Below are 141,680 nucleotides of genomic sequence, written 5' to 3'. Positions count from 1 at the left end.
TTAAATTGAAGAGAAACCTAATGGTAGAAATCTGTCACATTAACTTTGAAAGCTATTTATTATGATTCTTTACAAAAATATACTCTTTATTTGATAAGGTCTTTTAAAGGGTAACTTTTAACTTTTGGGTATTTCCCATGGTTTTTTTTTGTCTCAGCGACTAATGGAATAACAGTTATAGAAATTGGTCCAGTATTAAGCAAGACTGCAGCGATTAAACAGGCTGCACCATCAATGTGCAATCACCAAAAGTGCTTGGTTTTTCCACTGACAGCCTCTTTTTTTAATTTAAAAAATGTGGTCTGTCAATTTTAGGAGAGGATCCCTACAGAGATACATCTTTTTACTACAGAGTAAGACCCTTTCTGTTTAACCAGAAATGAGCCCCAAAATTGCTTTCATCAAAGTCATCAGACTCCGTTTAAAAAACATATATTTTTAAAAACTCTATCATTGTGAAATACACTTAATTAAAGGTCGACAGAAACAAATAAAAGAAAAAAACAACAACTTTATTTTATATCTTCATTGTTAATCAATCACCAGCTGTAGTTTCTTTAAAATAAACCCTTAATTCACCCAGTAAGGTATGAAAATATGCTGGCTTTACACACACTCAAATTATATTTAAATTGAGTCTGTTGTGATTGCGGAAGGTGATTTCGGGGATGTTTCTGGTTTAATAAAAAGGATCTTACTCTCAAAACAAAAGAGTGATCTCTGTATGTTGTTAACAGATACTTAAAATAATAACCTGAGCCTGTCAGTGACAAAAACAAACACAAATTGCCTGCAGGGATTACACTGAAGCTGGGTTCTCGGTGTCACTCAATATGTGACCAGTTTCAAAAATGTGTTGCTATTAGTCACTTGGGCAAAATAAGGTCCAGCTTGAAAAATAGTAAAATTAGCTTGGTCAAGAGTAGTCCTTTAAGGTCCTGGCCTCAGGATGGACTGAGAGGTGAGGACTCATTTTCTGAAAATTTTGGAATGACTATTATTGGTAATTATGAACAATATGTTATTTAAAGATGTGATTTATGTAAGAAATTTTAAGAAAAAATGAAAAATGCCTTTATTAAATTGGCAGGTTCAAAAGGTAGAACAGAATTAAATACTATTACGCCAAAACACTTTAAAGCAGGCCTAGTTTTTAAATCATGATCTACCTTTAGAACCTGCCTATATAATAAATGCATTTTGCTTTTTTCCTAAAAACAAGTGCCTTGATTCCTTCCTGTTTTTTTCTAGATTTGTTCATGCCACTCACCAAAGACCACCTACTTATTTGTGCTATCACTAGCTTCAAGAAGCATCTGTTTTTTGGCTCTTCATCATGTATAATGTTGAAATTACTCATGTCAGATCGCTTTTTTGCAATTCTCTGGGGGTACAAATAGCAAGAATAAAGATGGAATTGTTAATGATCCAACTACTAATCCAACTTCATTTTTGCCCCTACTTGTAAATCCGATTTATTATGTGCTTTTTCTCATGTTCCTTCTCTACCAGCAACAGACTTTCCTCCTTACTCTAGTCTAATATTCTTTATTGTATCGAGTGATAATTCCATGCCTATTAATCTGATTGGTGGTTTCACATATGAAATCAGCTGCGATTAATCACACAGAATTTTGCAGCGTATCAGAGATTTTTTAACAGAATAAACTGTAGATAAAATCCCCATCTCTGATTCGCTGTCTGAGCACTCATGTGATTAATCATGTGATCACATAAATAGCTGCTTTCAAAGGTCACTGCTGCACATTACTGTAAGTAAGAGTATCATGGTTGGTCACGTGTCTTATTCTTGACTTTAAACACAAAACTGCTAACTCAGGAATTCTTTAGGGTAATTCAGTGATAAGTGTCAATAAAAACAGGCCCTGATCTTGTTGTTACATGTAAACTCTGGAGCCACTGGCTGCATGTCTTCATCTCTGTGGTCTGCTGTTACTTTGAACTGGCTGCTGCTGCCTGGCCAAAGTTTATATAACTCCACAGAGGCAGAGGAGAGAAAGGGAAGGCTGCAGTGCGCTGATATGACTGTTGAACAGTGACTCGTGCTGTTATTGTAACCGCCAATGCTCATTTTTATTTTCCCTCCGCTGCCTGACCTTGCTGCTTCCTCCTTCCCTCGCTCCCTGCCACTCCCGTCTCACACACTCTCACTGTGTCCCAGGATTTTTTTCTCCCTGTTCTTCCTGAAGTTTCCTCAACAATCAGATTAGGCTCATTCGAGATGAATTGCGCCTTGCCTGGAAAATGGACAAGATTGGGCGGCAGCAGCAGAGGGAGGTGAAAAAAAGCCGTGGTCAAGTTGGACAGTTTCCAGCAGCCCTTAGTCTATACAGGAAGTCAGGGACACATTCACATCCTGTTAGATCTGATACTGATTTATGAAAATGTTATTAGACCTAAATATCATTGTGTTCGCTGTCTACAATTTTTTTTTTAAAGATTTTGACATAGTAGCCTATTAAAATCTTTGCTTATATACAATAGACTATGTATACTTTATCATTTATAGTATGAATGTATTTCATCTGATTACAACATGTCACCGTCAGCCACACAACATGTATACTCGTACAGAATAAACCTTCAAATCAGCCAAATAAAATCAAGATCTCTCCATTTAAACACTGTCATATTGTTGAGTCAGCATCTAAACCAATCAGCTATTAGATCGGGTGAGAACCAGGCCTTTCTCATTATGCCCTGGCTCTTGCAGTTGACAGAGAGCAACTGCAGCGCCTGGTTTTAAAACTTGCAACCGTTGCAATCTCATGTGGTTATTGCTGCCCCGGTTTGTATGACATCGTAGCAAGCTAGGATTAAACTGACACTGAACCGACGGTCAGCCTTTGGTTGATATTTGGCTGTTGGTGAGCATCCGTCACACAAGTTTTTGTTCCGCAGCATTGGCACTCGTCTGTTTTTTTTTTTTTTTTACTTCCCCCGAATCAGCATGAATCAGCATTGTAGCTAGCCTAATCGATGGATGAATAAAATCACTCTGATTGGCAGTTCAGCTCAGTGCACAAGAAGAGCCATTTGTTTACCACCAGTAAACAAATGGCTAATTTAAGACGGAGTGAGATCTAAATAATCTTGCTACATTAGGTGGGATTATTTTTCTAGCCATTTAACTTTTTGCTAGTGCATGATGCATGGTGCATGATAAATATCATTTGTCCTTTCAGCATTGGATTGTGTTGTGAATGTGCAAACTGACCAACTAAATAACTCTATGGAGACCTAGCGATCTTCCAGTTTTCTTTTCTGACTGGCGAATACTTCCACTACCTGCTGTTATGGAGATTTGATTCCTCTAACACAGGTTCAGAACATACGTGCAGCTGGCAATTGGCTGCAGTCTTTCTGCCATGTTCAATTGCAACTTTTCGGCAAGACACAGGGCGATGCAACAGTCGGTCTTGATCGTCATTATTTCCTAGATGTCAGTTTGGTGTGTCTGCGCCTTGATGAGTAACTTTGGATTTAGACACAAACTATTGATTGCGGAAAAATTCAGAAGAAGGTAAAGGTTAAACTTTTGGAAACACACATATTACATAGTGTTCCGACTCACTGTGTACTTAAAGCTCAAGCCAAACTTCTAGTTTCTGAGAACACAAGAAATAGGTGCAGAATTTGGTCAGCTTTTTGTGTAATTTGTTACAGTTTAACAAAAACAAAAACACCTGCCCTCCTCCTGAAAAACTCCGGTTTGCAACCAATGCCAGAATGTCATGAAAAGCACATGGTTAGGATACAAAGTCACGGGTGGTTTGGTTTTAGCAACAGAAGCAAGTGGTTAGGTTTAGGAAAAAACATCGTGGTTGACTCTACATTCAGACGGGAAGCGAAGACGGAGTTCCTGCATGAAAGTCTGGGGTTTGCTGGACCAATCCGCCAATCTTCGCACCCACCCTATAGGGAGCCTAGCTTTCTTTATATAACATCATTACCAGCAGCGTTTCAATCATATACTGTTTAATGGTGTATCATACAGCCACAACAGATTTCCTTCAGCAGTGTCATCAACTGATGCTGCGCATCCATGTATCATACAGCCTCGCCAGGTGCTGACCAGTTATGTCCGCAGATGGAACGCCATCCAGTAAACTGTACAACACAACTTAAATTCACCTCTCACTCATTCATGCATCTGCTGACACACTGATAACACTGATGCAAACACCACTTGACTTTACTATTTTTTTTAACGTTATGTTAAATAATATATATGTACACCTTTTCTTTTAAAACCATGCATCTGATGTCACATGGCTTATGAGCTGGCTCAGGACAACCCACAGGCCTGCTCATGATTATCCACATGTTAGACTTCGACCTCTCACAATGTTAAGCTGTGTGGAAACATAAATATTACTTAGTATCCAGGCTCAGTGAGGACGTGGAGCTCAAGCTTAACTCCTGGATTCTGATAAAACAAGAACAAGGTGAGGCATTTGATTACATTTTTGAACAGTTTTTTTACAATTTAACAATGGCAAAAAAAAACAAAAAAAAACAACAAATCAAAACACTTAAATTTTACTATATGTCACTTATGCTAAAGAGATGCAAATTAATGTTACAAATTGCCATAACCCTACACCAAGATACATTTGTATGATAATTGCTCAAGAATGAAATGTCTTTCTTTACTTTTTTTAATGAATAAATGAATGCACTTTTCTCTATGAAGTAAAATTTTCATCTGATTGCGGTTAAAATCACATAAAATCAGTTGTGACTTTACTTTTATAGTCACAATATTCGAAATCTGCAATGCAAGGTTAAAGGGGACCTATTCTGCTTATTTTCAGCTTCATGCCTTTATCAGAGGTTTCTACTAGAAGGTGTTTTTTTAAAGTCTCTTTAAAGTTGCTATATGGAAGATTCTGCAGAATTGTAATGTTTTATTTCTTTATTTATTTTGTATGCGAATGGGTCTATAGATTACAGTGCAACATGAAAATAGAGCCCTTCCACAATTTCCATTACCTATAATAACAAAATGTCCGATTTGTATGTGAGGGGAGTGGGCTGGTTTTTCCGTGAAAAAATCCACAGAATGTGACGTCTGGGTACGGACCCAGTGGTGCTATCCAAAACCCATGACCAATTTCTGATATGCATCTGACAGCTTATCATTATTATTATTATTATTATATTATTATAGTAGTAATGTGGCACTTGCTTTATGTTCCAGCAAGAATCTGATCCAAAAATCAGAGAGAATTAAACAGGTTTCAATTTTCTATGACATTAGCATGTAGCTACATGTAGCAGTGTATGTCATGTAAACACTTGCAGCAGCATTCCAGAAGCAAATGAAAATATAAAAAAATCCCTCACAATTTACCATTATCATATAGCCAAAGCAGAAAAAGTTGGATTCAGAACAGTTTGAAGCCTGGGGTTTTTGCCCAGGCTTATTACTACTACATATATTCACCTAATTATTCAAAACTTTTGTAGAGTTTAATATGAACATCCATAATTGTAACATTATATATGACAAAATTTAATGTAAGAAAGAAATTGATCCCCTATAAATACACTGACACTATATTATCAGCAGTACACAAAGTATAGTGTGTCCATATTTTAAATATATGGAATCTTATTAGCGCAATGACCTTCCCTTAACCTGTGAACAAGTAATGCATGACTTCCGAAACATTACTGATAGTCCACAGGTAACGTCAGACCACATGGCGATTGGCATGGATAAAGTAGAGAAAAGACCTGCAAGATGTGAGCCATTACTGAAGTTTACTGGGTATTAATTCTTCTCATTTTTGTCTGTTGTTTCTCCCAGAAATTGGCCGGCATGATCCCTGTATTCCTGACAGGTCTTTGCTTCCTGTTGCTCGGGCCCACTTGTTGTAGCAGCAGCAGGATCCTGGTAGTGCCCGTTGATGGCAGCCACTGGATCAACATGGAGGTGATCCTTCGAGAACTGCACTCCAGAGGCCATAACATCACTGTGCTGCGCTCTGCCAAGAGCTGGTACATCCCAAGTAACTCCTCAATCTATACTTCTATTAATGTGCCCATGCTGGAGGATGAGTCGGACTTGGACTACTACAATAAAATGCTAGTTGATGTTATGGAATGCCGCAGGTTGCCGACTTTTGTACGCACATTCTGTCAGCAGCACTTGATCACATCTATGTTGGCAACGGGCCATGAGATCCTTGCCAGAGCAATTGCCACAATGCTAGATGACCCTGAGTTTATGAAGAGGCTGCAAGATGCCAAATTTGACTTAATATTAACTGATCCTGCTCTGACTATTGGGGTTCTTCTGGGTAACTACCTCAAGCTGCCGATGGTTTTTAATGTGCGCTGGATCAATAATGGGGAGGGCCATTTCACCATAGCACCATCTCCTGTCTCCTACGTCCCTGTATCAGGAAGTGAGCTTCATGATCAGATGGATTTTCTGGAAAGAACCAAGAACATGTTGCATTATCTCTATAGTTTAGTTGAACAACACTATTATATTAACCCTGCCTACTCAGATCTTTTTCAACGGCATTTCCCTCCTGGAACTGACTTGCTATCTTTGCAGCGTGCGGCTGATATCTGGCTGGTGAGGACGGATTTTGTCTTTGAGTTCCCTCGGCCCACCATGCCCAATGTGGTCTACATTGGGGGGTTCCAGTGCAAAAAGTCTGGTCCCCTCCCTGATGAGCTGGAGGCCTTCATGCAGAGTTCTGGGGAGCATGGGGTGGTGGTCATGTCTCTGGGGACGATTGTGTCAGCCCTTCCTCGTGAAACCACAGAGGCCATCGCTGCTGCTCTTGCTCAGCTACCTCAGAAGGTTGTATGGAAGTTTGTGGGTGAAACGCCTACGTCTCTGGGGAACAACACCATGCTGATGAAGTGGCTTCCTCAGAAAGACATCCTGGGACACCCCAAGACTCGTGCCTTTGTAGCCCATGGAGGCACCAACGGTATGTATGAGGCCATTTGCCACGGAGTGCCTGTTGTGGGACTGCCGCTCCTCTTTGACCAGTTCGACAATCTACTCCGGCTGAAGCAACGCGGGGCAGCGCGAATGGTAGAAGCCAAATCACTCACCAAAGAAGACTTCCTGGAGGCTCTGAAGGACGTCCTGGAGACTCCTTCATACCGTGACAACATACAGCATCTCTCACAGCTACACCATGACCAGCCAATGTCTCCTATGGACACTGCTATCTTTTGGATTGAGTATGTCATCAGGAACAAAGGAGCACCCCATCTACAATCAGCAAGTTTTAGTCTGCCTTGGTACTCCTACTTCTGCCTAGATGTGTGTGTATTTATTATGGCCCTTGTTGGGGCCTTTGTTGGGGTTTCAGTCTTCATATGCAAGATTCTCTGCTGCCGAAGGTCCCGGAGAAAGACAAAAGCAGAGTAACGTGTTCTGACTTATCTTATGCCTAATGACTGTTTACTTAAGGGTATTAATACTCAAGCATCCACAAATAAGTGGATTTTATTAGCACCTGACTCTTATTTGCAATTGTAAACACCCCTGCCTCATAATCATTTTAAATAAACAAAGGTCTTCAAAAGGTTCAAAGGTCATCACTGTGCAAATTGTTGCAAAATATTTCTGATGCACACGGTGTTTACAAAAGTGCTTTTGCCAATCACAGAGAAGTGATGGTGTGTTTCACCTTCGAGTAGATTTGTCAGCTGGTGTGCCTTCAAAGCATCAGATTAATCTAATATCAGCATATAACTCATTATGAAATATATTTCATAATTCAGAAAATTCCAGACCAAGCATTTTGTCTTATTACTCCCAAGTTTCCCTGAGTAATAGGAACTAGTGATGATCACCTTGACCCACCTGCAGGTCCCTGGGTGGTTCAGGAAAGCTTGAAAAAATAGAAATACTAGAAATACTAGAAAAAATCATGGGTGGGAGGGTCAAAAAGTGACAAAGCAGCGTTCTGAATAAGTTATTGATAATTTCCAGATATATTGTGTGCAATGGTCCACCTTCCACCTCCTTTCATCATATCATTCAAAGTGGTTTATCAAAGATCTCACATTTCTGATCAACATGAACAGAGAGAGAAACGGCTAGAGCCTCCATCGAACTGCCTGATCACTGTGAGTTTATTATTGGTTTCACCCACTTCCTGTATGACACACATTCTTTGCATGAAGAGGAACCTACAGAGAGTTCACATGGACTGAGGCAAAAACACTGTAACATCACATTACCCTTTTACTAAACATATTTTGATACGTATTCTTTTCTGCAAAATGCTGACAAATGGATATATGTTATGCAAACACTGCATGCCTTGCATACAGGAAGTGGTAACATACCAAGATAAAATCAGCATAGTGATTACATAATAATGACCTTGAAAGAAATCATCCTTCTATAAATGTAAAAGGCGTTTACATGGAAAATGATTGCAAACATACCCACAGTCTTATCATGAGACTGCTTCAGTGCAAACCACAAACAAATGTGAGATTGTAGTGTACACAATTGTTTTTGTAGCTGCTAAATTTGAAAAAAAGAACTTTCGACCAGGTCAAGCAGAGGGCTCAAGCACCAAGGCGAAAAAATACTTTTGACAATAGACTGTAAAATTTCTCTTAGGAAAATACATGGTGGTGATTCAGAGGAAAGATAAGAGCAATAGCTGATAAGGTGATATGGAAATGGGCTGCATAATAACATGTAGAGTACACCCAGGGTACATACTGTGGTTCATACCTTACTTTACACAGCTATCCACAGTAGGCCCCAGATGTGGTATTATGGTGATAATGCTCCACTTGTTGCAGCAGTAGAGGTGGGCACTTCAGTATTCACTTCATAACTTCATGCTTCTTTTACAGACAGCTTTCAGGTGGCCTAAACAAGCAGATAAAAGAGGATAGAACATCATGTTCATGTATCTCCTGTCACCAGCTTTGACCTGTAATAGTGTTCCCAGTTTGAATTCTAATTACCATGGGTCAATGGTCACAAAGCTATTACATGGCAATGGGTTCATTCAAACCCAGTTACTTGAAAGCATTAGCTGTACATTTCTGCAAACAACTGATATGTGACATTTTTACATTTCTTGGATGGGATGGTGGAAGGAAACCAAGGTGAGACAGCTACCAAGATGCAGACCACTACAGACTGCTGTTTGAGATCAACAAACAACAAAACTTGGTGTTTTTTAGCAACAGCTGGACATATCCAACAAGCCAAAACATGATGTTTTCCCAACCTTACCTAGGTGGTTTTTGAGCCCAAACATAACCACATGTTAACCACAGCATTGTAAAAAATGTAAGACATATAAGGTTTCAATGTATTTACTACATAATAATGTGCAAATGTAACTGTCTCAATTCAAGTTCCAAGTACCAAATCTTAAATTTAGAGTTTACAAAAAGGGATGGCATTTCAACAATGGAGTAGTCAAACATTAAGATTTGTATTCATTTGTTAGAACAAGCGCAACTGAACTTAAAAAATATGGAGTGCTGACATTGCACTACTAACCAGGACCACAGCAGAATATTTTTTGTATGTTTCTGTTCTGTCTTGTTGTATTAAACTCTTCTTATATGGGAAAATAATTCTTAGAACTTTCTCTATCCAAACTGGCTTTGGCAGGAAGGTAGGAAGTGGCAGGAAGTGTTTTCTAGTCAAACAGCTCAAGTCAAAGCAAAGTCATTTCAGTCAAAGTTGAGTTGCAAGTCTTTTTTTTATTGTGTCAAGTTTGAGTTTAAGGTCATAAAATTCGTGACTCAAGTCTGAGTTGAATCCAAGTCTAATGATTGAGCCCACACCTTTGGGGCATCATGACCTTGATACTAAAGCTCTGGTGAGTGTAAGGTGGTAGTAATGTCCCAGGGGATTGGTCAGTTTATTAGTTACAATCTTGGATTGTTTAATAAATCAAAGATTGGTGACATTTTAAAGGAAACAAAGTGAGTGATAAGACTCTCCTCCCTTTGAAACCATGTGGTAAAAATACTGCCTAACACCCATTGTCTCAACATACCCATTCTTCCCTAAAACAATTTCAATTGTGTGAGATTTTTTTTGCTTGAGCAAAGTTCACTCAGGGTAAATTACACACATTCAAAGTCCAGACACTGGATTTATCTTATAAATCATGTTCAGAAATACTGAGTGAGACAGCATTTTACTTAAACTCTACATTCACGTTCTATTACTGTAACAAAAGTGTTTTTTTTCTTTGCAAGGCTGTTTCAATCAACTGTCTTGCAAGTATGATACAAACGCACTCAATATTCTTGTTTTTGTCATCTTCAAGGACATGACACTGACTTTTATTCTTTGGAGACTAATTCTATTGTAACATTAACCCTAACTCTAAATTAACCAAACATGATTTTAATGAAAAATCATCTAAATGTATATTTTCCACCCAAGCCTATTGTGCCATGCCTTAGATAACAATTATTTATAGAGCTGTGTTTTTGACTTAATCTAACCTAACAAAAGCCTATCAAAATTTTATGGATTGCTTTTTTGAGTCCCCTAAACATACAAACATGGAACAGGATACACAAGATAAATATAAAATTGAATTCTCTTCAGTCAAGGAAAACAATCTATAGCTGCTAAATTAAATTTCTGCATACTTACAGTAAAAACAATACTCAAATGTGTTGAAAAGTGTGTTTAAAGACAGCATAGTAGAGGGGTTAATGTGTTTAATGGCACATAGCCAGTAACCGACAATTTAAAGGGCATTAGTGGACACCCTACATCAGTTCCTTCCCTCACAGCTCCTGTCCACCTCAATCATCCTGTCTGCTACTGGAGTAAGAGAGCCGGAGACAGAGAGAAAGAGAGAGTGTATGTTTTTGTTCTTGGGCAGAAAGGCGTTCTCCTGCCTCAGGATGTTGCCTTTAAAGCTGAAGAAGTGGATTTCCTGTGAAGGAAACGATCACAGAATAGTCCAGGCATGGTCGAGACACGGTGTTCCCAGCATTTTTTGAGCACAGGTCACCCAGCTGCAGAGCAGGCAGCACGCTTTTTTGTGGAACAAAGTCGGTCACATAGGCTTGGGAGGTGAGTGAAAAGTCTTGGTTTGAGTTCTGTAGCTTAACTGTTTATGCACATGCTGACTGTTGATATCTGTTCTGCAGGGTGGTTTCCCCTGATGGATCCTGGATGCTCTGAAGAATGCTTGACGGACAGCATGTTATCTGAGTATGAACTTTACCACAGTAGAATGCATTTGTGAATATTTTGCAATGGACACATAACAAGAGGATGCATCAGACATCAGTGCATGAACGGGATTTTCTCCACCGACTCATCACCCTGCAAGTATCAGTCCATGTCTGAGTAAGGCCACTTCTAGTTTCCTATGTCAGGTGCTTGACCACCAGAGACATGTCCAATGACAGCTGCAACCTCCCGTTGGACACGGACACGTTTGGTCTGACCTGTATCTATGGCGTGATCTTTTCTCTGGGTCTCCCCAGTAACCTGTTGTCCCTCTGGGGACTATACCACATGGGACGCTCTGGCGGAGGAGGCTGCCAGCTGGTCTACATCCTCAACCTGCTGCTGTCAGACCTCCTCCAGCTACTCACCCTGCCATTGTGGATCCTGTATCTCCAAGGTGGGCACCGCTGGCCCTATGGGCCACTAGCCTGCGAGCTGGTGGGCTACGTGTTTTACGTAAACGTCTACGCCAGTGTCATGTTCCTGTGCCTGATAGCGCTGGACCGCTGCCTGGCCATTGTGTACCCGTTGAGCAGTCGCAGGGTGCGAACTGTCAGGGTGGCAGCGGTGTCTGGTGTGGTGGTTTGGACCCTCACCTTCCTGTTCTGCCTGAGCGGGCTGCTGCCGTCAGTGTTTGACGCTGACAGACTGCTGTGTTTGGAGCAGTACCCCGTCAGCCCCAGATACGCCCACTTTAAGATCACCACCGTGGCCCTGGGCTTCCTGCTGCCATGTGCCATACTCGGGTGAGTTAACCCCAAGGTTTCCAGCAAGGTTACTCCTGCATGTCATGTTAATGTCATTTCTCCAGATCTGATCCTGTTTTAAACAGACCAGGTAAATTGGTGACTGAATTGCATGGATGTGGGCATGAATGGTTGTCTGTCTATATGTGTCAGCCCTGCGATGGTCTTGCAACCTGTGCAGGGTGTACCCCACCTCTCGCCCAATGACACCTGGGATAAGCTCCAAATCGCTTCACCCTCCAAATCGACAAGTCTGCCCTATCAGCCACCCATCATCTGCGCAACCTTGGTATCATATTTGACAGTCACCTCACCTTTGAACAACACGTCGCCCAGTTCACTAGAGCCGCCTTCTTTCTACTAAAAAACATAGCCCACATTCATCAATTACTCCCCTTCTCTGCTGCTGAAACCTTTATCCACACCTTTATCACATCCAGACTGCAACTGCAATAGCATCCTTTACAGTACATCCTCTTAAGTCCGCAATAAACTTCAATATATCCAAAACTCTGCCGCACACCTCCTCACCCACACCTGCTTCCATAACCCTATCACCCCTGTCCCCGAAATCTCCCGCTGGCTCCCCATCTACTACTGCACCAACAGATCCAAATTTAAATCCTTCCTAAAAACTCACTTTTTTAACAATGTGGTGGAAATTTATAGTTAGATCATTATTAATTGCATGTTTTCACATACACCACATGCTACTCCATATTTTATTTGTTATAACAGGTTGTGCTATCCTGGCTTAGTCCTGGAGCATGGACATCTTTATTGTTGAGTTTTGTTTATTGAACAAACATGTTTTCATGGAACCTCAATCAGATGGTTGTAGGGAATAGGAATGTCTGTTTTGATTGGTGTTAGAAAGAGGACCCGCCCCAATGAAAAGGTTATATTAATATCTGTGAAATGTGGCATGCTTCAGTTGCTCTTTATATTTCTTATGATTACTCCTCAGAAAAGTTTCATATTATTATTATTAAAATGATTATTATTAAAACTGAAAACACATATTTAATATACAAAACCTCAATGAAATCTTTATTATATTGAGGTACCGAGCTACGTTTCCTAGTTAGTGACTGATACAGTTGAACAAAAGAGCTGCTGTAATGTCCTTAGGAGACATTTTACCATTGTATATTCTGATGGCTCCCAGGGGAGAAAAGTAGACTGAACTACACTAAATCCAAGAATACTTAAGAGGTGTCTAGGATGTAGTGGCATCTAGTGGTGAGGTTGCAGAGCTGAAACCTGCCCAATGCGTCAAGTGTGTAGGAGGTTTACGGAAAAATGTGAGCTTGAGCTTGTGTTTGGTTTGTCCATTCTGGGTTACTGTAGAACATGGTGGACACTGTTAAAAAGGCAAAGGTAAATGGCTCATTCTAAGGCAACAAAAACACAATTCTTAGTTTCAGGTGATTGTACTCGATTGTACTCGAACGAAAAAACGAATACCATATTACAGTTCTTAACTATTTCATAACTTAGGTAGACCCAGATTAAAAACACAAGTACACTGAACTAGACTAAAGTATATTAACATTAAGTCTAGTTTTACCCAAGTGTAAATACATTGTTAGGTATATTAAAAATAACACACACTTAGTAGAATGCCATTAAGTATAATAATTATACTTAGATGAAATCTAGTTCACTGTACTTTTTCTTACCTGGACCAAAGTACATTGTAAGTACTTCAAAAAAAGAACGATTTTAGTACATTGCTAATAAGTATTATAAAGATTAATACACTTATGAGCAATGTACAAAAACGGTGCTATTTGACAACTATCAATGTATCGGTAATGCTATATTTATAGCGCTATTAGAGATATACCAAGCTACTTTTCAGTGAACACAGGCATCATTAAGACACACTTAAATATACTTACGAACATCTTCCAATAATGCTGTGCTATTTCAAGTATACTTTAATTCAACTTTATTTCTAGTGAGTCATTTTATTTTATTTTATTATTTTATTTATTTATTTATTGACTATATTTATTTATTATTATATAAATGAAAAATCATTACAAATTCTAATTACTCAAACCGTATTTAAAATATTTTAATCTAATTTTGAATGTATTTCATTTTCATTGATTTAATTTATTTTTTTTTTAATTTTATATTTTTTTTTATTTATTTTTTTTTTTAACACACATTAATTAACATTCCTTTACATGTGCCAGTGTTAGCCTTCAGGCTAATTTCCAACTGTGGTCATTTGGCAAGATGTTTTAAAACTTAAAACTTCACAAAACAGCAGGACACATTAAAGACAGCAACAGCTACAACAAACAGGAACTCCCAAATCAGAATAGAAGCCATACGAGGCAACTAGAAACCACAAAACAACAGTGCAAATCAATAGCACAGCAACAATATATAGCATTTTAGCACAAAATAGCCATGCACTTAGCATGAAGTGACAGCATATCACTTTTTAGCACGAATAGTCATGTACGCAGCATGAAGCAACACCACAAAACTGAGCATATATACAGACATGCAGAGCTGCTATAGCAACAAGAAACAGCAAGAGCCAAAGGAAGGGATAAAATACAAGAATCATAAATTAGACCTCAATAAAATGTTAAAACATGCAGCTACGGGTTAACTGTATGTTCATATGCACTAAAACACAAGCAGGCCATGCAACACAAAGTTAGGCAGGTTGTCAATACAAAAGATATTTTATAAATTCCCATGCAACGCTGCTCGCCTGGCAAAACACAGAGCTGCAATATATTTATTGCAAACTGGTTTGAAATATACTCAAGCAGAAAAAAAATACATTTTTAAAAGCGTTAACAATATGATATGTACTTCAATTCAAGTGCATCCTAAAGATGTTTCAACATAAAAAGCACACGTAAGTATACTTAATTGTACTCAAGTATGTCTAGTTCTCATCTGCATCTCTGCTTCCTCCCTTAGATACACCTCAGCCCACATTGGGGTAACACTCCGCCGCTCCCCTTCCCTCTCTGACCACGAGAGGCACAAAATCGTGGGCATCCTAGTTGTGATCACTGTCAACTTCATTGTCGTGTTTGGACCCTATCACCTCGTGGGTGGATACAGATTTGTGTCCTTGCTGCTGACTGATGAGCCGTGTGAATTTGAGCATTCCATTTTCCTCATCTATCGCCTGTGCTATGGTCTAACCAGCCTCAACACACTGCTGGACCCACTTTTCTACATCTTTCTGTGCCCTGACGCTCGGCTGGAGCTGCAAAGATCCCTGCCCTGTTTGGGAAGGGGGCAGAACACCTGCAAAAAGATGACTCTCAATACCAGAGCTCGACCGGACAACCAGAGGGAGAGTGAAACTGGACACAATAATCTCCTGGCAGTATAACTTTGGCCACAGAGTTGGTGTTTGATCAGAGCAATTGTGCCACCTAGTGGAAATGCAGAATGTTTCAACTCTTAATGAAAACAACCCAAAATCCCAAAAAGTTAGCACGCCGTGTGAAACATAAATAAAAGCAGATTGCAATGATTCCAAAATCAATTTTGACCTTAATTTAATTGAATACAATTCAAATGCAAAATTTCTGATGTTCCAAGTGAAACTGGAATAGAATGGTGTTTAGTTAGTGCCCATGGTATCATGGGTAACTTGCACATCTGTGAGAGCACCATGAATGCTGAAAGGTACATACAGGTTTTAGAGCAACATATGGTGCCATCCAGATGACATTTTTTTAAAGGAAGGTACTAAACTGGCCTGCCTACAGTCCTTTTTGTGTGGCACATTATGGAGGGCAGAATACAACAATGGGGACCCCAAACTGTTGAGCCACTAAAGTTGAATATAAGGTAAAAATGAGAAAAATTTTTCCTTTAACACCTTCATCATAGTGTTCTTGGTTCCCAAACACTTTGAGTGTTCTTAAAAGAGGAAATTTTGAAAATCAGTGGTAAACATGCCCCTGTGCCAACTTTTTTGGAACATGTTAAAAGCATCAAATTCAGAATAATATATTTTTACAAAAAACAATGAAGTCTGTAATTTTGAATTTCAAATATCTTGCCTTTGTACTGTATTAAACTGAATATATGTCGAAAAGCATTTTCAAATCATTGCATTCTCTTTTTATTCATGTTTTACATGGCATCGCAACTTTTTTGGAATGGTGATTGTACATTTATTTGCCTACTTTAGTTCAGTTTGATCATCATCTAATTACTGTTTCAGGGCAGGACAGAAAAAGAAACATTTGTGTGCAGCACACTGACCTCAGAGTGCAAAGACTTCAACTGTTTTTTATATAAAGTCAACACTATATAATGGAGTAGAAATATGAAAAAACATTGTGAACATATTACAGTCAAACTTTCTTTTACCATTATAATTTCTATGATGATTAAAAATCTTCGTTTAATCACCTGTTTGCTTTCAGTCATTTCATGAATAGAATTGGTGTGATTCGCTATGGAAACACAAGCATGACTGTGGTCATAACAGCTAGGCAAGTGTCAAAATGCAGCAATACCAGAGCAGCGATCTTTCTGTTTGATAATGCTTCTAAACTTCACAGCATTAAAACATGGACATTACACAAATTGAGTACATTGGATCAGATATTTATTGCAACATTTAATCTCTTCTCTATTATATAAACAACAGCATGCTGTATGTTCAAATTGCTTGTGTCAGCATTTGCAGCAACTGATAAAATCGAGTGAGAGACACCTCGTGTATCTGTGACTCTTGGCACAAGCTCTTTCTACCACAAAAAATGAAGAAAAAGGAAATGTATGGGTCATTAAACAGAATACACATATCAATCAAGCACACTTTATAAAATGAGAATAATGCAGAATGCTGTTTGTTCCAGCAGTTGTCATTAATATGGGGTTACACACTGAAAAGTAATGCTTATTTGGTCCTGGAGTGCTCTTAGGAATATGAGAGTTTATACTACAGTCAGATAATGAAACAGATTAAAGAATGCTTAAGACATTTTGAGTACCATGTCTTTAAAAATAAAAGACATTATTCAAATAAAACAGCTGGAGGCGTGGCCAAAAAAAAAAAAAAAAATAGAAAAAAGTGGAAAATATTGAGACTTTGATATATTATAATTTACATTTGCCCACCACTCATAACATCAGTACAACAACAGTCCAGTGGATTCTACTGTGCTGCCTTTAGCAATGTAATACTTCCTCCCCATGTTTCAAATTATAAACCCACCAAGAATGGAGAGGATTATTCCCATTGAATTATGGCTGATATCCCAAACACTCTGAAACTCACACCAGAACATTTCAAAGTGAAAAATAGCACGACAGGTATGATGGAACGTTTTTGTACATGGAGTGAACTGTTCCTTTAAATATAAAAATGATCTAAGAACAAAGAATGTGATTTATTTCTTTAGTCTTTCAAAAAATTCATTATAATCATTTGTTTCAGTTATTCAGTTAATTTTTCACAAACCTTTTCTGTTTATCTCCAGCCCATTGGAATGAACAAATGCCACTATAATCAGTCAAACCGAAATCTGCCTCTGTCTGACCGTGGCCTTTTCACCACTATTCAACAGAACTGCCCAGCGGATAGAAGTGCTGAAAAGTTTCACAGCTATTACAAAAGATTTAATTCGAAACATCTATGCAGGAAGTGCTGAGTTCCGCTGTTAACCACACAATATTGACTATAAAAAAAACAAAAAAAATGAAAAAAAAAAACAGAAGGTGAACTAAAACTGTATTTCTTACCAGACTGTTGTTGCACTGAGCAATGCTTTGGAATAAAATGTATCTTTAATTTACAAAGATGACAGATAAATGGGCCTGCACTTGTATGGCGCTGTTTTAGTCTTCTGAAACAGAAGGTGCTTTTACACTACATGTCTTATTCCTCCATTCTACACACATTCACACACATTCACACACATGCACACACATTCACACACTGGTGGCCAAGGCTACCGAAAAAGGTGCCAGCTGCTACTCAGTGAACACTGACATGCACTCACACACCGATGGATCAGCCTTCCAGAGAAATTTGGGGTTCAGTATCTCGCCCAAGGATAATTCAACAATGCAAACTCAGGGAGTTGTGGATCGCAGCTTTGATTTTATGATTAGTGGATGACCCGCAGTACGTCATGGGCCACAGCAGCCAGATAAACGTGGATTAAGTTTTGTATTTGCATTTAGAGCTCGGTGCTTCAACAGCAAATTAAGGCTAGAGCAGATCAAAAAACAAATTGGCATCTCTCTAAAATACATATATATATAGAGCTGATAACAAAAAAAGGCCTGTCTCATATATAGACCCGTTTCAAAAAAGTAAATAAAAGACTTTTGAGAAATTTATGGTACGCTGACATTTATATCTTAGCAGGGTAATCAAGATTTTCATCATGATCTTGCACCTCTGCTTTTGTATAAACTGTGATAGAAGTCTTCTGCTTTAAGAGAGTTTCGGTCGTGTTGCTGAGAGAGGTGCGAGCGGTGCTGCGGCGCCGGGATAGCTCAGCCAGATCCTCAGCCAGAACACTTTCCATCACCGCACCCAGAGAGTGTCTGATCTTCTTGCACAGGTCAGGACAGCTGAAAACATACAAAATGGGGTTGAGGACACTGTTTAGGAAGCCGATGGTTGCTGCAGTTGGGAGGGCGCTGCTTGCAAAACTCTGTGCAGGGTGTCCGTTGGGGACCATCACCTCCATGACTATGAAGAGGTGGTACGGAGCCCAGCAGAGAACAAAGGTCACCACCACGGCCACTACGAGCCGAACGAAACGGAAAGGGCGCCTGCAGCCTCTGCGCGCCAGGCTGGTATTCACGGCAGCATAGCTGACAATGATGATAATTAGAGGGATCAGAAAGGCGAAGAAGAGCCTCATGAACGCCAAGGCCTCCTTGCGCTGCTTACACAAAGATCCAAGGTCGAAGGGTTTAGCAGGGAGGAGTCGGGCATAATTGTAGTAACACAGGATCTTGCCGTTTGGTTGGGTAAAGGTGTCACGGAATACGTAGAAGGGGATAGTAAAGAGCACAGCCAAGGCCCAAATCAGCCCACATATCCTTCCTACAAGTCGGATGTTCCTGTAGTTTTGCGCCCAGACAGGTCTCAGCACCACCAAGCAGCGGTCCATAGAAATGGCCGCCAACAGGAAGGCACTGACGAACATGTTGAGGAAGAAGATAGAGGAATGGATGCGGCAGAAGGTCGGACCCAAGGTCCACGTGTTGCCGCGGGCCATGTAGAGGGTGAAGAAAGGCAGGGAAGCAGTCGCCAGCAGGTCAGAGGCGGCGAGGTTCAGGATCCAGATGCTGATGACAGAGCGTCGAACGTGGAAGCCCACTACTCCGAGTATGAGGAGGTTTTCGATGATGCCGATGGAGGAGAAAATGCCATGGAGGGAAATGGTGAACACGTTCAAGGAAGTCATCTTGCCTGTTTGGTTTGTGGAGGAATAAAAGCTCAAATTTGGTTTTTGGGCCACAGGACAGTACACCATCTTGAAGGGAAGATGTCTTGGTATCGTCCCTCAACTTAGCCTTTTGCTGAGATCTACAACAGAGATAGCAATTTGTAAAAACAAAAACAAAACAAAACAGAACACAACACAACAAAACAAAAAGGCAATTTAGAAAGGTCAGAATATTTTCTTAAATGCTTGAGCCTTGGCACCATGTACTGTGTACATAATGGTTAAGAGCTCAAGCATTTTGTGTACATAATAACAGGGGTCAGGAAGGAACAATTAGCCTGTATTCTCCATATTGCCATGAAGACAGTCCTATAACAATTAATTAAGAGTTTAAATTAAGTTGAAGATGTTCCTGGTTTGACAAAAAATGTGTTCTAAAGTCACAATTTGTGGCTACTGTAATTGTGCACAAGCTGTTTTTTTATTTGTTATTTCACTACACTGCAGTAGTGAGAGGAACATGAAGTGTTGCTTAAAAAAACAAAAAAAAACTTCAGCATGCAACTTACGTATCCTTTTAGTCTTTTGGCCAACCTTTACAATTGATACTTTAGGACTTTTTATACACTGTAAATAATGGTGAATAAACCATTTATTAATTTTTAATTAAATTGATAGATCAGTAGTAAGCAATTACTTAGAAAAAGTTTTGCATTGTTGCAACCTAAACTCCAGAAAAATGTTGGCATTGGCATGGGCATTGTTTGTTTCTGCAAACTAAGGATTTGTCACATTTGTACAGTATTATACAGCGGATACTTTGAAACTTTATGTTTTGACAATGCCGTAGTTAACATGGTTAGGGCACAAAAAGAGATATGTTATGTTTTGAATAAGATCATGTGTTGGTATAAAAGACAAATTTATTGTCTTCCTGGAAATCTTATATCAAATCTTATTAGTGGGTTATAATGTGGCTATAGGACATAGGACATAAAAATCTATTGATGTCAAGTTTTTCCATTGGTGTTAAAAGTGTTGCTTTCCCAGAATACCTGAAATATGTATATGTAAAGCCTACAAACAGTATAACATAAGGTCAATCAGTTCATTGCCTTGCTAATTGTACATTATTACTTAAAATTAGTGTTGACCAGTCTACCTACATTCAAGAAAAACAAACATCAAGGCACAATGTTCAGTGCAAAAACTATAAATAAAACATACAGGACACAGGTAAACCAGTAGTTTGTAGTAACTGCTTTGACACCAGCATCTTTCCTATGTAGTCATCCCACAGTATTATCATGAGATGAAACAAGTGCCACAAGTCCCACCGTGATTTTAACTCTACTGACCTTACCTGAGTTGAAGATCAACACTCTTATTGTACTTCTACAGCTGAAAGAGGAATGTATCATTATGTTTGCACACTTTTTGGTGCCGCTGTGTTTCTTCACCGTCTTATCTTTAACTTCTCTCACATCCTCTCTCTAACTCTGTTCAGTGCCGCTTGTTTGCCTGTCAGCTTGTCTGATAAGTTCAGGTAGCACGACAAGTTGAATATCTGCACTTGTATATAAGATTAACATTTTGTAGTAAACTCAAAGGCTTTTATCAGTTCTTGGAAAATTATGTACTCAGCACAATGCATGTGGCTTATCCTGTCATACACAGATGTAAATGCTTTAATTGGGAACCCCAGACAGTTGCACTAACGTAAATGCTAGGAGAAAGACCTAGTTACACCCATTGCCCAGCCAATTTTACTATGCTGCTGATGCAAACTCTGACAAAGCATAGACACAAACCTTGCAAATGTAGTTTTGCACATGTGCATGCCTTTTGTTAAACAAATAATAGCATCACATTTCGAATGCACCGTCTTTTGATTTTAAAAGCTTAACATGCACACTTTTTCTCTGCAATAAATCACCTACCTGGTCCTCTGTCTTTGGCAGGTCTGATAAGATTTCTGTTATGTTACTGAAAGACGCGATACCTAACACTGGCCTCTTGGGTGTAGAAGTTCTAGGTAATAGGAAGTCACAAACCTCAAAAGGAACATAAACTAAAAGGAACTAAGTGTGAAGCCAAGCTAATTTCACTGGGCCTCTAAGAGTCACCTCTTTGATGTCTGTTTCTGAAAAGAACTCTTGAATAAGGAAAAGAAAGTATTTGCATTTGCATTTTTGCAATGCATTTTATCGTGCTTTATGTGGTATGATTTGAGTAGATCACCTCAAAGTGAAAAAAAAATTCATTAAACTTCCTGTTAGTCTAATCTGATGATCTAAAAATCTAAAATACGTTTTAATGTTCAATTATAGCTTTTGTTTTTTCAAAACTTGTATTTTTCATAAAATATCATAAAAAAGCTGACCTTTTACCAAACTGCTACCAAAATCACTCCAATGACACAATGTATGAACATCAGATGGATACCAACACGAACAGAATACGCTGCTCTAGATATGCTAAACTAACAGAAAAGCAACACAGATATGATCATACAGCATATGTTAAAGATCAACAATGTTGTTTTTCAGTCAAGCATACTTATGGGTGTTACCCAAACTTGTCATCTACCAACATCAACTATCAACATTGTAACACTTGATCTCGTTTTTAGGCAGTGAAAAGGTATCTTGGAATATATCGAGAGGAGCCGCTGCTCTATTACGGCCTCAATCAGTTAGTTTGTTTGTGTTATTGTGTGACTTTGGAGTTGAAAGTAGTTAGTTCGTAACTAACAAATTGAGGCAGCGGTTGACCAGCAGCTCCCGAATTCAACAAGCTAGAACTATTGTATTTTTCAATTAAGTCTGGTGGCTTTGGCAAAAGTGTAGATGGGGAACTTAAGCCATTAAGTGGTAAAAATAATAGCGTATTATTATATGTTTTTTTAGGTAGGAATTTTTAGGTGGCTGAAATACTATGGAACAAATTGGCAATGATTAACACTGGAAGATGAGTAACATTGATTAAGGAGACTTGTGTTTTAGTAAACCTTTTACCAGTTTAGGGCAAAAAGGACAGTCTGTATTACAAAGACACAACACAGCCCACATAAATGCAAGTCTGTGCTTGATTTGATTCAGCTCAGGATGTTGCACATGCAATCAAAAAGTAAATTATAGTATTTTCCCTGATCCATCACCAAAACATGATGAATGTCATTCTGCAAAGTGTACTTTATAAAAGGGTACTTTCAAAGCAGTATTTCCTGTACTAAGGAGGTTAATGAGTGACGAGTGCTGACGTGATATCAGGGCCAACACTACTCATTTCTTCAATCAGTATGACATGGCTAAATGACTCTGGGTACCTTCCACCTTGTATTAATGCACATATAGCACCATGTATAACATATATGTTGGGACTTCACTATATTTTTTGATCTCTTGGAAGGATAAGCAGGCTACAGTTAATGGACAGATTCTTATCCTGTCAAAAGTTCGATGTAAGTGAAACAGAAGACTTCAAGACGAGAAGGCAGTCAAAGCAGAAGTTGCCAAACTTAAGAGCATGTGAAGGCGTCACATGATGAAACATGATGTGCCAACACCTCTCTTACATCAGTTACAAACAAATGTGTGACTCCTCAGAGATGTGGTGCTAACATTTAATATTTTCAAACTTTTTGGGGGCATTTTCTTGTTGTTTGGAGCTATCTAAGCTGCTGAGTGTGCAGTATGCAGTAATGCTTAGTCCTGTTCTCTCTCTCTCAAAGCTTTTATCAGATAAGATTTTTGAAAACATGAAGCAGACCTGCTTCTACAAAATGCTCACATGGTATTTAAGGAAACGATAAAGTGATAAGCACTTCCTTTAGTTTTCTGGGTCACTGCTGTGGGTATCCGTGTATGAGACAGAAATGAGAGTGAAATGAAAGAGAGAGCATGTGTGTACAGCCTACTTATACAGAGATAGATAGATAGATAAAAAAATATCAAACTTACAAGTGGAGGCGTAAATGCACTCATTCTAAATGATGCAGGAGATGTGTCCCCTGCCTGCCTATATATATATATATATATATATATATATATATATATATATATATTATATATATATATATATATATATATATATATATATATATATATATATATATATATATATATATATATATATATATATATATATATATATATATATATATATATATATATATATAATATATATATGTATAAATGTATTTATTATAAATTTCTTCAGGTCATTTTCTTGTTTATTGTTGTTGTTTATCTTGTTTTATACTTCACTTTTTTTTCTTATTTTGGGGTACTTTTTTGTAATGTTTTACAATTTTTTGGCCACTTTTTCGTCCATTCATTGCTAAATTTCATGTTGCCTTCTTCCCAAATCAAGCAAATTTGTTCAGGCTTCACAGGGTTAAATTCACTATCAGGCCTCACTTCTGGTCAGTTTGTTGTGTGTAGTTTAACTCTTGGTCGCTAGGTGGTAGCAGTTCATCGAAAGTAGATGACAATAACTGCTGCATCATGATCTGTGTTTTTTCTTTTTACCTTTTTAAAATGATGCACATGTTACTCAATACACTACTGTTTCATGTCCATATGACCACAAGAAGGCAGCTCAGATTGAAAAGATAAGTTATTTAAAGTGATTGCAGCACAGAGACGGTACTTGTGAACATTTTAGAGACACTTGTGAGATCTTGAGTGATATGTTTGAAGGTGTTTTTGTGGTCGACAAACATAAATACCTCCCCTCTACTCTTTTTTCAGAGCTGGAACACCATCAGTACTGTGACAGTAACATATCTTGTCATGATGTAATCAGAAAAATGCTCAGTTTTATGGTTTCCAGCAGAAGAGTTTGGCCAAGCGCACTTTTATTTTGAAATTATGGAATTTATCCATCTATTCTATGTCTCTTAAATGGACGCTTTTCATAAAAGTGTGTTTTCCATCCCTCCTCAGAAAAAAACAAGCTGAAAACTATAATAAAGATGATGTGTTTTCAAGTCCTGCAGCTGACTGACTAATGAGAAACAACAAAAACAAACTTCTCGCCTCAGAGTTCCCGCTCTGGTCAAGCTTGCTCACATCTAGCTCAGTCTCTGTGGTTTTGTCGCCCTGCTCTCCCCCTGCGCCCTCCCCTTCTCACAGGATGTCTGCGTGGTTTTATTTGTGATGCTGTTTGTCCTGGTCGCTTCACAATAACACTTCTGCTTTTCTATTTTCTTGCACTTGATTCAAAGCAAATACATAAAGTTACACCTTAGAGAGTGCTGATAAAAAGGGCACTGGTACAGCTGCAAGAGGGAGGAGGAGGCGCATTGTGTCAGGGTTACTAGAGGTTGGCCTTTACTTTCTCTTGTCTGTAACCACGTCCTTTTATTTATTTTATTTTATTTTATTCAAACTAAAGTTTGCCTTCATGTCTCTGTTTTTTTATTTATATTCAGATGAATACGAAGACAGACAAATAAATGTTGTAAATTCTATACTGCAAATAAGCCACAAAAAAGGTATTTGTTTTTTGTGTTTAACAGTACATAAGTATAGAGGAGGTATAAATGCCCCTAAGTTACTTATGCCAAATGATCAAAAGGGGGAAAAAAAATCAATGAATAACAGTATCACTTTGCAACATACAGTATCTGCTGGTGAAGGTGGCAGTCTTGTATGACAAGCAAATTCACATGTAACACATCACATTACATCTCATGTAATGAATAAATCTAACTTTTAGTGGTTTCAATTGAGATGGAACAACTCAAAGTAACCATAATAAGATGGCAAACTATTAAAAAATAAATAAATAAATAACTTAATGGGTAAAAAATGATCCAAAAACCGTCTTTTGTCTATCAGTTTTTGGACTACCATCTGTAGTCTTGGCACTGTGTTCATCAGCGAGTAACCATCACTGACACAACATGCAAGAGCACTGATGGCCATGATGGAGTGGAGTGTGTGTGGGGAGCATTAGAGGAAGAGAAAATGAAAAAGAAAAAGCCTTTCAGGGTGCAGTGCAAGGAAAAAAAGATGATGAAATTTACAAAATTTGCACATGGCCTATTAATTTAGTGTCTTTTTTTTATAATGAATATAGAATAATATAGTTTTGCCTTTTTAAATTAAATAATCAAATTATTTGCACTAAGTGTGTGGGTAGTAAACGGGAAGGAGCTCGCATACGGTGCTAAATGTGCTAGATTTGGCACTGATATAATGACAATCCATTTAGACATTTTTTTTTTATTCCCCAATGTTCTAAATTGGCTCATTAAACTCACATGTCAGCGGCATAGTTTTTTTCAGTAAATTTGGTTCCCTATCCATAAAAAGAAGCTACTTTTGTTAGTTAAAGATATCAGGTATACAAACTGCTGGATATAACATGTGCGAAATGTTTTGAGTAAAGAGAAGAAAAATTTAAAGTGACTGGATCGAATAATAAAAGAGCACCTTTAAACTACTAAAACCAGTAAGCCAAACTTCAGCAGATGACCTGAGCAAAAAGGATCCTCCCCCCCAAACTTTTCGGCACGTAACACAAACGTTGAGTGATTAATGACATTGAAATGACATTGAAGACATGACAGAGTTTGAAAATTAGCCATATGCTGAAAACCACAAACAACTTTTCTCAATAAGAAATTTCCACCTTGTTGGCCTCTACTCCGATACATGTTTTCTTTTAGTAAAGGCTGAAGCTCTTCTTCCTTTTTTTATTGTTTGCCACATAGTCTGACTCATATTCTCTAGAAACAAGAACGGGAGGGTATGTTTTCCATTTCAGCCTTGACTGGTCTGAGAAACAGTGAACATTGAGCCGTCCCACTGTCGCGTTGCACGACTCAGGAAGTACAGCTGCAAGTGAGAGCAGTGTTGGTCAGTAGTGCCTCATCTCTACTGAGTCAACAACTGTAGCACTTTCACCGCAGCTTCGTTAAAGCATCTACATGCAAACCACAAACATCAAAAGAGTTTGAGTCACACACAATCGCCTACTTCTGCCTGCTAAAGTCTACTGCATGAGTTGACAGAGCTGTGAAAACTGTAAGGGAGTAGCTGGGGGAATTAAACTAAAATTTGCTTTAAATGTGGAAACATCTGCAAATAGCGCAGGCACATAAACATAAGCTCAATTATGTACAAATTATGAGCAGTGAAATCTATTAACCACACTCATGTACCATGCATCCTTTTTTACAAAACAAACCTAAAAAAAAAAACAGCTTTTTTTTAGGTCTAATATGACACAGTTCATAGAACTGGTACAAAAGGATATGTGTTGGCCTGATAAAAGATAAAAATATATATTTCTTCCAATCTTAGTGATCCACACTTCTTGTGTTACAGCCTATTAGTAAAACCAGCTATCTCAGATTGCAATGTGAGTAGCAAAATAGGTTAAGTTTGCAATGTTAGCTCTTTACTAGCCACATCTTTAGAAACTCATGATGTTTTTAGAACAATACATTTTTATAATTATTACACCAGAACTGTGGTGGACTGTGAGTTTTCACAGTCTGGCTATTTGTCAACACCATACTTGGACCCATAAAAGAGGGATAGGTAATGCTAGCTTGCCCCAATTCTTCTCTTTAGCAGGTGTTGAATTATTGGGAATAAAAGTGTAATAGGAACCCGGCCCGCACTAAGTGCACTTCAATTGAGGCCATTTTGACATAGTGGCCAAACCATGTAACTACAACCAGTCAACATTAGTCATGTGGTGCTACATAATGGTTCAGAAAGAGACTTTTGTGTTTGCTCTACAATATAAAATATTGTCAGAAAAAAAAGACGTACATTTTGAAGGTATCATGCGTCTGTTGTTGTGGAGGCGATGTTGAAGTCACGCGACTGTGGTGTATTTAGTTTCAAGTCTAACATTAGCTTTTTTACTTCTGGTAATTGCATTTGCGCTTCAAAGATCACAAAAGTGGCGTTACCTGTGAAGATGATCTTGCTGAACAGTATGCGTTAAGTATCATGAACGTTTGTTTGCCACAGACATTATTTTCTGCAAATTCAAATTCAAATTCCTAAGTCCCACAGGCTTTTTGATTATGGAACCAGGTTGACGCCAACTTCTGTTTCTACTTGTGAAAAAAACAAAATTCCTGATCCGATTAACCCAAAAATACATTTCCCCATAGAATTACATTGTGAAAGACACATTTATGGCCCCATTTAAGTTAATAAAAGCTAAACAGGAAGTTGGCACCCCGGCCGGTGGAAGTTAACCTCTCAGGCAGCAGACACTTGAGTCCGTTTCTTCTGTTGGCCCAATGATGCTGAGGATCCACATAATTTTATACCTGAGAAGTCAAATTTTTGAGCTTTGTGCGCAACTGAGCAACTCTCATAGGAACGAACAGGGCATTGCCTCCAACGCTGTATCTAATTGTCTTTATACATTAATGATGGGAACCAGTACTAATGTTAAAAAGGTAGCCTACTTAGCTAGTTAGCAAGTTTCCACTCTTCCACTACAAAGGTATGCAAAATCCACAAGCCACACAATCAAGCTTATTATGTTATATTTCGTTATACAAGCGCTTCACCAAGGGGTGTCTTACTGGAGTCGCTATCAGTTTTTCTGTTCATGTGTCGATTGTTTCACTTGGCATGGAGGCGCACCATCATGTACAACGCAACATCTCATGAATTAGTTAAGAAAATATTAAAAACAGTAGTGGGCGGTACGTTGGATTAGATGTGACATGCAATTAGAAATACCAAAAGCAGAACAAAAGTAATGGCTCTGTGCATACAACAAATTCCACATTTGACCTGGGCAACATCACTGGCACCAACCCGTAACCACAGCCATTAACTCTAAGTTTTCAACAGTATCTTTAAACTACAGTAGAAGTTACAGTAAATGGGTTAAATCACTTGACCTGATTTCTGTTGTTTTTTGACTACAACCCTCCCACACACTCTTTCAACCCACTTAACCACACACATCCCCAAAAACACACTTTCTAACAAAAAAATCCTGTAACTAATCATCTGGGCGCATCTAAATCTAACAAATAGAATGAGAGAAGAATATATTATGTTTTCCAAACTACCTCTGAGCACTGCAACAAAAATGGACTTGAGTGAATTTCCTTTTCATTGTATACTTACATATTGTCACACCTACTGTACTGTCTGCAATTGTACAACACCAATGAAGCAACCAATAAGACTACCAACCCTGATTTACACTTCTGGTCACCTGATCAGACTCATCTCTTGCAGAATAACAAATCGCAGGTCTGAGTCTAAACCAAACCAATAAGCTTAGCCAATCACAAACACCCATTGTCTCCTATAAGAGATGGGTGAGTCCGTCAACTCACAGGACACAGACTGCACAGCTACAGGGATGATGCCCCTTTGCATTTTTCTGGTGCTTCTCATTCAAATCTGTGAGTATATTTCACTCTTTTTCACCATTTCTGTGGTCATTTATATCATTCTTAGCGAGAGAAATGAGGCTTTAAAAGTAATATTAAAATACTTTTATGCATTGCTATGCAGGTCCAGTACCAGCTGTTGGCAAGACCTCAGGCATAACTCAGGACAGCGGGGTCATAGAGGCAAAAGTTGGGGAGACTGTGACTTTGAAATGCTCTTGTCAGGGTGATTCTGTAACTTTCCTCTCTTGGTACCAGCAGAGCTTAGGAGGCAAACCTCTCATCATATCAACCCGCATGAGGCACAACACAGAGGCGTCCATCTCCCCTGGATATCAAGACAGGTTTAAAGTCTCTGCATCAGGTCAAGACGACATCAATCATCTTATAATCAAAGATCTCCGCCTGTCCGATTCAGCAACGTACTACTGTGGGATTTTAGATTTCAACGCTATTGAATTCGGACAAGGAGCTTTCCTTCACGTCAGAGCATCGCCGTCCAACATCCAAGCTGTCGTCCATCAGCCAGCGTTGGAGCCACTGGGGTTGGGAGAATCTGTGAATTTGAGCTGCACAGTGTACGCTGAACCATGTGCAGGGGAGCAGAGCCTTTACTGGTTTAGACATGGTGCAGCTCAGCCTGCAGTCATGTATGCCAGTGGCGGACAATGTGAAAATATCACCAATGAAGGGTATCTTGTGAAAAAATGTACTTTAAATCTTGCTTTAAAGTCTGTGAGCTCCCCTGATGCAGGGGTGTACTACTGTGCTCTGGCCTCCTGTGGGGAGACGGTGTTTGGAAGTGGAACAAAGGTGGAGCTTGTAGGTAAGGTGATTGAAGCTTATTTTTCTAATCCTGAGTTACACATTTAAAATAACCATTGAGTTAATCATTTATATTTTATACTCACAAATATGCATTTATAATTGGGATATGTTTTCTCTTGACTGCATGTTAGAAAGTTCCACTAAAGCCCCGCCTCTCCTCGTGTATTGCCTGATTGTGGCATTGGCACTTTCCGTCATCGTGCTCCTTGTCTTAGCTTCCATCGTGCACAAGTTGAAGAAAAAGTTATGCTCTCACTGCAAAGGTAAGACCTTCAGAATACAAGTGTTTAACAATATTTCTGTACTGCCCTGTCTTGATCATTATGCACTTTGATTTCCAGGAACTGTTTCTCATCTGACATGTTCTGCAGCTTCTGAAAACATGGTAGGTGAAGTAACCGATGAAAGCTAACTACATAATATTTAATGGTCCAGTGTGTAGGATTTAGGGGAATATATATTGTAAGATTTTGAAAATAATAAAATAAGTATGTTATCTCTCGTGTATAATCACCTGAAAACATATGAATCATTACCTGAGAATGAGCCATTTTCTGTAGGGAGCAGATCTCCATCCACAGAGATCACCATGTTGCATTGTCATCTTCTGCAGAAGCCCAGAATAGACACAAACACTGGCTCTAGATAGGGCCATTTGCCTTTTACTACATCGGCTATGGTATTTTGCAGCCCCTTTATAATGAGAGCATTGGAAAAACACTACTTTTTTTAAAGTGAAACTGCTTGATTCAGTGTTTTACCTGTGTCTGTTGAGCACACATTAGCAGGCGCTGGGCTAGCTGCCTGTCTGCAATGTGCAGCACTAGGAAAACAGCATTTTTACCTGTTTAAATCACTGGGTTCATTTGTTTTGGGGAGGAAGAGATCTGTGTGGATGATTCTGCTCCTGGTAAAACCTCCTGTACATCTGGATCTGCAGTCCTAAGAGAAAAAATGGTGAACACACGCACTAGCAGGAGCTGAGTTAGTGGCCGATGCCAAACAGCTTAGGAGGAGCACTGGTTGTAATGTGAAACTGCTTACTTATGTGCTTTTACTGGTTTATATAATCAGGTCTGTTTGTTTTGGAGAGGAAGAGACCTCTGAAGGTAATTTGGCTCTCGGTAAAAACCTCCTGAAAGTCTGGATCTGAAGTTATCAGAGCAAAAAAGTGAGCATACATTAGCAGGGCTAACAACACTTCTGTAAAGTGTCAAACAGCAAAGCAGAAACACTGATTTATAATGTTAAACTACTTAATATAGCATTTTTACCCATTTAAATCACTGGGTCGATTTGTTTTGGAGAGGAAGAGACCTCGGTACACCGTTCATCTCCCAGTAAAAACCTCCTGAACAATGAACACGAAATGAATCTAAACCTGGAGAAGTTTCAGCTGGTTGCAATCTGAAATCCTCAAAGTTAGATGCCACAAAATGCCCCAAAATCTTACACACTGTTTCTTTAAACAACAGCCATTTCATTTGACCTTCTAGTTCAATATTTCTCACATAATATGCCATTGCTGTTTTGCCATCACCAGAGCCAAGATGCAGACAGTCTCCATTATGCTGCTCTAAATCTGAACAGAACCAGCGAACAACATCATCAAGAGGACAACGTGGAAAGTGTTTGTGTATACTCAAGAGTAAAGAGCAGGAAAGAGTAAAGCAGGACTTTGCCTTCACATTCAACCACCTCAAAATAAAAAAAGATCTCTTTCCTGTCAGTCACTTGCAAGACAAGAAGACTGCACGTGTAAAAAATGTACAAAGTAAAATAATGATGAAAGAAAATAAAGTATTTTTTCTGCAATGTGTTTCACTTAAATTGTTGTTTTGGGCTTTATACATACAGTATAAAATTGGATATAGACAAAGCAGGCTCATGAAAACCCCCTACGATCTATTAATATCTTCTTTAGACAGAAATGTAAGTACGGGTCGCACATTTCAATCATAGCCGGCTCTCACCATTTACCTTTCACTCATGTGGTGAGGGTGGTGCGAGGTTAAGAATAGCAGTTTCCATTAGTGGAAACACAAGTGCTAGCAGAGCTTGAACACAGGAAGACCAGCCTGCAGCTTCCAGGCCACAGTGTCTTGCACATCAGTAAACCTGGTCTCATAAAACTTTGTGATAATGCATTATGTCGTAGATGCAAACGCAACAACAAACAAAACCAAGGCACTAGAATGATATTGAAATAAAATGGAGATTAACAGAATTTTTACATACCAACAACCCCAACAGTCCACACTGATTTCTTAACTCATGTGGAAACTGCTCTGAGTGAAGCTTTTAGTTATGCCTACCAAAAATGTTATTGTCATCTGTAACAGTTAAAGTTTCACAATTTCAGTTCCCTAAAACTCATTTATCCAAATACACCCAGAGGATTATTCTCTTTTACGAAATCCATCATAATGACATGTCCACAACTTGTGCTCAGATGAAAGGGGAGTTTTATTCTGGTTGATTAAGTGCATCAAGTGACAGTAAATAGATCATGCTGAAACAATAAATAACGCAAAACAGCCGCAAATATTATCACAATATTTCAAGATTTTTAACAAAACATTCTCTATCACTGTCAACATTTTGAACACTGTGCGTAATGATAAATGCATTATCAGAAAAGCATTATCAGAGGTGAACCGTGAAGAGGAGTGCTTCAGGAAAAGCTCTCTACAGTGAACCTTGACCCATCTTTCACATAACCACCAGTTATTTTCAGACAGTCCTTGAAAATACGACCACTTAAGGTGTTTTTACAAGCAGAAATTATGACCCCTGTTTACATTTTGTTGTTAGGTAGCAGCATTTATTGGCCATAGTAATTATTACGCAAGCAAGGAGGAAGTCAGGTGATGTAGTATAAAGAGAAAAAAATTTTTTGGATGGAAGCCCATTCTCATTACCAGGTCGTCAAATACTGACGCAAACCCCTCGGTGTGTACTGTTGACGCCAAACGTACCCCTCAGCGTCTTTATGAACCGCATTGGGCTTTCAGCTAAGTCCAATGTAAACCCATCCGTAGCAAACTTGACGCTGAGAGCAACATAGTATAAAGAGCGAGTTAGTCCAAGTAGGGTGGATGGGTCAAACAAAATTGGACTTTCACACAGGAGACAAATGTTTGCATCCTGTGCAAAACCAAAAGTCAACAATGAGTTCTTTTAAGAATGCATCGTAGTATGAAGGTGTATGTCCTATGACATATGTGACATGTATCACGTAAGATACATCACCTTATGTTACCTGATTAAGAAAGATACTTTTGAATCAAAACAGATTTTTTTTTCTAAATCTGACTCAAGAGCTCACATTACCCACGTTTTTACAACTGCAGCTGTTAATGTTCCGAGACGAGCTACTCTGTCATCCATAAAATTCTCCTGTAGGGGTATTTAAAGGTAGGAACCATGGATGTATAAAGAGAACTGGATACAATGCTAGCGGTGGGGCCCTGTTTATTCCTATGACAGTTGCACGGTGGCGCATGAAGACAAAAAAAGTCCAACTGTCGCATATCAACTTACCCATATAATCGACACTGCTTCCACACCGTTTGGCCCATAGAGCAGTACAACCTTCCACCAACTGACCTCGCTACATCCGGTTTAGCACTCCAGTAACTTGAATAGAAATAAAAAGATTGAACGTTGCGGCTCCTCAAGGCTTCTAGACTTTAAACATGTAATCAGACTGAATGGATCACTTTGATCGTAAAATAAGCCATTTCATGGGGGTTGTGACACTAGAAAAAAAAAAAATAAATAAAACGTATCCACTGAAAAATAGATTTAAGTCAACGGAGAAAAGTTTATTTTTTAGCTACATGCAATCACCTGACAGATGTAAATACACTGTTTGGCCACTATAAAATGGGTTTCAAAGCCTAGCGCACTTCCAGGGGGCCTGGTAGGAACATAATGACCTTAGTGGCTGCATTTACAGTATTTTTCTTAGTTTTTAGTGAGGCACTACAAATCTGCTTGTATTTTCTTCTATATCAAACTTAAAGGAAAACATCTTAGCAAAATATTATAAATGTGGTATTTCCAAAAGATCAGTCGTTCCATATTTCTGTTAAAATGTGTCTATTGTAACATCACAGATTCTAAATGCTGAGTGAAAACACTCTCTGATCAGTTTGCATTGTCGTATATGAATATGATCATGAACCTGGTGTCAGGGGGTTAACACGTGTGTTATACATATCTTTAAAATGCCAGTAACCATGCAGAGGTGTAGATATACCAGACAGCAATGGAAGGTCTAAAGAACGGTGACTGTGGTCTGAGTCTTGTCCCTCCTCTTCAAAACACATTCCAGCCACAACTATTTCATACACTTTTTTAGAGACATTTCAGGGTCGAATGTTGTAAATTTAACATTACTGAAGGTTATAAGGCCCCTTATAATAATAAACAATTACATTTTGCACCCAAGTCCCCTGAATAAGTCCTGATGAAATGCCAGTTCTTGAAAAAAATCAGTTTTGATTGCCATGAAAAAAAAAAGTCTCAACCATGTGATCCTTCAGAGGCATCTCTGATTGGCCAATCACACACATTCTTGTCTCTGATATATAGAGAGCGTATAGAGCTTCTCTCAATTGGCCACGGCAATTCAGCAAAATGACACCTCCGATGTTTGCCCTCTATGTGACATGTCTGCTCTTGGGGACAGTGGGTAAGTTGAATCTTTTGTTAATGCATTTTGTCACTTTTATTCCTCAAGATTATGCTTTAGATATTTTTTTGGTATTGGTATTGGTTTTTTTTGGTACTTCTGGTATTAAAATATGTTCCCTTTTTGCTATAAACCTAATTTTGCATTTGCATCGTCTCTATTTTCTCCTCAGCTGACACGACGGCTCTTAAATCATCATCATCTTTACATTTCGTATCAGCTAACGTAGGTGATAATGTGACTTTGGAATGTTTCTATGAAGAAAGTGCAGAGGTAATGTTTTACTGGTATAAACAAACTGTGGGACAGAAACCAGAGCTGGTGTCTAAATTCTATAAGCACAACAAAGATGCCAACTTGAATGGGGAATTTAAGAACAATCCACGCTTTAAAGTGGAAACTACCCCAGGTACAAATCACTTGAAGATCTTAAAAGTGCAAATTTCAGACTCAGGTACTTACTACTGCATCAGTGCCTATTCATTTGTGTATACATTTACTAAGGGCTTTATTGTCCACGTAAAGGGTTCAGGTCTGAACGTCCTGGATTCAGTCCATCAATCAACAACTGAAAACCATTGAGCCAGGAGGCTCTGTGACTCTGAACTGTACAGTACAAACTGGGAGCTGTGATGGAGAACGCAGTGTTTACTGGTTCAAAAACTCTAAAGAGTCTCATCCAGGACTCATTTACAGCCATGGAGGCAGGAAAGATCAGTGTGAGAGAAACACCAGCACACAAACACACACCTGTGTCTACAACCTGCCGATAAAGAGCCTGAAACTCTCTCATGCTGGGACCTACTACTGTGCTGTTGCCTCATGTGGACACATACTGTTTGGAGACGGGACCAAGCTGGACATTAAGGGTAAGTTGCACTCTAGCATGAGTATGTCATTTCTCTAGTGTTGGATACATTTTAATCAAATTTGATGGGAATAAAAAACTAAAAATCATCAGTTTATCTGCAGATAATGAAGACTCTCTTCTTTTGGTGAATTTCTTGGGCGGAGCTTTGGCATTCAGTACCATCCTAGCGGTTTTCCTGGCTCATATAGTATGTAGGATGTACAAGAAAAACAGCTGCCAATGCAAAGGTAAGCTTAAGTGTTATTATTGAGGGTTGATAGTGTGTGTTCAATGTTTGTGATATTGAAAAGCAAGATAAAGTTTTTTTTTAAAAAATGTATTGCTCTTCTCACCATAAATGTAGTGAATTGTGATAAAGTATTTGTTGTTTTTTTTTTTCAGAACCAGACTCTCAAGCAAGAACCTCAGCTGCCTCTGCACCCAATACAGAAGTGAGTATATTCAAAGTGTTGCACTTCTATAATTGCAACATATTTAATAGCAAGAAAACAGAGCACGAGCACAAAAGAGCAACGATTAAAGGAATACTTAACCTAGAAAAATAACATCTGTTTATCAGTTACACAATCCATATTACCTTGAGTTTTTGAAGAACACTTTGTTTTTCTTGCATGCCTTCACAATAAATAAGCAAACCACAAAACTTTTACAAGCATAATAATAGGCAAAAAACGCAAATAATATTCTAATGCCAAGGTAGCTGTTATTGATGATTTGTGCATAACATTCACACATTTTGATATATTTTGGAATTCAACCTAAATCCAGCAGTAACATTGCGGCAGTGCAGACTGGCAGGGTACACAGAATCACGAGTTGCTACTATTAACCAACAGAGATCTGCTAGTGGCCTGGTAATGGAGCAGTGTCCTTTTGTATTTAATGATTTGTTAATTGATTGATAGCATGAAACCTGAAATGCAAATGAATCACAAGCATTCATGCCTTTTTATTGGCGACTATCAGTGACATATCAGGGTCTTAAAGGGTCTATTTAATAAGAGATTTCAGCCACTATCCCTTGCAGCTCAAGGGCAGAGGCACTTGAAAATAGAGTGGTAGGAAAATAAGAAACAGGATTGGGCCCAAGTCTCATTTATCCAGTCGTATGCTCAGCACTTCCCCAATAAACATACTCTTGGTAAATTTGTACTATTTAAACACGTGCAAGTAGTCTAGGCAACTGCATGTGTTGAATTCTGCTCATGCATTTTATTAAGCTGACTTCAAATGACATATTACATAAGGGTGGCCAGCGGTCAATGTACAAGACTAAAGTTGTTGCTGTTGCTGTTGCTGTGGATTGAATTATTTGGGGATTGGGGTTTCGGGGGGGGGGGGGGGGGGGGATTTTGACCACCGCTTGCAATGCAAAAACTACAATATAGGACAATAGGACGCCCCTCTTATAGAGTCTCAACAAAAAACCTTGAAAGTTAGCGTTGTAGGGTTTTGTATCCTGATTTACATTAAACTGTACAGATGTGGCCAGCACTTATTTTAATATCTATATCAGTCATGAGACAATTAACTCTTTCATATTTTATGTCCAGGATTGCCAGGATGACGACAGCCTCCATTATGCTGCTCTACAGAAGAACATCACCAATAGAGGGACAAAACCGAGAGACAACACCAGGAGTGAATGTGTCTACTCTAGTGTGAGACAGTAGATCTGGAGATTTGTACTTTGTATCTGTATTACTTAAAGTGACAGTTTAACCAGATTTTGTTTCCATATACTGAATGTAAAGTATGACCTTGCAAAGCGCCCATTAAACATGCTCCTTCACATACTGTTAAGCCAAGTCTCTTTAATGTGAGGTGCCATATTTCCACTCTCATGTCTTCAACAATGCACAAACCACACATACAACTGATGTAGTGGTGACTGTGGGCTTAAGTACTTGAGAGCGTGAGAGTTTGCACGCCTGGAATGTGAATATAAAAACAAAGTTATATTTGCTACTAAATGCATTAACACCACTGTGAAGTTTCCCCGTTCACACAGTGGTTACCCAGTGAGACAAAAGCACATAACTGTCTCAGAGCCACAATCAAAACAGCATTGCAAACAAACAAGACCCACCAATATGTGATGTATGAAATACGCACAATGCATGCGGCACAAAATGATCTAAAAGCGCCCACACTAAGTGTATAGACTGTGTGTTATTCATCACAGGTTGTTTACTTCAAGTGCAATAACTGCACATCATGAAGCCAGAAATGTAAAGGTCTTATTTTAGCTTCGGTGTTGGTCGGAGATCATAGATAAACTCTCGATATACTTTGATCACGTACTTCTCTAAAACCCTCCGAGCCCGTTGTCTTTGTGGTTTTAAACAGGAAGTCTGTACAGTGTTTTCATGCACAGCAGCCACACAGTTTAACTCAAATGCCCCGACTATTTTAAGAAGGTCAGAGGATGATTTTAGCCATTAGATGAATGTATAATTTGTTGACATTTACAGAAGCTCTATAGGAAATTTCGTGTTTTGATCAATTAAAGTCAACGTGGTGTTTTTGATGGATGGACAGTTGTGCTAACACTTAGGGATTCCTTTTACTGTTGTTTACAGTGGTCATGATATGTGTGCTTGTGAAGAAGATAATAAGGCATTAAGAATCCCTATTTAACAAGAAATTATTACCAGCAAAATTATCCACGTCGCCATAATAACCACAACAACAACAATAAATAGCTGACATAATATGGACATTACAACAGCATACCATCATCTTCTTCCTGTTGGCGCTGGCCATTTTTTTCAGCTAGCTTTGAAAAAAGGTTCCAGCCCCTTATTAATGTTGGTGTGAATCAGTTGTAAAAACAGATTTTGAGTATGTTGTAATCAATTATGGATATTATACATATACAACAGAAGTACTTGTATGTGGAAAATTGAAGCGGTAAAAAATAAGTAGGACCTCCAAGTGTCATCCCCCACATGCCTGGAAATTGATCATTATAGATCAATTATATTATACACTGCAGAGAGACTTGTTACATGGAGGTAAAGTAGAAATCAGATGAGTGGACTGTCTCTCTTAAGACCTTTTTTGAGCTCTTAGGTATTTCTTAAAACATTCAAGGCAGCACTGAACATGTGTTCATTGTTTCCAAATCAGGACTGCAGGCGTTACTTTGCGTGAGCCAATCAAAAAGAGTCTTCTCTCTGAAGAGTGGAGAACGTATTGAGATTCTTTCATTCAACGCAGCATTCTGAACACGATGGCACCTCCAAGGTTTGCTTTGTATCTGATTTATCTGTTCTTGGGAACAATAGGTGAGTTGTCCGTTCTAAATATACTGGTAACGTAATTACAACTAAAACTATGCAAAAATGTATATTTTTTATATGACTACATTTTTTAGGCTGGCATTTTGATACATTTATATTGTTGAATTAAATGTGCTTTTTCCAGATCTCTTTTCAGCTCAGATGACTGATGTGGAATCGTCCATCTATGTGCGTCAATACAGTGGTTTTTATTCAGCTGATGTTGGTGACAGCGTGACTTTGCAATGTTTCTATGAAGGCCTCGCAGTGATGTTTAACTGGTATAAGCAAACTTTGGGGCAGAAACCAAGACTCCTTTCTACTTTCTACAAACATGACGAAAGTGGCACCTTTCACAACGAATTTAAGAATAATACTCGTTACACACTAGACACAGGAAACGGCAAAAACCACTTGACAATCATTGATTTACGCTTTTCAGACTCAGCCACTTACTACTGTACAGGTTACCATTCATATGATTTAGAATTTGTAGAGGGCGTTATTCTCAGTGTTAATGGTTCGGGCTTGAAGGTCCCAGTTTTGGTCCATCAGTCAACATCTGAGCCCATCCAGCCAGGAGGCTCTGTGACTCTGAACTGTACAGTTCAAACTGGGAGCTGTGATGGAGAACACAGTGTTTACTGGTTCAAAAACTCTGAAGAATCTCTTTCCCCCATAACATTTTTTTTCTGTTTCTTGCAATTGTGAAACATTTAGTACCATGTTGCTCATTAGCTCTTCCCCATATTTTTGAAAGGACTCGCACCAATTTGCTCAGGGTTCAACGGTTTAAAGACGTGTGAGAGGCATCTGAATGTAGCACAAGGAAAACAATGTGGCTCCAGGTATAAAAGGGTTAAAGCCAGCTTGGCTAAGGAAAATGTTGGCATTGTACATTTCTGCAAACTACAAACACATTACTGGTACATGTCATTACATTTCTAAAGTGACATCGTAAACGTGGGTGTGGAGGGGAGGGTGGATGGCGTGACACCTGGGTGAGCCATCTGCCAAGTTTTAGACCACTGCAGACCATTCCTAAAGACGAACAAACAAAACTGGCCATGTTTTACCATGATATCACTGAATTTCCTACCGTGAAAGTGGCATGAAAAACATTATCTTTTAATAACCATAACCATGTGTTTTTTTTAGGCTAAACCTACTTAATGATTTTATAATGTGACATATGCATGTTTTGCAGAAATGTACAATAACAGCCTTTTCCTGGCATTGCATTGTTGAAGCAAACTATTTGCTCAGGTAACTTCAGCCAAATGTGAACATAATGTTCTCTGATTTCTCCTCCAAGGTACAAACATGATCAGTGACTCAGAAGTCAGGCAACTGGGATCTCAATCAGTCCAGCCGGGAGACTCTGTGACTCTTACCTGTTACATTCACACCGGCCTCTGTGCAGCAGAACACATCGGTGTCACATGGCTGAAAACCTCTCTTCATTCTGCTCCACAAATGATTTACTCCTCTGGAAACGACGTCTGCAAGAGGACTGGATCTACCTGTGTGTACAACCTTCCCATGAGGAACCTCAGCTGTGATGATGCTGGAACCTACTTCTGTGTTGTGACTTCATGCGGACGAACGATGTTTGGGAACGGGACCAGGATTGATATTCACAGTAAGCAAGAAACTGGCATTATAAACTATAAATACAAATTTACAAGTGTTATTTTTCATTAACAAATTTCATGGAGCTGACGGTGCTTTCAGACCAACAAAAAAAAAGTTATTCGCTTTCCTGTGTTAAGCAGTATTACTGGACAAGAACATCAATATGAAACAATGCTGCAAACCCACAGATAAACTCCAAGGCCAGCTAGATCTGAAATTATTCGCTGGTCTGTTCTTCATCGATCCTTTCTAAATCCAAATGGTGAGGCAGCAGATTGCAACCAACTGAATCACCCTGCCTTCACCCCTTCCTTTCCAAGTGTGCAGAGGCCCTGCAGTGGCCCTCACTAATGTCAAAACACAAACAGCCAGTGTTAGACCCAGTGTTTTGATTGTCCATTCTGGGCTACTGTAAAAACACGGCGGTGCATCATGGGGGGTCCAGTCCCTCTCTACCGAAAGTTCCCCTAATTCTTACACACTGGACCTTTAAGGTTAAAGAAAAATAGGTTAGGGCAGATGTCAGGGTTTCCCCACACATTCATTTGGTGGTGACCCGATTAATACATTTTATTTTTTATATATATATATATATATACTGTATCGCAGAGCATACTATGGGCACAGATGGAGCACAATGCTGCTAGGTACTAAAAGTGACACTAATCCTGCTGGGAATAAAAGTTTGCATTCACACGCAGCAGTTCCTCTAATCCATTGATCTGATCTGATCAACTCTGAATGGATCGATAGATCGATTATCCTTCCTGCAAATCACAAACTGCTGCTGAAGAAAAAAAAAAAAAAGGTCATGGAGAGCTCTGTCTGCGCTGCATTCATGGACCCGCAAAGATATCCGAATTTGGAAAGGGGACACTATGATACAAAAGGAACACAAAAATAAAACATTATCACCAACGTCGGGTCATCAGCTACCGCCAAATATAAAGTCTATTTAAGTGGGAAACACTGATTATACAGTATCTGATATATGATAAAGGTTAGGCAACAGAAACGCAGAGTTAAAGTGAATATATGGTAAACACTAACAGGGTCATGGTTAAGGTTTAGTACTAAGTTCTAAAATACCTGGCTGCTGTATTGGTTGACAACAGATACCCTATGTAAACCAAAACCATTTGCTTGGCCAGATATGATATGTATGCAGAGAAAAATGTTGCATGCGCATGCTTTGGGTAAAATTACTCTTCAAAATTCAAGCACTATGTAATGTATTAAAAGTATTAAAAGTGTCAAAAACTAGAATGTACTCAGCCCGGTCCAAAGTAGAGAATACATAACTCTGTTTATCTGATGGAGGCACTGCACTGCTAGTTATTTGTATTTTAAAAAAAAAAACTCAATTAAGCACTGTTTATTTTTTTCTTTTTACCACAGAAACTGCAGTCACCAAACCCCCTGAACTGAGTCCAACCATTATTGCACTGATGCTTTCAAACATCATTCTTGGCATTGTGACACTCGTTCTCATATGGACAATTTGCAAAATTCAGAGGAAAGACTCCACAGGTACTTAAAACCATATCCATGAGCTGTTTTTCTGAAGCACAATCAGATCCAGATTCTGTTACTTTCTGCTCTATCTGGAACAGATCTATCTTTGTTTTTTCAGAGGCAATCAGTGAATCTTCTGAAGGCAATCAGGTAAGAGTCAACCGTATACGACCTTTTCATAAGATTTGCACCACATTATCTTAGTCGTTTTAATTTCCATTTTTTCAGACTGGTGCAGTTACCTATGAAGCTGTGTGTTTGGCCCCCAGAAGCCTCCCCTCCAAACGAGTAACAGTGAAATACAGTGAAGACTCTGTAGTTTATTCTGACATCAAAGACTGTCAACAGAACCGAGAGTTTCGTCTTTGGAAGGTGAGAAAACCAAGTAACTTAAAGACTGATGGAGTAGGAATGCCTTGCTATTAAATGTATATCTTTAATTTAGTGGCACAAAAACATCAAATATGTCCAAGGAGGTCATTATCTTATCGTTATATAAGGCCCGTCACTGGAAATTCACATACTATCACAACATGAAAATAATACTGTTGTTGTGTGCTGTTACAGATAACTGAATGTACTGCAGTCTGCATTTGTCTAGCATAATTCTGTATGATAATGGTGTTTTCAAATAAAACATGATTCGCCAAAACTTCTGTTTGACCTGTTTTTCTTTGACTCGTCATTTCTCTGTGGTTCCATTAAAGAGTAAACTACTGTGTCAGCCAAAATCACAAGTTAGTTGAGTACAGGTTGACAGTCAATTGTTACTGAGTATTGGTGCCAGCTGTAGTGTGGCACTGGCCAAAAGGAAAATCAGGTCCTTTATATGACCGGTTGACAGGTATATGACATCAGATTTTGTTAGCTTTTGGACGACTGGACATGGAATAAACCTAAGCTCAAATTGGCTAAAAATTTCTAAGAAAAATAGGCGTATGTAGACATTACTAGTGTACAACTAAGAAACTCAACAGGTTTTAAAGGGGCATTCAAACCACAATAGACCCTTTTCTCTCCACACTAAGAGCACGTACGGCAGTTGTTAAACAAGGAAAAGCTTTACCATTGCTAGTGGAGTAGAGCTGTGTACACAGCTTAGCAGTAGCCTATGTTTTTTTTTTCCACCATGTCACGTCAATGTCACGGCCGCACCAGAACACAGATTACCAAATAGGAGAAAGCAACATGTAGACTGGTGAAAATTTTAAGGTGGTTACTTCTTTGTTACATCTCTTACTTATTCTGTTGCTCTAAAAAACGTTGCGGCCAAATTTAGAGTGATGTCTGAGCACAGTTTGGACAGAGATAAATGATACTTTGTGGCGGCCTGTCATTGCATCGCGCTGTAAAGGGACTAAAATTAGCAGGCCCATCAGGGTGTTGGATTTCTTTTACAGCTGATTGAAGCCGATCAAAGCTGGAGCCAATAAATACCCAGACACCTGTAGAGTCAGTTGTCCCAAGAGAGAATACAAATAGTTACCTTTCCCATTAAATCCAAAAGCAGATGTGAACATATGTTAGTGAGGGGATTTTTTTGTCCAGTCGGAAAGGGGCTTTATAGAAAGCTATTTCCTCACATAATTGTCAAAGTGTCTGGTTTTGTTTAATTGGCCAAACTTTTGTGATCTCTACCTCTGAACCTTCTGCCACCACCCTAATATGGGACTATTTCTTTACTGTTTCTATAATCTGAAAAAGCTCAGATGAAAAAAGGCTCACAGCTAGATCATCCGAATAACAAAAGTAATGTTTCAAAGCTTATAGCAACACACATTTCATTCACCTCCGTTGTTTGAAGGTATGGTGGCACCTCAAATCACAGAGATAATCTCACAACCCGAGCAAATAAAACTACGAGCACATGGCATACCCGGGTGGGTGAAAAAAAAATCTGTTTTTCAAAGTAAATGAGTAATCTGGCCTTTTAATATAGTACAGCATAGACAGAAAACCAGGAGCTGATTTTGGTAAATAATTGCTATTTAAGGCAAGTAACACAATGAAGTGAATAGTAGGCTACAAAAGTGACATTGTTCAACACCTCAAATAACTAAAAGACTATTATTTGGCACTCTGGACATGCAAGGTAAAAAAATATCCATTCACGCACACACACACACACACTTTCACTGCACTTTACAAAGGCCATGACACAGAAAAAGCAAAGCTTTTAACACAAAGTTATCAACAGCAATTTACAGTTACAAAGACGTTCAGCTAAAAGCTTTTGTGCCACACTCGTGGTCTTAGTCTTCAAAGTAAAATCTATACGTACCCACAGAAAAAGACGTGGTATACAGTAATATAAAGCACTGATAAGGCATAGATATGCTCAAAAAAATCCCCTCTGATCTATTAATACCTTCCTCTAACCAGAAGTGTGAGCACGGGGGTGCAACTTTAACCTGGCTAGCTCAGTGCTTTTGACTTCTGTTCTGACTGCTGTGGTAAATGAGGTGTGAATTACTGTGAACAGGTTTCTGCGAGTGGAAACTTAAGTCCTAGCTGAACACAGGAAGAATGGCCTGTAGCCTTCAGGCCACAGCGTACAGCGGCTCAGACACAAACCGAGACAAACAAGACTTTGCAAAGGGTAGATGTGTGAAATGGGGGTATGTAGGTAGATAGCATGCTGGGTAGATAAACAACAAAAACAAGACCTCACCAGGAAAGGACTGAATTATATAATAAAACAGTGAGAATAAGATCATCTTATGTTAACTAGAACTCTCCTCAAAGTGACACTTTTGTAAAGTCTTTCCTTACACACAAAATTCACACAAATTTCCTGTAAGTAGCTTTCATGTGGAAACTAAGTAGCATGGTCTCTGTGTGTTTTTTTTTTTTTTTTTTTGAACCACTGAAGAGGCCGAACAACTTGGGATTAACATCATTAACCTTTATTTGCACATCCCAAGCCCCAAGGAAGTGAACCAGACTTTTTATATTGACACAGTGGCCAAACCATGTAGGTACAACCTCTGAGTTCATCAGCTGATACCCCAAAAAGTCTGTCACAGAGCCTGTTTAAACCGCGTATGAACATGGGTTTTGGTGACCCCAAACAAAACTGGACAAGAGACATCTCTGTTCAAGACACCTGTGCCGATCGTGCGTCGACTACTTGTGCCACTTGTGTTTAGATTTTGTGACTGCCTCACACACAGTTATTATGTCCACACTTTTGCTAACTGGTCTGCAGCGTGCTTACTTGTTACGTTAGTGGTTGTTTAAGAACATCTGGAGATATCACAGAATTCAACACGTCTCCATCCAGAGGGCAAAACCACGTATGGTCATCCAACTCTGCTGAATGGATGAGCTACAGAGCGATGGATCAAACAGCAGAGTTTTAGAGGAGCGACATTTGGGTTCCTGAATACGTTATCTTAACCCTTTGAAACCTTATCGAAGTGGCTTTATTTCTTGGAAAAACATGGGAGTGCGATGAGCCACTTGGCAAGAAAATGCTCCAAAAATTAGAAAGAAAATAGCTAAAAAAAAAAAAAAAAATACCTCAAGAAAATCCCCAAAAATATAAAAATAAAGAAATCTTTAGAATTATTATATATTTATTTATAAATATAGTTTTCTTGGTATTTTCCTCTAGATATTCGATAAAATCTAATACTCCATCCCAGCTAATTTTAAGATCAATTGCTTGTTTTTTTGCAATTTGCTGGCCATTTCTTGCCAGGTTGCTTTTGATTTTTTTTCCCACTTTTTTTTTTTTTTTTAAGTCAAATCAGTTTTCTCGGGTTTTAGACATTTAAATGATTGCAAAAGACACTGACTGAAGAAGACGAAAACTGATCCAGTCCAGATATTAAATAGTTAGATTTATTCTCCAACTCCGGATTCTTGTCTACATTTGTGGCAAATTCTTTTAAAATAAACAATGCAAAGTAGTAGTGAGTCTGTTGATGGTGTGGATGAGAACCAGAGCTGCCAGGTTAGAGGGCAACTGATCATGTGACCACTGTTTTCAAAATAGGCCAATCTGATTGGCCATTAGACTCAGCCTTCTCTGTGAAGAGTGGAAATGCAGAGAGATAAAATCCATTCATCACAGCACTTGAAGCACGATGACACCTCCAAATTTTGCTCTGTATTTCACGATTGTGGTGAATTTGGGTAAGTTTTGCTTTATATTGCCTGTTTACTTTATTCTATAACCCTGTTTGCTTCTAACATGTTTTAATGCTTTTTTTCGACTTAAATTTATGTTCATCTCTTCATTTTCTCTTCAGCTCGTGTGACAACGTCCAAACACTCTTTACATTTTCAATCAGTTGACGTTGGAGAGAATGTGACTTTGCCGTGCTCGTGTGACGGTGATGCCGGGTTGATGTTTTTCTGGTATAAGCAAACTTTGGGACAGCAACCAAAGCTGGTGTCTACACTCTACGCATATAATGATGACGGCACCTTTAATGAGGAATTCATGAATGAACGTTTCTCACTGAATAATGAAAAGCAAACAAATCAGCTACAAATATCAGAACTGCAAATATCAGACTCAGCTACTTACTACTGCGTCAAGAGCAATTTAATGGACTTTGAATTTTGTAATAGCATTACTGTCAGTGTAAAGGGTTCTGGTTTGAACGTCCCAGTTTCGGTCCATCAGTCAACATCTGAGCCCATCCAGCCAGGAGGCTCTGTGACTCTGAACTGTACAGTTCAAACTGGGAGCTGTGATGGAAAACACAGTGTTTACTGGTTCAAATACTCTGAGGAGTCTCATCCAGGACTCATTTACAGCCATGGAGGCAGGAATGATCAGTGTGAGAGGAACAGCAACACACAAACACACACCTGTTTCTACAACCTGCCGATGAAGAGCCTGAATCTTTCTCATGCTGAGACCTACTACTGTGCTGTTGCCTCATGTGGACACATACTGTTTGGAGACGGGACCAAGCTGGACATTAAGGGTGAGTAACCATCTCACAAAAGTTGTCTTATTTAATTACAAGTGATGATAAATCCTTAAAGTATACTTATCTTTAAGCATTTCTTCATTTAGCACTTACATATTGGGTACATTATCTAAAGTAAAAGAATTTCGTAGTTTATCCAAAGCTGATATCAGTCTTCAGCATTTTGAATTAGCCTGATCAAGTGGATGTCTTTCTTCTGGCAGCTACATTTAGGAATATCAGCCAAGTCACCAGAGGAAATTATTGGCATAGCACATTTCTACAAACCACAGATACAATGTTTACACGATTATGCGTATCATACAACGTCTCTCTAAATTGACTAAGCATATGAGCTGACTTTGTCATCATGAGGAGAAGATGTAACAGGTGACCTGTTGGATAGTGCGACGAAAAGCCGTTCAAATTTCACCAAGACGTCAGTGCGTTTACTTCCAAGACATTGCTACAGAATCTGGGACACTTTAAACCAAAACATGATTTTTTTTTTCCAAACCAAATCCAAGGGTTTTTTTGTCCCTAAATCTAAAATTAACCAAGGCTTTGTTGAAAGGTAAAGAAACAGAATGTTTCAACTCATCTGGTACATAATAATGTACAAATGTAAAAATCTGTGTGGTTTGGTTTGGAGAAATATACCACTCCAACATTTACTCAGAGGATTGGGTTAAGGAGTGTTGCTAGTGTTGAGTTTTGGCAATTAGCAACAACCCTCTATAGACTCTCTTAAACACAGCTCGGCAAGAAAAACAATCCCATGGAAACAAAAAGATGGGAAATGGTACTAAAAAGATTCAGATTGGAAGATAAACTACTGACCAATATGTCTTTTAACTGGCATATGGATTACTTGCTTTAAAAGGGATCTCTATTGTCAATAGGAGCAAATTACAGGCCATAAAAAAAGGTCTACACACTGTTCAGGTGCCTTTAGGCCAAATGCAAGGCAAATTTTTCACACGGTGAATACAAAGTCAGTGCTAAGAGGCGAGGAGACGAGAATTCGCTGCAGGTGACACAAGTAAAAGTTTAGATTTATAGATTGTTTTCCTCTCAATGTGGAAAAAAAGGATAGTTTTGGATGTCTCGCTTTAAATAATACTGACTGGCCCATTTGTACATTAAAAGGATTATTGGTTGTCGTAGTTTTCATTTTCAGCAGAGAAATCGCGTGATCGCACATCTAAGCAAATGTACTCAAGATACACGACAAAAAAAAACATTGATGTGAGGAAGATCTTGAAGATTGAAACTAAATTGCGGGAGACCCAAAGAGTTTAAATGTTTCTACTTGAGCAAAAAATGTAGTATTTACACTCAATGTCAGTACTTAAAGCTTTAGGTTGTACTTTACCATGAACCAACTTATTGTTAGCTGCCTTCCCCAATTAGTTAGCACAACACACACAGCTGGTATTCCTGGGTTACACACTCCTTTAGACTCAAAATGAGTACGTCTAACTTTCTTTTTCTCTCTGCAAGGCAACATTTCAATCTACAAGATCCTCCTCACACCGTGTTTTGTCGTGCGCCTTGAGGATGTGCGCACACTTGATTTCTTTGCAGATAAAGAAAACTACAACCAACAACCCTTTTACTGTACAAATGAGCCTGTCAGTATTATTTCAAGATATAAGATTATCCTTCAATGAAAGAAAAAAAATCTATAATGTCTCCTGATGTCCCTTTCTCTACAGATGAGGTGGACTATTCAGTCTTGGTGTATTTCTTGAGCGCAGCTTTGGCTTTGACCCTCATCCTGGTTGTTTTACTGGCTCTCTTAGTGTACAAGATGAGCAGAAAAACCTGCAAAATGTACAGGTAATTCTTAGTCTTTGAAGCTGACAGCGAGCACTGAGCGCGTATTGCATTTGACTAACGAAACTTTAATTTTTTTTGTGTGTCACAATCAGAGTGTGTAGTGTAACGTTTTCAGCGACTTCTGCTCCGAATATGTCAGTAAGTATCATTTTTCTTTTGAAAAATGGCCAGTTTTTAATACCACAGCATCTACAATCGTCAAGTTTTTACAGAAAATGGCTTAGACCACGTGATCATTTATACACATGATTAACCTGCCGAGCTCCGTCTATGTCTCTGCTGAGCCGTATTTTTCAAAATGGTGATTAATGCTTTTTATTTTTTCAGCTATGTCAAGATGCAGACAGCCTTCACTACGCTGCTCTGCGAGATCACAAGAGCAACAGACCAAGAGGACAGAGGGACGACACCATGCCTGAATGTGTGTACTCCAGAGTAAAGCAGTAGAGCTGGACCTGCTTCTGTACTTTGTTTCTTTGTACATTTGTTTAAAGGATAATTTCACCAAAGTCAATAAATAAAAATGTTTTTCTTGCAATAAAAAGCTCCTTAACTATAAAAAAAGAAAGGTGTGGCTAGCTGCTGTGACCTTTTCCAGCCCTGCATCACTTACATCATAAGCACACCGCTCACAAACACAAGGCCAAAGTCACCACAGAGCATTCTTTGTAGTTGTTTTTTTTGCACCAGCGGCCATAAACCCGGAGATGTGAGAAGCTCTTTGCAGTTGACGGTAAAGAGAGCAGATCTCAGACCCCGTCACGTCTTTGTCTTTGCGGTTTCAGGCAGGATGTCTCTACATCAGTGCTTCTCTACACACTGAGGTAGTGTGTGTGTCAAACAGTGCTCCTTAACGTCACTATGTTTGCCCTCGCCCTGACATGATACAGCAAGGTGGAAAAAAACAAGTTAATGCAACGAGGCTTAAGCTGCAAGCATGATACGCAGGTTGTGTAGTTCGCTCTGCAGCACTGGTCCAGTCAGAAAATGTTGTGTGTGTTGCTCAAACGCACAGAAACTTAGCTATGTGGACACGGGCTTGTGTGTGCTACTTGCCACAAAGCATATCGACTCATTGTCATAAAAAATGATTTGGTCAAAAAAATATCCATGCTTTTGTATTTCCCCTCCCCAGTGCATCCTGTGTGCACAGAAATGCACACAAAGCTAGCATAGCATCAAATAACACGACCGCAGCTGGAAACACAAACATATGATTGGTCACGCATCAGTGTATAGCTTCATGTCAGCGGCATATTTGGAAAATTATCTATAGCCTGTTGCTGTGTCACTTGTTGTGTGAACACAGCATTGCTTAGAAGCAAAGATGCCACTATGCTGCTGCGTTGAAAATGTCATTTAACTTTTTGTAACCCGAAGCGACATCACTTTTCTTGCGCTGCTTTCGGATGCCTTTAACAAGTGTTTAAACCTTCGAATTCAGTGAAAATTTGTTGCAGGGGAAAAGGAAATGAGCCACTTCATCAAAAATGTTCCACAAGTTAGTGGATTTAGATAATTATTTTTAAAAAGCTAAGGGAAAAAAAGAAAAAATATATATTTATATTGAATTATCTTGATTAAATTTTTAAAATTATGTTAGAGAACTATTATATTTTTAAACTTTTCTTGGGGGGTCATTTCTTTTTTTTCCATGTTGTTTTTTGTTCTTTTTTTATTTTTTATTTTTTTCTAATTTTAAGGTAATTTCTTGTACTTTTTCACACACTTTTTACTACTTTCTCGCTAATTTTTGGGTCATCTCTTCTCTTGCTGTTTGTTGCTTTCTTCTCGTGTTTTGGAAGAAAATCAAGCCAATTTGCTCAGGTTAAAAAGGGTTCAAGGGGAAAAAACACAAATTTACAAGTGAATGTACCAGGACTAATGACAAGAGGACATTGAGGTGCATTGTGGGATGTGTAGGAACTTGACACACACAGTAGTAGTGAATAATGTCCTCACAGGAGGTGCTCCAGCTGTACTGTAGCACGGGTATCCAGAGATACAAAGTAAGCACTAAACACCAAACAAAAGGAAAATCATATTAATAAAACTGTCACTTAAAAATAAGAAGATGAAGGAGAAAAGAGGGGAAGCAATGACTCCTTCCCTACCTCCTAGCCCCTTCTTTTGGTGCCCTTACTCAAACCACACCCATCTTCAAACTCGGCTGTCACTGTGATCTCAGTGACACACCTAAAAAGTTTCAGAAGCCAGGGGCATGAAGTAAGGCGCCTTATGTCTGGCCTACTCATTCAGACCACGCTCTTCTTTGAACTTGACCTTTCTTCTGAGCTCAACTGCACACCTCTTAAGTTTCATGACTACATTCTGCACAGTTGTGACACTATCATGCCGGCAAAATCTGTCCACAGACAAACATAAAAACCTGGCAAAAATACTCAGAATAGCTTCTGTGGTAGCTCCAACTACAATCATAGATGGATTACAGGAGCGGTCCATAAGGCAATGACCCATGGGCCCAAAGTGTCAGGTCTATAACTGCAAAATGTTGCTAAAATTAACATGTACTGACCAGAAAGAGAGTTAAAAAGATCTCAACAGATACAAAGGAGCTGCGAAGTGGCACAAAACAAATGAAAGAGATAGGAAATGACCTCAAAGAGACTTGAAATAACTACAAAATGGAGCAAAGCAAGCATAGAGACATAAGGTGAATACTTTAAACTACCAAGAAAAACAAAAGAAAAGAAAAATCCACAAAATGACCTCAAACAGACACAAAAAGACTACAAAGATGCAACAATAAAAAGTCGCCAAACATTCACAAAGAGGTAAAAAATTACCAAAAAGGCCACAAAAAGACTTCCAGTAGCTGCAAAACGGCCAAAACCACCATATATAGTCACAAAATTATAACAAAGTGGCATGGAAAGATCAAAAACAAGACATAAAATTACCTTTAAAAAAGAAACTCCCACAACATTGCTTCAATGAGACACAAACAACTACAGAGGAACAACTATAAAAACAAAAATCAAAAAGAGACACTGCAAGGAGACATAAAACGACCAAAAAATGACAAAGAAATCACCTCAAATAGACACCAGGTAACAGCAAAAGGGACAAAACCACCATATAAACACATGAAATGACAACAAGGTCCATATGTGTCACAGTCCTAGGACAGGTGGTGGGGCCTTTCACATAGCTGTGCCCAGGGGCCCAAAATGCCATAATGCATATGAGATTAAACCATAATTTTGAGCATGTTTTGACCACACTGTCGCATGAACAGAGACACACACACACACACACACACAGATTTCACAAGGTAAACAGTAACAGTATACCGGTTGCAGGTCAGACACATATCCCACAAACATTAAAATTAGAAAACATTCCCAGTATTTTTTCAATTTTGCATTTTTAAAACAGGTAATTCACAGCACAAATGAACACTTTTGAACACAAATGAAATACTTTTTCAAATCCCAAATCTGCCATTCAGGAAACATAGTATCCATTAAATCAACATAAACCAACTTCAGATTAGGATTCAATGTGAAATTCAAGCGTCCCTTATTTAAAGTAATTAAAAAGGACTACAAATAATCTTTCAAAATTTCAGTTTGGGAAATGGTGTGTGTGTGTGTGTGCGTGTGTGTGTGTGTGTGTGTGTGTGTGTGTTGGGGTGGCTTCATTTTCCAGTGACAAAGCTAAGGTGTTGTGGTAAAACACACGGAATTGGAGTAATAAAGCAAACCGACCTGAAGCAGAGGAAGCCAGGAAAGTTCCAGAAAGGGAGACATGTCTTCACCCAGAGAGGTCCAACAAACAACAACAAAAATAAATAAATAAAACGAAGTCCAGGTCAACATCCCAGCAGTCCTCAGAAGTGACTGTCCAGTTGGCTCTTTGAACAAAAGTAACTCCATTTTCCTTTACAAACATCACTTTTTTAACTTTTTTGTCGTTGTTTAAAACCAAAGGTGTCCAGAAAGTCGATTAAACTTTAGGTAATCTCCCCTGCAGAGACCGTAACTCCTGTCTGTGGTCCTCCATGATTCCTCCGGTACATGTTTACCTCCGAGCTCACAGGTGCGTCTCATCAATCTCCTTCCCCACCCTTTCCTGTCGAGGTTGGAAAGGGCCGTTTCCTACTTTTTCTTTCCGCTTTTTATGCGAAACTCACCCAAACAGGACATGTTACAGGCTATATTTAAATTGTGCTTTACACACACAAGTGCGGCTTACCCAAAGTGTCATTTTAAGCATTTTTATTTTATTTTTTAATAGTTTATTTGGCTCTGAGAACAGCCTGAACACAGATGACCTACAGTCAATAGTGTCCCTGAACACATCTTGTGCGGACACTGAAGGAGGATTGGAGCTGCTGCTGCTGTTGATGTGCTGCTAATGTCAGGAAATCTCAGCCACCGTAACTTTTTTTAAATTAACCTTTAAACTCTGAGCACATTGGCTTGATTTCTCTAAAAATTAAAAAATGAACATCGAAAAAGGTGATAAGCAACTTAAAAAGAAATGGCCCAAAATAGCAAGACATTTGTGAAAAGGTACAAGAAAATAACCTAAAAATATGAAAAAAGGAAGACAAAAAAAGGGAAAATGAATAAAAGAAAATAACCTGAAAAAATGCTTTTAAACAATGTTTTGGTTTTTTTTAGTTTAATTATTTGGGCTTTTTTTGTAACCTACTCTTAAATACATAATTAGAAGAATTGTATCGTTTTCTGGACATTTTTCCACCTAGCTAATTTTTAGACAATTTCCTTTTCCCCTCTTTTTTTTTTTTTTTTTTTTTTTTTTTGCAATTTGCAGAATATTTCTTACCAAGTAATAAAACCAGTTTTCTCCCGTTACAGAGGTTTAAATGCAAGTGACAGGCATCTGAATGCACCACAAGAAAAGGGATGTCGATCCAGCAGTTCAGTTATTTATTTATTTATTTACTTACTTATTCATTTCATTACTTATTTATTTATTGCCTTTAAAGTTGACAGACAGAAAAAAAAGGAGAGAGAGGTGTGACATGAAACAACAAACACATTCCAATGCGACATCTTATCTACAATCTGCGGGGTAACTCCACCACGACATATTTAGCTGCAGCGGTTCACTGATGTTCCACAACACAGTGTGTTTAACAGCACACAGCCTGCGTGCAAAAAAATCAGAGGTTATAAAGCGCTGTGGTTAGAAAAAGCAGAACAAACTTAACGGGTTGATTACAAGGTACAAGGTAGATTTTTTTTGTCATTTTGAAACACAGTTTTTAAAAATGAAATTAAAATAGTCAATAGATTCACTGGTTCTCACTACTGTGATGCTACTTGATTTTTATTTATACTTTTTTGTTCTTTTACAAATATATATTGCACATTTTTAATTATATATTATGTCAATTTTTTTTAAAGGTGTTATACATCAAAACAGCCCAAATTATGTTTAATCAATTGACCACTCAAGTGAACCAAGTTTGTGGTTTGATTAGTCAATAGATTCAATGTATTCTCCATACTGTGATGCTACATGATTTTTTATTGATACTTTTGTTATTGTCCATTAATGCATTGCATGTTTTTTTTTAATTATATACACACCTAAAGAATAGCTTTGTCAAAGGTATTTATTTTGAAAAATGTAAGACACCCAAACAACAAAATTTACATTGAATATATTGACTTATCAACTTGGAAAAAAAAAATACAAAATTCAATTTGATTAGTCAACAGATGTCACTACTTTGATGCTACATGATTTTTATTGATAGTTTGTTAACATTCACAAATAAACTGTTTTTAATCAAATCTCCAACAATAAACAATAGCTTTGTCAAATTTGCTTTAATTTAAAAAATGTAAGAAAGCAAAACAACATTTATGTTGAATCTGTTGATTAAACAACCTGAACAAAATGTACAGGTTTATTAGTCAATAGATTCAACTTGTTCTTATACTTTGCTGATACTTTTTGTTTTTGTATTGTTAAAGTATTGCATATTTCAATTATATCTTTACATACAAACAATATTTCAACTTTTATTAAGACAGTATACGAAGGCCAGACAACACAACTGTGTGATTCTGACATTATTTTTGTATGATAACATATAATAGCTGTGAACATTTTGGGACAGCTACATGCATTAATAAAAACTTCACCTGCGTCTACTGATGTAAATCCAGAGACAAGCGGTCACAAAGAAGAAGAGAAACCCAGTTCTAAAGATGGAAAGCCAGACTAGGACTGTCACCGATGTCATTTGGTCGTCACCTTTGACCAGCAGCTTGCTCCCGTTACCAAACAGCACCTCCCCGCAGGAGGCCACGGCACAGTAGTAGATTCCAGCGTCAGAGGAGCTCAGGTTCATCTTCTGCAAATGGTAGAGACATGAAGGAGAGCCTGCCGTGGAGGCGGGTTTGCAGCGATCCACGTGTGTGTGAAGGATGCCGTGGCGAAATCCATGTCTGAACCAGTACACACTGTGTTCTCCATCGCAGCTCCCGGCATGTACGGTACAGTTCAGAGTCACCGAGTCTCCTGGCTGGATGATCTCAGATGCTGGCCCCTGGACTATTTCCTTGAGTCTGGCTCCTACAGTTTACAGGAAGAAAAGGATTGTCTTGTATTTGGTTTTTTGAAGGACATAAATTATATTTAGTACAAAGGATGATCAGGGTCACAGTGAAAGAAAAAACTTTTTGAGCTCTTAAAAATGAAGTTATAATATTACGTGTGAAGTCATAGTTCTGAGAAAAAAGCTGCATTTTTACCAGAATGAAGTCCTAATTTAATGAGAATAAAGTCATATTATATCAAGAAAAAAATGTTGCAATTTTACAAAAATAATTATATTTTACAAGAAAAAAAATCATAATATTATGTGATTACATTTGTAAATTTACAAGAAAAACTGGTGAGAGATTTTGTCAGTTCACATCACATCACCTGATTTTCTGGCATAAATTTTATACATTTATGAGCATAACCATGCAATGTTACATATTTTTCTCCTAAAATTACATCTTATACTAGTAACTTTAGGACTGTTTTATCTTGAAATAGTATGACTTAAGTATGATTGAATTACAATTTTATTTTGTAATATTACTTTTTTTCCCACAAATACAACATTATTCTCATAATATCCCAACTATTTTTTCTTGAAATAGCATGACTTTATTGTCATTAAATTACAACTTTATTTCTGAAATATTGCAACTTTTTTGTTGAAGTTACGACTTCATTCTCACAATAACTTTTTTCTTGATATCTGAGATCTTTTTTCAGTTTTTTAAAATTATTTTTAAATTTTCATTTAATTATTTATTTCCTTCATTTGAAAGAGAAAATTAAATTGCCTATTTTTTAGTCCAATCACAGAAAAAATTCTATCCATCACATCATCTGTTTTACTTCCGTTTATTTATTTCAAAACTTGTAAATTACTATTTTGTCTTTTTTTCAAGCAGTATATGTCAAATCAACAGGTGTTGCTTTGAAAGTTCATATGCCTAAAATGATCAAGTATTACATAATCTCTGGTGCATATTTACTTGTTTAAACACGAAATCTCCAGGCGACTTCTGCATTTGATCGAAAAGCACAATACCTCTGACATTTAGAAAGACGCCCTCTCCGAATTCCACTATGTTGGAGTGTGAGCTTCCACAGAAGTACGTGGCAGAATCTGAGAAGTGAACGTCAGTGATGCGTAAATGATTCAGTCCTTCCTTCCTTTCCACAGAGAAACGAGGGTTCCTCTCCATCCAGGGGAACACTTTGGATGGTTTATCGTACTTATAGACAGTAGACAGGAGCTCAGGTCCGCCTCCTAACGTTTGTCGGTACCAGGAGAAGTGCATTGCCACTTGGCTGTTGTAGAAGCAGTGTAAAGTTACATTGTCCCCGACACTGGTGGTGATAACCCCGGTGTCCTGCTTGACTGCTGCTGACTGGATCACTACCGCCAGATAAACTAGGCAAAAAAGAGATAAAGTTATAGAAACATGAGATAAACTTTGAATTTTGATCAGAATCACAGACTGGATATATTTTAAATCAATAGACTTACTAACTCCGCAGAGGATCATATACAGCTGCATCGTCTCAGGCGTCTTAAGAGCTGAATGTTTTGAGCGGACGAGCAGATAGCAGCTCAGAAATGGGGTCAGATTTGATTGGTTGTTAATAGGGTCAAACTTTTTCACACATGAAACATCGGTTTCGTCCCTGTGGTAAATGGATTGACATAACAGGAATTCAGAACATGTAGCTGCAGTTTATCCCTTTGAAACATGAGCAAATTAGCTTGATTTTTTACAAAAACATAGGAAGAAGCCAAGGAGCAAAATTACCTTAGTCCCAAATTACAAATGATAAAAATCACACAAAAGACACAAAATTACCTAAAACAGATGCAAAATGACTAAAAAGGACACAAAAATATCCTATAGAGACTCAAAATAACCACAAGGACACAACGGCTGAACACAGCCTGTCCCCAACTAACATGAAAGACCATTCTCAGTTAATGTAACCTGGATGTTTAAGGTTTCCTCATCATTTTTTTATGTTGCATTGATTGACATGATTGGCTTAGACTAGATGTGATGTGATATTACAAAATCCAGCACACATGTAACCTACATGTCTCAAACCAAGATGGAAGGTGAGCACACACATGTGAAAACAACCTCTAATGCTGAACTCTGCACAAACATCACTCTGCACAGTGAAGCTCAAACATCTAACAGAGGTAACAGTGACCCAAAGACATTTTCTTGTGGAGGGGGACTTTAAATGACCACATGGCTACAATTAATAAAAGCAGGTTTTGGTACAGCATGTTAGTAAAAGCAAAGCTCACAACAGCAACACACAAAGTGTATAACAACACATACTCAACCTTAGGTCTGAATAGGTAGGCATAATGCATAATGCAGTGGCATTGTTGGATTTAAGAGGTGGAGTCCAAAATACTTATTACAGCTGAGAGGAAACTGTTCTTAGAACAGGACATTTTGCTAGACAGAGATCTGCAGTGCCTCCCAGAGGAGAAAAGTTGAACATATGTGGTGGGCAGGAGTCAACTGATTGCATAATAGGGGGGAGAATGGCAGTGTGAACATGGCAGGGGCTTCTCTGGTCTGATAAAAGAAGAGCTATCTGTGACACTGTTTGTTCCACACGTGTGGTCCACAGTCGCTTTTGTCACTGCATTTTTTTGATTGTGACAGACACAACACAGAGTTTGTGGCAATACATCTCTAGCTATATCATGCTGGTCACTGGTGCCCCTCAGGGCTACATGCTGGGCCTAGCGCTATTCCAGTATTAAAGGTTGCTACAGGCATGTTATCAAAGGAATACTTCAACTGCAAAATGACCGTTTGTATATCACTTACTCACCCCACGTTACCTTGAATTTGTGGAAAAAGGTGAATATTCTTCACAAATTTAAGTAAATAGTGACCACATTTAACAACAGAAAAACTGTAAAATATCATTTTACAATCTCCATCACAACTCCTACAGTATAATCCATTAATAAACTAAACTAATAATCCTTTTTTCCCCCATCGTCATTTATCCACTATCAACTGATGCTTGTCTATAAGTTAAATACAACTTGTATTGTGTATGTTTGACCCTGCCGTATCAGACTGTGACAGAAAGGATGAGGATGTCTTCCATGATTGCTGTATAAAACTGCAAAAGCAGCAGAACAATTGTTACTTTTGCCATCTTAAATTCTTCAAGGCATGTTTTTTTCTCAAATTGCATTTGACACAGATAATCGATAGTGAAAGATCTGAGCTTCCTCGCATGAATTATCCAATACCCCGCCCCTTTCAAATGAAATCCCCCCTACAGTGACATAAACTGCCCTTGGTGTGACACGCTTAAACGCACAATGGAGAGCTTCACCGTAATACCAGTTTTGCTTCTCTGCAGCCTCAGTGAGTACTGGCATATATTTACTCAGAGCATCAAATACAATTTTAATCTCTCTTATATCAAGAAACCCTATTTTAATTTTCTAACACTATTATTTCATATTGAACTTTTGAAAATAAGAAAAGAAAAGAATTTTTTTGCTGTTGTATATCCAGCTTAAGGTTAAATCTCTTGTCTTTCTTGACTTGTTTTCAGACTGGATCTCTGTCTCAGGTTCTGAGTCTCAGATCATGGAGGTTCAGCCTGGTGAAGAAGTCACACTGACGTGCACCAACATTTCCAGCGGTCCAGCTCAGACAGAGTGGTTCAGACTGATCCACGGAACCAAGCCCAGCTGTATCTCCTCTATGTACAGGGCTGATGACGAAGCTTCATTGTGTGATGGATTCCAAAACCGATTCAAAATGAGCTCGAACATCAATACTGTCTTTCTTAAAATCAAGCAAGTGAATTTATCTGACTGTGGACTGTATTTCTGTGGATTCTACATTAACAAACACACAGTCATAGCCAAGGCAACACAATTAAACATTCAAGGTAAGATTGCGTTTTTTTTTCCTTCATCATAATTACAGTATATCTTAAACATTTTATTGCAATAACAAAGCATATAGGAGTAAGTAACCATCATCCCCATCTTTTCTTTAAAGGCAATGGTGAATCTGATGGTGGAGTAGATTCCAAGTCTGAAAGTATGTTTCTCCTTTTATATCATACAAGTTAACACAGAGCAAATAATTATAATTTTAACCATGTCCCAAGACACCAGAATAAAACATGTGTTTAATTTCATGATTGTTCTTGTAGAGGACTCTGATGAAAAGACAAACCTAATAAATGTGATCCTGGGCAGTCTGACTATTCTCCTCACTATAGTCGTCATATTTCTGGCTGTAAAAAACTGGAAACTTCAGAAAGGTAAATATGTTAGTGAAGAATCTTGGTCATCCAGGTTATGGTAACTCTAGACGTTACATTGTAGACCTGAAGACGTTTCATCTCTTGTCTGAGAGACTTCTTCAGTTCAGAACTGAAGAAGTCTCTCGGATAAGAGGTAAAACACCTTTACAAACCTCAAGTAAGTCCAGTTGTCTACACTAAAGCACTTACGGTTCAGACAGGTGCAGGTGATAAATTGTTTGCTGAACATGATGGAAAAATCCAAAGCAAAGTATGTGATCAGTGATGATGAATAATGAGACTTGTGTCTTTTGTCATTTAGCTGTGAGTGAAGAACAGCAGCCACAAAGAAACACGGTAAATCCACCATTAACTGATATAAACTGTGTTATGGCTGTAAAAATGTATTTAAACACATGATAATTCTGGTAATATGATCTTTGTCTCGAGCTGCCGCAAGTGGCATCAAACAGTAAATTTAGGAAGAAGTTTGGAATTATTCAAAGTCAAATCATTTCCAAAAATTCCCACTTCTTAACTTGTATTTTAGCTGTAATCTTTACGGAATCTTTCTGTAATCTTTATCTATCTTTCTGATTTTATTTTTGATTTTGTGCACGTTATTTCTTCTTATTGCCTTGTGCACACAAGGACTTGATCTTCAAACTGTAAACTGATAGTTGAGGTTCAATGCCTTTAGCATTTAGCTAAACTATGGTTAGCTTAAATTATTCATTTATGGAACCACGTCCACTGATTTTGAATTGTTTTGACACAGTGTGAGTGGTAAGATATGTGACTCTAAATACTCTGATTTACAGGATGTGGGCTCAGACGAACTGAACTACGCAGCTCTAAACTTCCAGGGAAAGCCAAAAAGAAGCAGCAGGCCTCCACCAAAGAGAGAGATGGAGCCACATGTTGTGTATGCTGCCACCAGATAGATTCAGGAAACCAATGGAAGTGCAGCTCAGAGTGAAACTCATGCTTTATCGTATTAATCTGCTGTAGGGGTTCATGTGCAGGCTGTGTGTCAGGAGATTCAGTGGCAAAAAATACATTTGAATTAAAGTGTCTACATTTTATCGCTTGTTTCTTTCTGTCTGAGAGGAAAAACAGCAAATGATATATGTGATAGGGGAGGAGTCCGGCAGGACATCAATGGCAGAAATTGTCTGTGGTTCAACAACTGAGTGACATACACAAACAGGAAGAGACAGCACAGTGTGGTCTGAGAAAAACTGAGGTGAAGATCATACTCCTCATCACTTCCACAAACTCGCTGAACTACTTTACACTATCTCACCAGCAGCTCAAAACCAAACAAAACAGAGAGGCCTGATGCAACTGCTTCATTTTTCATTCGGCACATACTCAGCCACAGTCTCCAGTTACAGTCTCAGCGAGGTTTGTAAAGTCGAGAGGTGTTCATTGAAGTAGTTTCACTCAAAAGCAGGGAAAAACTGTTGACTGGTATTATCATAATCAAGAGCACAAACAGCAGCATAAAAGACCATTGATAAAGGTATACCATGCAGGATTTTCCCAAAAAATGTAAAGACTTAAACAAATATAATCCCATGTTGTGTGAGAAGTGCATTTGCACCTATCTGTATCCACGAGTGTCTTAACAAGAGGTGTGGTCAGCCTCATAGTTGGCACATTGCTATTATGAGGCAGGAAAAAGCAATTGTGCCATCGACAAACACAATCCTGGTCTAAACTTAGAATGGTGCAGTGTTTCCCTGCTGTTTAAAGTGTGGCTCATTTGCATAGTAATATCCTCCTATATAAACGTATTCACAGCACGCGTGCACTCTGCTTGTTACACACACAGTGACACATGGATGGGTTGGGGTTGGGTGAAATAATCACAAATGAGGAAAATAAAAACATTCTCTAAAAAGTGAACATAGCAGAGATCAGAGCAGAGCTGCAGAGCTACTGTCCGACTGCCCATTAAGAGAGATGCTGTGTGCATTTATGCACAAGGAGCAGCATAACTTCAGAGATTATTTCGGAAGCTAAAGCTATTAAGCATGGAAGGGCGGAGAGGTGTGCTCTCTCTACCTTTTGCTGTATGGCATAGAGGTCCCAGGACAGAGCCATACCGCCAAAATGTCATACTGTGAATAGAAATAAAGTTTGATTTGACTAAAGTGGTCCTGACTGAACTGTAAACGGCTACAAAAACAAGTGGGTATACCCCATATACTGTCCCTGCGATACCTTCTTAAACTACTGAAGGTACATCATTATCTTGTAGCTCTATTTCTATTGCACTTAGTTACATTTAGTTATTATCATTAGGTCAACTATTACACCTCAGGCAAGCATAAAAAACCTTTTGCAATATTTCCACTTTTCCACTGCAATGTTTTTGTGGCAACTTTTGTCTCAAAATAAACATAAAGCAATAATATACGAGTATCCTAGATCACAACCTTCCTGAGGTTAAATATATGCAAAGGCATTGCATGACTGGCAGGTTAGTGTGAGTGGCAACATGAAAACAAAGGACACCCCGCCCCTCTAAACTCTTTTATAAGAGCTCAGAGGTACAAGCTATCGTTGCTTTGACACGATTAAACACAATGAGGAGCTTCTCTTTGGTTACAGCTTTTCTTCTCTGCAGTAAGTACTGGCACTTGATTATTCTTATCACCAAATCATGTATGGAACTGAAATAATCATTTTTGTCTTATTACAGTAACTGTTGGATTATATGATCAAGGATAAATGTTTCGTTGTCTTTGCGATTTGTTTTCAGACTGGATCTCTGTCTCAGGTTCTGAGTCTCAGATCATGGAGGTTCAGCCTGGTGAAGAAGTCACACTGACGTGCAACAACATTTCCAGCGGTCCAACTCAGACAGAGTGGTTCAGACTGATCCACGGAACCAAGCCCAGCTGTATCTCCGCTATGTACAGGGCTGATGACGAAGCTTCATTGTGTGATGGATTCCAAAATAGATTCAAAATGAGCTCGAACATCTCTACTGTCTTTCTTAAAATCAAGCGAGTGAATTTATCTGACTCTGGACTGTATTTCTGTGGACTCTTCATCGGCCAACACACAGTCATAGCCAAGGCAATACAGTTAAACATTCAAGGTAAGATTGCGTTTTTTTTTCCTTCATCATAATTACAGTATATCTTAAACATTTTATTGCAATAACAAAGCATGTAGGAGTAAGTAACCATCATCCCCATCTTTTCTTTAAAGGCAATGGTGAATCTGATGGTGGAGTAGATTCCAAGTCTGAAAGTATGTTTCTCCTTTTATATCATACAAGTTAACACAGAGCAAATAATTAAAGGAGGATCAGCTGGTGGATTTTCCCCGGCTCTAGGCCTCCTGCTCGAACTTTAGATTCTCTCTCTTGGCAGTGCTGATCAAATTTAAACAGAGATTCTATTATTGCCTATTTGTCACCTAAAATACCCTCAGAAGAATTTGACTGCACTGCTTGGCTGTAGCATGAGAGTTTATGGACAGAAAGTGGTAGCCATGCATACTCTTTCCTGTATTGTGTAAGCAGCAGTTAAAAAACTGAGATCAAATGGTAAACGCAGCACTGATGAAATATTAACCAAGATTCTGTTTCTGCCTGATTCTTTAAAATCTTTTCAGCCCTGTTTATCAAAAGACCATCTCTCTAGCAATAAAATACTTCTTTGATAAACAGGGAGTCTAACTTAAAAATCCTTCTTGTAGAAGACTCTGACGGAATACAAAACCCTGTGACTGTGATCGCGGGCGCTCTGATGATTTTCTCCATGGTGGCTGTCATTGTTCTGGTGGCTAAAATCAGGCAACTTCAGAAAGGTGCAGCTGACAGAACACTGTTTGCACATATTGTTGTGTTTTGTATAAAGCTATAACAGCCTGATCAACAGCAAAGTATTTTGTCAGTGATACTTAACTAATCAGGCTTATCTTTTATCACATAGCTGCTAATGACGGACTGCATCCTGAGAGAAACAAGGTAAAGTATACCGTATATGACCGTCAATACTAAGCCCATTCTTATTCCCTGAGTGTTAAAAACAGCAGATGGTCAGTGGGCGTTAGCGTCTGGGCGTTAGCGTCTGATTTCAACACATACAGCTCCTCACAAGTATCTGTATGAGACACAACAGGCTTTTGGCTAACTCTAACTTAATCCCATCCACTGCAATGAAAAAGAAATAAAAGTGGTGGATGGGTCGAACAAACAGAGCACAGGACTTTCACAAAGGAGGCCACTGTTTGTGTCCTTTGTGAAACTTTTCTTAAGAATGTTGCTTAGTTGCTATGACATACGGGACTTGTTCATTTACGTAAGTTACATGATAAACATACTTATTTGAACCATGATTTTTGGTGATTATCTTTTTTTTTAACCTTACCTAACAGTGCCTTAAGCAGTTTTGTTGACACACGATATTTGGAACACAGAAGGTAATCTGTGCAAAAACAGCAGAAATTGATACCCAGTTCCTGAGCATCCCAAACTGATACATGAGCGGTACCCAGAACATCATCATTTGAAGCATAGGGCAACTGACTAAGGTACTGTATTTGATGAGCTGGGAGTGAGAACATGTTGATATACTCTAATTTACAGAATCTGGGCTCTGATGACCTGAACCCCGCAGCACTGAGGTTCCTTCCAAACACAACAAGAAATAGGAGGCCTGAATCAGGGAGACAACTGGAGACTCATGTTATTTATGCTGCCAGCAGATAGAGTCCGGAAGCAACTACGACTGTAGCATAACCGATGCTTTACCCTATAAGTCTGCCGCCAGAGTCGATATTTTTAAAATAAAGTTCCTATACTGGTCATTTTGCTTTCCCTCCTTGTGTTTTTCCCTGCGTCTCTGACCAAAATCTCATTCTTTCTTATTCTGTCTGCCTTCGTCCTTTATTTGAGAGGACAAGAAAATATTTAATGTCAATGGTAGGGACACAAAAAGGACGTGTGAGTTACTCATACAGAGAGTCAAATGGTGTTTCAGGGGGAGGGTTGGAGTGAGTGAGATATCCCCTCACAGGAAGAGGCGGTCCAGTGTGGTCTGAGCACAATTAACATGAAAGTCAGGCTGGGCAAGCAAAGTAAGAAAAGAAACAAACTTCTTTCTTACAAAATTATATCAGTCTCAATATTTGGATTAACTACAAAAATAGTTGTATAGTTGTATGAAAAAGTCTCAACCACAGGAAGACTTCAGCAGTGACTTCAAACATCAAATGACTTGCTGATTTCAAAGCCCAAGTAATGCTACTAAGTGATAATCAGTAAGATAGTAATCTTAAAATGAAGAAAAACAAAAAACGTTTGAGGTTTAATGGAGGAGGAGCCAGCAGACACTGTTTACTGGCAATGTCCTGATAAGGACAGTCTGCAGGGAGGGGGGTACAATGTATTTTTCTCTTTCTTGACTGGATATTCTGCCTTTGTTTCTAATTTTCTAATTATCTCTACTGCATACCGACAAAGTAAATGTGGGTTTTAAAAATGCAAAGGGGTGAGTTTCTGCCCTAGCCATGTTTGCACACATATGGAGGCAACAACAAGTGTTGTGCCCCCCTCCCCATCATTTTCCACTGTGGTGAAAACATTTTGAGTTTCAGCTAGAGCGAAAGCCACAGGAAGACTGGCCTTCAGCCTCTGCAATAAAACCACAAGCAAAAATAGCTGTACTACTGTCACACAAGAGCCTTGCTGCTTTATCTTAAAGTGTGAACACATCTTCATAGTATATGTAGAAATATAATTAGTTAGAATCCAGTCAGCAGTTAATAATTGCCTTTAGAATTGTCATCTTCGACACTGACCAGTCTCTTCACATTTATTTTACTCTTTTAGATTTATACGTATGTATCCTGCTTGTAGGAAAAAAACACCTTGTGATGCCTCAATTGCACAGCAAGCTGACAGTGTCGTCCTCATTAAAATAAGATAAAAAAAGTAAAAGGTCTAAAAAGGTAGATACAGCTTTATACATACCAAAAAACTGTAAATACATTGACTAAATCTTAAAAAAAAAAAAAAAAAAAAAAAAAAAAGTCAGGACTGAATTACGCTGAAACTGGCCCCTGATCTCCTGTATGAAAGTCCTGTGCTTGACCCATTCACCCACCACCACCCATGGACTGAGTCACTTTTACCCTAAATCTGACTTTCTGGCAGCTTTAATCTCAAAGGTTATAAGAGATTGGGTAGTGCTTGCCTTAACCATGACCCCTTTGGCGTGATCCTAACCACATTCAGCTTCGACAAGTTAACGTGATATAGCCAATCCCAGCACACAGTTGGATCCATTATAATGACTTTTGGGGCTGAGGGTAAATAGCCGAGTAGCTGCAGTGTGACTATATAGACACTCCATAAAAGACAACAGTTCATTTGGGAGTCATAATGTGGCGAATTAGCAATCAAAACAAAATCAAATAAACAAACGAGTATTATTTAAACTGGGATAAAAATGAAAAAAAATATTAAGGGGGGTATTAGGAATAACCGCCTTCCGCCCGATGACAGCTGGGATTGGCTCCAGCCCCCCCGCGACCCTTACGAGGACAAGCGGTTACAGAAAATGACTGACTATTAGGAATAACAGCATGGTTCTGTGAGCTGTTTTTGATTAAATGCCTGGTTCTTTATACAGATCATGGTATTGCAACAGTTACTGATTTTTCAGTGTCAGAACCAAACTGCTATTGTCTGACCATGATAGAGCCTCTGTGGGTAAGGGCCAGTATTTTGGGCTGATCCAGTGCATATCTGAGCCAAGACTTATCTCCCGTGCGCTAGTTGATGATGTTTCTTGGTCAGTAAATAATGTGTTTTTGTTATTTTAACCAACTTTGACAAAGAATCAACTTTTTTTCCCTTTTTTTTGTCAGTCGGGGCAACTTCAAATGCAGCTCTTCCTATCACCTTGCCCTTGTGACACAGATGACTGATACATAACTCAATAGAAAGAGACAGCAGAGGTCTCTGAGCATGGCTATGGTGAAAATGGCACTTAGTAAAGAAGTAAACTCTGGCCTAGTACGACTTATTAAGGAAAAAAAACTAATAGGATCTGGGGCTAGATGTTTTGGAAAAAACAAAAGCCATTGTCAAAAGCCATCAAGCAACAAATAGCAACGGTAACGTCTCAACCACAGGAAGCCAGGTTTTCAGCCATAACCACACACATCAAAGACCTAGCAGTTTGAAAAAAATAATATCTGCTTAAGGACTTGTGGAGAGGCACAAACTCACACTTGCAGAACCAGATATGAGAGCATTTGTCCATCCTAACAGACTCCTGAAAAATACCTGCACACTCCTTACAATATTTTATTGAGACATTAAGTATGTGTACTGTTACGGGATTACCAAAAAGCATGATTAAGCAGGAATTCAGGGAACCTCAGAAGTCCATAGCACAATAAATTAATATCACAATAAAATGAGGGGGAGGATACAGTCTTACCCGTATACCTTTTTTACAGGGTACTTTTTGTATACCCTGACATCATAGTGGGCCAGTTTTATTTATCCATGGCCAGAAAAACAGGGTACTTTTGATGTCATGGTCACTTTAATAGTGCAAGATTCACCCACAAATGCTTCCAGGCATGAGTGGATCACTGAACGGGCCTACAAAACACAGGCACAGGGTCCAAAGTGTCAGGGGGTCTTCACCCGCAAAATGTGAGTCAAATAAATACGTACTGACCAGGAATAGACTCAAAAAGACCTCAAAGAGATGCAAAGGAACTGCAAAAACATGCAAATTAACTAGACTGCAAGGAGACATAAAACATATTAGACTGCAAGGAGACATAAAACAACCACAAGGAGACAAAACTGAATACGATGAGACAAAAAACTAACTAAAAATACACCAAATTCCCTCAGAGACACCCAAAGGACTACAAAAAGACACAAAACAACCACATTAACACACAAAATGACCTCAAAGAGATGCAAAATAACAGCAAGGAGAGAGAAAATTAATACAATGAGACACTAAACCACTTAAAAACACACAAATGACCTCAAAGAGACACCAATGACTACAAAAAGACACAAAACAACCACGAGACACAAAATGACCAAAAAGATACAAAATTACCTCAAAGAGACCTCAAGAACTACAAAAGGACATAAAACAACCACAGAAAAAAGATCATAAAGAGATAGAAAAAAATCAAAAGAAGACACAACATGAATACAATGAGCCATAAAACCACTTAACACAATATACTACAGCACATATTCCCACCAGCAGGAAAAAGTACTTTCTATTTAAATACTGCCAGGCATTAACATGTTAACTTTGGCTTGAGCACATGAATGATATTCAGTCGTTGAGTGATTAACATGTCTCAGTTATCTGATGAGGTTGCATGAACTCTTCCGCGCTTCCCCATGATACTTTATTTTTGTATATCTTACATTAGGTGACTTGGAGGGGGAACGTTATTATGACCTAACATTTTTGAACAATAACTTTATCTCTGAGATTGAATGTTGCGTTAACACTCATTTCCTGAGAGCACAAATGTGGTCAGGATAAGCAAAAAAAAAAAAAAAAAAAAAAAAAATGCCTCTTGACATTGCAGGCACTCTTGCTGGGGCCCACTTCAGTTAGGGACATTGCAGAGCTTCAACCACACGCACCATGATGAACTTTACCTTTATAACAGCTTTATTTCTCAGCAGCCTTAGTAAGTACTGGCACTAAATTACTCTTGACTTCATGGTTTGTGGTATTGTTATACATTTAAGGTGCAGTTATAACAACTTATTTACTAATCTGCTTTTTGTTTCAGGCTGGATCTCTGTCTCAGTTTCTGAGTCTCGCACTGTGGAGGTCCAGTCTGGTAAAGACGCCATACTGCTGTGCGCCAACATGTCCTCATCTGAATCTTTAACATTCTGGTTCAGACTTGTCCAGAGAACTAAGATCAGCTGTATCTCTGTCATGGTCAGCTCTAACAGCAATGCTGAATTCTGTGAGGGAATCCAAGAAGGAAAATTTGAAATGAGATCCAACATATCCACTGTCTCTCTCAAAATCAAACAAGTGAATCAATCCGACTCTGGATTGTATTTCTGTGGATTTTACACGAATGGACGCCCAACTTTCAATGTGACACATTTGAACATAAAAGGTAAGATAAGTATTAAGTCTTTTCTGTGTTTTACTGCTTGTATTGCAAAAATAGATTTCAATAATTGCCTTTAAACAATTTCTGGCATGCAACAAAGTGGATTTGATCATTCTGATGTAAGTAAAAGAGGCAGGGTGTTAACCAAGACTAATTTTTCTTAATTTTCTAAAAGGACTCGATGAGCCACGTGTTGAAAAGGAAAACAAGTATGAAAGTAAGCCCCTAAAGATTTCTATCTTTGTGCAGATTATCAAATGTTTGGAGGTAAAGCAGTTTAGCTGAATTCAGTTTGGTCCACTGTCATTTAAGCCATCAAGTTTCAAAGGCAAAAATATTTCAACATGCTTTTCTTGGCGGCCACATTTGCCGTTTCTAAGATTTCAGACATTTCTATTGTTTTAGATTGTTTCTAAGATTTTGAACCATTTTAAAAACTTTGGGACTTTTCTTGGATTTTAGGATGTTTCTAAGATTTTAGGACACTAGGGGCTAAGCCCTCTGGTAATTTATGTATACTAATAGCGCAAAAAACAATTCCCAGTGTGAATCACTGGCTAGCTGTCCAACAGGCACCCCAAAAGGGATCAGAATTGGCATGTGGGCTTATCGGACTCTATTTCTATGGATCTAACACAAATGCACAACTATTTTTTCAGTGTAATCTATTTTAAAGTTGAAGGGAGATAATTCTAAAGTTTGCCTATTTCAGTACCAAACATTTGAAGGTAAAACATTTTTCCCGAATTCAATTTGGTTCATTTTAATTTGAGCCATGTCTCAAGTCTCTAACGAGAAAATAAGGGATGAATAAGTTTAACTTTATGATCTTTCTTGTTGAAGAATCTGATGGACTAGCAAAGTTGACGAGTGTGATCCTTGGCACTCTGATTGTTGTCCTTGTTATGGTCATCATTGGTCTGATTGTCAAAATCAGGAAATTTCAGACAGGTACGTTTTCAGAGATTTTGTCTGGATCATTCATTTGTTTGTGTTGCTACTGGCAATTCTGTTCAGAACATTGGAAAAATGTAAAACTTAAGTATGTTAAGTTATGTAAAACCAAAGACAATAATCAATAAACTGACTACAAGTGTTGTTTCTGTCACTTAGCTGATAAAGAGGAGCAGAAAGCAGAGCAGAGTGAGGTAAATCCAATTTTCACTTTTACTTTATATATTGTTTCAAGGGCCTGACCAAAAAACAAGCAGGACTAAATTGTACCGCCTACCATAAGCTTGTCACTGAAATACTGCTTTTTTCAAATATCAAAATTGGTATCATACTCAAAAATACCGAATCTTTGGGGCTATAACGTGGTAATTAAAAACATGTAAAGTCACTATATTAAGCCTGTAAATACTCTTTTCACAGAATGAGAGCGCTGATGAGCTGAACTACGCCGCAGTGACATTTCGACCAGCCAAAGGAAAAAGAAGAGAGCTGGAGCAAAATGTGGTTTATGCTCCCGCCAAATAGACTCAAGAGGCAACTAGAAGTGACGCTGGATTATATCATTATGCTGATTCAAAGCTTTTGCATGGCTTGTTGGAGACAGGAATAACCACACTTGCCAATTTATTAAATCTACCAATAAAGATCTTATGTATTAAAGAAAAATAAGACATATATGTTTGGTGTTTGATAGAGGATGAGCCTGCCCACAGACTCATAGTCAGAGTCAAATTGAGGTCTGCAGCAGTGAAGGAGTATAAAAGATATGCATCACTTGTTTGACAGGAAGACACAGCACAATGCGGTCTTAGCACAACTGAGGTGAGAGTTTGGGGGCCTTAAAGTTTCTAAAATAAAGTAAAACAGTGTGAACACAGAATCATCTCCTCAGTTGTAGAAGGTGTGCAGGGGGGGTTGGTGATACAACCCACTGGACCTGAACTGAGTTATGGTGAGTGCGCAAGAGATTAAAAAGCACTCATACCAAGCACAGGAATCTATTCTTTTAACAGAGCTGACACCAAAATCTGTTGAGAACAACACAGGAGCAGGAGGGTAGCTGATAGTGGAAATGGGCGAATAAAAGACCCACTCATGACTCAATCGTGAGCAGGTCTGGGTCACTGATGAGTGAGGCCTCGGTCGCATCAGCATGTCACCAAGATTGTGGTTCTTTTCGGAAAATGACACTATTTAGACAGCGCTTTGTAGGGTCATGCTCTCCATGTTCCTCCTGGTCGGTCTCGTCAACTAGGTTGCATGAGAGAAATAGGATGCCATGAAAGGTACAAGTTAAGCAAATCAGTTTGCCCCCTTCATCCCCTGGCACTGAAGCTGAGGAATTGCCAATCCGTAGACCTGTTTCCTGGTCCATTCGACGAGCCTTTAGAAGCATGACAGAGGCTGAGTCACGACCCTTAGTCCTTGAAAAGGTCCTTTGGAACCATGTGAGCTGAGATTTTTCGATGTATGTCATGGATGTAAGCAGAAGCAGTGTAGCAGGGTGTTCAAGTCAGTCGGTTTAAAAAAGACTTTGGTGCCAAGCTGTCAGGTGGATATAAAGCATGGACCGTTAAAGGTTGTGCCATTGAGGAAGTCAATCTCTGAATTTCTGATTACTGAACTGACTTTCATGGATGGCTAATGGGGGTTCTGAATCGTCCTCAGTGTTAAGACTGAATACAAGCCCCAACCGAAGTGGTTCTCCTTGTGTTGGTCCAAGTTTTAATATGGGGAAGCGGGAAGACCACCTTGCCTTGCCCCCAAGACTGCAAGGCCTTGCTTAGTCTAAATGGCAAGCCTCAGCTTTAGTGCACTTCTTCCACCAACTTGGTACCAGTTCTGTATGCAGGGGTATGCAGTCCCCTCCAGTGAATACTGCATATAGAAAAATACGTTGAAAACAGAGATCTTTGGTCTGTTTACAGTCACTCAAGCATGCCATACTATACAATGACCAACGAGTGCAAACACACTATAGTTGTGTGTATCTTTTATTCTGGGTAAGGGTTTTGGTGGAGACTTAATTCAGTTGTCATGGATACCAATGGCTTGTTGAGAACAAACAAGCATGACCAGCACGCGTATGATAAACCACTTAAGTCTGTGAATAGATAAAACACAGAAAATAGGAAGTTTCTGACTTGCAGACTGTGAGAATGTTAAGCTTCAGATACAGAAGCACACATCTGTCATTCATCACATTATTTAAAACTCTCACCATGGGCCTGTTATTTTAGAAATAGCACTTAAAACATGTAAACTATAATCTATAGTTCTGTACATTGGTGTTCAAATCACCTCCTATATGTCTTTTAAGGATTACAGTTCTTAACATCTCTTACCTGTCTGCTAAAATCATTTTTATGGCTAATCAAGGTTATGTGAATATTATTTTGCATAGAAGTTGGGGCCATCTTAGAAAAAGTCCTCTGTGTATCTGATGTACATTTTTTTTTTTTTTTTAATTTCGTTGGAACATTACTTTGGTAGCTTCATATGAAATAACTCCAAAAATAACTTTGCCTCATATCTCTTGTGATAATCACTTTGCAGCAACAGTCTGTGTCACTGCCACATGTTTGTGGTAAATTTAAAAACTGGATAAGAGAGAGAGAAAACTTCCACCTCTTAAGTTCAGAGCAGCCGTCCTGAAGCCCAGTCAGACTGCAGAGCTGCTGTCGTTCACACTATGATGAACTGGACCTTAATAACAGCTTCAATCATCTGCAGCTTCAGTAAGTACTGGCACACATCTCTCAACTTAGAATTACAAATTATTTGCTTATTAATACATTTGTCAAAAGGGTTTTTTCTCATCCTTCTCTAAGTCTCTGCTGTGTGTTTCAGGCTGGATTTCTGTCTCAGCTGCTGAGTCTCAGACTGTGGACGTCCTGCTTGGTGAGGACATCAGTCTCACATGCTCTAAGATGTCCGGCTCTGTAAAATTCTGGTTCAAAGTCGTCAACAAAACCAAGGCCATCTGGATCTCCACCAAGATCGATGATACCAGAACGCCATCTTACTGTGATAGCTGTCAAAATGGAAAATTTAATATGAGATCCAACACCTCTGATTCCTCTCTCGAAATAAACAAGTGAAGTTATCCGACTCTGGAATGTATTTCTGTGGCGATTACTCAGGAGGCCGGGCATTGTTCTGCACACAATATTTAAATGTTAAAGGTAAGATTGTTGTGAAATCCATTTCTATCTATATTTGTTTATTTAGAGAAAAATAGTATACAATATGTTTGGTTGCAAATTGAATAATTGCCCTCAAAGTATATAATATATAGATATTTAAACATTTTTTAATCAAGAGTAATGCCATTTTGAGTACAAGTAAGAGTAACTTTATCTTCATTTTGTTCATAGGACATTAACAGTGGCTAAAAGTGAGATTCTCTGTAACATTTCTCAACATTATGTAGATTCACTGCCAGTCTTTTTGAGGTTAAAACAATGTTGAAAACTTGGATAATTAGAATGACTGTCTTTCAACATTTGCTAACTTAGTCAGTGCTTTCAGAGAACATATCTAATATCCTCATTTTGTTAACAGGCAGTTCTGAACTTCATAATAATGCTGAAACAAAGTCTAAAAGTAAGATTTATTTGATTGTGCAGATTCCCGTTTCTTCGTTTTAAGAGAAAAACAGTTAAACTTGAGTAAATGTACTGTTCTCTCAGCTCTCAAGCCAGTAAATAGAAAATAGAGACTGAATCTATTTTATTTGCTTTGAGCAGAGGGTGATGGAGTAATGATGCTGATGAGTGTGATCCTGGGAGCTCTGACTGTTTTTTTCTTGATGGTCATCATCGTTCTGGTTGTTAAAAACAGAAAACTTCAGACAGGTATTTTCTGAAAGCTACAGTTCTATGTTTGTTTGCTTGTGGGGTTTTTTTAGTCCACATTTTTAACGTTTGAGGAATTTGAGCTTTGATCTTCTGCTCAAACCTTCAGAGCCCAGCTTGACCCGCTGTGTTCAGGCTGGCCGGGCTGTAATTTCCAACTTGACTAAAACAGCATAACTGCAGCATTTGAAGATATTTAGTGTCAAATCCTGATTGCACATATTTTCTTTGTCATTCAGCTGCCGGTGCAGAACAGAATCTTCGGCAGCGTGAGGTGACTCAATGTTTAAATTTACTTATCAGTGTATAAGTTTAGATTTCTTTTTTTTTTTTTTTTTTATCTCAATTTCAGTTTGCAAAGACTCTAAAAAAAAAAATAAAAAGAAGAGAAGAGAAGAGAAGTCAAATGTTGTGTATGCTCGTCTATTAAAGAAGTAATTAGAGCACATGAATACAGAAAGCAGATATTTTAAATGTTCCTCCAAAAGATTCCACATTTGTAGATATTTTTTGCAAAATAACATATTATGTTCAACTGACTGTTTGTCCCAGAGGGCAATTTGTGATGCAGCAAGTGTAAAAACATAATTCTAAAAAAAAACACATAGCACAATGTGACACAGACTCTACCTTAACTCCATAGGGCCTATAATAATTCAGTGGGCGTTAAAAATGACATCATAACGTAACCATTTCTGCAATAAAGGACCATCAACAGGTCATCATAGTCACAAAAATGCAACATCAGGACAAGCACCATAAAGGCCAATGCTGTAATACAGCTCACAAGTAGTCAAGCCCATGTGATAATGGGCTATATAAATAAAACATGGTTTGCCTCAGAGGGCTTTACAGTGTACAACATCCCTCTGCCCTTAGACCCTCACATCACCCAAGGAAAAGCTCCCCAAAAAGAACCACTGTAACGGGGAAAAAAAAGGAAGAAACCTCAGGAAGAGGAGTAGAGGATGATGAGGGATCCCTCTTCCAGGACGGACAGACGAGCAATAGATGTCATAAATAGCAAATGAAATACAATCATGGCAAAAAAGGAAAGAGAAAGAGAGAGGGGGAGAGAGGCACAGCAATAATAGAAACAGATGCATGCCATATTACAATAATGGTAGGTGTGAAATTAGTAATTGCTCTCTATGATGATGTTGAGGGAGATGATATAACAGTCTCATGCATATGTTGAAAGGGAGGTGTCCAAAGGCAAGATCAAACAGTACAGTATGTACTGTTACTATCACAATCAAACAGTATCAACAGTGTCAATACTACAATATAATATGTATGCTACTGTCAACCAGTCATCAACAGCAACATCATCAATACTACAAGTACAATGTGTACTGTTACTGTCACGCTGTCATCCTCATCATCAACATCATCATCATCCTACTATAATGCAACATGTACTGTTACTGTCGCCATGTAATCATTATCATCATCATCATCATCGTCATCACACGTAATGGACGACCAAAGTAGTTACGTCCTCCTACTATTGGTGGTTAAAGTATGAATGGAAACAGGAATGAAGGAATTTTTAGATCTATTTTTTTGGCAACAGGTGCACTTAGGCTTATGCCTAATTGTAATAATTCATGTAGTAATAAAGGAACTGGATATTTCAACTGCCATGTCTGTAGTAAAAACGTATATTTAAAAAACTGGCATTTGTTTTTATGAATATAGACTTCTATGACGCCTGCATGTTTACTGTTACGCTCTGCTGACTGACAGCACTGTCTGTGTCAAGGAGATATCTGTATCTTCACACTTCTGACTTACTCAAACCCTGTTTTATCCCCACATGTGTGTGAGCATCTATCAGACTTGTGAAAAGATGCCCGACACAGCGTGACACTTTCACATCCTCATATGAAACCATCCACTCTGCAGGTTGCACATGTGGAGGACATGACAGATTACATAAAAGCTGCAGCAGGTGCATCTGCCAGCATCTTACTTAGAAAATGTCAAATACTTGTTACTTACACCTGCTGGGATGGAGATAACAGATTCTGATTTGTTTTCTCAGAGTCCTGCCCTCCATTTTTTTTATTTTACTTTATTTTATTTTCAATCCACAATGGCCCTTTTACGCCATCATACACGACAGACTCCATGAGTTGGGATATAATTTCATATCTGGAGCCAAAACAGCAACACGAGGCTCAGGGAGCCACTGCTGTGAGAATTTATGGATATGTAGAGTCATAGAAACATAGATTTATGACACGCAGAAAAAGGCAAGGAGCAATTTGGTACAAAATAAACAAATGACAGAAGAAAGAAAGAAATGAGTAGAATAAGAAAAATAGTTTTTTAAATGCTTGAGCACAAATTGTCCAGAGGGAAAAAAAAGAAAAAAAGGTAGGGAAAATGATAATAATTATAAAATATAATAAAATAACAATACAATTATTTATTATATAAAAATTATCAAAATGACATTTAAAATTATGCTACAGAATTATCATAAATGTTAACGTGTCCAGGTCATTTCCAACTTAATTTTTGACTTTTTTTTTTCCAAGTGATTTTCTTGTACTTTTTACAAATTTCTTGTTAATATTTGGGTAATTTCTTCTTTGATTGCTCATCGCCTTACAATTGGCTCATGTTTCAAACGGTTAAAATACTTTGAAAACAAATCTTTATTGATAATTGTCCATTGTCAATAGCCAGGATGGGCCGGAGGGGCTGACAGGATGTTTTTACATGTACAGTGTGAAATCTCTTCAGTCTTGACGATCGGACCGTACCGCGGGAGCACATTAATCGTGAGCTTTGGCTTTGCATATGAACAAACATGATACCCTCCAACTTTACGCGTGGTGGAGACTTAATTCAGTTGTCATGGATACCAATGGCTTGTTGAGAACAAACAAGCATGACCAGCACGCGTATGGTAAACCACTTAAGTCTGTGAATAGATAAAACACAGAAAATAGGAAGTTTCTGACTTGCAGACTGTGAGAATGTTAAGCTTCAGATACAGAAGCACACATCTGTCATTCATCACATTATTTAAAACTCTCACCATGGGCCTGTTATTTTAGAAATAGCACTTAAAACATGTAAACTATAATCTATAGTTCTGTACATTGGTGTTCAAATCACCTCCTATATGTCTTTTAAGGATTACAGTTCTTAACATCTCTTACCTGTCTGCTAAAATCATTTTTATGGCTAATCAAGGTTATGTGAATATTATTTTGCATAGAAGTTGGGGCCATCTTAGAAAAAAGTCCTCTGTGTATCTGATGTACATTTTTTTTTTTTTTTTTTTATTTCGTTGGAACATTACTTTGGTAGCTTCATATGAAATAACTCCAAAAATAACTTTGCCTCATATCTCTTGTGATAATCACTTTGCAGCAACAGTCTGTGTCACTGCCGCATGTTTGTGGTAAATTTAAAAACTGGATAAGAGAGAGAAAACTTCCACCTCTTAAGTTCAGAGCAGCCGTCCTGAAGCCCAGTCAGACTGCAGAGCTGCTGTCGTTCACACTATGATGAACTGGACCTTAATAACAGCTTCAATCATCTGCAGCTTCAGTAAGTACTGGCACACATCTCTCAACTTAGAATTACAAATTATTTGCTTATTAATACATTTGTCAAAAGGGTTTTTTCTCATCCTTCTGTAAGTCTCTGCTGTGTGTTTCAGGCTGGATTTCTGTCTCAGCTGCTGAGTCTCAGACTGTGGACGTCCTGCTTGGTGAGGACATCAATCTCACATGCTCTAAGATGTCCGGCTCTGTAAAATTCTGGTTCAAAGTCGTCAACAAAACCAAGGCCATCTGGATCTCCACCAAGATCGATGATACCGGAACGCCATCTTACTGTGATAGCTGTCAAAATGGAAAATTTAATATGAGATCCAACACCTCTGATTCCTCTCTCGAAATTAAACAAGTGGAGTTATCCGACTCTGGAATGTATTTCTGTGGCGATTACTCAGGAGGCCGGGCATTGTTCTGCACACAATATTTAAATGTTAAAGGTAAGATTGTTGTGAAATCCATTTCTATCTATATTTGTTTATTTAGAGAAAAATAGTATACAATATGTTTGGTTGCAAATTGAATAATTGCCCTCAAAGTATATAATATATAGATATTTAAACATTTTTTAATCAAGAGTAATGCCATTTTGAGTACAAGTAAGAGTAACTTTATCTTCATTTTGTTCATAGGACATTAACAGTGGCTAAAAGTGAGATTCTCTGTAACATTTCTCAACATTATGTAGATTCACTGCCAGTCTTTTTGAGGTTAAAACAATGTTGAAAACTTGGATAATTAGAATGACTGTCTTTCAACATTTGCTAACTTAGTCAGTGCTTTCAGAGAACATATCTAATATCCTCATTTTGTTAACAGGCAGTTCTGAACTTCATAATAATGCTGAAACAAAGTCTAAAAGTAAGATTTATTTGATTGTGCAGATTCCCGTTTCTTCGTTTTAAGAGAAAAACAGTTAAACTTGAGTAAATGTACTGTTCTCTCAGCTCTCAAGCCAGTAAATAGAAAATAGAGACTGAATCTATTTTATTTGCTTTGAGCAGAGGGTGATGGAGTAATGATGCTGATGAGTGTGATCCTGGGAGCTCTGACTGTTTTTCTCTTGATGGTCATCATCGTTCTGGTTGTTAAAAACAGAAAACTTCAGAAAGGTATTTCCTGAAAGCTACAGTTCTATGTTTGTTTGCTTGTGGGTTTTTTTTAGTCCACATTTTTAACATTTGAGGAATTTGAACTTTGATCTGCTCAAACCTTCTGAGCCCAACTTGACCCGCTGTGTTCAGGCTGGGCCGGGCTGTAATTTCCAACTTGAGTGAAACAAAGTAACTGCAGCATTTTAAGATATTTAGTGTCAAATCCTGATTGCACATATTTTCTTTGTCATTCAGCTGCCGGTGCAGAACAGAATCCTCGGCAGCGTGAGGTGACTCAATGTTTAAATTTACTTATCAGTGTATAATTTTAGATTATATCTAGCCATTAACTGAGTGCATTTGATTTTTATCTTAATTTCAGTTCGCAAAGACGCTAAATAAAAAATATATATATATATATGTTTTACAGAATCCGGGCTCTGATGAGCTGAACTATGCAACGGTGAATTTCCGAAAAAAAGAAAAGAAATGAAGAAAGAAGAGAAGAGAAGAGGAGTGAAATGTTGTGTATGCTCTTCTTTTAAATAAGTAATTAGAGCACATGAATACAGAAAGCAGATATTTGAAATGTTCACTTAATATGCTGTGTGTCTGCAGTGGTATGGGGGATGAAAGTACAAAAATACAACAGTAACTCATTTGTACATGTGTTTTTTTTATGTCCTGTACATGTAAAAAGTCTACTGTAAGACAACAGCGCTGTCGATACCATCTAAAAGAGAAGTCTAAACCAAGATTTCCCTTTAGCCGAGTTCTACTTTCTCCAGCTGCACTGTTTCTTTTACAGTGTAGCAACAACCACAAAGCACACTAACAACACTACGTCAAAACCCTTATTTGGCCCAATCATGTATGGAAATCTAGAGGGCTTTTAATTTGACACGAATGAAGTAATTAACTAACAAAAAGAACTCAAAGATTTACTTTCCATATACACACACACAATGGACTAAAAACCAACAAAATCTGGCTACGTGAGACAACGAACAATCCTGTTTTTCTGCCTGCACACAGTGGTACCTTTCCAAAAATTATCTAAACAAACCGTAAAAATTAAAGAAAAAAATTTTGACATATAAACACCTGTCTCAATTAGAGGCCCAGTCTGGCTGCCATTGGTTCGTTTTTTTGGGATGTACAAAACCAGATTGTTGGCTACTTGCTGAAGATATCGTTTATTAGTTGCTTAGATCACAGATACATATAAATATACTGCCATATACTGCTTGATTGTATTCCATCTCTGCTAGGCAACAGTTTTGTGTGAAAGGAAATAAAGGCCCGTCCCAGATATAAGCCTGTTGAGTTCAGCGATTTAACCAAATTATATCCTGGGCCATGAATTGAAATTTTACGGCAATTAACAATAATTGAGCTGCAGCTTGTGGCACCACGTTAGCTGCACGATTGTTGGAACAAATGACAATTGAACCAACAACCAATCAGATGCACAGAAACAGAGAAGACTGCCTTCTCATTCAGCGACCTTTTTAACAAATACTGTTAAAGGGATAGCCTGCCCTAAAACCACAAATATGTATTTTCCTTCTTACCTGCAGGGTTAGTCATTAATACAGATTAATCTAGATTTTGAGCTGTCAAGTGTCGGAGATATTGGCCGTAGATATTCCAATATCATGAAACCAGATGGCACTTTACTTGTGGTGTTCTAAAAATACTTTTTTTTTAAAAGGCAACAGCAATGTCTCTTTCCAAACATCATGACTGGGTTACTCAAGAAAATATATACCTTCCACCTACACTAAATTTAGCTAATATTTCCCTAATCCTAAAAAAAACAAACCACCAGACGAGTGTGGCTCATACAGACCTATAAGCCTTATAAATGTAGATAGCAAATTGCTCTCTAAGATTCTAGCTAGGAGACTGGAAGATTATCTACCCTTACTTATAAACGCTGACCAGACAGGGTTCATCAAGAATAGGCTCTCATATTCTAATGTTCGGAGGCTTCTTAATATCATACAATATTCCTCACAAACAAAACAAAAAACGCTTGCCATTTCATTAGATGCCGAAAAGGCGTTTGACAGGGTGGAATGGGGGTTCATGTGGGATGTTCTTGATAAATTTGGATTAGGGGGGGAATTCTTAAACTGGATTAAAATAATTTATCATTCTCCTGAGGCCTGCGTCCTGACCAATGGTGTCCGCTCTTCTCCTTTCCCACTTCACAGAGGGACGCGACAGGGCTGCCCCCTTTCCCCCCTCCTTTTTGCCCTTACACTAGAGCCTCTTGCAGAACGTATTAGAAACCACAAAGATATACATGGTGTTACTTTGGGCAGGACTGTACACAAGATGGCTTTATATGCGGACGACATTATACTTTTTGTCACAAGTCCTGAGATTTCAGTTCCGGCTATTCTATCAGTTATAAATGCATTTAGTTTAATATCAGGTTACAAAGTAAATTACGCTAAATCTGAAGCTATGCCTTTAGGAAACTTTGGAAGTATTAATTCGATGCCTAATTTCCCGTTTAGATGGGCCACATCTGGCTTTGTCTATCTTGGAATTAAAGTGTCACCCAATGTTGAGGATCTGTGGAAACTTAATTTCACATCTACAATTGGAGCTATTAAAAAAGACCTGGAGAGATGGCATGACCTCCCTCTCTCGTGGATAGGCAGAATTAGCTTGATAAAAATGAGCATACTCCCCAGATTACTCTACCCCTTACAGATGCTTCCGTTATGGATACCCAAGAAAGTACTTTTGGACCTGGAGAGAACATTTTCAAGATTCATCTGGCACAATAAAAAACCTAGGATTAGGATGAAAACTTTACAGCTGCCAGGAGGACGAGGAGGCTTAGCCCTACCCAATTTGAGATTTTATAATTGGGCATGCCACACCCGCATAATTTGGGGATGGCTGCAGTCACACTTAAACTCAGTGACCAGCAAAGATGAATGGTTTACTACTCCCTTCTCTCTATTAAGTAAGCTAACGAGTGCTGCTAGAACTACCCCCGAAATCAAGAACAACCTTATCATTTACAATACTATTAAAGCCTGGCAAGATATGATTAAATTTGTAAGGAAGAACACGCCAGCATATGGTCTAATACCATTGACTAAAAATGAAGGGTTTGCCCCTGTAGTTAGAAATAGTGTATTCGATATATGGCATACAAAAGGGATCAGGCTTCTTGGAGATTTGTATCAGGAAAACATACTGATGTCTTTTCAGCAACTGCAAGAAAAATACAGCATCCCCTCAGCACATTTTTTTGGGTACCTACAGGTCCGGCATTTTATCCAGTCGAAAATGGAAAACTTCCCTCCAGACACGCCTCTTTTTAGCGACATAGATTTATTTATATTGAAACGAAGAGATACAAAACATTTTCTGCCGCACTCCTATTCATTATTCTGCTCTGTAGATCCCTCAGACATACGTAAGGTTATACAGAAATGGGAGGGTGATCTCGGTGGTGAATATATTGAGGATGATTGGGAAGAAGTAATCTCTTCTGTTAAGTCTACTTTTATCTGCAACCGAATGAGAGAAACTCAATTCAAAATTTTGCACAGATGCCATATCACACCTGTGATACGTAACAAAATAAATAACCAGATCTCCCCACTTTGTAATAAATGCAAAAGAAATATTGGAACATACTTTCACAATTTTTGGGAGTGTCCCGGGATTTCTAAATTTTGGAGTAATATAGCACACGAATTGGGTAAGATTTTTTCAGTAAAGGTAGCTAAAGACCCAGGTCTCTTTATCTTGGGCTTGCCCTCTAAAACTGTCCTTAAGCAAAGTGAACTTCAAACTTTGTGATAAACTTTTACTTTTGGCTAGAAGATGTATCTTAAAGCAGTGGATCAGTGAGAGGCCTCCCTCAGTCAAACAGTGGCTTCATGAGACCTATAGTATCTTACCATTGGAAAGACTAACTGCACATGTAAAGGGCGATGATGAACTGTTTGAGAGATCCTGGTCAGCCTTCCTAAGGTATTTGGCTCCATCCTTACGTGACATCATTAAAAAGGGGAGATTTACACTGGATTGGAATACTCTTTCTATCTCTTAGATCCTAGATTATTTTTGTGACTTATCCGGTGTAAAGTGTCTATGCCTTATCCGTGGGACAGGATGTATTTATTTGTTTATTTATCTATTTATTTTTCATTTTATTATTATATTATTATTATTATTATTATTATTTTATTATTATTATTTATTTATTTATTTATTTATTTATTTTCTTTTCTTCTACCTGAGGAGGCTGGGAATTTAGGAAACCGGTCTTAGAGGGAGTGTGGATTCAGCTGGATGTTACTTGACAGCCCATGTAAAAACTTGGAAGTGGGTGGTGGTGTTTTGTTTTGTTTCTCAAACATGCATTTTATTTTCTTTATCATTTTTTTTTATTACTTTATTTGTCATTACTAAGAATGCTGAGAATGTAAATGGCACTATGTTGTTAAATCTCATTTATGTTGAAAAGTCAATAAAAATATGTTTAAAAAAAAAATATATATATATATAATATCACGTAGGAACTATTTTCTTGCTACTGAACAACACCCACCAACCGTATCACTGCATCCGCATCATAACCACACACAGAAAACACCTTCATGCTCCCACAGAACGAAAGTTACAATATTTTGTATTTGTAGAGCATTTTCTGTACTAAAGGTTGCACATGTTTAAGACATGACACATCGCAGCTAAACCAGCAGGTTAAGCCCACATGTGCTCTGAACCTACTAAGCCTTGCAAGCAAACTACTGCTGCAACCACTGTCATAAAAGCATTCACATCATAAGTGTGAGCAGCCGGAAAACTATCAGAACAGCCGCCTCTTTGCGTAGAGACCACTCTGTGGAGCAGAGTTCACTTACAGACATTACAGAGGTGCAGCCGTACTGTACACACAAAGATGAACTTCACCGTGATAACAGCTTTCATCTGGACCTGCAGTAAGTACACTTTTTGCTCTCAGATTAATGGTTGTCATGCAGTGCAGTAATCTACCAGAGCTCATCGTTCATCAATAACACTATTAAGGTGCATTGTGTTCAATTAATGAAAAAAATGTGTCATTTATTTCAGGTTTGATGTCTGTCTCTGTTTCGGAGTTCCACACTGTGGAGGTCCAGCCTGGTGAACAAGCCACACTGATGTGCTCCAACTACACCAAACCTTTTATCGACCGTATATTCTGGTTCAGACTGGCCGACAGACCCACTGCCACCTGTATCTCCTCTATGTGGAGCTCTGAAGTCAAAGCTTCGTCCTGTGAGGGATTCCAAGATGCCAGATTTAATATGACATCCAACAGCTCTACCCTCTTCCTCGTGATCAAACAAGTGAATTTATCTGACTCTGGACTGTATTTCTGTGGATCTCGCTCAGGTGAAACGCAGCAATTGTCAGTGCAACATTTTTAAAGGTTCAAGGTAAGGATGTTCTTTTGCCCTCATCCCATAAGAGGTTGAATACTAAAGAAAACATTTCTGTAATGATGTTTCTTGTAGAAGAGATGGGTGAAAAAACAAGCATGACGAGTGTGATCCTGGGCGCTCTGGTAATTTTCCTCGTTACAGTCGTCATTGGTCTGGTTGTCAAAATCAGGAAACTTAAAACAGGTACTTTTGCAAATACATAACTTCCTGTTTGCCAAAAAGTTTTAACAGCAGAATATTTGAACCATTAAGTGACCAGGTGTTCTGTTTTTGTCATTTAGCTCGTAAGGAGGGACACAATCCACAACACAGTGAGGTCAGCACATTTTTATCTTGGGTCTATTTTTATATTTCGTCTGATTCAAGTCATTTATCATCGTCAATGACTTTATGTTTTATCGAGTGACTGTTTCTGTGTTTATTTACAGAATCTGGGCTCTAATGCTCTGAACTATGCAGCACTGAGTTTCAAACCAAGAGCAAAAAGCATCAGAAGGCCTCCATCAGAGAACCAGCCGGAGCCAAATGTTGTGTATGCTGCCCCCAGATAGACTCAGGAAACGACTGGAACTGCAGCTTATTGTGGAACTGATGCTTTGTCATATTAAACTGATACTAAAAGAGGACCACCACTGTCAAAAAAAATGTAATTTTCTAATAAATATTCTATATTCAGGTATATTCTGGGATCTCTGCTATAGTTTTAATTGTGAGAACGAAAGATGATGGTGTTTGATGGAGGAGTCAGTTGGGACAGTGATGAAAAGACTTACTATTTTCTTATTGAAAAAATAACATAAAATGACTAAACGTGATCTTTTTGAAAGTGCTTTTACCGTCATCTCTCTCTTTCACTCTGTCTTGCAAATCTTATTCTGATTTGGTGACTGTCAGCAGACAACAGACAGATGCAGGTCTGCAGCAGTGGAGGAGTCACTGAGGTAAACCTCACTTGTTTGACAGGAAGACACAGCACCATGTGGTCACAGAACAACTGAGGTGAAAGTCATGAGGCCTGTGAGATCAAAGTTCTGCAAAATAAAGGCTTAATGAAGCAGAGAATACTGGCTGGCTTTCTACAGTCAAGTAGTGAAGGTGAACAGATTCTACATTTGTAAAGATGTTTTAAAAAAGAAACATATTTCATGCAGCTAAAATGACCTGGCCGAACATTGGCCCAAGCTCAGCACATCAGAAGAAATAAATTGGGCCATGCCCATTTGCTCAACCAGGCTATGAGTCAGAATTAATGACAGGTCAAATAAACTGGCCTCATTCCTTCAGCCATGCCTCAGCCAGGATAGGCCCATGTCTACCTAAATCTTGGCAACCGTCAAGCAGCCGTGCCTCAGTCTGCTAAAGCCTATTCTCAATTTGGCCCAGATTTGGCAACCATCATAGGGCCAGAATAGGTTTTGGTGCTTGTCTCAGCCAGAATAGGCTCATGTCTACAATACCCAATTTTGAAAAAAGAACATGTTTTGGTGCTGGCTGCCATTTTATCAGGCAGCTGTGTCTAAAGCGGGACAGGCCTGTGTCTACAGTGTCCACTTGTGGCAAATTTGTCAACCATCAAGCAGCCATGCCCCAGCCAAGATAGGTCTGTGTGTACAGTGCCTAATTTGGCCCAGTTTTGGTGACCATCAGTAGGCCAGAACATGTTTTGGTGCTAGCTGTCGTTTTTTCCGGCTGCAGTTTCTCAGTCAGAAAAGTCCCACATCTGTAACAGATTAAAATCTGAGCCAGATTTGGCAAATATAAACAAGCGAAAACTGGCTCACATTTTGGCGCCATGGAGCCGGAACACAGCCAAAGTCAACCGACAGTCGGCCACAATTAGGCCGAGTCTTATGGCCTCCGGGGAAAGTAGGAACTTGAAATGTTTAACTGTGATGTCTGAATTGACTTTCATGTCTGAATTAAAAATGTACTCCATTAATGACACCCACTTGTACATTTTTGCATTTTGCTGTCAAACAGCTCTGTCTGCATCAGGGAAACATCTTTATCTTTACACCTCTGACAGATATGAACACTATTTTATCTTCACATATGTGTGAGCATCTATCAAACTTGTGAAAAGATGCTTGAAGCAGTATGGCACTTTCACATCCTCATATGAAACCATCGTTTAAGACTTGACAGATTGCAACGCAGCTAAAGTAAAGGCAGCTATATATACACGTGTTAATTATTTAGAAATATAATCACATTAACCCCCGCAGAGGTGACATCTTGCATGAAGAGGCTGTAGTTTCAATAGTCAGTTGCACTTCCATAATTTAGGCTACGATTAAATACTGAGATATATGAGTGTGTCCGTTTGGAGTGTGTCTTTTGCACAGTTTCCGGACTGGATCTGCCGATCATCACGAAGCTCCGGTAGCTCTGAGTCTCTGGAGGCACTTCCACTTGACAGAAAACAGAATAAAGGTCTTTATTTTTTTTTTACCTCCACCCTGCTCTGCCACGCCATCAACACAAAAACCCCGCCTCTTATGTTGACAGCACTCTTCGTGGAGCACAGCTGGACATTACAGAGCTGCCATCGTTCGCTCTACAATGAACTGGACCTTGATAAAAACTTTAATCATCTGTAGCATCAGTAAGTGCTGACAATACATTTCTCTCAAAATTAAAACTTATTATAATATATATTATAATATTCATTAAGAGATATTGTTTTCTGTCTTTTTGCTTCTGCTGTGTGTCTCAGGCTTGATCTCTGTCTCAGATGCTGAGTCTCAGACCGTGGAGGTCCAGACTGGTGAGGATGTCACACTCATATGCAATAAGACATCAGACTCTCCGACATTCTGGCTCAGAGTGGTCAACAACAGCAAAGTCAGCTTGATCTCCTATACGAGCAAGTCGCTTATCAAGCCATCATACAGTGACGAATTTAAACATAGACATTTTTCTATGACGTCCACCACCTTCAGTACGTTTCTCTCTATAAAGAAAGTCGAATCGTGTGACTTTGGACTGTATCTCTGTGTCTATTACGATGACGACCTGCCAGCTTTCGGTGTGAGACATTTAATTGTTAAAGGTAAAATGATTATACAATCCGTTATAAAGCTCTACATTTGCTAATTTAATAATTGCCCTACAAGAACATCATTTATGGTTATTTAATGATCTTTAAAATGAGAATGATGTCATTTTGGTACAATTAAAAGTAAATTTATCTTTATTTTGTTCATAGGTAGTGATGAACCTCATGAGGATGTTGACAGAGTGACTAAAAGTAAGATTCTCTTTAACATTTCTCGACGTTATGAAGATCAAAACATTGTGGATAAGTTGGATAACTAAAACGATTGTCTCTCTAAATTTTCTAAATTAATCTGTGCCCGAAAATAACATAGTATGTGGCAGTTACATGTGGAATGTGGAAATGTGGACATGTGGAAATTCCAGTATTTAGTCAAGCTCTGCCCCAAAACTGCTGTTGTGGTTCAGGCCCAGGCCAGGCGTCAACTGAAAGAGATTTTTAGGGACAGATCAACGCTCTAGTGTGAAAATGTTGAAAGAATACAAAATTTCATTTTTGGTAAAACAGAATAAAGTTTTAGGATATTGATCAAATCCTGATTGCATATATCGTCCCTGTCATTCAGCTGCCAGTGAAGAACAGACTCTACAAGAGCGTGAGGTGATTCATTTAAAATTATTTCTAAAGTGAGCATTTCGTTTTTCTCTAAATTTCAGCTCGGAAAAGACGTGTGACTGTAGATTTCATTTTTTACAGAATGCGGGCTCTGATGACCTGAACTACGCAGCAGTGTCTTTCTTTCAAAAAGGAAATAGAAGAGAAGTGGAGCCGAATATTGTTTATGCTTCTACTAGATAGTAAGCTCGGGAAGCAACCTGAGATGCTTTCGGTGTAATTGTGAATCTGTTTTATTAAATGAATCTGCAGTTATGCTTTTGTGTGGGTGGTGAACAGGAGGACTGACCGTGAATTTGTAAAAAAAAAAAAAAAAAAAAAAATAAAAAATGAAATGAGTTACCCTCTTCCATGTCAATATAGAAAGTAGACATTGCAATGGCTGAATAATTGTTTTTTTGTGTGCTTATACTAACATGCAAAATAAAAACACAAAGATACAGCAGCCATTCATTTTAACACCCTCTCTTTTTTCTTTTTTATAATAATAAGTCCACCATCTACTGCACTGTCTATTTTCGCCTAAAGAGAAGTCTCAAACAGCTGGGTTCTATTTTCACCAGTGTGTTACTTTCACAATGTATCAACAGCCACAAAGTACATCAGATACAACTATGAATGAAAAAATATCTCAAAGTCACTGTCTATGCTGATAATCCAACCCCATCTTACTAATAACTCATTGAATACTCACACCCTTTCGTGCGAGTATGCAACAAATGAGGCAACAACATTTTTTAATGCTCCAAGCCACTGTCCTACTATAAAAAGCAAGAAATTCCACATAAGGCAAGCGCGAAAGGAGGTAAACTCATTAAACAAACTCTGAACTTTCACCCAGGAGACCAGTGTGTATGTCCATTGTGACATCAAAAGTCAATCCAGTTAGTTAATAACAACACAGGGTGCTAATGTTTGTGTAGCATACTATGCTAGTGTCACGACATGTGACTTATGTCATATGACGTTCGTAACAGACTTATTTTGAGCCAAACCATGATGTGTGTTTTTCTAAACCTAACCACCCCCTTATATTGCCCAAACTTAACCATTTGCGTTTGTTGCCTAAACCTAAGGCGGTAAATGTTAAAATTAAGGGCTTTTTTAAACGTATATAACATTATTTTGAAAAGAGACTGTATGCATTTAGTAAGCAAAAACTGTGCATTTCCTTGAAAGCAGAGATTTACTTTCAAAAGACACTGGGCATGTAATAAGCGCAAGTTGACATGCCATGCCCAAGGCTCCAAAACTGACTCTGAAGGGGTACCAAGAGCGCCATAATTTGATGTATAGGGCCACTGACCAAGTGTCCGTATTTGATGAGCTGGGAAAGAGAATGTGTAAAATGATGTAGAAAAACTTTACTGTAACTCTTTCACAATCATTTCCTTATCACGCACGGGGCATGATGGTAGTTTAGGGCAGTTGTGTCCATCAAACAAACATTTAGATAAATTCACTGAAGCATTCTGTTACGTACTTGCACAAGTGTTACCAAAAGCTCTGATGCAATTAAAGGCTTACAATATCCCTTTTTAACTTAATTGGTAATTAACACTTCTCTATCTTAAACTCTATATCCATCAGAAAGAACAGAAAGACTAATCATGACTTTTCTTGTACACTCACAATGCACAGCACACCAACAAAATCAGTCAACTGAAGACCCAAAGTCAAAATATGCGAATTTTCTTTGCCTGTTTGTAGGAGTACCTTTACTTACACTCCTAACTAACAATAATTGCACCTTGTGGCATCACCTTGGCTGCACATGATTGGTGGAACCAATGACAATCGATAAAGCAACTAATTTGTGGCAGAGAACATAGAACAGTTCCGCCTTCTCATCCAGTGCCTTCTCTTGAGTATAGTGGACTGAAATGGCAATGGGCAAACTTAATAGCAACATCTTTTTCAAGAATGACAAACCACAGATCTTGTTTTGAGCAATATAATGCAGGAACTATTATTTTCTAACAAACAACAAATCCAGGACAACGCAGTTCAACCAGGAGGCTCCTTTTCTGTATGCCAAGCTGAGGACTGTGCTGACAGAGGAGAGGGTGTATGCTAAGAACAAAGACTGGTGTGTCAGTGGGAATGTGAGGTGCTGTCCTGTTCCTGCAGTGCATAATTGCTAAATATCTTAAAGAGGTGGCTGCAGTGCGGTGCAGCCCATGTTGCAGAGAAGCGGCCATACAGCCGTTTTGTTGGGGTCAGGATGTGTGATCAGTGAAATAACTCAACTAGAAACCATGGATTACCAGAACCATCTGGAAACATGGACAATTGGAAAGCAGCAGCCAATGATGTAATGAGACACAAAAAAAACTAAATTAGACAGTGCAAGTTAAAGGAAATGATTATATTTCACTGGATTTGTATTATTCCATGTGACAAATCAATGATTGATTGACTAATTTATGTTCCTAGAGTAAAAATACTCTGTATAGTGAAGGTATTTTTGTATTTGTAGAGATGAGAGTAGTGAGCATCCTGGTGGCGTTATGTCAAACTGAAACGGTGTCACACATATCTGATCACACTTAGCAGACCCAAAACGCTTACAAATTTGCATCACTACTGTCTTGTGAAAAGATGCATGTTGCAAGGTGACACTCAGACGAGGTGTCTCATATCAAAGTATATACTCTGCTACAGGTTGCACATGTTTACAGTATGACAGATCACTGCAAAGGCCCCATCCATTTCCACTGTGAAGTGCATTTAAACCTACTAAACCTTGCAAAAATTAAATCCAATAAATAATATTGGCTAGGTAAGATTTAAACTTCTTTTACTGGTACAACTGTTTTGGTTTTTATTTGTTTAGTAGGAAATTACATTAGCACCATCACTACACAAGTTAATTTAGTTTATCCTTATGTAGACCATTTAAAATGCAGATTGGAGTACTATGAATGAATAAATGAACTACAGGATCAAACATCTATGGAGTGATGTGTTAACAGCAATCCAATAAATAAGCTTTCAGTTAAAATATCTGTTAGATATGTGTGTAATAATACATTATGATGTCTGCTGATATAAGATAAGAGGAGTTGATGAAGCAACAGAGATTACACTGTCTTTTACACGTCTTTTACACTGGCACATCGCCTATAGACGTCTACACTCTTACTAAGACATCACCTAGATTATCTTAAGTGTTATAGAAAGAAAAAAAAGTCATTTGTCCTGTTCTGAGTGCAGTTATTCTTGCAACCATTGATGTGACAGCATTCACATCGTGAGAGAACAGCCCGCCTCTTTGCGTAGAGACCACTCTTACTGGAGCAGAGTTCACTCAGACATTACAGAGGTGCAGCCGTACTGTACACACAAAGATGAACTTCACCGTGATAACAGCTTTCATCTGGACCTGCAGTAAGTACACTTTTTGCTCTCAGATTAATGGTTGTCATGCAGTGCAGTAATCTACCAGAGCTCATCGTTCCATCAGTAACACTATTTAGGTGCATTGTGTTCAATTAATGAAAAAAATGTGTCATTTATTTCAGGTTTGATGTCTGTCTCTGTTTCGGAGTTCCACACTATGGAGGTCCAGCCTGGTGAACAAGCCACACTGATGTGCTCCAACTACAGCAAACCTTTTATCTCCCGTATATTCTGGTTCAGACTGGCCGACAGACCCACTGCCACCTGTATCTCCTCTATGTGGAGCTCTGAAGCCAAAGCTTCGTCCTGTGATGGATTCCAAGATGCCAGATTTAATATGACATCCAACAGCTCTACCCTCTTCCTCGTGATCAAACAAGTGAATTTACTGACTCTGGACTGTATTTCTGTGGATCTCGCTCAGGTGGAAACGCAGCAATTGTCAGTGCAACATTTTTAAAGGTTCAAGGTAAGAATATAGTTATGTTGTTAATCACTGGCAAAGCTGGACTATGATATACTGTAAAAAATAACATTCATTACAGATTGTAGTATTAAAAGTCTCCCTTCCTCCAGTTAAAATGTCTATCATCGTCACATTTATAATTGGGCTGTTTAAGCTTTCAACAAATAACATAGTCTGTGCATTTAAATATCAGTCAGATCTTCAGCCACTAGAGACAAAGTACTGTACAGAGACACTAATGTAACGATATCTCCAGAAATCTGTCTCAGAGAAACAAGCCTGAGTGTGATGCTGGGCGCTCTGACCGTTTTCATCATCATCGCTGTCACTGGTGCAGCTGTCAGTATCGGCAGACGTCACACAGGTATTTGTTCAAGGCTATCTTAAACTTCCTGTTTGGCAAATTATATGGATAACATTTTTTGATGGATCAGTTAATTGACAAGATTTTTTTCTGTCTCTTAGCTCACAATGAAGATCCTCTTCAGACTCAGGTGAATCAAATTTTAATAATGATTTCAGGTAAAGGGAAAAATTAGGGTTTATACAGTCATGAAAAACATCCAAAAGTCATGGAATTTGCAAATAACAATTACCAGACCTGGACAAGTTTTGGAAAACTAAACATACCCTGAACGCTTTGGAAAAGTCATGGAAATCTGTCTCATGAACCTGTATTATAATGCACTATATGTGAAAATCTAATAATTAGATATTTTTTCACTTCTTGGCTGTCAGTTGTGTAATTTTGTTTTTGTTTTTCTCATTTTGAGAAAACATACCTTCATATGTTTTCTTTCAAAATCCTTGAAAAAAAATTTTTTTTTTTTAAATTGACCCAAATCTTGAAAGATCCTAAAGTCGTGGAAATATTCTGGGAAAAAAAAGTATATAAACCCTGAATATTTATTCTGCATGTTTTGCTGTTAAAAATGGGTTGGAATTACTTTTCCTTCTCACTATGTCAGTTGTTTGTGACGTATAACTGTAAATGCTTTTATTTACAGAATCTGGACTCTCGAGACCTGACAGATGCAACTCTGAGTTCGTATCCAACAACATTAAGAAACAGGAAGCCGGCATCAGAGAGAGAAGTGGAGACTCATGTTCTTTATGCTGACAGCAGATAGAAGCTGCAGCTCATGCTGGAGTGAACATCTGTGTGCAGCAGTGGAGGATAGTCAGCTACACATAACGCAGGTTTAACAGGAAGAGACAGCACAGTGTGGTGTGCGCACATCTGAGGTGAAGATCGTGAGGCTGTTATAACACCGAGCTCTGCGAGAATAAAGTGTGAAATAAAGCCTTGAACACTGGCTGACTTTCTTCTGTCCATGTGCCTATTGTTGCCAGCACTATCTGTATCTGTGTCAGTGTGCCTGATTATTTTAAACCTGCAACTGCTGAGCCAAGCATTGACTCATTGCTTCCTACAGACCCATATTAAAAAAAATCAATTTATTTCCAGGGTTTGGGAAAAAGTAGTTTCTGAACAACTTGTACAACTTGTATATTCCAGTCTGGTTTTCATTCGAAGCACATTACCGAAACTGCTCTGCTCAGGGTTTCAAATGCATATGTGGCTGTCAGTTCTCCTCCGCTCCACGTCATGCACACACACACACACACACACAGTCAGACAGAGAGTAGTGCGAGGCAGATGAGAAACTCTACACGCATTACCTTAAGCATGCTGCAAAGCACTGTAGCTTTTGCAAGTGATACATCACCTGATAAAGATTAATAGTCTAAAAGCCAACGAGTAAACTGGTAATGGAGAGACATCAAAGTCAGCCATCTGAAAAAAAAGGTAAAAAAATATCTGTACTTTTCAGACACACACAATATGAAACTAGCATCAGTGGCAAGGATGCAAAAGCTAGCCCTGCTGCTAGTCAAAGTACCAGCCAGAGGAATAGCAGCTCTGATACTGCTGGTGCAAGTCTGGAACAGAAGACTTCCAGCTCTCCTGCTGAAACTGCATCCCCTGACTAGCAGCCCAGGAAACACAGCAGGATAAAAGGCTTTGATCCAACTTGGCTGTCAGAGAGAAAATACTCCTTGGGAAAGTGAAAACTTGGCAAATAAATAATTTAATTAATCAAAAAGCTATACATGAATATAGTACATAGAAAATTAAAGCAGAATTACTTAAGTTTTTTTGATTGGTTGATAACAGTAGCCACAGAGAGGGGTTCCCCTTGTGTACTTTTCATTGTTTTGTACTCGTAAGTCTTCAAAAGGCGCTATATTAACAAAGTTTACATAAGAACTTATACTAATGAAGTCAGAACCAAAGGAATCACGGCCTTTAGCTCTCTGCTTCTCTCAAAAAAAGACCTCTACGTTCCCACAGAATACAAACACGTTATACAGTGAAGGTAGTTTGTGTTAGATATGAGCAGTGAGCATCCTTTTAGTGTTACATTAATCTCAAATTGTGTCACTGCTCCTCTCATCACACTTACCGAATCACACCTAACAGACGCAATTCTCTCACAAACTCGCATCAGTTGTTGTGAAAAGATGCCTGTTAGAAGGTGACACTTGTACGAGGTGACAGGCTCCAAGTCTGCTAGAGGCTGCACATATTTGTGACATGACAGATCACAGTAAAACCACAGCAGCTGAAGCTCCAATCCATCTCCACTGTGCATTTGAACCTATTGAGCCTTACAAACATTATTTAAATAACTATCATTGGTCAGGTAAGATTTACACTGCTTTTACTGATACAACCATTTCATCAGCTGCTATTGAATGTACATTATAGTCTTGCATAGATCATGAAAATGTGGACTTTACTGAGTTTACTTTTATGAGTTACTGTAGCAGGTGTATCAATTACATTAGCATCTCTTCACAAGTTAATTTTGTAACAGGTTATATCATATGCTGTGATATACTACTGTGAATTTACAGCAGTATCTTACAGCATTATATAGCAGTTGTATAATATTGTTAAGATCCTGCAGTCATATACTGTAATCTAATAAACTGTTAATATACTGTTAAAATAAATTACACCACATGTACTGTAAGATACACATTGCTGGCATCTCTGCTGCCTACAGACATGTCAAATATTTTTTTAGGCACGGGGGACTGGGGACTGTTTTTTATTTGTATTTATTTATTTATTTATTTATTTGCATTAGGTCTGAAATTATTATTATCATTATTATTATTTTAAATTTGTCAATGTCTGAAAAAAATTTGTCAATATTTTTATTTTTCCCATTAAAATTGTTTGTGATGAATTTGAAAGAAAACATTTTGGCGTTTAATGGCACACTGAGATGAGCTCGGGGAAATACAACTCTAGTATATTCCAAAAAACTTTCTAGTACTATTAAAGAAGTAACACAACACAATGACATTATTTTTAAGGTGACGGTTACGAAAAAGATACATGTTTTTCCTTGTTAGATGAGAATGATGTAGGTATATTAAACTGTAGGTCACATATGCCTGCGTCATGCTGTGTTAACAGTTATGCAACTCTTGGAGATGAAACTTGGCTAACTATGAGTTATATGGACAGAAAATATATATATTTTTTAAATATATAGAATCAAAATACATTAGCATGTATTATCACTTAAGCGTATCTGTGGGCACAACATTATGCAGAGAAGAGAGTTATATGGAGTGACTGTCAACAGCACTTCACTGAATGCATAAGCTTTCAGTTAAAATATGCTCCACAGACTAAAACACCTTTTGCAGACTTCTAAGCGCTTGTTAAAACATAACCCAGAATATTAAAGAGGATAACGCTGTGAGAAGAACAGGACAAAGTTATTAACTTGCAATAATTGTAATGACAGCATTCACATCATAAGTGTGAGCAGCCAGAAAACCATCAGAACAGCCCGCCTCTTTGCGTAGAGACCACTCTGTGGAGCAGAGTTCACTTACAGACATTACAGAGGTGCAGCCGTACTGTACACACAAAGATGAACTTCACCATGATAACAGCTTTCATCTGGACCTGCAGTAAGTACACTTTTTGCTCTCAGATTAATGGTTGTCATGCAGTGCAGTAATCTACCAGAGCTCATCGTTCATCAGTAACACTATTTAGGTGCATTGTGTTCAATTAATGAAAAAATGTGTCATTTATTTCAGGTTTGATGTCTGTCTCTGTTTCGGAGTTCCACACTGTGGAGGTCCAGCCTGGTGAACAAGCCACACTGATGTGCTCCAACTACACCAAACCTTTTATCGACCGTATATTCTGGTTCAGACTGGCCGACAGACCCACTGCCACCTGTATCTCCTCTATGTGGAGCTCTGAAGTCAAACCTTCGTCCTGTGATGGATTCCAAGATGCCAGATTTAATATGACATCCAACAGCTCTACCCTCTTCCTCATGATCAAACAAGTGAATTTATCTGACTCTGGACTGTATTTCTGTGGTCCTCGCTCAGGTGGAAACGCAGCAATTGTCAGTGCAACATTTTTAAAGGTTCAAGGTAAGGATGTTATTTTGCCTTCATCTCATAAGAGGTTGAATACTAAAGAAAACATTTCTGTAATGATGTTTCTTGTAGAGGAGATGGGTGGATTAATGAACCTGACGAGTGTGATCCTGGGCGCTCTGGTTATTTTCCTTGGTACAGTCATCATTGGTCTGGTTGTCAAAATTAGGAAACTTAAGACAGGTACTTTTTTTTTTTTTGCAAATGCAATACTTTCTGTTTGCCTTAAAGTTTTGAAAGCAGAATATTTGAACCATTAAGTGACCAGGTGTTCTGTTTTTGTCATTTAGCTCGTAAAGAGGGACACAATCAACAACACAATGAGGTCAGCACATTTTTATCTTAAGTCTATTTTTACATTTTGCCTCGTTCAAGTCATTTATCATCGTCAATGATTTTAGGTTTTATTGAGTGACTGCTTCTGTGTTTATTTACAGAATCTGGGCTCTGATGCTCTGAACTATGCAGCACTGAGTTTCAAACCAAGACCAAAAAGTATCAGAAGGCCTCCATCAGAGAACCAGCCGGAGCCAAATGTTGTGTATGCTGCCCCCAGATAGACTCAGGAAACGACTGGAACTGCAGCTCACGGTTGAAATGATGCTTTGTCCTATTAAACTGATACATAAAATATTTGGGAACAATGAATCTTTATTCATGTAAATTCCCTAATCTCCGCTGCAATTCAAATTATCCAGCCAAAGTCTTTCTCTGACTCATTGTGTTTGGCATTGTTCTTGGAGCAAATGATAATTGGCATGTATTCGAAAAGGAGTCAGTCAGGATATTGATGACTGTCCTTCTTTTGTATTTAGATGGAGATCTGCAAAAGTGAGTGAGGTGCACGTCACTTGTTTGACAGAGAGACACCGTGAGCACAACTCAGCTTTGAACTTAGAATTTAAGAAATAATTTTGGCATCTTGTCCTTAACATTATTAGAATTTGATTTTTAGCATCAATAAATACAAATGCCCCGTGATGACAAACAGCTCTGTGAAGTACCTGCACAGCAATTGCATTATGACTGAAGTCTCAACTACAGCAAGTTTGGTTTGCAACAAAACCACACAATGAAGGCTTTCATGTTTGCGGAGAGTTATGATAACTGACTGTGACAATAAATAAGTATCCGTGCATTAGTGTCAAAGCTGGCACCACACCTCTTATCACACCTCAAACTGACACCTACATCTATCAAACAATGTGAAGAACAGTCTGCAGCACTGTGACGCTTGCACAGTCAGACATAAACACTTTTTAAGCCCTCTTACTGGGTGCTAATAAAACATTTGAATCTGTCTGTTCATTGAAATCATGTAAAAGGTAAGTAATAAAATTCTACACTGTGTGTTTTAAGATATAAAGATTGTAAAGATGGTGATGGCCCTCTAAAGGTTGAACCTGACTATTGCAGCTCCATCAACAAACAACTACATTGTGTGGGGAGGTAGGGGGGTGCTGTGGATCGAGGGGCGGCACGAGTAAGTGACTAGGTGGGTTGTGTGTGTGTGGGGGGGGGGGGGTTAGTTACTCTTTAAGTAGTTATTAAACATAAAACATAGGTCTCTAGACAAAGCAGAGTATAATGTAAATACCTTTTTGGAGAGTCTGATGGAATGACAAAGCTGATGGTTGTGATCCTGGGCCATCTCTTTGCTTTCCAGATGCAAAGGTGACTTTCTGTGTTAAAGTAAAAACAAACAGGTGTGTGTCACAAAGATGTTGAGTATACTGCCACTGCCACCAGAAACTCAGGACATAACTGGTACTACAAGTCTCAATGGAAATGATGCTGATGATAATGACAAGAAAAAGGTAATTCAAGTATCAAAAGTACTTATTGTGAAGCAGTGAGTTACATTATCATGTATTATTGCTAGATAATTAAAACTGATGCATTAACAAGTATAGGGTATTTTAAGGTTGTTGCTGGTCATTTTAACCATCTGAATCCTGAGAAAATTGACTTGGTTCTTTCAAAATCATGGGAAGAGGGTGATGAGCAACTTAACAGAAAAAGGCCCTAAAATTTACAAGAAATTAGTCAAAAGTTGCAGGAATATTACCTGAAAATTATCAACCAAAAAAGAGGACAAGTAAAAAACAAACAAAAAATGAAAATTACCTACAGAAAGTGCAATGTTATGTAACAATGGTGATATCTATTAAGCTTCTTTTTTTTTTTTTGGAGTGATTTGATTTTCAGTGGACCCGTTGAGTCGACCTTCACCGTAAAAAGAAACACTTTCGAATGTGACTTTTGTTTTAACACAAAAAGAGTCCTGGCTGTGACAATTTTTCAAACCGAATCATTACAAAATGACCTCAACTGACTTTTCAAATTCAGTCAAATTATAAGGCAGCCCAGACACTAACTTTTTAAAGTTGAAACAAATCATCTCTTTTTACAGTGCACTAAAATCCTATTGGGGTCACTATGAGAGAACCACAGAAGGACTGTGAGTTCAGCTGCTTTTTTTTTTTTTTTTACAGTTTGATACTTTCACACTGTAAACAACAGTAACAAAACACATCTATAATTGAATTGGTAATACAATTTGCTATTTTTTTTAATCAAGACCACGGTGAGGTCTTTTCCATCAGAATCAGACACAACAAAGACCCTCATGTTCGACATAGTCTCAACCCCCTTATACAATGTTGTTGGGGGTGGACGGGGGTGGAGCTCACTGTTATAAAGTACCATTGCATTGCACAGTCATATGCACAATGAGGAAATTAAACTTGATAACAGTTTTACTTCACTGCAGCCTCGGTGAGTACTGTCATTGAATTACTCCACAGCATTTACTGCATTGCTTAATATTAATAAAATCTTATAAAGATGGTGTTTGCATTTCTTTCAGTCAAATTATTAATAATTCTGCTATTTGTTTCAGGCTGGTTCTCTGTCTCAGTTTCTCAGTCTCAGACTGTGGAGGCTCAGTCAGGTGAAGATGTCACACTGCTGTGCTCCAACTTTTCCAGTTCTCCCACTCAGATCATGTGGTTTAGAGTGGTTAAGAGATCCCAACCCCGCTGTGTCGCCTTTATGCTCGAACCCTTAGAGCATAAATTGTGCAATGGATTCCAAAAGGGAAAATTTGAAATGAGATCAAACCTCTCGACTGTCTTTCTCAAAATCAAACAAGCGAATTCATCCGACTCTGGACTGTATTTCTGTGGATTTTTCATAAGCAGAAAACCCCTTATTATGGATGCAATATATTTAGAGGTTCAAGGTAAGATTGTTTTAAGGTTTGGTCTGTCTTTTGATTGATGAAGTATTATCAATGTAAAATTCAATCTAAATGAAATTCATAATATGGACCTAAATTTCAAATTTTAGATCCATCTCCTCAGATCGTTATAATTTAGAATTTTCCTTGCCTCATAAAAAATTCTGTCATTTTTGGGCATTTATTTTTTAACCCTATGAAACCTGGATCGACAATAGTTTCTTGTGTTATTATTGGATGTCCTTCACAAGCATTTAAACCTTTGAAAACTGAGCAACTTCGCAAGAGATGTCATGCAAATTACAAGAAATAAAGAAAAGCTGACAAGAACATTAACTGAAATTTTTTTTGGGGAGGGCAGAGAGAGAAAAAAATGAAAATAATTGTTTAATTACATATTTAAAGTTAATTACCTTTACATTTTTAGCACTTACTTCAATCTGTTTCCTTGTTTTGGAGTTTTTATTTTTAGTTTTTTTCTTTTTACTAGTCCCTTGCAAATTTAGGGTAATGTCTTATGAAATTGCTCATTTCTTTCCTCCCAGGTTTTTGAAAGAGATAAAGCCTTAGGTTTTAAGGGGTTAATGAGATCTCAAGCAGCGAGAAGTTATAGTCTAACCATCTTTCTTGTAGAAGCATTTGATGGAATGGCAGAGATAACAAACGTGATCCTGGGCAGTTTGATGGTTGTCTTTGTTGTGGGCACCCTTTGTCTGGCTGTTAAGTTCAGAAAGCTTCAGAAAGGTAATTCTCCTTAGTTTTATTGTAACATTTAACATGATGCATATACAGCATTAATTGTGCATTACAATGTTATTTAACTGACCAGACATATTCTTTCTGTCTTTTAGCTCATGCTGAAGAACAGCATCCACAACGAACAGAGGTGAAGTTTTTACTACGTTTTATTTTATGTGTGCGGGCTGTTTCAGTGCTACAAGTTGTTGTTGTTCAGCTAACAATATTGTTTTTTTCTCACATTCTCAGCTGTGCAAAATAAGTATCTAAGAATATTTGTATTCACAGAGTCAGGGCTCGGATGATCTGAACTATGCAGCAGTGACGTTTCATCCAAAAAGAAACCTGCCTGCATCAAAGAGAAAAGTGGAGCCAAATGCTATTTATTCAGCCACCCGATAGACCCAGAAAGCACCTGGAACTACAGCCCTGAGTGGAACAAATGTTTTGCTATCAATATTTTCTTTTGTTTTAGTTTAAACCACAATCTAAAAGCAGAAGAATAAGGTAGTGACATGTGTCAGATAAAAAAGAGTTTCAGTGAGGTGTACCACAAGGACTCTGTCTGGGGCTATTAATATTCTCTGTCTTCACCAATGGTCTTCACTCACTTATGTATGCAAATGATACAACACTTTCCAACATTTCCTACCAGCGTCAACTGAAGAAATGCCTTGTACTTTGGATAGGGAATTACAATCAGTTGTGATGTTGGAATTGGGTAACAAGCTAGGTCTTACTCTTTAAAAAACAAAAAGTATTGTGTTTGGATCAAAGTTTAGACCTAAACACACAAAATGTGTTTTTCAAAATCAGGCAAAAAAAAAATATTATACATTAATATGATTCTTTACTTTCATCGAGTATTCTTTTAACCATCATTGGTACTAATCATAAATAGCAAATTTCAGTAATTTTCAGAATTTTAACCCTTTAAACTTTTGTCACGATGTCCCTATGTTTTGGGGTGAAAAAAACACACAAAAAATAATTATTTTCAAAATACTACATGTAAAGTAGTTTTTTTTTAATCACAGCCTGGGATATGTCAATGGTTTGCAGCAAAATTGATTGAACAGTGCGCCTGGTGGAAACAGCAGTTATTTCCATTTAAACTCACAATTGCACTGTATTTAAACAATTATTTTATCCCTGTTTACTATCATACCCGAGCTCGTAGCCTATCATCGAAGTACTGTATGTACGTTCTACAACTATGAATGTGAAAACATAGCAGGCTGATATCAATTATTTTTAGATTATGTTTTGCAAGTTCCTTAGCATACCACTAGAGGGTGCTTGCATACCACCATCGGTACATCATTGTTTGTTTAACCTCCTAAAAGAACATATGAACCACATATGTGTCAAATTTCTAATGAATGGTGATATTATACTTGCTAAACAAAAGTTCATGAGGAACATTTTATAGCCAGTTTGGATAGTATATTACCCCAAATACAGGTAAAATACAATAGAATATCACCTGAAAAAGTGGTTAATTGAAAAGACTAACCCCAAAAACTTAGGAAAATACAAACCTCTACAGCATTAACACTTTGCTTTTGACCTTAAAGAAAATATTCTCCATTAAATCCATGAAGATATACTTTTAATAAATGATTAAAAAAGGGGGGTGTTAGGACAAGGGGAAAAAAAAAACCATAACTTTTGCAATTCCTCCTGGGTTGGGCCCTTTTTGAGTTATACTGCCTGACTATAAAGGTTCCTAAGATTATTACAGGGCTGTGGGGTTGTATTGAGCCAGACTGCGCAGCTGTGTTTAATCAATTTTATGTAACTCTTGAATCATTATAACATATCCCTGTCATACAGGGATGCAGCCAGGAAATTAGAAATCTTATATCAAATTCCCTAAAACTTTATGACCCTTGTAACAAACATCAGATTTTTATTTTTTGTATTCCTAAAATCCTACAGTCTTCATGCTCTTTCAAAGCCTTCCACGCTCCCCAAAACATCATTCTGGTAAAGAAAATCCCAACATAATATTTGGATTTGCTTTCATAATCTTTGCCTCAAGTATAAAAGTATACTCATGTACTGTATGTGTGTGTAACTGTAGATTGTAAATGACTCCTCAGCTCATAAACCTTCCCATTTCCAAAAACAAGTTGGGATATGGCCTCTGTGTCTTTATCTGCAGCCCTGTCTCCATAAAAAAATACTATGGAGAAATAACTGCTGTAAGTCTGTGATAGTTCTTTGTTTCTACAACGTCCCGTAGACAGTTAGTCCTCAAAGTGGGTTGTGACCGTAATTTCAGTAATAAAAATCCTTCCTTGTGAGGCCAAAGTCTCAAGTTCAGCCAGGAATGAGGAGATCGTGTTCTTGCTTCACAGCTAAACAAGGGACGCAGCTCAAGGCAGTAAGTACGTCATTTTGATTATCAGATCACATTTAACTGTATTTGATTTTTTAATTTTATTTTAGGATTACATATTTTTTGATAGGTTTTTTTTGGCTGTATCTGATTCATCTATGCCCCTTTAGTTGGTGAAATTGATCGTAACTGCTCAAGTGTTTGGAGGCAGTTAGATTTCACCTGTCCTCTTTTTATTATTGTTTCATTGTATTATGTTCAGTATTGTTGCTATTTAAACCTTAATAACATGTATTTCCTTTATAATGTATATCTGCATTGAGGCCAATCCTGGAAAGCAATCTGTGTCAACTCCTGTTTTTTTTTTTTTAATGTGACATATATAGACACACAACTGACTTGACTTTGGTCTACAATGACAAATATTCAGTGGATTGCAATGAGATTTTCAGTGCTACGTCACAAGAAGAAAGCCGATATTTGACATTAAACCCAACATTATAATCAATGACGCTCAGAAAATGTGCACATCTACAATATCAGCGCAGGGCTACAACAGTAGGGTTATGACTAGGGAAAGACTGTGGTTAGGGTTAAAGGACTGTTAGAAATCATTTCAACTCAACTGGATGGCGGAGTCCACGCTTCAACTATAACAATGAAAAAGTGGCTAACATTTCAGGAAATCAGGAACGACAGAAATACTAACAGCCAATCAGAATCTGTCTTATTTAGCCGTCACATCGAACATAGATCCCAACATCCCATTTGGACCCCAAAATGTATGTTTCTTATAATATGCTGGCTTCAGTTTAATGTTGTCACGTCGTAACCTCGCTGCGTTTCTCTCAGCTGACTCTGGATGGAGGATGGCAGCAAATACACCAACCCCTACAGAGACCCGGGCTACATCCACGCTCACCAAGAAGCAGGTATTTTTGTCTGATATGCAAATTATGAAATGTCCCCATAAAAAATACAAGCAAGTACTACATTGCTACAAATTATAATAGAATGACCATAGAGCTGAATCAACAATAAAATAGAAACAACAGTGTCATAAGAAGGAAGTATGAAAAGCAAATCACATAAATCAGTTACTGTCATGTGTTATGTATAGTACAGATAAATGTGCACAGATTGACAGGCTGGTCACACCAGCATGTCAAACCGTCAAAGACCAGCAAGAACCGGGTCAGGACCATCTAGGCCCACCTCTGACCAGCCAAAACCAACTAAAACCAACTACCAGCATAGGCTGGTTTTTAGCTGCTGGGGTACCAATAAAATTGTTTAGTGGCTTTAACTACAAGGGAGTGAGTAAAATAAATAAAGGTTGTCCAAAATTGCATTTAAGGGGAGCTAGATAAATTCATAGACTGTCTAAAATAATGAAAGTAACCACTGTGACATTACCCACTGGTTTGTTAACACTTTTGAAGCCTTGACTTTGGCATTTTGGTCGCCACCATCTTTTTAACCCTGACGGTAGCTGCTTGCTTGGTAAGCACAGTGCATTTATGTATTCGATCTGTAGGGGATGAGTGGGGGTGGAGGGGGTGGGGGGTCAAAAGATAAAGCTGGAGTGGGTGTTATGAGGGGCCCAATTCAGAAAATTTTGTCCTCCTGTCATTACTTTCTAATGGCGGGCCTGACTGTAATCATTCTCTTAATACAATACCCCCCCGCCCCCCCCAAAAAAAACATTTCATTGTAAATTTAATGCTTTTATGGTTAATATCCATATATCTGTGGATATAACGTATTGTTTGATTATTGATTTGTAATAGTCACATATTGTATTCTTTTCTAGAGTAAAGTCCTGGAGAAAAGCTGCACTTCCAGCTCGGTACCATGGAATAAACCCACCCTTAGTGAATTTCAGGTGAGCATCGCACTGTTTATCTGTGGATTGATTTCTAGTAATCAAATGTAGTATTCATTTTAACATAGGGGAGACCGGGAGCAATTGTAACATTTTTTTGGTTTTGATGTAATCTTTCAAAAACCTAAGATACAGTTCTACTTGTTCATACTCATCAGTTGTTTTTATTCGCAATGTTAGAGTCACAATACTGATTTCAACATGATACATTTGCCCAATTGTTATATGGGAGCTATTGTACAAACAACTAACAACTAACTTCATATAATTACTAAGAACAAAAACACATTTCTAGGTAGATAAAGTTAAAATAATTTCATATCCATTGAACAAGCAGTTCCAGATAGACTAAAACAGTATAATTAATCAAATACGAGACATCAGACAGACACATGACTACAGTGTTGTTTGATAAATGTGTGTCAACAAGGACGCCTTGTTTTTGACCACAAACTTTTTTTTTGGACTCAAATAAAGTTACCTTATCTTACCACAGAGAGCATGCAGAGTTTTATGGTTCTGTTTTGTTTCTAAGTGGTGCAATTTAAGATGTTACAAAGTCCCCTTGTAAAATATGCAAAAAATAAATGGCTCAGACCAGGTTTAGAGCCCAAGCTTCGATATTAGGCTATAACTACAAACCAGAAAAAAAATAGTTGGAAAATATGCTTATTTTAAGCCATATGGCAATATCAAGAGTGTATGTTAGGACAACATTCATAAACAAACGATTTTGAGAGCTGAGAAATCGTCTCCAGACAATTCTCCAGGTCAGTTACCCCCAAGGGTACCACCCATGACATTAGCTACCCTACAATCTAGAAATAATGAAGATAATATTTGACAAATGTAAGAAAACAGAGTGGTCATTAAATCTAGACAGATTTAAAGTTTAAGACAGCATTAGGAAAATACTGCAGATGAAAAATAAAACCTCGAAAATGAGTCTCTGATAAATACAATCAGTTCTTTAGCAGGCGGAGAGGGTTCATGACAGATGATGTATATAATGAGTTTAATGGTTCTAATTTTAGAATGCTGCAATTTGAGATGTTACAATTGCCTCGTTACAACTGTCCCTGGTCTCCCCTACATAGAGTAAAGAGAAAAGCTGTACTTCAAGGTCGGCACCATGGAATAAACCTGATCTCAGTGAAATCCAGGTGAACTGAAATCATATAACATGTTAGTGACATGAGGACAGATGAATGCCTAAAAACGTTCCATTTGAGCCTGAAAATGTGTCTTTTTGTCTCTGCTCCTAAGGATTATGAAGAATCATCTTATAGTTTTCCGCTACGAACCGCTCCCTCCGCATCAAAGGTAAGCAAGTGGTGCTGCATGAATGTATGGAAGACTGTGAAAGTGTAAAAGAGAGAAGGAAGACAGATTACCTTTTTCTTCTTTTCAGCCTGATCTAAAGTCAATGCAGACTCTGGCAGAGTGTCTGCAGCTTCTTCATGAACTGGCAGAGGAGGTCAACAACATCAGCCAGGTACGCAGCAGATCCCACTACACTCCTGTTTGTAACAGATAAAAACTTTTAGTCCCCTTGCAGGCCTAATATTAGTCTACGGTGTCTCAGTGTTGGATCAGCCCTGTATATTTATATCAGGAGCTGATCCTCTTCCACAGAATCTGACATAAATCATAAACACTGGTCCATGCAAAGGAAGCACTGCAAAACCTGGCGAGTTGGTCTTACTTTAAAAAAAAATCTCAAACCAATTGTCTTCAAAAAAGTGTGTAAATAAGACAGTTAGTCATGTATTTTGTTTACTTTGAAATTTTTTGTTGTATTTACTTCATCCTGTGAAGTTGTTTCAACTTAAAAAAAGACATCAACACGTTCTTTCTAAATGTTAGCAACTTCAGTAAACCAAGTAAATGTGACTTGGCTGAGCAGTTGTGGTTAATCAGTAGAATTTAGGAAACTGATTGATTTAGATAACAAAACAAGAACAGTAAAGAAGGATTCTCTCAGAGGATTATTTCATTTAGTTAAAAGCCATTCTGCTGGATGCTAACTAGTCAATTTGTATATTTGTATATTCTTAAACGTGAACAAAACTGAACTTGCAGATATTCTAACTACATGCAAAATTGATCAAAATCATGATTGAGTCAAAATAACTCGGTTTACTTTAGGAGAAACACTTATTTAAAAAAAAAATCATCACACTTGCATTTTTTAAATTTGAAACATTTTCACCAAATTAAGTAAATATAACTAAAATGCCAGTAAAGTTTACAATTTGAATAGAAGTCAGAGTTCTATTCACATTTTTAAGACAATCGGTTTTCAAGATTTAAAGACCAACATTTAGATTAAATAACCCTTTTCAAGGCCATTGCTTACCTCTATATTTTAAACACACTGCATTGAAGGTTATAGCTGACAGTAACTAAATCTTTTTCATTGAGGAAATACCCCAAAACAGTCAAAAGTCACAAATATTTATGTGGACATACACTTCTTTACTTTAGAGAGTTAAAACATATGAAGCCAGCCAGTAAGTAGTGCTTTACATGTTATTTATAGATCTTATTTGGCAAAGCAGGAATACCCTCAGAAAAGAAACATTTAGATTACATAAAAAAACATATTTCACCATTTCATCCATTTCTACATTACTTACTGTAATTTAGTGTGGCAGTAAGAAGGCAGCACCAGAGGGGGGCACTGAAGAGCCGCGCAGCCTGGAGAGCAGCAGGAGTCTGATCCTCAAATGGGCCAAAGAGCTGGAACTGAACATGGTGAGTCATCAGTTCCACTTATTTCCTTTCTGCTTTGTCCTTTTTTTACATCAAGCATTTTTAATGTGTATTGCTTGTTTGTTTAAAATTTGCAAATTCAGTACTCTGCCTCCAAATGAAGGCCTTTCTATTCTTTCTGCTCTCAGGTAAAAAAAGAAACCAAGCCATCTGATAAAAAGCCAAGAGGAAGAGATGGACTGGGAAAGAAAGAGAAAGCAGAGCTGGACATACAGAATGAAAAGCTTCAGCAGTGGGCGCTGGAGTTGCAGAATATCACAGAGGTGTGTGTGAAAAAGTAGAAATTAAATCCATTTTAAACCAACGTTCTGTCTTATAAACGTCTCCTTACATGTACGTGTGTGTGTGTTACCAGGCTAACGGTGTGTCTGACGAGGAGCTGAAGAAGCTGCTGTATCCCAGAGGAGCGAAGGAGTCGAGGATGGCCGCCATCCTGCCGCTGTTGGAGTTTGTGGCCTGGTCTCTGTTATCAGAGGACACTGAGGTGTGTGTGATTCCTGGATAGCTTCTGAGGAGGTTTGATAAACACTGGGGGGGTCTGTTTCTTCTGTTCTAGCTGTGTTGCTCCTCTCTATTCCTCCACCCCGTAAAAAAAAACCTGTCCAAATTTACACAGGTCAAGTGACCAAAGTGCAGCAAAGTTCTGCTTGATTCAGAAACAAAAACAATCTGCTTTTTTAATGACACAAAGCACTATTTAAGTGAATTCATTCTGGTAGTTATGATCCTGCAGGAGGCAGTGTCGATGCGGTGGCTGCCCACCAAACAGAAGGCCTGGAGGACAGGACCTGGAAGCCCCAAATATATACCCAACTCAGGTGACTCAGCAGCTGCTTTTACTTTGAAAAACCCTTGAAATATATTTGATGACAATGTGATGAGGAATTCTTTGAATATGGTGTTTAAAAGGTACAAGGTAGATTTAGTTGTCATTTTTCTTAGACGTGGTTTAAGAAGAAATGAAATTTGAAAAATTACTTGTAATTATTTTAATTAAAGCTAGAAGTGCTATACAATGTAAAATTTGACAAGCTGAGTTTACTTTTAAAAAATGTAAGAAACCAGTTGCATTGAAAAAAGTAAGTAAATAAAATTGTTAGTATTGAGTTAAGTGTACTTGACATATATTTTTTAAGTTTACATATTTTTTTGTTGTATATACTTAAGATATAATATTGTCTTGTTTTTCAGTGTGGCAGTGGATTCAGAGTGCCTCAGGTAATCTGATTACTTATCTATTTCCTGCTGTTGTGAATTAAGAACTAGACTAGACAAATTTAAATTAATTACATTTTTAAAAATGATTAATTTAAATTTAACTGCCATTCCAAGTTAGTAGGATTGGCAGTTAGTGATTCCCATGTTGTGCAATGTTAATTATATGAATGTAATAAGATTTAATGAATACTACTGCGTGCTGCTAGCAGCACATTTAACCCTTTGAAACCTTCACAAATTGGTTTGATTTCTTTCAGAACCACAAGGAGAAGGCAATGAGCAATTTAATTTGTGCAAAAATTGACAGTTACAAGGAAATTGCCTGAAACTGAGCCAAATAAGCAAAAAATAAAAAATAAAAATAAACATAAAAACACACATATGTATTTCATAGATTTAAGTTATTTTATCTGACATCATTTTAAATATAAAATTATTATAATTATTTATATAGTTGGTTTCTGGACATTTTTCCCTATATATATATATATGTATATATTTTTTTATAATAATCCTCCTCTCTTTTTTCAAACAATTTTGGGGTAATTTTTGTGACACCTTTAACCAATTTTTGGCCATTTTTTTTGGCATTTGTGGACAGTTTTTGCCAAGTTGGTCATTGTCTTTTTTCCCAATGTTTCTCAAAAGAAATTTTTTAAAAAGGGTTGAATAACTTGCAAGAGGCATCTGAACGCAGCTCAAAAAAACTGATGTGGATTCAGGTTTCAAAGGGTTAATACCAACAGTTTTTTCTGTCCTTGAATCCTAGTGTCTGTCCATTTGGACGCCAGCACCAGTCACCCCTGGCTGAGTGTGTCCTCAGACCGACTGCAGGTCCAGGAGGCAGCGGTGCGTCCCCCTCCTCCCTCAGACAGCAGACAGCGTTTTGCTGAGTGGCCCTGTGTGCTGGGGGGACACCGTCATCACTGCAGGGAGACACTACTGGGAGGTGGAAGTGTCCCCTAATGGGAGCTGGAGACTCGGTGTGATATCAGAGTCTGTTAACAGGAAACAAAAGTCCACCATGTCACCAAGAAGAGGGTACTGGGTGCTGTGGAAGGGCACCAGTTTGTGGGCGTGCACAGACGAGCCCACCAAGCTGCAGAGAGGGCGGCTGTGCCGCGGCTCATCGGGCTGTATGTGGACGTCGGCGAGGGTCAGGTGTCTTTTTATGATGTAGAGCGAAGGGTTCACATTTATACTTTCTCCGATACCTTCAGCCACAGTCTGGTCCCCGTGTTCGGCTGCCTGGACGGACGCACGGTTCTTAAAGTCAGACCAGCACAGGTGTCAGATAAAAAACTCAGGAATGTGTCTCTGACTAGATCAGACCTGTTAGTCGTCAAATAAAAATATGGATCAACTTACTGTTTTAACCATTTGAAACCTGAGCAAATGTGCTAGATTTTTTCCAAAAACATGTCAAAAAGGCAATGAGCAGCTGATAAAATGGCCCCCAAAGCAGTTAAAAGAAAATTATCTGAAAATAAGAAAAAAAAAAAAAAAAGAAAGGATATTTTGGATTAAATAACAGATATTTTTTCTGTAACATAATTCTAAATTTAAAAAGATATATATAAAAATATATAGAGTTTTCTCGACCTTTTACCCCCTTTTTTTAAAAGCAAAATTTCGGGGTATTTTTTTTTCCTTCCTCACTGCCCTTTTCCTCATGTTTCCTCAAGAAATCAAATTGATTTGGTCTGGTTTAACGTTTTTAAATCCTTGTGAAAGGTGTTTGAAAGCAGCACAAAAAAAACTGAGGTCGATCCATGTTTCAAAGAGTTGGAGTGATGAGGAATTTAGATATAATTAATTCATGTAAAATTCTAAATAATTACTTGGATTACTTTTTTTGTCAATCATGATCAGAATCCTGTATATTACCAGAAATTACAAATGTAAATATAAATGTGGAATTAAAAAAATAAAATGAAATACTACACTGTACTTTTCAAAAATATGCACAATGTCACTGTTTAAAATAAAAGTGATACACAGGAATGTATAAAAATATAAGTTGGGGGCCACTTCTGCAAAATGACACACGACCAGGGGCCAGTTAATAAACAACAAAATTAATATTTATCAGTATATGTTTTAAATGAATCACCAGTTTTCCATCTTTTAATGTTTGCTGTCTTTAGTTGTCTTTGCCAACAGGCAAATCTAGTCGCAACAGCCCAGCACAGGTCAGGTGTACGCAGGGGCGGATGTAGGATTTAAAGACATTCAGGGCTTAGCCCGGACCTTCTGGGACTTGTTAACAAGTTCTGTTTTGATGCTTTTTATGCACACTGGTACTTTATTTACATTCATGCTACAAAATAACACCCCTGTGTGAATCATTTTATTGTCATTGTGCATAAGAAAATGATTGGCAGATAATGTAGCATCATATCAGTGTTGTGTATCGCTGCTGTACCGTGTGTACAAATATTCACCCTATCAAGAATGTAAGAATGAAAATTACATGCAGTGTACAGAGTTATAGACTCAATGTCACACCTATTGTATCTTTCATTCATAATTACCCTTACCAATGTATGCACTTTGTTACATGAAATAAAATAAATCAAATTCTTATTTTTTCATATTTCGTTTGACAGAAACACCCTGACAAAACTCCACACGTTCTTAATGGCTGCATTTAAAATATGCATTTTTATTTATTCTAACACATTTATTTATTCCATAACATAAAATCTAAGGCATTATCTGGGGTCATTGAAGGTTGGAGCCTTGCTTGGAAGGTGAAGTACACAAGTCATGAATAAGAATAATTACATTATTTAGAGTGGAATAGATCAGGGTTTTTTAAAATCTAATTTTCATCACTCATGTTATATAAATTATCTTCTGTCTTCTTTCTGATATGTTTTTGCATCTTAATTTTTTTTTTTTTTTTTTTTTTTAATTTTACCACATTTTTTGTCTCGTTTTAGTGCAGCATGACTGTTTGGCCTCTATTGTCATATTTCTTATGACGTACATTGCTTCTGCTTTGCTATGTTTGCCAAAGCGCTTTGTAAACTCTGTTCTCAAAAGTTATTATTATTATTACTTTCTATTATTATTATTATTATTATTATTATTATTATTATTATTCATCATCATCATCATCATCATCATCATCATCATCATCATATTATTATTATTAGTATTATTATTATTATTATTATTATTATTATTATTATTATTATTATTATTATTATTGCAGCTTGTTCAACTGTGGATGCGGAACCTTTCTATCCGAACAACTGGCGGAGCTCTTTATGCGTTACACACTGACCGTCAACGTCACATCTAATCTCCACAATGGCGGAGAAAACCGTGTTGGGTGAAGGGTCATCCTTCATGGATCCCTTTAAAGGACTTTTGTTGACATATTTTATGCCAGAAACATGTTACGACGAGTTTTTCCTCAATTTCAACCTTTTGGACGGTAAGTGGCTGATTTTCCGTGTCACAGCGGGAGCTCAGAGACCGAACAGACAGCAGGAAGATGAAGCGTTATTGCTCAACGCGGAAAAAAAAACCGGCTGCGTTTCTGTTCAGTGGATTCAACTTCAGGTTTAAAAAAAACAAAAAAAAAAACATGATATTTTGGCCTCTCGAGTCGCGTGTTGGTCTGTTTTTATGGCCGCCAAACTCAAAACGCGTCGCGCTAATTCGAAATATTATGTGAATGAAGTTAGCATACAGACAAGCGTGGCCACTTGTAAACAGTAAAGAATCTGTCCTCAACAAAATATCCCCGTAAAGCTTCGCTTTGTCTGCATTGTTTATGTCCATCAGAAGTCAGCTGAGGAAGTGTGACATCTCTCAGCTTCTACTCTGCTCGCTCAGTGTGTTGCTGCTTTAAATCGTGACATATGGAGCTGAGCTTCTGTGTGACTGGTGTCAGCTGACTAATTTAAACCAAATTTATGACACAGAAAATTCCTGAAACTCAATCTGCATTGTTGCATTGTTAGGTGGCGTGTTCCTGCAATGTCATGAACACACACTGCAGTTAATTTTTTTCTGCAGCTCCACATACTCACAAGAGCATCAAATCTGGATTATTTTTCACCTGAAAACACTATTACTTCCTGTTTGAGTAATGTTTGTCACAAGCTAGAGTGTTAAGCTGTATCCAAAAAAATCACTACACATTTTCAGTTATTATGTATTCTTTTCCAGTGCCATGTCTGAAGATTGTTCTGAGCAAATGCCTGGGGATCGGCATCATCCTGGGATCAGTGATGGGTAAAACACTTCATCTCTGCTTCTCTTTAGGACTGTCTTCATTTGGACACCTTATTAGATTTTGGTCTAATTGGTCAAATTACATTGTTTTAGTCAAGGTTTAGCAAGTTTTGGTCATTAAAAGTATAGATTTAGTCGTGTTTTCGTCATGTTGGTTTATGTTAATGAGCAGCAGCTTTAAAGATGTAATGCCGTAGTACTAGATTGCATTTCTCATTGAAAATGTGACATTTTGATATCAATCATCAGGTGTCTTATTGACATTAAAATTTAAAAAATAAAAGTAAAATTAAAACGAAGCTGCTCTACTAACCAGCTGTGCATTTTGCTGGTTTAGTTTATAAAGCCATTTTAATGGGTGTACAAAAAAATGCCAATTAATGTTTCTGAAAGCGAAAGGCCCCAAAATTGTGTTTTGGTTAATGAAACAATATTATATTCTGCTCAGTTAACATGGACTCACCTCCCTCCTTGTTGACAGTGAAACTGCCTCAGATCTTCAAGCTGCTGGGAGCAAAGAGCGCTGAGGGCCTGAGCTTCCACACGGTGCTGCTGGAGCTGCTCGCCATCACAGGAACGATGGTCTACAGCATCACCAACAAGTTCCCGTTCAGGTTGGGTCGTATTCGGATCAGCTCTGTGAAGCAGAAATACAGATGCAGCATTGTAATCACTGTATGACGGCACTGTGTGTGACTGAGATAAAGCTGCGCACCTTTAGATGTGTTGAGTAACATGTGGTGGATGTTTCCTCAGTGCCTGGGGCGAGGCTCTGTTCCTCATGCTGCAGACGGTCGTCATTGGCTTCCTGATTCAGCACTATGGAGGAAGAACAGGCAGAGGTATGATTACACGCACACTCGACAACCAGTCATTGTCAAAATAAAAGCTCAACTTTTAAGACCAGAGCAGATATCAACATTTGGTCCCTCTTATTTGTTTACTGGAGAGTCGTGGCATAGATAAATATGAAATCAGTTACCTGTATTATCAGGGATGACAGTACAAGTGTATGGATGCTCATTTGTCATTTTGGATTTGGTTGGTAAAATACCCAAATTCAATAAGCTGTGCAGCCAACAAATCTCTGATTGAAAATTGTATTCACTGTGTCCTTAAGTCGAACACGACATGTGTGTGCAGAGAGAAAACTTACTGGTGACGTATACAAACACAAGCTAAATGCCTTTTCACAGAAACAGAAAACACTTCATATTTGTTGGCATTTGCGCTGCTTTCAGACACTTTTCACAAGTATTTAAACCTTTGAAACCTGTTTTTTCAAAAACATATGGATAAAAAGCAAGGAGTAACAAAATGTTCCACAAATTACAAGAAACAAGTATATTTATTTAAAAAAAAAAAATAAAGCCAGGAGGGAAAAAAAAGAATAAAAGCTACTGGAAAAAAAACTATATTTATAATTACATTTTTTTTTTACTAATTTTCAGGTAATTTTATTGTACTTTTTACTAATTTATTAATTTATACTATTTGGGTCCTTTCTTTTCTTGCCAATTGCCTTCTTGCTTCACATGTTTTGGACAGAAATAAAGCCAATTTGCATAGGTTCCAAGATTTAAGTGTCTGCACTGTCACATAATCAATTCCTTTTTTTTTTACTGTACTAAACGCACATAAACCCACTCTAAACACTGGAGACGGGCTTGTTATGCCAAGTGTGCAGCACTGTGTAGAAAAGTTACAATGTGTTCACCTTTCCTGTGGGGGGCACCATCGACTGGAGTGTAAATGCTGAGCTGCGTTGCTCTGCTTCACTCACGACTTTACCGAGTCCTAATGTGTTAATCGTATGTTTGTGTTTGTGATTAATAGCCTCTAACGGCCAGTTTATAATAGCCTTAGCTGAATGCTATGCAAGCGAACAAACACCCTGTTTTATATTTATTGTTTTGAAAGAGCTGTCTAAGGCCAATTTCGTGCAGGTGATAAACACACCTCATGACAAAAACCAGAGTGAGGTGGCAGTTGGTTGGAGGGTGATTGTCAAAAGCTAATAGTTATGGCAAATGGTCATCCATAATGACAACCTGCTTTATGCTATATTGTATTTCCAGTAAATATCAAAATATGAAATAATTTTGTCTTCAGGTAACATACACTGTGCATGCAGCTGCTTAATTAAAACTAGGGGTTGACCGCTATTGGTTTTTCAGGGCCGATACAGATACTGATTATTAGTTGTCAGTGAGACTGGAAATTGATATTAATTTACAATAAAAAATGAAAATTTTTCTCAATATTCAGAATTTGGAATATAACAACTCCCAACACAAAGAGACAAAAAGACTTTCAGCATCATATACAGCAAGCTCCAAGCAACTTTTTTCTAAAGTCAGGTGGAAATTTAAATAAAAAATGATTTAAAAAAAAACAGCTCCCCATGCTGACACAATCAAGTAATATATATGGGTGAATATTAAAGTAAAACACAGATTCAGTTAGTCAGCAAAATACATAGAGAGCCCTAATAATCATCCAGGCCAATGATGTGTCAACCCTTAATTAAAAGTTTGTTGTTTTTGCCTTAGCTCCTACAACTTCTGCAGCTGTAGTGAGGAGCAAACTCGCTGAGTAAGCAGGAAGAAAAGGTTTTCTTTAGTGTAATATAGTCTGAGCTGCTCTAAACGGGCTACAACCTACTCAAGTTGATATGAATCTTCACATTATAAAATAAAAGTGAAACCCTGGGAAAACTCAAAAGCCAGATTCAATCTAAAGAAGAAATCCTGTGACGCTGGCTCTGAGATCAGCACCTGTGTGTGTCTCTTGTCTCTCAGGTCTCCTGTTTGTGGTTGTGTATTCTGGCCTGCTGGTCCTCCTGCTGTCTCCTGTCACTCCCATGTCTGTGGTCACCTCCATGCAGGCCTTTAACATGCCGGCCATCATCATCGGCAGGGTAGGAGCTGATGTGCTGCTTTACAGTGCTCTGTTCTTGTCTTTGTAACTTATTTGAGAATTGATGACTTCTTGCATACAGAGCCCCTAAAGTCCCTAAAGGTGATATTTTTTTTATTTTGTGTGCAAGTGATCATCTTGTGCAAACAAGATTATCTTCAGATAATTAATTTGTTCACACAGGATAATTGATTTGTGCACACAAGATAATAACTTGTGCCCACAAGATTATTAAATTGTGTGCACAAGATATCAACTTATAATTACTTAATAAGAACAACTTTATTTGTTCAAATTTAAAAACAGTTTACAAATTGCTTTGACGAGCAAAGTAAAAGCAGAAATGGGATGTTCAGAAGGCAACATAATTTTAGAAAACCAAATTATCATGCCAAACAGAAGCAAGACAAAACTAAGATAGAGTTACGATAAATCTAAAACAAGGAGAAAAAAATCAAAATGCACTACACAACATGTCAATCTTGTTCCCACAAGATAATCACTTGCTCCCATGAGGTAATTTTAAGTTAGTTATTATAGTTACTCATAACTTCCTGTTTCCATGGTTACAGTACAAGCTGGAACTAGTGCAGCATGACTGTCCATGTTTCAGGTTCACCAAAAATGTTAAGAAATCTATACAAAAAAAAACAAATATTACTACTGCACATGGGCAAACATACACGACACAGGCGAGACTGACTGTGTGTGTGTGTGTGTGTGCGTGTGTGCGTGTGTGCGTGTGTGTGTTGTCTCAGCTGATCCAGGCAGCTGCTAACTTCCGTAACGGGCACACTGGCCAGCTGTCTGCCATCTCAGTCTTCCTGCTGTTTGCTGGATCCCTCGCCCGCATCTTCACCTCACTACAGGTAAGTGGACCGTGTGTGTGTGTGTGTGTGTGTGTGTGTAATTTAACTGATAACTGAAAAAAAAGCAATTTTTTTGAGACATAATATTGTCTACTTACAGGAAACTGGAGACTCCCTGATGGCCCTCACATACGTCATATCCTCCGCCTGTAACGGCATCATCGCCCTGCAGGTCCTCTACTACTGGAACAGCTCCCCAGATCACAAGAAGAAAAAGAAGAGCGAGTAGTCAAAGAACAGTCGCTAAAACTTCAATCACAGAGCAACACTTTTTCTTTCCATCTCCAACTTTAGACATTCTCAAAGAGGTGTCTTTAAAACTTGAACTAATTGACTCCAGAAATGCATGTACAGAGCCACCGGCAAGTGTTGGACCGTGAATCTGCTGGACAAACACTTGACTTTGATGTAAAGGATGTGAACATGACATGCCGAGCAGATCTTCCATGTGGGTCCACAGTTAGCTGGATTTGTTGGTGGTGTTTCTCTGTGAGCAGGGCTGCTGAGTCCAGACTCCCGCTGTGCAGAACACTCTTATTACATTCCTCTTGATCCAGTGCTCCTCGGTACTGTAAGGCTCTGTTCACACTGGGGTATAAAACTGATTGGAAGTGGTTTGTGTTTTTGCCTTTTGATTTTTCACATCCAGAGCCTCTGATTTACTTTGATTATTACCATTCTGATTTTGTTGAAAATTATTTGACCTTGTAAAGAATGATTTTTTTGTCTTTATCATTTCACATAAACAGAATTCCACACTTGTCCCTTTAATTTTAATGTCTGTTCTATGTTCCATATCGGTGGTGACATGATGGGGTGACATTAACCCTTTGAAACCTGAAGCGATGTCATATTTCTTGTGCTGTTCTCAGACTTCTTTCACAAGTGTGTAAAGCTTTGAGCGATTTCTTTCATAAACATGGGGGGGGCGAAGAACAAACTGCATAAGAAACGTTCTAGAAATTAGTATATTTAGAAAATTATTTTTAAAAAGCTAGGGGGAAATATCTACAGAAAAAAATAAGGGAAAACTATAGAATTATCGTTATTTAATATTTAAAATTATGTTACAGAATTATTAAACTGCTTTCTTTTGTTTTTTTTTACTAATTTTCAGTTAATTCTCTTGTACTTTTTATTAATTTCTTGCTAATTTCCAGGTCATTTCTTCTTTCATTGCCTTCTTCCTGTGTTTTTGAAAGAGATCGAGACAATTTGTTCAGGTTTCAAAGGGTTAAATATTTTTTTAAAAATCATCCAAAGACAGTATACAAATCACATTTTCCATCTAATTAACTCTATTATGAATATTTGACAGATTTCTGATGCTGCCTGTTTTTCTCGTAAACTGCACGACTTCCTCCATGACAACTTCATGTACCGTGAGTCAGCATGTAACATGTTACTCCTCTGTCATCCTTCACTTCTCTTCTTTGCTCTGGCAGAACCTGTTTGTCCTCAAACTGCCAGTTTTGTGTGGTGGAGCACGCCCTTTATGTGAAGCAACTAAGTATGGAAAGCTACGCCAGGCAAGGATGACTGGCAGTAATGCACAGCTGGCATGTAAGTGAACTACATCTCTATAGGGATTTATAAGTTCAGCATATTACATGTAAATGTCCTTTTCCCCGCTGGCCAGCCGTCCATTCTGACACAAGGTTTGCTCAAAAAAGACAGAAAAATAGCTAATGGTTTTACTTAACAGTTAACTAAAGGGCATTCTGTCACAGAGCAGGAGAGCACAGGTGTTTAGTGATTTCAGAACAATATGGTATCACAAATCATCAAACACAAATGAAGCATGAGTCAGCATTTTCATGGACAAAATGTCAACTTGCTCGGCATTTTTGAAACATAACTGAGTCAAACTCTAATCAAACACAATGTCAGTTAGCTTGCATGCAGGGAAGACTACACATGGGTAGAAAATGAGGATGTATGTGATGGTAAACAAAACATCAAACATCGACGCAATTTAGGCATACGTCGGCAGCAACAGAAATTAGATTTGCTGTTGTGTTCCGTTTTTTTCAACATGCTATACTATGGTATTTTATAATATACCATATTATGACTCTCTAAAAAAAAAACTAATATGCTATACTATGACTTTTTTTTAACATGTTTTCCTATGACAATTTTTAATTTTTTTGGACATATGGTGTGACTAACTCTCTTACCTTTATTTCAACATGCTATACTATAGCTTATTTTAGACATGCTACAATATGACTTTTTTTGACTTTTTTCAATATACTATACCATGATTCTTTTCAAATTTTTGCTACATGCTATACTATGACCTGTTTATCCAGTTTTTCAATATGATATTGTATGACTTCTTTTGAGTTTTCTCAATATATTATACTATGACCTTTTTTCAAATTTTTCAACATGCTATACTATGACTTTTTTGTTATGCTATGATTTTTTTCCATCTATATGCTATACTTTTTCAACATGTTTGGTGTGTATGCAATGATCATAAACGAGGTCGCTGGATTTCTTTTTTATATGACAGGTGTGTTAACATTATAGACTGTATATGACAACTAAAATATTACAATTAACTCTCATGAACTGAAAACGCTCTAACAGTAACTACAGCAACCCCTTATCTGAGGGTTACCCATTGGTTACGTTACCTGATCAACATTTTCGCCCTATAGGGCCTTTCAACAGACGGCACCAACCTGTGACTCATAGCTGCCCTTAATTATGCTTAACTTGAAGCTTTGATAACATGTAAAATGGGTGAATTATACAAAGGATCACTGATTATACAGTTATGAACAAAGCAATTAGCTATAAAGACCAAAATCATTTTTTTAAACCAGGCTGTAAACATGTATTTCTGCTCTAAAGTTGGAAATTTGATCACTGGGAAATGTGGGAATTTACTTACTTTTGGATCTAGACTCAAGTGGCCACTAGAGGAACTGCAGGTTTTGGCACTTCCACGGTGACTTTATTTTTCAGCTTAGAAGGTTTCCCGCTAAACTGCACAGCATCTGTGTGTAAAACAAGATAAAGAAGAACTGCATTTATTTCAGGGGACCTGTTACTGTAAAATACATTTTAAGCAATAAAAAAGGAACATGCATCCGTAATGCAAAATCACTGTATTACTTTACTACAACTAAAACTGTATATTTTTATTGAAGCATGTACACTGTGACAACACCATCTTAGTTTAGCATGTCAGAATGCCAACATTTGATAGTTTGGCTGGTGCTGATGAGAATTTTCTTCTTTTACAGTTTAGTCCTCAGCTGCCCCTATATCCTTTTTTTTATTAATTTTAAGGTGCATGTGGCTCAGCCTGCACCTCGACAAATCTGTCCGCAGCACCTGCGTTTTCACATGATTACTGTTACACCCATTAGTGTCACAGCATCTGTAAACAAAATAACCACAGCTTTAACCATAGTGACAACCACTGCCATAATTACAGCAGCAACACCCATAACTGTAAGTATAGCCATTCAAATGACAACATGCTACCTGCAGGCTTTTATAGTTTGCCACAGATGCCTTATTGCTGCTTCTTGTCTAATTCTCAGTGGATTGGAGTTTAATTAAGTCCTTAAATATGTTAAAAAATATCAGATAACATTACTGACAGGAACAGAACATTACTGGATGAAAGATGCACCTTACTTACTGCTAAATTAATTTAGACTAGATTATTTAGGTAGCAAATGATTGCTTATTAGGAGCTAGGTTACAGTGTTTGATTCAAAAAAAAGGCCTTGCATTAAAACAGTAGAAACAGTTAATTTGCCCTTGACAAGAAATAACTTAATCCTAAGGGAAATAGTGCAGTTATAAAAGATGTAAATCCACATATGCAATGCCAAATATACCAGCTCAGCTTTAAGGATCATTCTATGTGGGCTGCATGTGCATACATATGTATGAGAGGTGACATAGCGATGCATGTACTACATCGGGTCTGCAGTAGAGGTATGTGTATGGTTAATTTGGAGGTTTCATGATTATGTCCATAATATTGCACAGTATATTTTGTAAATCAGATAGTTTTAATTATTGTAATCCAGAGATTACTCATGACACACGAGGAGTGAACCTACAAAATAAAACAGGAAACAAACTAAAAATGAAAGAATACATGAATCAAGGAAAAACACAAACAGAAACCCCCAAAAACAAAGTCCATAAGGTAACAGGTTACGCACATAAAACCCAGGATCAGGACAGAAGCAGAAGAGAGCAGAAATGGAGGCTGAGGCCACCGCAGCACCCTGAGTCTCTGCTGTCCATCTCTCTGCTGGAGGTAGATGAGTTATAAAGTCTGAATGTCACAAGAAAAAAACTTCCTGTGTTCTGTTGCGGTAACATTTTCCTGCTGAAGATGCTCCTTTGTGGGACCAGTCAACACTTTGTCATCCCAAGTCGTCAAATATGGCCATTTTGCAGCGGACTTCCTTGTGTACACATTACTCTCTAGGCATCCTTCTGCATCTGCTGTTGACATTCCTGGATGTTGCTAGGGTGATGCCAACAAATTCTGGTTTGAATGGTTAAGTTTAGGCAAATGGGCACATGGTATGGTATAGAAAATAAACATCAAATCCAGATGGAAAGCAAACACTGGACTCCCAAATGAAAGTCTGGGGTTTGCTCAATCCATTTACTGCCCCACCCGCTTGCCCTACACGGACCTTTGTGCTCCTATTACGTTGTTACCAGCAGCGTTTCAACCTGACGCCATGCAGTGACGTATCAAACAAACGCAACAGTTTCCCTCCAGCCATGTTCTTAAATGACATAGACTGTCCATGTATCACGCCGCCACAGCAGGTGCCATCTGGCCATCTGCCGGCATATAATAACACTGCAAACAGTTATGTTCATTCTCAGCTTACGACATCCAGCAATGTATAATGTGGACATGAAAGGTGGCTTTTGGCATCAGAATCTTACACCAAAAGCACTGCAAAGGCACCAGTAATTGGCAAATTCAAAATAAGAACAGGCTGGACCAGCACAGCTCATTGTCCTCACTGGCAACACCTCCAGGACAAAGCCTGCCTTCCTGATGAGCTTGTTGATTCTTTTGCAAATGACAGCAAAGAAGATCTTTAAGATCGGAGCATTTACAGGAAGCAGAAAAAGTCAACTCTGGCTTGTGTTTTACCCAGCCTGTGTTCTTGGTCCACTCCAGCTCATTGTCTGAGTCCTAGATACTTCCATCCACCTCCTGGATCGCAATAGGTGTGGGAGGTGTTTCCAGCCTACCAACTCCTTTGTCTTATCAGTGTTAAGCTGCAGATGGTTCTGCACATAGCGCCTGACAATGTAGCCCACTATGCCATTGAACTTAGCCTTCTTCCCCCTGCCGATCATCCAAGAGCTTCAGCAGGTGGTAGAAGTAGAGGAGTAGAGGATGGACCAACAGAACTGTCCCCTTTAGGACCCCTGTGTTGCTCACCACAGTTTCAGATTTGCAGCCCAGCACACTTACATACTGTGGCTTAACAGCCCACGATCTGGCACACCAGGGGAGCATCTTGCGTAACTTTCATCTTGCTCACCAGCAGGATAGGCCATATGGTATTGAAGGCACTCAAGAAATCACAGAATCCGACTTTTATAGTGCTACCCAGCCTTTTCCGATGAGCACAGACAAGGTGAAGCAAGAACAGCGTAATTCCACTGCCATCTTTGGCTGGTAGGTAAACTGAACAGGAGCCATTGATGGTTTAACAAGGTGCTGAACGTGTGACAAGGCCAGCCTCTCCAGGGACTTTATCAGGTGGGAAGTCAGGGACACCAGTCTGTAGTATTGGAGGCGCTAAGGCAGGCATGTCAAACTGGTCCACAGGGGGGGCGGTGTGGCTGCAGGTTTTGTTTCCAACCAAGTAGCAGCACACCAGACTTGACTCATTTAATCAACTGATCTCCGTCTTCAGACAGTTGATTGGTCAAACTGTGTGCTCTTGGTTGGTTGGCACAAAAACCTGCAGCCACACCGGTCCCCCTGTGGACCAGTTTGACATGCCTGCGCTAAGGTGTCCCTTTGTAAGGACTGGAGCCAGGTAGGATGTCAGTTCTACATCTACCCTTTCCAGGCGTAGCACTCCGCACAGCTGGGTGAAACAGGCATTGAGTACTTTTGGGCTGACACTGTCTGAACCTGTAGCTTTGCCTGGGCGGTTGTAGTGTTGTTGGGGAGAGAGCTGGTTTGTTGGGGGAGGAGGAACAGTGGGACGGGGGGGTCGAGGGGGGCAGACGGTTGAGGGGCGGGGGGGAGGGTGAACAGGGCCCCCACCGTCAAAGCCCCTGAAGAAAAGACTCAACTGGTTTACACTGGGCATCAGACTGTATTTTCCACGGTGTGAGAAGATGATGTGGATGGTAACGTCAGTGGGACATATTCACACGTCACTCACCAACTGCCTGTTGCCATGGTTTGACCCGTCACCCACACCCAGGCGAGACCCTTACCTGTTGCTAGTCACTCAGTCAGTGGGCTTTTGATGAGTGCGCTGTGGGTTCTGATGTTTTCGGTCACGGTTATCAGATCGGCCGTGTGCACGACAAGGGATGTCAAAGGAAATGGAAAGTCTTTTCACCTCGCTTGACGTGTCTCTTTTCCTCTCTGTCCCGGTCTGTTCCCCTTCAAATAGTGTTTCCTTACAGTTAGGGTAGTGTGGTACCCTTCACCACTTCAACAGAATTTATGTAATTACTGCTTGTGACAGCAGAGGCTGCTCTTGCTGTTGACTGGAAATGCACTCGGATATATCCATTGCCAGTGAAACCTGAATCGTTCTTAGCTCAACAGTCAGAGGTTCTTCCTTAACTGAAACACTGTGTGAACATTATTAACTCAACAAGGGCCATCACTTTCCATTTTCCTTCTGTTATTTTAGACTTTTGATCTCTGAAGTCTAGTTAGCAGTGTAGTGTGCTTATCACTTCAGTATCATCTTCTGCAATGCAATATCGAATCAACGCAATTAAGGCATCCAACTTTTGTATGTTCATCTCCTTACAGTTCGCAAATCATAGGGATCTGGTCGATATTGGCTTTCAATTTGGATGCCAGAGGGTGTGTTACATCACCTGCATCACTATTTTTCCCTTCCGTTTAACAACCTTTTCTTCACCATCCGAACAGATGCGTGCCAGAGTTCAGGGAGGGGACGGAGAGGGTTGGCTGCCTGGGATCAACAACAGCATTTCGTTAAAAAAATGAAAAGAAAGGCAAACTGCTTTTAATGAGAGAGATGGGGTAAGCGAGGCGCGGGGGTGGAGGGCAGAGTAGCCGTAGGCTGGCTCATATCTGATTGCTGAGCAGAGATGGTACAGATTGGTGTGTTTGTTAGGCCTGATCACCTGCCTCTTTCATCTTGGGAGGTCCTTCCTCCCTCCTCAGCTCCAGACCAGGCGCGTCACTCCACTTCTCTTCTCTGCAAGTTACTACAACTGGTTTTAGGTAGATCAGCTTACAGATTACCTATCATAAAAATCACAGTATTCAAAACCGTCTCACATGGTAGTTGGTTAAAGAAATTGTAAAAAAAGATCCAGATCCAAAATCATGACCGATCCAGGCATTTTGTGATATTTAGATATTGGCTATCCAGATGTTTTTTTATTGGGTTAGCAGCTGTATGTGTGCAAGTAAGGAGGTTTATTGACAGATTCAAGAATAATACATATTAGAAGTTGACTTAAGTTGGGTCATAACGAATTTAACTGAAATATCATTATTGTATTTAGATATACATATCTGAATCCCTTCAAATATTTTTAAAAGCAAACGAAAGACCTACCTTTTTAGTTTGGCTTCTAATTAAACTTTCGTTTATTTACCTATTGACTATTTATTTACATATTTTAGTCCATTTCACAGTTTCACTACTCTCTACATCATTTTATTATTTCTAACATATTTATCTATTATTTTACTTTATGCTGTTATCCTTTCATTTACCTCTTATTTTGTGTTTAACTATTACTTGTTTATCTATTAATTTGTATTATTGCTATTATAATTTTACGTATTTATCTATTTATTTATTTACTTGTTTTTTTTAACTCTTTCTAATTATAGGTTTTATCCTGCCACTGGTGTTTCCTCACTTACGGTCACGTTTCTTCACCGTGAATGCACCAAAATGGGCAGAAACAGCCTGCAAGTAGCTACTTGTATCTAACAACGATGCCAACAAAACTTGTAAAACCTGTGGTACTGTAAAAAAAAATGTCACGGTATCTGCACCTGAAATAAAAACTAAATTATAAACCCAAGTGACGTACTTTTTATTTGTGAAAAATAGAAATACTCTGTAGTGAGAGTAGAAATGGAACCTATTAAAAGAAGGAATTACTTATTTATACTGTATTAGAAGTGCTGTCAGCATACATGGTGGAAAAATGTTTCCTTCTGTCAAATTTAAAATGTGAAGATAAGGTTCAGGAATGTTCAGACTTTTAAAGCATCTACAACTATGAGTTACTTTTTAAAAAACAATGTAAGAGTTAGTGTTTGTCTTTGAAGGACTGCACACACAGTGCCTTTAAATCTTTATCGCACCTGTAATCTGCTTTATGTGTGGGCTGTTCATATCAGAGGCATCAACAAGCTGCATTTCCCATCTCAAGCTATCTGTAAAACCCATGCTCAATGCACCGGAGTCAAGGTGGTGGGGTGGGGTTGGGGGAAAATGGAAACACTGATGAAGATGAAATGTTCCGACACTTCTTTCATCTGCTCATAAGGCTTCACCACTGAGTTTCATGCTAAGTGTGATAAGCAACTGTTTATCTGAGCATCTAAAAATGCAGCTTGTTTCTTTGTCGAAAATAACAGCCATGTACGACATTGAAGGTTTTGACGGCCAACACTGATAACAGCATTTCTGCCTCTAACCATTATACTGATTAGTCTTTTGTTAGTCTAGTCTAATTAGGCTTTTTTGTTTTCAGTAGTAATATATTACTTTCATGTGAATTTTGAACATTGGTCTTTATTAAAACGGGTCGACCATCATTTGTATCAGAAGGGTTTTAGGGGTATTAAAGGAGGATGTTAGTGGTTTTTACCTTAACAGTGATGAGTTGGGTGTACACAGCTCACAACTTGGGCAGAAACAGGCAATCCCCTCTTTAACTTCAGTCCTCAAAACCTGGAGAGTGTGTCGGCCATCAAGCGAAAAAACTGACCTACAACATTAGTTAAATCTCAAAGTCACACACAGGACCCCAGTGAATACAAATCACAAAAACAATGCAAACAGTGTGAATAAACACATCACAATAATAACTCACCACAGAAATGAGGGGCAGTGTCTTTGCAGTCTGAGAGTTTGCATGGTGTCTATAGAGACTTATCCTGAATGAGCTACACTTAGTGCCCACTGAGACCTAATCAGGACCACTTAAGGTGGACTGACCTTTAAGGCAGGTGCGTAGCCATCATTTCAGAAGTTAGGGGACAGATTGTTTAGGAATAAGCCGACTTTTATTGAGTGATTTATCATCCTCTCACATTCAATCGTGCCTTTCCCTCAAGTTCTTTAAAATGATCAAAATCATATACTGTCAAAAATAAGAAGTTGAGCTGATTGAATTGACACAGAATGACCACTACCATCTACTGGGTAAGTAGCCAGATAATTAAGTGCCAAGTGACAACACTGAACATGAAAAGTTCAGTAATAGCTGTGGAAATTAATCTCAAAGTCACTTTTATGCTATAGATGTATGTTCTCAGTCAGTTATAATCTCCCCTCACCTGTGAAGCCCCTGCATTAACTTCAGTGTTACCTTCTGGTCCACCTTCTCCTCCCTGCTCTTTCTATTGTAGCATTAAAGATTAAATATGTTCAAAGCAGAAATTAAGGAGTAGGTCTATTCCGAGCATGAAGCTAGCTAGCTACAGGTAACTGACGTTCACGAAGCTACACTGACATAATGGCGTCAAATTAATTTCGCTAACATTATCAACAGGGAACAGCATTACTCAACTTACACGGGCTGTTTTGAAGAAGGAGAGCAGGGATTTTTGGCCTCTTGGTAGTTGGTTTACTGCAAAGTTGTGGTACTTAAATTAAAGCCGTCAGTTTAGAGCAGAGCTGCCAGCGCACGAGCCAACTGTGTCATGTGACCATAACAAGACAGCGCGTGTACGCCGCCGCCTATTCACGGTGCGTTTCCGCGTGTTTCCGCCCGGAAAAACGAGGTCTGACAGCGACATGTTTCAAATGAATTGACCGGATGTAAAAAGTGCGGGGGGCAGAGAGCACAGATACAGGATGTGCGGGGGACATGTCCCACATGTACCCCGCGTCTGCTACGCGACTGCTTTAGGTGGCTCAGCCAACCCTGCTACACTCATAACATATTTTTACATAGTCTTATACCTTTTCACATTGTTATACACCAAATCGTTTGTTTTCTTTCGAAAACATGGGGAAGGCCAGTGACCAACTTAACAACACATGGTCCAAAAAGTGGCAAAACATTTGCATTTTTACTGTAAAATAATTTTGAATGGGTTATATAATTCTAATGATTATTAATATATCTTCTGTACATTTTTCCCTAATTTTTGATAATTTTCTGATAATCCCCCCTCCCCTTTTGAAAACCAATTTTAAGGTAATTTTCTTTGTTACTTTTTACTAATTTCTTGCAAATCTGTGCAACATTTCTTGCCATTTTCCCCATGTTTTTGAAAGAAATCCAACCAATTTGCTCAGGTTTTAAATAACAACTAGTGTGGTGGCTGCAATAGAAATAAACCTGCTAATATTTTAAACATCCGTCGCCATGCTTCTTGGAACGTTATCGCGAGAGGAGAAGTAATACCACTCAGTGGAGCAACTGCGAAAATATCGCTTAAGCTTTGCGCAAATCCTTAGTGGAAATCAGTCTTGAGAAAATTTTGTACATTTGTTGGGTCACATTTTTGTACTAATCAAACACTCCCTTCATTCTAATCCTATTAATCTCTGTAGATTCCCGTGAACCAACAACACCCAAAGTAACATTAATTATATTTGGTTAAATCAATAAGTACACAAATATTAAAAAAACAGAAGCTTTACCACTCCTGTACCCAGCCTCCCCTCCCACATATCCACCTTCACTTCACCTCAGGGTGTGCCTCTCCACACCTTCTTCACACACACACACACACACACACACACACACACACACACACACCTCATTAGAGTTACCTGTCAGTCAGTCTTTCATGGCTTAGCAAACACTTCCCTCTATTAGCAGCAGCAGGCCTGTCTCTGCTGACAGCCCTGCTGGCCATCATGGTGGTCTGACTGATGTGAGGAAACTCCCAATTCTGAAAAGTGCTTTGCTTTTCAATCTCACAACACCAAAAATTTTTAGCAACCATAACTCGAACAAGTTTTTATGTCCGCAATCTTTGGTTGAAGGCCTACTCAAACAAAATATATATTTTCAGTGGGAGACTGTTGTTTGCACATGTCCTCCCTCCTCTAATGGAGGATGTGACTTCTCCTTTTTCAGACAAAACAATGATCCTTATCGCACCTTTAGCACTGCTCGGCCTCGCTTTGTGCGTGTGCGTGCCCTCTCAGTCGCACCCAGGTATTGCATGCCACCAGCTGCACGCTCAAAAATGCAGTCCATCTCGTGCTCGGGGTGACGTTGATTACAACTGAAGTGGCAAGCTGCCAAAACAGCAGCCACCCACCTCTTCACCTGCATGCCAGTAAACAGCACTGGAGCTCGCCCAACCACCTGCAGAGGGAGGGTGTGCGTGTTTGTGAGTGTGATCTATGAGGGATGCCACGTGTCCTCTAAAATACAGGAAAATAGGGAAAAGCCTTCAGATCTGAGGGCATTTTGACCTTGGCTTTATGACTAATATGGAATCAAAATTAGTTTTTTTTTAGGAAAGTATGGAAACTGTCTTTTGACTCTGGTTTCCAATGGCTCTCAAGTACTTATATACAAAAAATAAACACACGCCATCATATAAAAAGCTAACACTTTCCTGGCACAGTGTGTTATTTGCAGTGGAAGAATCGCAACAAAATAGGGAATTTTGTTATAAAGAGGCTTCACCTGCTGTCTAAGTCATTGCTTTGGCCTCATGTTAACTTCAGATAAACTGTGGAAGCTTTCGGAACAGATCTTTAATGAACACAATTAAAACAAGTAAAACCTACTTTAATGTTCACATGGGCACCCGATTACTGTTTAGGCCTTATGTACCCGTGCATGCAAATATTTGAAATTTATCATTTTCTATGTGTTTTGGCCTTTTGGATCCACGCACACTGTGTTTTAAGACACTGATGTCTTCTTTTGTTGAGATTTCCAGAAACTCCTTTTTCAGTGTTGACATGTAGGGGCTGTTTACACGTCAGCGGTTCTTGCATGAAATGTTAAACTTTTCTTGCGGCGTGGCCTTTAGTTCACACGACAACAGCGTTTCAGGGGCCTGAAAAGGGAAACTTTGAAACTGGGATCTAGAGTGTAATCTTTTGAAAATGCAACCCCTTCTGTTGCTCTGTAAACCGCCGATGCGCGGATACTTCGAGAATGGTGACGTCACAGCCGCACTACAGGCATGCATGTGGTGTTCTTCTGCAGTGTGTCATTACAAAGTTACATTTCCAACTAGTGGCCTGTCATGCACACCACAACTTTTTTCGTTGTTTTTGCGGATTTATGCACATGATTTAACAGTATAGTAATATTAAGTTTACTCTCATAATATTACAAAATTATTCTCTGAAATTTACTTTTTTCCCCTTACAATATTGCAACTTTTTTCTTGAAAATTTAGCTTTATGCTTTTAAAATTATGATGTTATTCTCAAATGCATGCCCCTATTTCTAATTATTATTTGTTTTAACAATGGAGTCTAATAAAAAAAAAATTGATTAGGGTTTTTTTTGTTTTTTCTTTTCATTTTTCCAATCTAAACCTCTACAGACTCTCCTGTTCACATGTTTACATGTACTATATATATATATATATATATATATATATAGGAGGGTGTTTGCCCTGCTGTGCATGCAGATAAGAGTAGTGTCTGGGCTCCTGCAGGAATGCAGCAGGTACAATACATTAAAATCTGGACAGCGTTTCCATGACTGCTTTTGAAGGAGGTGTCCTGGAGCAGTGTTGCCAAACTCATTCCTGTCTTTTTGTGTTGATATAATTCCTAATTCCTCCTCTAACTTGTTGGAATGTTCATTGAAGAAAGAGACAACAGCAGCCAGTGAATGAGAGCCTGACCTGCCAGTGAGCGAGCATAAATTAACTTCGCAGGAGTGGAGCTGCGATTCAAACGCAATCGCTGCAGAAACATGAAGGTTATGACTAGATTGTGTGTCACCACGGTAAATGCCGACTGGCACTTAAAACACCCTGTTGGTGACCACCACCTGATTCTCAGTCACACACACACACACACACACACACACACACACACACACTCAGGCTGACCACAGCTCTTTGTGGAGACTTTTAAGTCACTCTCGGGAGATCCATGGCAACCACTTGTTGAAGCCTCACTGCTTGTTGCTAAGTGATGGGATGTATTGGACCAGAAAATCCCTCCATTGACACTCCCTCCACCCCCTTCTCCACCCACTCCTCTCCCTAACCCCATCCCTCCCCGCCCGTGGACTGCAGCCAAAACAACCCACATATATGCTCAAACTTCCGTTACAGGGCGAGAAACACTGCTTTGGGACTTTGCCAAATTCAACCTGTATTTAAATACGCTGTTCAACTGAAAGAGGTTAAAGACTGTTACTTTTACTTTAAATGATTGACAAAATATGTTCCAAACATCCCCATTCTTAAGTCCTATCTAAGAATGTTTGAAAAAACTATTCATAGCAGCAATATCAAATGATCTGTGCCCCAAACTGGTTCTTTGAAAATATAGATTTTTGTAAATGCTTTGGTTTATATAGATATTCCCTATTAAAAAAGAACTTTTTGAAGAAGTCTACTTTATGTCTATATGGTTCTATGAGTCCTTGAGATAATTCGAAAGGTTCTTAAGGAGGTTTGAGGGTCTCATAAACTCATAGTTTCAGAAGGGGATCTGGAAGTGCAGAAAAGAAAGGTTTAACTTATAGTCAGCCTGATCTTACATCAATATGTGAGATGGGCACAGAGTCTAAACACCTTATTACGTGGTGCTGGGCACAAAATTTGTTAAAATTACATGCTGGCAACACGAAAACAACGCTAACACAAAGTCAGTGGGGATCTATTGTTGTGGTGGACTCCTGAATTAAGTATAAGAAGCAACAAAAAAAGTCTTTGCAGGGGCAGGTGGGAGGGATGGGTCAAACAAACATGGACTTTTAAACCAAGATATTGTCTGTGTCCCATGTAAAACCAAGAGCCAACATAGTTACTTGATTTTATATAATTACTCAAAGCACTTTATGTCTGTATTTTACATGACTATGCAAGGTACATAACTTTGCATAACTTACGTCTTGTTTGTCTTTTTTTTTTAAACCATATTTACAATCTCACGTAGTTTTAACACATTTTGTGTCAGGAAATTGCTAAACCAGTGCAAAATCAAAAGTAGTTTTTTAATTTAGGGACTTTATGTAACAATGCAGGGCATACACTGAAACAAATGTTTCCTATAAAATTACGGTAAACTACTATTACTACTACTATCGAGTATAATACTGTTATTTTATGTTGTCCCTACCGAATTTACTTCAACAGTATAAAACAGTAACACTGTAGGTAATCTGCATGTGGTTTTTGATGCTCAGTTAGGTTGAATTTTGATAAAATGAAAAATACTTCATAACCCCATAAAATCATACAGCAGCCTGATGGTTTGGTGTTTTTAATGTATTTTGAGTATAAATGTATGACTGTTTTTTACAGCAATTTTACAGCAATTTGTTATAGTGTAAGTTCATATCATTTACGAGTCGTACATAGTTCTTTTAACCAAAACCACCATCTTTTCCTTAACTTATGTCACAGTTCACAGACAAAAAAAACAAGAGCGCAACTCAGAAGGCAGACGAACAAAAAAAGGAGTCTGAGCAAAAACTTAAAGGATACAAAATGATCCAAGCAGTCAATAAAGAGTCCAAAAATGCTGCAAAGGTCAAAAACTAGTTTGAAAAATCACCAACCAAATGAATACATGAATGATAAATAAACTTTACTTCAAAACCATGACAACTTAACCAAGTGTTTTTCTTTTCCTAACCAAACTGCAACCCTTTGTAAAAGACTTGGCACTATTTTTGTGTTGCCGCAGTTAGTTTTAACACATTTCGTGCCCACCATCCCATAATGTGTTGTTAATACTTGCTGTAAGCTAAGTCAATCAATGATTTTACTATAATTTACATTTCTCCATACACAATTTCACGCCAAAAATAAATAAATAACTGTTCTGACATTCTGTCATTATAAGTACATTTTCTCATGTATATTCATGGATATGCAAAAAAAAAAATCCTAGATATTTCCATGTTCTAACTAGATATTTCCATGTTCTAACATGTTAGAAAATGAAAATATCTTGTTAGAACAAGAAAAGTTATATGTTCTAACAAGATATTTAATGCTCTAACAAAAAACCTGCCCTGGTAGAACATGACAATATCTTGTGAAAAGTTTTTTGTTCAAAAAAGATATTTTGATTTTCTAATAAGAAACTTTTTTGGGTCAAACAAGATAGGCCTTTATTTATTTATTTATTTATTTATGTATTTATTTATCTAGCATGACAGCATCATTCCAACCATAAACAAGTTTCATTGATAAATACTGAAACTCACTAAAATGTTCCAAATTATCATCACCTGTGAACTTTACTCACATTCAGACATAGTTTGAGCAGCTCCTGGTTTTCACAGCCCCCCCCCCCCGCATCTGTTCTCCTCCTCCTCCGGTTGATCCTGGTGCCCTCATCTTTTCTCCCCCTCCTCCCCCCCCCCCCTCCCCTCAGTGACCGATTAGCCGGTGCGGGGTTCTCTCCCATTTCCATGAGAAAGGCGGCGGTCGGTGAAAGGGTTAAGCCAGAGGACGAAGCCCCCAAAAAGCAGCCCTAATTTTCTGCCCGGCGGGGGGAGTGGGGGAAGCGGGAGAGGGAACAAAGACGCCCGGGGGAGGAGCGGAGACTCCGGCTTTACTATATGCACCTGCGGCCTGAAAAGCCCCGGACAATGCGCCTCCGACACGGCCAATTACGAACGGGCCATCCACCCGCTTTCTGTGTGGAGAGACGTGGGGGAGGAGGGGAGGAGGGGAGGAGAGGGGAGTGAAAGGGAGGAGGAGGGGGGGTGGACGGGGAAAGTGAATTTTAAAAGGGGGTAAAGATAAGAAAGTAAATAATCGAGCTTTAAATCATTCCAGGCACTATAGACTGCCCCCCCTTCCCCGTCCATTCAGCCTCACCCATCACATCTTCCCTCCCCCGGCAGGACTCCCGTGTTCCCCCGCTAATGTTCACTTTTGTCCGGGGGGTTTATTCTGAGCGGCCCCGGGCAGAGCTGACGGCTCCGCCTGTGAAGACGTTGTGAAAGTGCGAGAAAAAAAAAAAAGAAGGTCGGTTTTGATTGCTGGTATGCCATTCTTATTTTCTGTAATGATGAGCATGGGTGAGGTCATGTTTGAAGCAACAGCTGAGAAAACAGCAAAACTCATCTGGTGACACTCCTGCTAGCAGGAAACGTTCCCACAACATTGGTTAACCTTGTTGCAATTTTTAAAGACATTTTAATCTAAGATTCAAAAACCTTTTAAGGATGTTTAGCATTTCATTAGCCTGGTGTCTACGACGTAACGTTATAACTGAAACATTCTGAGGATGTTTTGGTGATGTTTAGAGGTGATAGAACAATGTTTTTAAAATGTTCCCACAGTGTAACATGAGAACAAAGGAAGAACATTTTCAAAGCAACATTAAGAAAATGTTATTGAGGACTGACATTACAGACCATTTTTTTTCCCAAATATAAAATGTAATGTGATATGTAAACCATAAAAAAAGTCTCTTTTTTTAACCTTTTTTTGTGGTTTTTGTTCATAGATAATGTTTTCCTAACTTTACAAAGAACGGTCTGGGAACTGAAAAGAAAACTTGCTGCTTACTAAAACATTGCATTGTATTGTTCTCAGAGGTTTTTAAAGTTTGCTAGGTGGGACGCAGATAACCTGAGGAAAGTAAAAATGTAATAATGCTCATAATAATATAAGAACTGTGGGAAATGATATCAGAAAAAAGTACTTTCATGTAAAAACAATAAGATTATAGGCTGAGAAATGGAGCCTACTGGAAATCACAAATGCCTTTATTGAATCTTGATGCATTTTAGAATTATAAATAGTTGTCCAACTGTCCCAGGTTGTCATTGACATCCATTAAACCCCTTGAGAAAGTGTCCCGTAATTAAAAACACAAGCCTCAATTCTTCTTTTTAAATTAACTTACACCTCCATCTGCATCCCATACCCTAATAATTAACATTAACAAAAGACTGTTGCAGAATGATGGTCACTTTGTTGATTTAAACATTTGTGGCAAGTGTTTAAAATGTTTAAAGTTTTGCATATGGCTGGCATTGCTGAAATAAATTTGAAAAGCTGAAAGATGTGACAGCTCAAATGACTGCAGTGCTGAAAAACCTGGAGGGTAAAATGTAAAACCGGCAGAACTGTAAGCTAAAATGCATTACGTAACGAAACTAAGAACTGAAACACATTGCTGGAAAAGCTAGAAGATAAAACTGTCAGAGGTTGAAATTAACTGAAAAGGCTGAAATAAGAAATGCTGTGTACTTTAAAGAGCACAAAAGTAGAAACACGTTGAAAACAAGCATTTTGTCAAACGTCTTGTCATTTGAGTGGTTTCTGTAGAAAGTATGCAGAATAATTAGTCAATCAAATGAGTGTAATGCTAAGAATCAATTTAAACTGTGCTGGTTGAAAATGCCCAGCAATTGTGTAAAATATCAACTACATGCTTTTTTATGAGATAAAATTAATACTAACAACAGTATGATAGTTTAGTTTTGGTTGACACTGTCAACTCTGTATTATTGAGGTGGTGGTCAGTATTGGGGGGTGGACTAGACTGCGTTGCCATGTATACATAATAAGTTGCTTTTAATATTCTGCCTCTTTGAATATGTAAATGAATAAGAGTGTCTACAGGGATCAGAAACCCATATTTAAGATATTTTCAAGATTATTTTCACCAAATTTAAGATTTATCAGAATTTTAAAAATTTTTTTCTTATTCAAGCATTGCAGGTAAGTATTAAGGTAAAAGTATATATGGAATCACATGCAGATGTAGTTTTTATGGGAATGTGGTTATTAGTTTGAGTTAAAATAATTAAATTTTGCCAACAAGAAAGAGCAGGTATAAAGTGATAAAGATTTGCAACATTTGAAATGTGCATTTTCATGCATAAGAGCTTGACTCATTTTGACTAAACAAATCAAAAGATGTATAAATGAAATGAGATGAAGTTTTGTGTCAATTCCAAGATCTAGAAGATTCAATTTTGAGACTGTGACTTATGAGGCCTAATATTTTGAAATTGAGTTTAAAACTTTTTAAAGACTGAATGCGAGGCCAGTACACAAGCAAGCAATAAACAACAGAGTTGAGGTAACACATCAGCTGAACATAATTTATATTATTAGACTCCATAAGTGGATGAAAGCTCCAGAAAGTTCCAGAAAAAATGAGTGAATTGCCTATTTTTAGCCAAAGAGGTCATTGAATGTGTATTTGTCATGGTGTGAAAAAGGCTTTTCACTCATAATACATCTGAAGTAAAAGTAAACACATAGTGTAACATCATGAATGAAAAAAAGGATTTGTACTTTTTATTAATATTGTCATGAATGCCATAACAAAAGATTTTTTTTAATAAAAAAAAGGAATCGAGACTCTTAGTATAAGAGCCTAAAAATGTATACATTATTTACATGAATGCTACATACAGTAACTCTAGTATATGGCAGCATTTACATACAAGAGAATTCATTCTAAAAAATAGAGATACGAGTCAGTATAAAAGTTAAACACTTGGGTAACAATGTAAACATTCACGCATTACTTTAATAGAACTGCTCTCCCTTTTTTCTTTTTTTTTTTTCCCCTCAAAAAAATATAAGTCAGGCATCTGTTTCCAGTGCATGTTGAGTTAGTAATGGAATGCTTCAAAGTTAACTGAATCATCTAAACACATTCAATATTCACAGTTTCTGTAGGTTGGAAAATAAAAGTTCCCTTTAGGTCCATAGCAGCACTAGTAACCGGACAGCAGGCTAAGACAGAAACAACAGCACTGTCAGGTTGAGAGAACCAGGATTAAAAGCACTTGTTATTTCATAGAATGATAGAAAAACCCACAGGTGACTTTCTCTGAATGTGAAACTTACTTTGATACATTCGCTTTTAGTAAAAACAATTGACAAACTATTTAAAAAAAAAAAAAAAAAAAGCACACGCCTGGAAGGCCTTTTTGTCAATCCTGTTTACTCAATGGAAGACATCGCTCGCAAGTCTCAAACTGCTATTTGGAATAAAAACTGAAATGTAGCATTTCATATTAAATTTCATCCACTTTACTGAGAAAAAAAAAAAAAACGCCTAAAAATCAATAAAACTCTTGCCTAGAGCAAAGTGACAACTCAGGATGCTGCCGCGACATTTACATCAAAAGATCAAATCTAAAACTAATTATAGCAAATAAAACTCATGCAGGCAGCAAAGACAGTAATTATGTGGTGAGACCTACGGGAATGTAGGCTCTAGAACCAGCGGGGTTCTCCGTTCTAAGCGCCACCACAGATCATAGTGTGCTCTGTTTGTCTCCTGTGGATGCGGTGCTGATTGTCCAACAGGTGTTTCCCGTGTCATCCAACAAGAATTCAGCAGTTAAAAAACAGAAACAAAAAACACAAGAGTACTAAACCAAAGTCAAGGCACAAAGAGTTCTTCCTTTTTAAAAAAAACTGCTCTGACGTTCATGTTTGTGCATTTTCTTCCTCCACCGGCACCCGGACAACGGCGGGTACTTCAGCTCAGGTGATTTGACCGTCACCAGCTGAGAGACTGATTCGGTGATGGGGGAACTGGCTCCGTGGAAGACTAAACCTGCTAACTTTGACCAGCCCGCCGGCACCGACAGGGTATGATGGAACTGTCATGAGTGCCAGTGTCGCAAGTGTTTCGATACGTTCTAAAAACAGAAAAAAAAAAAAAGACAGAAAAAGACATTTCCTCATATGTACACAATAAACAGACTGTCTTCACTGATGGACAGAAGTCTGCTGGAGGGTGGTGGGCGGGGGAGGAGTGTCCGCTCTGTACGTGTGGTGGGTGTGTGTAACTGATGTGGCCCCAGAGAGGTAGAAAACTTATCAAATGAGTAAAAGTGTGTGTGTGTGTGTGTGTGTGTGTGTGTGTGTGTGTGTGTGTCTGTACTCGCAGGCACTTGTGGAACTGTAAGAGTGTTAAACATAGGGGGGAAAAAAAGTTCTCTCCTTCATGTCTCTTTGCTTTACCAGTCTAAAGCCGCCCCCCCTCCCACATCCGCCTCCATCCCGCCAGCTGTGCATCGTGAGCATTTCTCCTCCCACTCAGATAACCCCCCCCCCCCCCCCCCCCCCCGTTGTACCCGTGACTCCCACTTCCAGTCCTAGATGTGTGTGAGCGGGACGGTTCCGGTGAGGTAGTGCTGCTGGACGCTGGTGTAGCCCCTCTGTGCTGCTGTGGGGTCGCCGGCGTCCCCGCCTGGGCCGGGAATGTACATGCTGATCATGTCCCTGAGGTCGCCCTGCAGAGGGCCCCGGTGGTGGTTGGGCGTCCCTGTCGGAGGCGAGTGGGACACGGGTTCTGCTTTCACCATGGACATGGTGACGGGGCTGGGCTGCTGGGGACTGCTGCTGTAGGACATGGGGCTGTGGGGAGAAGATGGTACCAGTTAAAATATAGACAAAACACCTGGTTCATGATGGAAATCACACCATACATGCACCAGTTACACATAGATGGCAGTATTTTCTCCCATATTTCACCCACAACTTTTGATTTTTTTTGACGCACGGCTGCAGTAATGTTTCCTTCTGTTACGCGTCAGTCGTGTAATATCAAGCCCGTCGTTCAGTTTTACAGGAAGAGGGATGTGCTACTGATCTGTGATGCCAGTGTGAAAAAGACTGTAATGTGCTGAATGTACAAATGCTGCCAAATCGCTCCAAATTTATTTCCAACCTTTAACACCTGACTTTTATCTTTTATCCAATAAAAAAAACACTTGATCCGAAAGAAAAAAAACAACCGCTGTCCAAAATCAGCAACATTAAAACTGATAAAAGTGGTGGGAATTTTTTTTAAACTTATTTCCAGATTTCAAGCATATCCACTTGTATCTTCTGTAGCGTGACAGTATCTGAATGTCACAACGTTTATGCTATTCTTTCGTGTAAAATCCCCTTCATCAACATTTTACTCTTCATTAAAGCAGGATCTTCAGTTTCTTTCAAAAGTTGAAGACAGTTGCTTCTGCTTTGGGACAATTTTGAGTCATTGGTGATTTTGCTAACACACCTCTGCTTTTCACTGGTCAGAGCGCTAAAACATAAGTTTGCACAAGAGAAAGAAATGCACATTTTAGTGATGAGCAGTGTAATGTAACTAATTCTATCTACTTAAGTACTGTACAAAAGTACAAATTTGAGGTACTTGTACTTCACTTGAGTCTGCTCTTTTCATGCCACTTTACACTTGTGAATGTTGGGTGAATGTTGCACTTTTTACTTTATCTGAAAGTTTTAGTTACTAGTAACACTACAAAGTAAGAGGTTTGCCTAAAATATAACTATAAAATATGATGTTTTGTTCTAAAGTACAGCTTAAACAATTAGTCATAGCCAACTGAAAGAAAATTAATTGGCAGCTAGTTTCTTTGAGTAATTTGGGTTTTGTTTGTTTGTTATTTTAGATCTTTCTGATTAGGAACTTTTAATACATGTTTTTGATAATACCTGCTTTTACTTAAGTAACATTTTCAATGTAGAACATTTGGGTTTTATAAGAGTATTTGTACACTCTGGTATTAGAAGTTTTAGGAAGATGTAAAAAACTTGCTCCATCACTGGCGATGAGTCTTGATCACTGCTCTGACATCCTAAGGTTTCATTCGCTGACTGACAACATTTTTAACAAACCTAAAACATATGAGTTTGAGGTTAAATAAATACATCCATTAAATGAATGAACCTGTGAGGTAATTTGACATCATTTCATGTTAACAGAAATAACCAAATAGGATGGAAACAGGCTCTAAGAGCTGGTTTTAGCCAATGCAATACCCAGCAGGATAAAGCCCTCAAACACGGATGTTTAATTCTATTGATCAGAGCCACAGAGCCTTGGAGCATGTTAGGCATACCGCATAGTAAATATAGCATTAGGATGACGGGACACATAATAGGACAGTGGAGAGTCATGGAGATGTGACATCCTGCCAACTCACAACATCCCATCCAATTCAAATTGTCTCAGAAATGGAGCTGGGCAATATATCAGTATCATGACGAGGGAAGATATCCGTTTCGATTTTTGGATATCGAAAGTGTCGCCTTTTTTCTGGTTTTAAAGGCCGATTTACAATAAAGTGGTGTAATTCTATGAACTTAGCAGGCTTTTCTATTATTTGTCAGAAACAGAGAACTGGGCAGTATATCAGTACTGTAATTTGACTGGATATCATCTCGGATTTTCGATTTTGTAATATCTTAAGTGTGTCTAAAGTTTCTGATTTTAAAGGCTAAACTTGGCAAACTGTTCCAGCTTTTCTGCTATTTGCCAGAAATGTTGTCTTGCAGTACATTACTATGGTGATTAGACCAGATATGGTCTTAGACTTTGGATATCAAAATTTGGTAAGTGTTGTCTTTTCCCGGATTTAAAGGCTGAATTAATGTAAAGTGATGTAATTTTCTAAACTTCCAACATTGTTCTAGCTTTTCTACTATCTTCCTTTACCCACTTAAGTCATTACATCCGCATTACTGATGATTATTTGTCAAAAAAATGTCATTGTGTAAATATTTTCTGAAAGTGCCAATAATCAACCCCACAATATCACTGCAATATCGATAGATATTTGGTAAAAGAATATCAAATTTTCCCCATATTGCCCAGCCTTATGTTTTTTTTATGGTATTACAACAGAAACTTTCCATACACTGTTTAAAATGCTTTTTTCAGCCACAACTCCGACTCAACATCAAAGATTTAGTATCAGTCAACAAATGTTCCTGACCAAACTTGTTCTGTCTTTTTAAAAAATTGTTGAAAATATCGCTGTGATTCAGCACAGGACAGGACGGGCATCAACAAGTTTGGTTTACAACATGACTCAAAACTCCTGAGAGGCCGAGGTAACGAAACACGTTCCAGGGAACACTTTAAAGGATTCACCTGCTGGACAACAGAGATGTCCAAAGAACAGTTCGCGCTGAAGTTAAGTCATCCATCAAAAACGGAGCAAATGATGAGATACTGGAAGAAATTCCATCCGTCCTCACATTTGTCAAAGTCTTTGTACTTTGAGTGAGGGGGTGGTGGTGGTGGGGGGGGGGACGTGAGACCTGAAGGCAGGAGGCAAAGACCCCAGAAGTGTAACTGGGACAATGCTGGGACAATGCTCTAGCAGGAATAGGGGATTGTGGGTAGAGGACCACACACAGAGCGGTCCTTCCTACCGTCAAGTCATCCTGATCAACATTCCAGGCAGGACCCAGCCCAGAGCGAGCGTCACACGCATAACAAGTAGGCAGCAGACTGAAGCCTGTTGTTCCGTCGTAGGCAGTGTTCCTCAGTGACTCAATGGCACTGAATGTACTTTATCTTAACATTTCCACCTGATTAAAGTCTCACTTGTCTCGCGTTAGGTGATTAAATGTGGATTTTAGACCATTTTTCGTGACTTATACTTTTAGTTTGTTCTGCATTTTACCATCATTCAGATATTGTTTCTAAAAAAAAAAAAAAAATGAAGGAGAAGGATCCAAATTAAAGAAGTGCATGTTTTCACTGTTGTCTCCAAGTTTCTTTTAAATACCCGTCAAGTCTCAAACTTAAGGTATAGACAAGTGTTAGCATGGCTTTGTTCTGCTTTTTAAACTTTTTTTTTTTTTACATAAAGTTGTAAAAGCAGTGACTGGAGACAGAAAATAATAAACATTTGTATAATTTAAAACTTATTGTTCTCTATGAACTGCTTCATTGGCATTTCATCACTGTAAATGCTTTCACTGATTGTCAATTAAAAAGTGCTTACACCACTTTATTTATTTCATATCGTTGTGGAAGCCATCACCACGTCCCATTATTTGCTGTTTGCCTTAGGTTCAGTTATTTTAATACAACTTTTTTTGTTTAAAAATAGCAAGAATGTGTCTGCGGCAGGTAGATCCGTCAGACTGCAGCACATTTGGAGACCTTGAGTCTTTTGTAGACGTGCAGGCCGAGTAAGATTGTTTTTTTTATTATGGCCAAACCTATGAAACAAGATTAATATAGGAAAACCATGACTGACTCGATGTGTGTGGGTTTTCTGTGGAGCATGGGCCTTATCATTTTATTAGGCATGTAGGCCTAGTAAGATATTTTAATGGCCCAGTCAATGACATTTTGTATGTATGTGTATATATATATATATATATATATATATATATATATATATATATATATATATATATATATATATATATATATATATATGATGAAACCCAGAATTTACTCAGTGTTGGGTTTTTTGTGAAGTAGGAACCTTATCTCAATTTATTAGGCCTTGTAAGATTTTTTTTTTTAAATGGCCCAGCCACTGAAACAAGATAAAAATATATGTCAATCACAACTGACTCAAGTGTTTTTGTGGAGTGGGGACCTTATTTTAAAAAGCACATAGGCCTTGTAAGATTTTAAAAAATGTCCCAGCCAACGACACAAATAAAAATTATGAAAACCACAGTTCACTCAATGTTTGAGGGTTTTCTGTGGACCAGGAAACTTATTTTATAAGGCTACAAGCCTAGTAAGATTTTTTTTTAAATGGCTCAGCCGATAAAACAAGATAAAATATATGAAAACCATAGTTCACTAAATGTTTGAGGGTTTTCTGTGCAGCAGGGGCCTTTTCTCATTGTATAGGACTAAGATTTTTTTTAATGATCCAGTTGATGAAAAGGATAAAATATGTGAAAACCACAGGTGACATAATGTTTTTGGGTCTTCTGTTTAGTATCTCATTAATTAAGCATATAACCTAGTAAGTTTTTTTTTTTTTTTAAAGTGTCCCAGCCAGTGAAACGAGGCATGAAAACCACAATAGACTCTCAGTCAGTACAGTCAGTAGTGGCCTGATTAAAAAGGGGCCACATTTCCCATATCTGAAATCCTTAGTTGTAAACTAAACAGCCTGCTAAAACACACCTATCCAGAGAAGTCACAGCAAGCACTCACCTGTATGAGTTGGCTCCGTTCATGTACGTCTGCGCCGCCGTCATGGCAGGTGGGTACTGGAGCGCTGACAGGTCGTACCGGTGCAGCTGCTGGGTGTAGCCGAGCGCCTCGCCCTGCATGCCGGCGTAGCCGCCGGTGGGGCCCCAGCCGTAGCTGTCCATCCTCGGGCTGCCACCTTGGCCCTGCGCCGCCGCCAGCAGGTTCCCGGCTGACAGCGGGTACTTGCCCACCTGAGTGTCCTTCTTCAGCAGCGGCTTGGTCTTGCGGCGGGGCTTGTACTTGTAGTCGGGGTACTCCTTCATGTGGACCGCCCGGAGCCGCTTGGCCTCGTCGATGAAAGGCCGCTTCTCGGCGTCGGTGAGGAGCTTCCACTCCGCTCCGAGCCTCTTGCTGATCTCGGAGTTGTGCATTTTGGGGTTTTCTTGAGCCATCTTGCGCCTCTGGCCCCGGGACCACACCATAAAAGCGTTCATGGGCCGCTTGACTTTATCCATGGGGTCCACACCGGGAGCACACGCCGTTTTG

General features: G+C 38.4%; 15 protein-coding genes and 4 pseudogenes across 18 annotated transcripts in view; 16 read left to right on the top strand and 3 right to left on the bottom strand.

The window, feature by feature from the left end:
- The first annotated feature begins 5,729 nt into the window (after positions 1-5,729).
- On the top strand, positions 5,730-7,426 carry ugt5g1 (UDP glucuronosyltransferase 5 family, polypeptide G1). The gene is made up of 2 exons (XM_042512658.1): positions 5,730-5,750; positions 5,837-7,426. The coding sequence occupies exons 1-2, from the start codon at positions 5,730-5,732 to the stop codon at positions 7,424-7,426; spliced, it is 1,611 nt and encodes a 536-aa protein (XP_042368592.1).
- Positions 7,427-11,018: 3,592 nt separating this feature from the next.
- Positions 11,019-16,363, top strand: si:dkey-165a24.9 (G-protein coupled receptor 4). The gene is made up of 3 exons (XM_042512561.1): positions 11,019-11,083; positions 11,161-11,991; positions 14,947-16,363. Exons 2-3 carry the CDS (start codon positions 11,411-11,413, stop codon positions 15,368-15,370), a joined length of 1,005 nt encoding a protein of 334 aa, XP_042368495.1. The 5' UTR covers positions 11,019-11,083; positions 11,161-11,410; the 3' UTR covers positions 15,371-16,363.
- Positions 16,364-16,597: 234 nt separating this feature from the next.
- On the bottom strand, positions 16,598-31,924 carry LOC121962318 (prostaglandin D2 receptor 2-like). Of its 2 annotated transcripts, none has more exons than XM_042512559.1 (2): positions 31,870-31,924; positions 16,598-19,549 (listed from the first exon to the last, which is right to left on the bottom strand). In XM_042512559.1, the coding sequence occupies exon 2, from the start codon at positions 19,494-19,496 to the stop codon at positions 18,360-18,362; it is 1,137 nt and encodes a 378-aa protein (XP_042368493.1). In that variant the 5' UTR covers positions 19,497-19,549; positions 31,870-31,924; the 3' UTR covers positions 16,598-18,359. The 2 variants fall into 2 exon arrangements, with proteins under 2 accessions (XP_042368493.1, XP_042368492.1); XM_042512558.1 differs by lacking the exon at positions 31,870-31,924 and adding an exon at positions 21,350-21,421.
- LOC121962319 lies at positions 28,773-31,324 on the top strand. Its single transcript, XM_042512560.1, has 5 exons — positions 28,773-28,815; positions 28,928-29,629; positions 29,778-29,894; positions 29,973-30,016; positions 31,175-31,324. The coding sequence occupies exons 1-5, from the start codon at positions 28,773-28,775 to the stop codon at positions 31,298-31,300; spliced, it is 1,032 nt and encodes a 343-aa protein (XP_042368494.1). The 3' UTR covers positions 31,301-31,324.
- A 2,342-nt stretch (positions 31,925-34,266) lies between the features above and the next one.
- LOC121962258 lies at positions 34,267-36,995 on the top strand (annotated as a pseudogene).
- A 1,441-nt stretch (positions 36,996-38,436) lies between these two features.
- On the top strand, positions 38,437-44,150 carry LOC121962400. Its single transcript, XM_042512657.1, has 7 exons — positions 38,437-38,491; positions 38,643-39,151; positions 39,950-40,127; positions 41,519-41,650; positions 41,754-41,785; positions 41,864-42,007; positions 44,118-44,150. Exons 1-7 carry the CDS (start codon positions 38,437-38,439, stop codon positions 44,148-44,150), a joined length of 1,083 nt encoding a protein of 360 aa, XP_042368591.1.
- A 1,576-nt stretch (positions 44,151-45,726) lies between these two features.
- LOC121962399 (immunoglobulin kappa light chain-like) lies at positions 45,727-48,844 on the top strand. Its single transcript, XM_042512656.1, has 4 exons — positions 45,727-45,775; positions 45,892-46,578; positions 48,282-48,405; positions 48,733-48,844. Exons 1-4 carry the CDS (start codon positions 45,727-45,729, stop codon positions 48,842-48,844), a joined length of 972 nt encoding a protein of 323 aa, XP_042368590.1.
- Positions 48,845-54,524: 5,680 nt separating this feature from the next.
- On the bottom strand, positions 54,525-97,074 carry LOC121962270. 2 transcript variants are annotated; one of them, XM_042512499.1, is made up of 4 exons: positions 96,981-97,074; positions 56,465-56,622; positions 56,003-56,368; positions 54,525-54,984 (listed from the first exon to the last, which is right to left on the bottom strand). In XM_042512499.1, exons 2-4 carry the CDS (start codon positions 56,493-56,495, stop codon positions 54,548-54,550), a joined length of 834 nt encoding a protein of 277 aa, XP_042368433.1. In that variant the 5' UTR covers positions 56,496-56,622; positions 96,981-97,074; the 3' UTR covers positions 54,525-54,547. The 2 variants fall into 2 exon arrangements, with proteins under 2 accessions (XP_042368433.1, XP_042368434.1); XM_042512500.1 differs by lacking the exon at positions 96,981-97,074 and adding an exon at positions 92,629-92,692.
- Positions 58,307-61,614, top strand: LOC121962271. Its single transcript, XM_042512501.1, has 6 exons — positions 58,307-58,352; positions 58,546-58,887; positions 59,001-59,042; positions 59,158-59,268; positions 59,573-59,637; positions 60,072-61,614. The coding sequence occupies exons 1-6, from the start codon at positions 58,307-58,309 to the stop codon at positions 60,192-60,194; spliced, it is 729 nt and encodes a 242-aa protein (XP_042368435.1). The 3' UTR covers positions 60,195-61,614.
- On the top strand, positions 61,815-64,078 carry LOC121962266. The gene is made up of 6 exons (XM_042512493.1): positions 61,815-61,884; positions 62,021-62,362; positions 62,476-62,517; positions 62,968-63,078; positions 63,204-63,238; positions 63,860-64,078. Exons 1-6 carry the CDS (start codon positions 61,845-61,847, stop codon positions 63,980-63,982), a joined length of 693 nt encoding a protein of 230 aa, XP_042368427.1. The 5' UTR covers positions 61,815-61,844; the 3' UTR covers positions 63,983-64,078.
- LOC121962267 lies at positions 67,735-69,892 on the top strand. Its single transcript, XM_042512495.1, has 6 exons — positions 67,735-67,962; positions 68,068-68,409; positions 68,582-68,623; positions 69,250-69,357; positions 69,520-69,554; positions 69,781-69,892. Exons 1-6 carry the CDS (start codon positions 67,917-67,919, stop codon positions 69,883-69,885), a joined length of 678 nt encoding a protein of 225 aa, XP_042368429.1. The 5' UTR covers positions 67,735-67,916; the 3' UTR covers positions 69,886-69,892.
- Positions 72,015-73,495, top strand: LOC121962397 (annotated as a pseudogene).
- LOC121962269 lies at positions 73,459-78,544 on the top strand. 2 transcript variants are annotated; one of them, XM_042512497.1, is made up of 7 exons: positions 73,459-73,491; positions 76,608-76,787; positions 76,900-77,235; positions 77,615-77,656; positions 77,800-77,907; positions 78,145-78,179; positions 78,320-78,544. In XM_042512497.1, the coding sequence occupies exons 2-7, from the start codon at positions 76,742-76,744 to the stop codon at positions 78,380-78,382; spliced, it is 630 nt and encodes a 209-aa protein (XP_042368431.1). In that variant the 5' UTR covers positions 73,459-73,491; positions 76,608-76,741; the 3' UTR covers positions 78,383-78,544. The 2 variants fall into 2 exon arrangements, with proteins under 2 accessions (XP_042368431.1, XP_042368432.1); XM_042512498.1 differs by lacking the exons at positions 73,459-73,491; positions 77,615-77,656 and having other exon boundaries at positions 76,579-76,787.
- On the top strand, positions 82,794-83,982 carry LOC121962273 (annotated as a pseudogene).
- LOC121962268 lies at positions 93,289-96,632 on the top strand. The gene is made up of 6 exons (XM_042512496.1): positions 93,289-93,606; positions 94,729-94,897; positions 95,030-95,377; positions 95,456-95,566; positions 95,674-95,708; positions 95,821-96,632. The coding sequence occupies exons 2-6, from the start codon at positions 94,858-94,860 to the stop codon at positions 95,941-95,943; spliced, it is 657 nt and encodes a 218-aa protein (XP_042368430.1). The 5' UTR covers positions 93,289-93,606; positions 94,729-94,857; the 3' UTR covers positions 95,944-96,632.
- Positions 97,075-97,615: 541 nt separating the features above from the next.
- LOC121962265 lies at positions 97,616-100,147 on the top strand. Its single transcript, XM_042512492.1, has 5 exons — positions 97,616-98,161; positions 98,286-98,627; positions 99,258-99,368; positions 99,476-99,510; positions 99,651-100,147. Exons 1-5 carry the CDS (start codon positions 98,044-98,046, stop codon positions 99,762-99,764), a joined length of 720 nt encoding a protein of 239 aa, XP_042368426.1. The 5' UTR covers positions 97,616-98,043; the 3' UTR covers positions 99,765-100,147.
- A 10-nt stretch (positions 100,148-100,157) lies between these two features.
- LOC121962264 lies at positions 100,158-108,975 on the top strand (annotated as a pseudogene).
- A 1,904-nt stretch (positions 108,976-110,879) lies between these two features.
- Positions 110,880-116,394, top strand: mpdu1b (mannose-P-dolichol utilization defect 1b). Its single transcript, XM_042512327.1, has 7 exons — positions 110,880-111,029; positions 111,770-111,835; positions 112,317-112,449; positions 112,592-112,677; positions 114,637-114,755; positions 115,513-115,623; positions 115,724-116,394. Exons 1-7 carry the CDS (start codon positions 110,903-110,905, stop codon positions 115,850-115,852), a joined length of 771 nt encoding a protein of 256 aa, XP_042368261.1. The 5' UTR covers positions 110,880-110,902; the 3' UTR covers positions 115,853-116,394.
- A 19,912-nt stretch (positions 116,395-136,306) lies between these two features.
- The window catches only part of LOC121962106 (transcription factor Sox-19b-like), a 5,890-nt gene continuing 516 nt past the window's right edge, over positions 136,307-141,680 (bottom strand). The window contains 2 exon segments of the mRNA XM_042512301.1: positions 136,307-136,582; positions 141,156-141,680. The exon segment at positions 141,156-141,680 is cut by the window's right edge and continues 95 nt beyond it. Coding sequence (XP_042368235.1) covers positions 136,321-136,582; positions 141,156-141,680 — 787 coding nt within the window. The 3' untranslated portion in view covers positions 136,307-136,320.

This window comes from Plectropomus leopardus, chromosome 23 (genome assembly GCF_008729295.1).
Source record: "Plectropomus leopardus isolate mb chromosome 23, YSFRI_Pleo_2.0, whole genome shotgun sequence".
NCBI lineage: Eukaryota > Metazoa > Chordata > Actinopteri > Perciformes > Serranidae > Plectropomus > Plectropomus leopardus.
This window is presented reverse-complemented; position numbering and strand designations above follow the sequence as displayed.

Bases quoted from the DNA above. Each gene is read 5' to 3' on its own strand.
- LOC121962266 (XM_042512493.1), top strand. From the start codon at position 61,845: ATGAGGAGCTTCTCTTTGGTTACAGCTTTTCTTCTCTGCA. The intron at 61,885-62,020 runs GTAAGTACTGGC...ATTTGTTTTCAG, and splicing joins TACAGCTTTTCTTCTCTGCA to ACTGGATCTCTGTCTCAGGT. The intron at 62,518-62,967 runs GTATGTTTCTCC...TCCTTCTTGTAG, and splicing joins AGTAGATTCCAAGTCTGAAA to AAGACTCTGACGGAATACAA.
- mpdu1b (XM_042512327.1), top strand. From the start codon at position 110,903: ATGGCGGAGAAAACCGTGTTGGGTGAAGGGTCATCCTTCATGGATCCC. The intron at 111,030-111,769 runs GTAAGTGGCTGA...ATTCTTTTCCAG, and splicing joins CAATTTCAACCTTTTGGACG to TGCCATGTCTGAAGATTGTT. The intron at 111,836-112,316 runs GTAAAACACTTC...CCTTGTTGACAG, and splicing joins CATCCTGGGATCAGTGATGG to TGAAACTGCCTCAGATCTTC.
- LOC121962400 (XM_042512657.1), top strand. From the start codon at position 38,437: ATGGCACCTCCAAGGTTTGCTTTGTATCTGATTTATCTGTTCTTGGGA. The intron at 39,152-39,949 runs TCTCTTTCCCCC...ACCTCTCTTCAT, and splicing joins GGTTCAAAAACTCTGAAGAA to TCTGCTCCACAAATGATTTA. The intron at 42,008-44,117 runs GTGAGAAAACCA...TACTGTGAACAG, and splicing joins GAGAGTTTCGTCTTTGGAAG to GTTTCTGCGAGTGGAAACTT.
- LOC121962271 (XM_042512501.1), top strand. From the start codon at position 58,307: ATGGAGAGCTTCACCGTAATACCAGTTTTGCTTCTCTGCAGCCTCA. The intron at 58,353-58,545 runs GTGAGTACTGGC...ACTTGTTTTCAG, and splicing joins TTTGCTTCTCTGCAGCCTCA to ACTGGATCTCTGTCTCAGGT. The intron at 59,638-60,071 runs GTTATGGCTGTA...TCTGATTTACAG, and splicing joins CATTAACTGATATAAACTGT to GATGTGGGCTCAGACGAACT.
- LOC121962269 (XM_042512497.1), top strand. From the start codon at position 76,742: ATGATGAACTGGACCTTAATAACAGCTTCAATCATCTGCAGCTTCA. The intron at 77,236-77,614 runs GTAAGATTGTTG...TTTTGTTAACAG, and splicing joins ACAATATTTAAATGTTAAAG to GCAGTTCTGAACTTCATAAT. The intron at 77,657-77,799 runs GTAAGATTTATT...TGCTTTGAGCAG, and splicing joins TGCTGAAACAAAGTCTAAAA to AGGGTGATGGAGTAATGATG.
- ugt5g1 (XM_042512658.1), top strand. From the start codon at position 5,730: ATGGCGATTGGCATGGATAAA. The intron at 5,751-5,836 runs GTAGAGAAAAGA...TGTTTCTCCCAG, and splicing joins TGGCGATTGGCATGGATAAA to AAATTGGCCGGCATGATCCC.
- LOC121962318 (XM_042512559.1), bottom strand. From the start codon at position 19,496: ATGGTGTACTGTCCTGTGGCCCAAAAACCAAATTTGAGCTTTTATTCC.
- LOC121962267 (XM_042512495.1), top strand. From the start codon at position 67,917: ATGATGAACTTTACCTTTATAACAGCTTTATTTCTCAGCAGCCTTA. The intron at 67,963-68,067 runs GTAAGTACTGGC...TTTTTGTTTCAG, and splicing joins TTTATTTCTCAGCAGCCTTA to GCTGGATCTCTGTCTCAGTT. The intron at 69,358-69,519 runs GTACGTTTTCAG...TCTGTCACTTAG, and splicing joins AATCAGGAAATTTCAGACAG to CTGATAAAGAGGAGCAGAAA.
- LOC121962399 (XM_042512656.1), top strand. From the start codon at position 45,727: ATGACACCTCCAAATTTTGCTCTGTATTTCACGATTGTGGTGAATTTG. The intron at 45,776-45,891 runs GTAAGTTTTGCT...TTTTCTCTTCAG, and splicing joins CACGATTGTGGTGAATTTGG to CTCGTGTGACAACGTCCAAA. The intron at 48,406-48,732 runs GTAATTCTTAGT...TTATTTTTTCAG, and splicing joins AAAACCTGCAAAATGTACAG to CTATGTCAAGATGCAGACAG.
- LOC121962268 (XM_042512496.1), top strand. From the start codon at position 94,858: ATGAACTTCACCATGATAACAGCTTTCATCTGGACCTGCA. The intron at 94,898-95,029 runs GTAAGTACACTT...CATTTATTTCAG, and splicing joins AGCTTTCATCTGGACCTGCA to GTTTGATGTCTGTCTCTGTT. The intron at 95,709-95,820 runs GTCAGCACATTT...GTTTATTTACAG, and splicing joins ACAATCAACAACACAATGAG to AATCTGGGCTCTGATGCTCT.
- si:dkey-165a24.9 (XM_042512561.1), top strand. From the start codon at position 11,411: ATGTCCAATGACAGCTGCAACCTCCCGTTGGACACGGACACGTTTGGT. The intron at 11,992-14,946 runs GTGAGTTAACCC...TTCCTCCCTTAG, and splicing joins CTGCCATGTGCCATACTCGG to ATACACCTCAGCCCACATTG.
- LOC121962319 (XM_042512560.1), top strand. From the start codon at position 28,773: ATGATGCCCCTTTGCATTTTTCTGGTGCTTCTCATTCAAATCT. The intron at 28,816-28,927 runs GTGAGTATATTT...ATTGCTATGCAG, and splicing joins GGTGCTTCTCATTCAAATCT to GTCCAGTACCAGCTGTTGGC. The intron at 29,895-29,972 runs GTAAGACCTTCA...TTTGATTTCCAG, and splicing joins GTTATGCTCTCACTGCAAAG to GAACTGTTTCTCATCTGACA.
- LOC121962270 (XM_042512499.1), bottom strand. From the start codon at position 56,495: ATGCAGCTGTATATGATCCTCTGCGGAGTTA. The intron at 56,369-56,464 runs GTAAGTCTATTG...TTTTTTGCCTAG, and splicing joins TATGATCCTCTGCGGAGTTA to TTTATCTGGCGGTAGTGATC. The intron at 54,985-56,002 runs GTATTGTGCTTT...TGTAAACTGTAG, and splicing joins CGTCTTTCTAAATGTCAGAG to GAGCCAGACTCAAGGAAATA.
- LOC121962265 (XM_042512492.1), top strand. From the start codon at position 98,044: ATGTTGTTGGGGGTGGACGGGGGTGGAGCTCACTGTTATAAAGTACCA. The intron at 98,162-98,285 runs GTGAGTACTGTC...TATTTGTTTCAG, and splicing joins TTTACTTCACTGCAGCCTCG to GCTGGTTCTCTGTCTCAGTT. The intron at 99,511-99,650 runs GTGAAGTTTTTA...TTGTATTCACAG, and splicing joins AGCATCCACAACGAACAGAG to AGTCAGGGCTCGGATGATCT.